This window comes from Saccostrea cucullata, unplaced genomic scaffold, assembly GCF_032062105.1.
Source record: "Saccostrea cucullata isolate Sc308-1 unplaced genomic scaffold, CSIRO_AGI_Scuc_v1 ctg312, whole genome shotgun sequence".
NCBI lineage: Eukaryota > Metazoa > Mollusca > Bivalvia > Ostreida > Ostreidae > Saccostrea > Saccostrea cuccullata.
In genome coordinates this window covers 515421-627745 of record NW_026929887.1, presented here as the reverse complement: position 1 = coordinate 627745, position 112325 = coordinate 515421, and the positions used below count along the sequence as shown (strand labels likewise).

General features: G+C 32.8%; 4 protein-coding genes across 13 annotated transcripts; 3 read left to right on the top strand and 1 right to left on the bottom strand.

Annotated features, from left to right (window-relative positions):
* The first annotated feature begins 20284 nt into the window (after positions 1–20284).
* LOC134282421 (uncharacterized) lies at positions 20285–41433 on the top strand. Of its 3 annotated transcripts, XM_062764828.1 has the most exons (6): positions 20286–20476; positions 20560–20732; positions 25832–26791; positions 35722–35898; positions 37617–38054; positions 39588–41433. In XM_062764828.1, the coding sequence occupies exons 2-6, from the start codon at positions 20651–20653 to the stop codon at positions 41039–41041; spliced, it is 3111 nt and encodes a 1036-aa protein (XP_062620812.1). In that variant the 5' UTR covers positions 20286–20476; positions 20560–20650; the 3' UTR covers positions 41042–41433. The 3 variants fall into 3 exon arrangements, with proteins under 3 accessions (XP_062620813.1, XP_062620812.1, XP_062620811.1); XM_062764829.1 differs by having other exon boundaries at positions 20285–20732; positions 35734–35898; XM_062764827.1 differs by having other exon boundaries at positions 20286–20732.
* A 3458-nt stretch (positions 41434–44891) lies between these two features.
* Positions 44892–52444, top strand: LOC134282385 (endonuclease V-like). 2 transcript variants are annotated; one of them, XM_062764784.1, is made up of 9 exons: positions 44892–45093; positions 46108–46243; positions 46866–47043; positions 48332–48466; positions 48636–48675; positions 49765–49877; positions 50031–50099; positions 50978–51106; positions 51246–52444. In XM_062764784.1, exons 2-9 carry the CDS (start codon positions 46155–46157, stop codon positions 51297–51299), a joined length of 807 nt encoding a protein of 268 aa, XP_062620768.1. In that variant the 5' UTR covers positions 44892–45093; positions 46108–46154; the 3' UTR covers positions 51300–52444. The 2 variants fall into 2 exon arrangements, with proteins under 2 accessions (XP_062620768.1, XP_062620767.1); XM_062764783.1 differs by having other exon boundaries at positions 44893–45093; positions 46071–46243.
* A 986-nt stretch (positions 52445–53430) lies between these two features.
* On the bottom strand, positions 53431–65694 carry LOC134282420 (palmitoyltransferase ZDHHC15B-like). 4 transcript variants are annotated; one of them, XM_062764823.1, is made up of 13 exons: positions 65533–65693; positions 64402–64428; positions 64018–64112; positions 62992–63109; positions 61877–61946; positions 61362–61394; positions 60613–60733; positions 60320–60452; positions 59952–60078; positions 58630–58722; positions 57414–57520; positions 56763–56830; positions 53431–55043 (listed from the first exon to the last, which is right to left on the bottom strand). In XM_062764823.1, exons 1-12 carry the CDS (start codon positions 65645–65647, stop codon positions 56778–56780), a joined length of 1092 nt encoding a protein of 363 aa, XP_062620807.1. In that variant the 5' UTR covers positions 65648–65693; the 3' UTR covers positions 53431–55043; positions 56763–56777. The 4 variants fall into 4 exon arrangements, with proteins under 4 accessions (XP_062620807.1, XP_062620806.1, XP_062620808.1 ...); XM_062764822.1 differs by lacking the exon at positions 56763–56830 and having other exon boundaries at positions 65533–65694; XM_062764824.1 differs by lacking the exon at positions 58630–58722 and having other exon boundaries at positions 65533–65694.
* A 202-nt stretch (positions 65695–65896) lies between these two features.
* On the top strand, positions 65897–99795 carry LOC134282418 (von Willebrand factor A domain-containing protein 3B-like). 4 transcript variants are annotated; one of them, XM_062764818.1, is made up of 37 exons: positions 65897–66185; positions 69587–69826; positions 70690–70784; positions 71261–71511; positions 73262–73421; positions 73521–73589; positions 73757–73863; positions 73983–74218; positions 75794–75987; positions 76321–76475; positions 76631–76769; positions 77434–77664; positions 77821–78003; positions 78271–78404; positions 78598–78872; positions 79178–79213; positions 79428–79457; positions 80298–80426; positions 81527–81571; positions 82700–82748; positions 82962–83118; positions 83289–83410; positions 83604–83654; positions 83801–84278; positions 93872–94040; positions 94400–94524; positions 94626–94766; positions 94896–94993; positions 95267–95353; positions 95536–95724; positions 96187–96514; positions 96636–96792; positions 97167–97295; positions 97445–97566; positions 97664–97922; positions 98067–98301; positions 99331–99795. In XM_062764818.1, exons 1-37 carry the CDS (start codon positions 66104–66106, stop codon positions 99437–99439), a joined length of 5796 nt encoding a protein of 1931 aa, XP_062620802.1. In that variant the 5' UTR covers positions 65897–66103; the 3' UTR covers positions 99440–99795. The 4 variants fall into 4 exon arrangements, with proteins under 4 accessions (XP_062620802.1, XP_062620803.1, XP_062620804.1 ...); XM_062764819.1 differs by lacking the exon at positions 79178–79213; XM_062764820.1 differs by lacking the exon at positions 81527–81571.
* Positions 99796–112325: the final 12530 nt, after the last annotated feature.

The window sequence follows — 112325 nt, the reverse complement described above, 5'->3', positions numbered from 1 at the left end:
GTTTGGTTAGATTTAGCAAACGCATACGGAACGATCCCACATACGCACATAGAGGAGACTCTTAATCACTACCATAAGTAACCATATATACAAGAACACTTTCAGATGATGATCAAAAGTTACTTCAGAGGGATACATCCACGCTTCACAACGGCCAGCTATATAACATCTTGGCAAAACTGCAGAGGGGAATTGTGACATGCCGTACCATTTTATATTAGTGATTCTTTTTGTAATGTGTGTTAATATGATCATGAAGGCCGGAGAGAGAGAGAGAGAGAGAGAGAGAGACCAAAGGTCCCAAAACATCAAGCAATACCAGGCAGAAACCGAACAGAGGGTTCATGGATGATCTTACATTAACAACAGATACCCATATCCAAGCAAGATGGATACTTAAGGCTCTAGAAAAAAACAACATCATGGACAAGAATGACCTTTATACCTACGAAGTCAAGATCCTTGATTGATTGATTGATTGTTTATTGTTTAACGTCCCATCCGAGAATTTTTCACTCATATAGAGACGTCACCGTATGCCGGTGAAGGGCTTCAACTTTAGACCTATACTCGGCACTCAGAGCCATTGAGCAGTGAGGGTTCTTTATCGTGTCAGTGCCTTCCGTGACACGGGACCTGTGTTTTTAAGGTCATATCTGAATGACCTGTGACTTTCACTTCTGCTGAGCGCTTGGCGAAGGAACAGTCACTGCATATATGTACGTCTCAGGTCGGACTTCCGATCGCGAAGCGAACGCTCTATACCACTAAGCTACTGTGACCGGTCAAGATCCTTGATTGTAAAGAATGGGAAAGCTACTTAGACGTTCGAGCTAACAATCCAGAGGGAGAATATTCCATTTATCATCGGAAACCCTATAAAGTGCTTAGGCAAATGGTTTGACGAAACATTTGACGTTAAATCAACATTCAAAAAACAGAACGAACAACAAGTAAGACAAGGGATGAGAAACATAAACAAATCAGGATTTCCAGGGAAAATCAGGACATGGATTTACCAATGTAGCCTCTTACCACGTTTAGCCAGGCCACTGATGCTGTACGAGATATCAACATCAACTGTGGAGAAGTTGGAGGGAATCGTCAATGTATATCTCAGGAAATTGTATGGAGAACCACAAAGCTTATCATCAATCCGCTTGTATAGCAGATCAGTTAAACTACAACTTCCTGCGTGTGACATCAATAGAAGAAGAAAGCAAAGCTTGTCATGACTTTGAAGTATTCAAGATATGGTAAGGTCCGATTATCTAGAGTAGAAGTTTGGACAGGGTGGAAATGGTCAGCAACAAGGCAGTAGAAGAGACGGAGAGCAGATTGAAATACAATGACCCTGTAAAAAGGTGGCTATGTAAAGGCAAGGTCTAGGAACATCCAAAAGCAGCTTTCGGAAGAAAGCTGACACAACGGAGAGACGTACATGTACCTGTAGCATGATGCAGAGAGAGATCCGATCCAGAGAGGAAGATAACCGACAAGCTAAGGCAATGGAGTTGGGAGTCCAGGGTGCTTGGATTAGAGCAGACATCTGGAGATGCTCACAGTTCCAACAACAGTTTCTACTACGCTCAGTGTACAATCTGCTACCAACACCAGCCAGTTTTTACTGAAGAAGATAATCTCATAGAGACACCTTAGTGCTTTGTGGAAAAAGAGAAACCCTACATCACATTCATTCTATCTTCCTGGCGTCACAATCAGGTTGTCAAAGAGATGGCAGACACTTTAGAAAAAGGGAAACAGAAAACAGTGAAACAAACACAGATTGCTTTGTAAAAGAAGGTGAAAAAGCGAAGAAGAAAGAGGAGATCTCCGGGAATACTTAACCAGGCAGACTATTGGAAGCTGGCTGTAGATCTAGGTCAGAAACTGACATTCCAAGAGATAATTCCAACAAATCTAATGGCTGATCTGGTACTGTGGTCATCAAGTACAAAAAAGATCATTGAAATAAAGCCGACAGTTACCTAGGAAGAAAGATGCTATGAAGCTCATGAAGGAAGAAGGTAAAATATGACATATTGCTGGAAGAATGTAGAGAGAAAGGATGGCAGACCTGGAATTATTCAGTAGAGGCTGGATGTAGATGCTTCCCGGCACAGTCCGTTTGGAGGACGTTCTCATGGCTAGGTGTGTCAGGGAGAAGCAGGAGAACAGCAGTCCAAAAGATGGCCCAAGCAGCAGAAAGACCATCATGCTGGATTTTGGTAAAGAAAAAGACTAGTAGCTGGATACCCACCACCAAGGCACAGTGACTGATCATCACTGTGAACCCCCATTCTGAGAGTGTACCGAACTAGGGGGTCGAAACACACAATGACGGATGGCCTCGACTTAGGAAGGTGATGGTGCAGCAGCAGTATCATCACAACTGTCTGTAAGTAACAAAATTCAGGAGCAGATCAAACATGTACCTCTTAAACATCAAAGGTGAAATCGGGTGTCTTATAGAAAACGCATCCCTCTCAATCGGTTACACTCGCTATGTTTTGTTTTTTGTCATGAACGGTAAGCAGAAGAATCCGTAAGCCATTCAGTGTGAAAATAATGGTCAACAATTTTAATGATACTAGTATATAGTACAGCCTATTTGCTGACAGTGTCTTTGCATTGCATCAACCATAGATTTTGTGAAATGTCGACTTTTAACGAGACTGTTGATATCTTTGATTTATAAACTTATTTGTCAATAGCCTGCGTCGTTTTAGAAATTATGCATTGCATTTGGTTTAGTGGACCTACATGTATACTTCTTTTAATGAATCTACATTTTAAGTGAGAAAACAATTTTTGGTGCTTTTGATATACCACGGATTTTCAATGAAATGTGTTTGATCATGTTAGTTTGTGTTCATTTATCATAAAATTCTGAATTCAGTTAAATACTGATGCTAGGAGAGATGTCTACCAGATGAGGCATGCAAAAGACAGAAAATAATACTATTGGTTTGTAAAGCTTCTTGTCAATTTGAAATAAAGTGGTAGATGTTGCTAAATACAAAATTAATATAGACGACAACACTAAAGCTTAATAATTACCCTAATCTGAGGTTTTATTAATTCCTTAAAATCAATAAACAACATTAAGGGCGTAGAAGACATTTCCTAACTTGGTGGCATACCGGAAAGTTCCATCTAATAGGACATCTAAACAATACATCACCGCGGACAAATATCTGCTGCAGATGCGCAATCGATGCATTCGGGAAATTACCTGCTGCAGTGTTAACATTAATTACGTCTTCATCAAAACAGCTTCAAAGAAAGATTCCAACGATTACAAGTCATGTCTAATGTTGTATCTTTGATTAGAAGCGGTTGAAATGCTTGATTTCAGATCCATTTCTGATTCCTAAAATTCAACACAATTTTTCCGTTACAAATAAAAATACTCAAAAGGTCACGAGAGCTTGAGGTGATAAGCATGTTTCTAAACATATTTTTTTAATTTTATCAAAAAGTATATATGGCAGTTTTCTTTGACATCAGAAAATATCGACATTTATTTTTCCATAATAAATTTATTATCAATGAATTTGAGAATTTACATTCATGATTAAAACACAAATATTAGATTATTTTTAGCCGGGCTTATTGCTCAAAGAGCAATTGCCGGCTTATGTGATTCTGTTCAAGGCAGGAAGTCAACCCCATAGTCGCCATTTTAAAGTTACGTGCAAAAATATAGTTTTTACTCTCAACCGCCTTTGAGATAATGGAAACGCTAAATAAAGCAACAAAAATAAAGCGAAGTTTTATCTATATAAATAAACGTTAGTAGTAGGTCTAATGACTTTGAAAACTTCAGTCCTAAGTCAAAGAACATAGTTCATTAGCGTAAGGATTTTTGATAATCAGTGTTATCGTAGGTCTCCACACATACGAGGTAAAGCAGGAGAGGGAACCAGACTGGCCTGTTTACATTCAGCTGCGGTACCAGATTAATTTTCTGACAAAATCGGACCGTAGAATTAGGATTGAAAAACTCACTGGTTGTGTCTTATAATTTAAATTGATAGTTTTAAAATAATTTTTTCATCAGAATATAGTCGCCCGCGTGGCGCAGTGGTTAGAGCGTCTGCTCTAGAGTCGCGAAGTAAGGAGTCAATCCTTACGTCGCGGGTTCGAATCCCACTGCGGGACGTGGAGTCCGGTCCTTCGGATGAGACCGTATAAACCGAAGTCCCGTGTCGCAGTAGGTGCTGGCACGAAAAAGATGCCTCCCTGCTCAATGGCCCTGAGTGCAAATTTGCAGCTCTCCACCGGCAAATGGTGGCGTCTCCATATGAGTGAAAAATTCTCGAGAGGGACGTTAATCAATATACAATCAATCAATCATCAGAATATAAACGTGATTCATGTAAGAAATTCATTCTACTCCGTAAATGAGCCCGGCTCTCTGTACTTCTGAGTACTTTGATTCCATTTGGTTTATTCTAGCCTCCTGCAACACGATTCAGAGATCTATCTCAATGGTCGGTTTCCCGGGGATCCGTGCAGGATGGATGTATACCTGTTATTAGATAAAAGGAAAAGATGACTTCCCTATGCACTGAATATATTTATCTGTACTATTATAAGGTATGTTTTCAAAACTACATCTGCAGTGACTATGATAAACTACATATATGTACATGAATAGGAACATCTGATCAATCTATGAGCACCGGTTCTGTATGTTTTATTGCATATATTAACGTCTGATTCTGACAAAATCGGACCGTGGTATTAGGATTGAAAAACTCACTGGTTGTGTCTTATAATTTAGATTGATAGTTTTTAAATAATTTTTTCATCAGAATATAGTCGCCCGCGTGGCGCAGTGGTTAGAGCGTCTGTACATGAATAGGAACATCTGATCAATCTATGAGCACCGGTTCTGTATGTTTTATTGCAATACATGTATTAACGTCTGGCCTCGGCTTTCAGTGATGTATCAAGCAAAGTGTTGTGTAAATTGTAGACAACATTCAATGATTTCAAATTCTGGCTTGAACGAAGTGGCAAAAATTTTCCAAATATTACGGAAAACATCTTTTTATGTTTCTTTTAAAATGAAGGAGTTTCTATTTTTAAGATGAAGTAGTTTTTATTTTCGTGCTGTGGAAAGAGAATGTACTTAGATGCATTAGACATTTTTAAGTATTTAATTTTTCCCCAGAAACATATATACTTTCAACAATCTTAGTGACTTGATATTTTGACGATATATATGAGAGCAGTGCATTTTGAAAGTTGATCTTTAAAGAGATTTGGAATCATATGCAACCATTTTGAATTTTATGAATTGTTAAAAAGATATTTTCGTCATAAATCCCACAAAAACACGCCTGTATTCTGTTCCTCAAAGTAATATAATTATGCAAAAATGATATATTTTAAAAAAAAAAAGATCTTTGAAAGATATGGTTGATACTACATGTATATGGGTCATTCTCAAAAAATGTCCAGATTTCAGTGATACAAGTTTTCTGGTAAATATTTTAATAAAATAAAAACTTTTTTGTGCTCATGAACTTAACAATGATCAAAAATTAAGAGAACAGATTTAAAGTACGGTTAAAAATTGATATAAATACTGAAAAAATCCTTCAACATGAGTTAAATTAAAGAAAATTGCTTGTGATTTCGCCGAGGGTGTATTTTCAGCCCTCCTTATTGAGACAGTAAATATAATTTGGGAGTATAAAATACCTTTAATGTATTGTACATACTTAATATTGTTTAAAAACATGCTAAAAGGTGACTGAAAAAAGTAAGAATATAGTTTTTTAAGCAATAAACGTTAAAAAAAACTTTGTGATTTTCGCCGTGTCCTTGGAGTAACCAAGACATAAAAGTTATCTGTAACAGTTATTTTTCTTGAAGGAACTCTTCAGCATCAGCCGCCTTCTAAAGATATTGTACCCGCCAAAATATAAAAAGATACAAAACATGTGTGTTTCACCCCGTAGACACAATATTTGGTTTCAGTTGAGTTTGGTTGAGAGAGTAATTTATTTTTAGGTCCTTGGAGTTACTTAGATAATGTGAAGATAAATTAATATATAATGTTTGTGATGGATTGAGCGACTTTGAAGTGAAATACACATGATGTAGGAGCTATGCTCTATCTTTTTAATGCAGCCATTGCTTTCATACTTGTAACTTTTGATGTAGTAATTCCCTGGCGTTACTGTCCATTTTGTTACTGTAGGAAAAGTTACTCGAAGGACGTATTTAATTATTCTATGGACAATCTGTACAGAAACTTCAATATTTACAATTTAAAAATAAAATATAATGTGTAAAGTTTATCGAAAATAGTATATCAATAATATTTGTATCACCTGATCATATGTTTTACATATAATATTTTATACATGCTACAAATTCATTCAATAAAAGATATGTGTAACACAAAGGACAAATTTGGTAACTCTATGGACGTCAAAATGATGAAACATTTTCATTATTAATATACTCTTGTAGTTATTCTTGCTTCAGCGGTAGAGTAGAGAGAATTATTTATTTTGAGTAAATTGAAATATCAAAATTTCTTATGAAATGCATCTTTACCCCCTTTTAACCCTATAATACTTAACTATGGTAACATCATAGAAAAATTCAGTTACACAAGGGACACGCCAAGCATTTAAGATAGAAAAATGAAATATAAATACCACGTATGAAGTCGTAATTGTGTTCAATGTATAAAAGAAAACAATTGTGGGGAGATGGTACAATTTGAGTTACATTAAATATAATGAAGTCCTTAAACATGAGATGGTTAAAGTGGTAACTCCAGGGAAGTATAGAAACACAAGGGAATAAAATAAAAATCCAGGATTTTATGATAAATGACATTTTTTACTCTGAAACCTGTTGATTCTATGTTATGTTCTCTCAATGAAGATATTGGAAGGACGAAACATTTCAAAAGTTGCAAAAAAGAGACAGACAGACAAGTGAAAGATCAAAGGAATCCAGACACCTTCAAAGTCACGTCAGATATAGAACATTTGACTATTCTAGCATGGAATGTGTATGTCCGACGATGAAATAGTTACGAATTTTTCATGACTACATGTATCAAAAGCGATATCAAAAAGATTATATTTCAGAGGAACAATGCATCTGTCACCAATCATGAATTTTTGTTTGAATGTAGATGAAGATACTCTTCATGCAGATTTGTTTAATTGATTTTCCCCATAAAGGTTGGAAATTGTTTGTAAACCTTACACTATAGAAGTATATTAAAACTTTTGGAATGAAGTCAGAGCAGCTGAAGTAAGAGTTGACATTATAGTAGAGGCAGTACTTAATATGGATCTCTATCTTTCCCAGCATATCTTGAAATTTATTTCAAACAACAAATAGGCATTATAATTAGGCAAAGGTATATTCTTTATGGAGCTGATCAACACTTAACATAAAATCAAATAATTTATAAAAAAGGAAGGGCAGACAAAAGAGTACATATGAAGAGAAACTAGAGCAACCAGAGTTCCTGGAAAAAAAATGAATAACAATTCTGAAAACACTGAGACCCTGGAAAAGAAACCAGATAAAAATGCTGAAACACTGGAAAAGAGACAATCAGAGAACTTCATGTATGATCAAAGCAGTAATGAAAATAAAAAAAAACTAAATATGACCAAAAACTGTAAAAGATGAATATTAGTACAACATAGGTGATGTTTTGGTTATAATTCGTCCTCCACATCCTGTAGGTAGGAAGTATTAGATAGATAACCAAGTGTGGAAGGAGACTGTATGTAAAACAAAACAAATAAAACTAGTGCTAATTGTAACGGGAACCGTTACAGATGTTCCCCAAACGCTCCCCAACTCCCTTTTAGTGCCATATTCCTGTAAGTTTCATTAAAATAGGCAGAATCTATGCATTTAAGACTTAAACAACATTGCATGAGCGTAATGACTATATCATCTTGTCTACACTATTTTACTCATTGCACGTGCACGCACGTGCATGATGACCATACCTTCTTGTAGGAGTCCATTATGCCTGTCTATGTTCTTAATCCCATCTTGTTTGGTTGAAAAACAAGGGATTTATAGCCATTTTAAAGTTTAAGCCAATCAGATTGCAGCGCACGTACATGCGCGTGTTTTCATGACAATTATTATATATCATATTGTAGGACATCTTAAAGTATGCCTATGTTTTAAATTTCAAAGCATTTTGTCAGAAAACAGAAAAGATATTGAGATTTTTGTTTCAGCCAATCAGAGCAAAGTGCACGTGCACGCACGTGCATGCATGTAAATGCTGACCATACCATATTGTAGGAGTCCTTTATGTCTATCTATATTCTAAATTCCATCATGTTTGGTTGGAAACCAAGGGAGTTATAGTCATTTAAAGTTTCAGCCAATCAGATTGCAGCGCACGTGCATGCACGTGATTTCACGAAAATTTTTATATATCATATTGTAGGGAATCCTAATGTATGACTATGTTATAAATTTCAAAGCATTTCATCGAAAAACAAAAAAAGATATTGAGGATTTTGTTTCAGCCAATCAGAGCAAAGCGCACGTGCATGCGCGTGAGTTCATGCAAATTTGACCATGTAATCATATCTATACATCTTATATATCCTTATATAATGAGTTTCAAAACATTTCATCAAAAAATATAGAAGTTACATCCATATTAAATATATCAGTCAATTCACTCATTTCACGCGCACGCACGTGCATGCGTATGCGCGCAAAATGACCTTCGTTCCGCACACCTACACTACACACCTATTAACCCTAAAAAGGTTTTAGCTCAGTTGGGTGAACAGTTTCTGAGAACACTCGCGGACAAAAAAAGTACAGGAGAAGAAATAAGAAAAAAAATAATAATAATAATAATAACTAGTGCTAATTGTAACGGGGACCGTTACAGATGTTCCCCAAACGCTCCCCAACTCCTTTTTGGTGCCATATTCCCTGTAAGCTTCATTAAATAAGACAAACTCTGTGCATTTTGACTTTAACAACGTTTTCTCAGAAGGATACCAATTATATTCAAATTTTAGCATTGCATCCGTGCGCATGTGAATGCATGTGCGTTATGATCATATCATCTTGTCTACACTATCTGCATATGTTAATATACTAAATATTAAAGCATTCAGTGCAAAAGTATGAAAAATCACTCTTTCAAGTGTATTTTTCATTTCACTCGTTCCAAATGCACGCACGTGCGTGCACGTGCATGATGACCACACCTTCTTGTAGGAGTCCCTTATATCTATCTATATTCTAAATCCCATCCTGTTTGGTTGAAAAACAAGGGAGTTATAGCCATTTCAAGTTTAAGCCAATCAGATTGCAGCACACGTGCATGCGCGTGATTTCAAGATTTTTTTTCTATATCATATTGTAGGATATCCTAATGCATGACAATGTTTTAAATTTCAAAGCATTTCGTCAAAAACAAAGTAGATATAGCCATTTAAAGTTTCAGCCAATCAGATTGCAGCACGCGGACATGCGCATGTTTTCATGAAAATTCTTATATATCATGCTGTAGATCTTCATAATGTAGGTCTATGTTCAAAATTTCATAGAATTATGACAAGAAACAAGAAAGATATTGAGACTTTAGTTTCAGCCAATCAGAGCGAAGCGCACGTGCATGCGCGTGAGATCTTACTTTTTTGACCATGTCATTGTGTCTATACTTCTAACATATACTTATAAAATGATTTTCAAAGCATTTCATCAATAATTTAAATAGTTACTTCTGTATCAATTATATTGGACATTTCTCGTGTTGCACGTGCAAGCTCTTGCAAGCACATGTGCATGCACATGCTTTCATGATAAATCTTATATTACAGGCTGTAGATCTCCCTAATATGTCTATGTTCAAAATTTCAAATGATTTTATCACAAAACAAAAAAGATATTGAGACTTTAGTTCCAGCCAATCAGAGCGAAGCGCACGTGCATGCGCGTGAGATCTTGCTATTTTGACCATATCATCTTGTGCATACTACTTATACATCCTTACAATATAAGTTTCAAAACATTTCGTCACAAAATAGAGAAGTTATGGTTATATCCATTATACATTGGTCATTTCAAGTTTTGCACGTGCGCGCTCTTGCAAGCACGTGCGCGCAAAATGACCTTGATTCCGCAAATCTACATAACATGCCTACTTACCCTAAAAAGGTTTTACCTAAGTCGGATGTGTAGTTTACAAGATCACTCGCGGACAAAATTTTCCCAGGAAGAAAAATAATAAGAATAATAATAATAAGAAACAGAGTAAAAACAATATGTTCCCCAACTTCGTTTGGGGAACATAACTAGTGCTAATTGTAACGGGGACCGTTACAGATGTTCCCCAAACGCTCCCCAACTCCCTTTTGGTGCCATATTCCCTGTAACAGCTTCATGAAATAGGACAAAATCTATGCATTTGAGACTTTAACAACGCCAAGTTCATTCAAATTTTAGCATTGCAAGCGTGCGCATGTGAATGCATGTGCGTAATGACCATATCATCTTGTCTACACAATCTATATATCTTTTATATATTAAATATTAAAGTATTTAATCCAAAAGTATTAAAAAATACGCACATTCAAGTGTATTTTTGATTTATCTCATTTCATGTGCACGCACGTGCGTACATTAACATGGTGACCATATCTTCTTGTAGAAGTCCTTTACATCTGTCTATGTTCCAAATCCAAACTCGTTTGGTTGAAAACCAAGGAAAATATAGCTGTTTAAAGTTTCAGCCAATCAGATTACAGCGAACGTACACGTACGTGTATGCATGTGCATTGTGACCATACCGTCTTGTAAAATTTAATTATATCTATCTCTGTTCCAAATTCCATCCTGTTTGGTTGAAAACCAAAGGAGTTATTGCTATTTAAAATTTAAGCCAATCAGATTGCAGCACACGTGCATGCACGTGTTTTCATGATAATTGCTGTATATCATATTGTAGGATAGTTTAATGCATGGCTATGTTCAAAATTTCATAGGATTTCGTCGAAAAACAAGAAAGATATAGAGACTTTAGTTTCAGCCAATCAGAGCGAAGCGCACGTGCATGCGCGTGAGATCTTGCTTTCTTGATCAAGTCATCTTGTTTACGCTACTAATATATCCCTAGATTATAAATTTCAAAAGATTTCATCAAAAAATAGAAAAGTTACGGCTATATCCATTATATTGGTCATTTCACGTGTTGCACGTGCGCGCTCTTGCAAGAACCTGCGCGCAAAATGGCATGCTGACAATGTCATCTTATCTACATTTATAATATGTCTACATATTCTAAATATCAAAGCATTACATCAAAAAATGTAAAAGTTACGGCAATTTCAAGTATATTAGTCATTTCACGTGTTGCACGTGCGCGCTCTTGCAAGCACGTGCGCGCAAAATGACCTTCGTTCCGCAAATCTACATAACATACCTACTAATCCTAAAAAGGTTTCCCCTTAATCGGATGTGTAATTTACAAGATCATTCGCGGACAAAATTTTCCCAAGAAGAAAAATAATAATAAGAAGAAACAGAGTAAAAACAATATGTTCCCCAACTTCGTTTGGGGAACATAATAATAAGAAACAGAGTAAAAACAATATGTTCCCAAACTCCGTTTGGGGAACATAATGAGATGTCCTTTGTGTTATCTTTTGTCTTTGATGTTACAACTTCTTTTCGGACATACAAATACTTGTACATGCACCGATGAATGATTCTAGGTCCTATGATCGTAATCCTGCATTATTCATGCATAACTTATTTCTATATTTTGTTGATATTTACGTATCTTTATAATTGGACAATTATGTCTATGTTGTTACTTTTTAATCATCGGTGTTACTAGTCGGACTCCAAATGTAAAAAGAAATGAAATCTCAAGCAATTTTTTTCTTACAATCATATTCTTTCATTAACATCTATTAGATAATGCCATTATTGTGCTTTTTGCGGGGGAAGGGGAACAAATTTATTATTTATTCTTAAGATTTGAACAAAACGTCTTTTGTGTTACTTTTATGTCCTTTGTGTTATGAATATGTCCTTGGTGTAACTCAACCATTTTTCCTGAATTTATTTTCTAAATCTTTCTACAATTTTATCAAAACTTGCTACATAATCCTTTTGTCTTCTAATACAAAGTATATTCACAAAGCCAGTGTTTCATGCTGAGGTAAAATGACATATGCTTAAGATATATATGTAAGAATAATCAAATTTTATAATTTTAACAACTTTCAGCTTCATGTCATCTGAAATTTATTTCTTAAGAACCCTCAGTTTGTTTTGATAGAATATTTTTGATCAAGATGTTGAGATTATGATTCTAGAAACCTTAAATTTTTGTAATTTATTATTTTATTGCGATTTCTAAGTAAGTAACACCATGGACATTTATTGTTGGATGCACCTACTTAAAATGGATTTTATAGTAAATGTTGATAGAATTCTTAGTGTTTCAACATTTTTTACGCATCTCTGATGTTTCATTACTAACATAAAACTTTAAAGTATTTAGTTCTCAGGATTTATTTTCTCTAAATTCTCTTGATGGAATCTGGACAAAATTTGAGAATGACCCATATATGTTTATAAACTCGATCGGGCAAAGAGGAGTCAATGTTGTGGGATATACTGTATTCGATATTTAAAAGCTGCTCATTTACCTTCAAGTGAACAATAAATTAATGATAAAATTAGTGCAAGGATTTCGTACGCAAAAAATTATTCTTGTACCTAAGGAAGAACTCTTAACAATGCACACTAAAGATTTTTATTTATAGGGTGTTTTTATGCAGTAAGAGTGATCTGCCCTGAGAGGTAATATAAAAATATGGTTATTACAGTTAATTACACTTTTTATAATAGATTAAGATATTCTTAGCATTATATTAGACCAAGAATAAGTAAATGAATTCATTTTTTAAAATTTATTTTCCCTTTGTAAGTAATAAATAGTAATTCTGCTCAGAAATAGTCTATATTATCTTTGAACATTTTTCTTCTAGAAATAAAATTAACTAAATAATCCCAAATGCACATCTTTATTTGATATATTTTTTTCTCCAAGTCCAAAAAGCACTTTTTATAAGTGTTTATAGAGGTTCCTTAAGCTTTCCTGAAAAGAAGGTTATGTATGTATAGCCTGATAATGAATGGTTTTTCTACTCTCTCATGAAAATCCAAACGATGACGCCAAGAAATATATGAAAAGGCAAGCAAAATTAAAACAAAACACTTTGCTGAAATTATTTAGAAAACATGTCTTCCAAAACTAAAATCCTTTTTTTTATTTTAATAAGTAATAAACATATTATAGATGACAAGTCTAAGTCGGTTTCAGGTGCTCCGCGTCACGTGATGTCGTTGCTGTCTGTCTAGTTTTGCTCTTACAGTCCCGTGTGTACGAAGCTGCTGCGTGTCTTGTATTCATCACGTCTGTCTAGGTCTGGTTTATTAATTATTCTATTCAATCTTTTTTCAGCAGAAGAAATTAACAAGTGTATCGATGTCACATCAGTGGTAAAAGAAGACAACATTCACATAGTTGCAAGGACCACCCTATATTGATCGATTTGGTTAAACAGAAACATATTAAGCTTCAGGTAATTTTGTCTCAGATAAATTTCCATGATCACATTGCATTTTACACCTTATATTTTACTTGTCTTTCTAAGTTTACCTTAATATACATGTTACATATTTATTGACCACTGTATATTTTCAGTGAGATTTCCTTTGGACTAAAGGACAATTTCTGTGAGGTCTTCGAATATTTGTAAATGTCTTATTTGTTGTCAATCGCTAATTCCTCTTTATCTCTAATCGAAAACTAATTGCCGATCTCTTTGAAGTGACGCAAAAAGCAGTCAAAATTGTTTTAACTGAAAAGGGGACTGGAGGGTTGATTTAACAGTCACACCTATCACATTGCGAGACTGTTCTTAAATACCAATCTCCTCATCTGGGTATATGATGTTATCAGTTACAGGTATTATAAACCTTGTAAACTGCACGCTCATTTAAGATATTCAATACTTGACCTCGGTAAATTTACGAGGACACATTTTGTGCCAACACTTTGACTTGTCAGATTAAAGATGAAAGGAAAAATATAGGCTGAATTTAATACCTTGGTAAACTTTCTGAGTCATTTCTCTCGAAAAGCAAGAAACCGGGAATTTTGAATGTATTAAAATATTGGGTTTTGGTATTATATTTTTAATAAATTGTTTAAGATTATGCCTAACCATTTTGAATCTGGTCTAGATTTCGATTAAGCTGTCCCTCGCCAATACGTACCCATTATGCAATGCACTTATTGCATAGCATCGCAAATTTTTCCAGATAAAAAATATTACATATTTTAGTGACTGATCAAAATAGCACCTTAATCATTGTAACTAATAATAATCTATCAAAGCATGCAAATTCTGCATATCTTACATGTGCTTGAAATAAAGATTGTGTTTTTAAGAGTCCACGTGTTAGCATAAGTACAAAATATTTGTCTTTTGTTTCATTTATTGTGATTGATTTTGGCAATATACATGCATGATAACGTATCATTAGAAGACTTCTGTCCAATATCACCTGATTTATGGCCTCAGTGTTCCATTTCTAATGAATTTTTTTCCACACAATTTACCACCTTATCTGAAGAGCAACGATTTTCTTCACTGTAGTTTTTAGCTAAGTTTGCTAATCACGGAAGTCAATGGACCATACAGAAGATTTCTTTTAGAACGATCTTTGTTTAGCCTTAAAAAAAACATCATCAACAGGAGAAATACGTGAAAAGTTTTATAATGTTATATTCATTCTTAAATATTTTTTTTCACAAATATCGTGAATCTGAAGACGTTTTGCTTGAGTATTTTGTTGGCCATGAATTTATAATGCTGTATTTCTATGTATTTTATTGCCATATGTAAACAAATAAAAAAGTCAAATAGCACTCAATTTACAAGATCTTCAAAGTGAGGTAGGTAAATAATGAACAATATAATTCTTAATTTAGATTTGAGGTAATTGTTTTTCTATAAGACCATTATAGTTATATCTATTAGATAAACTGTTGTGTGTTTGAACATTTATTTCATAAATTAGGAAGATAATACTAACATTGTTTTCCCAAATCAGGAAGACTGCATTTATTAGATAAATGTAACATATTATTTTGCTCATTTCACACTTTAATACATATCTTCCATTCAAAAAGAAAAAAAATGAGAATTGTTTTTGCACACGATATGGACATGAGGTATCCTATAAATAGTGATGCCTTATATAGTTTCATCCCATTTGTAGTAGGTCATTGCTTTTACACAAACTTTGTCCACAGAATACTCCGTATACCAAATCAATACAGAGAGATCACAGCGGGTGTGACCGATCAACAGGGAATGTTTACTCCTCTAGGCACCTGATCCCTTTTTGATGTGTTCATGGGTTTGTGTCCATGTTTCGTTTTGTTTACTGGATTCATGAGATTAACCATTGTTCTTTATCTTAACCTTTTACATTTTATGATTATCGTTTAATTTTATAAGATATACACGTGTACTTACAATGTATTAATAAAAAAAATAAAGGAGTTTAGTAATATTAAGACATTTTGTTTTAAATCAACCTATTGGTGCGTCGTTTCTACATTCAATACTTAGAGCCTTTTTGGGGTTTTATATTATTAACATTTAACACTGGGTGAATAAAATACCTAGTATGTCCATTCATTCATCCCTTGTTCCGAAAGTTTTCAATGCAATCAGTGGCTCATATAGCTTAAATTCAATGTGTGTGTGAAAGATTAGTAAACAGTATTTGGGTTGTAGATAGTATTTCATTTTTATTGTTCGAAAATATGCAGCTTAAATGCAGAACACTCTCTTTAACAAAGCTATTTTATTTGAATTGGCATATGAATCACCGATATTCCACAATTTGTATCATTAAATCATTCAAAACTCGTTGCTTTTGAGTTAATTATATCAAATCCAATTATGAAGTAGTATATTGTCTGTTAGATGAAAGAGTACTGAAAGACTAATATCTAATTACATTGGGGGTAATTTTAGATCGATCCTTTGGTCTGTGTGTCGATGTGCTGTTGGAACCTCCATACATACCCTGTGGCAGAAACGGTGTCTGTGTCATATGAACTGTTTATGTTACATCGCAATTCCATTCTAACCGATTTCACAAAAACAGTAACCAAATTAACAAGCAGATTACGTTCCTCTGGTGGTACTTATGTGCCGTTTTTTGGACATAATATTGCATTAGACCACATTTTTGGTTCTTATCAATAGATGACCCGACTGTTCCTATGCTGGAATGTTTGGTGGAGAAAACAATGTTAAAGAAGAAACCTTTTGATCCCGTTGAAGTATCATATTAATAAAGTATACGTTTGATTGATTTGTAGGGATTTCTATTGATTCTCTCATACGGAAATCCCACTGATCAAAACTCAATCAACGCGATCATAAAGGTAAGAAGAGAAGCAGACGATCGACGGGTTGGCGCGCTTTGATATTCACGGTAAGTTATTGTTTTAGATTGAAATCTTTTGATGGAGAGACGGATAAGTTCTATTTTGTTATTCACGTCGATTATTTTTCACTATAGTGAATACTGGTAGAAACTTTCAATCTCGTTATTGCTAACGAAGACGGATGCAGCATTTGGACAACCGTAACGAAACAACTGTTTTATCATGGTTCCATCACATCGACAACCTCGTAGTGATTTTTTTTCATTAAATTAATTGGTCATCTGACAGTTAAATTCAACACACCCGGACATTGATGAAGGTGAGTCACTTTAACTGGACATTTATTACTTTCATTGATAAATAGAGAAAATTAACAATTTTTTTCAGTTTCCAGTTCAAATGGACTTCCCAATTCCTGATATATAATTCCATATGTAACTTATTGTATTTATAGGAGGACTAACTAAACGTAGAAACTGTTATTCCTAATATAACATGTAAATAAAGATTAATTTTAAAAGTTACAAGCATAAAAATTGGAATGTTATATATCCTTTTTGAAATTTGTAGAATTTTGCACCAATGAATACAGGCTTAAACGCTTTGGAAAAAGTAGTTCCTAAGTGAGCATTCTTGAAGTTATATTATTACTCTCTATAGAATTGATTTCTTTGCACGTATATCTAAATAGGATGCGTCGACATCAATTGGCAGAATCTTCATTGATTTATCGTGAGTTTGTCACAATAACTCGAGAATTGCAACAACTCTGTAATTTGCATTTGATGGCTTTTATATAACATGGCGAAGTTCAATCTTTGGAGAGAGAGAGAGAGAGAGAGAGAGAGAGAGAGAGAGAGAGAGAGAGAGAGAGAGAGAGAGAGAGAGTCACAGTGTCTTATTTGTTTGAAGTTGAAATATTTAATTCTAAAGCATGCTCGGTAAATAAATGAAGACCAGTGATGGAAGTAACGGATATAAGTATCAATAGTCTAAGGCGCGTTCGGCTACGTAATCCAAGTCTCGTTACTGTCGCCGAATAAATATCTCTAAATGTGGAAACTAAGATGTAATCAAGTGCCATCGAAAACAGATGTTTATCTGTTTTATGGAAAACTCGATTTGTACTCGCTGTCTCCGTCTTATGTAACAATTAATGTGATTAATGCATTAACACATACAAAGATGCACCGTTATTAATACCCATGTGAAAGTAGACCAACCAAGATTTACCTAATACAAAATCATTTGTTATCATATGGCTGTTAGACAATTTCCATTCTAAAGTAACACGATATGTCTTCGAGGTACATGTACGTTTATTGTTACTAATTGAAATTGCCGTCTTTGATATCTGAAGGATCTTCCCAAGGTATATTTTTCAAATTTTTGATCGAATCAAATTCAGGCATACCAATTATATCTGCGTTTAAGGTCAAGATCTAGTAAATAATTTGAGACTATTTTTTTGGTGCTAGATCCATTATGACGTCATAATCAATTTCAACTTTCTTTTTCCCAACTTTACAAAGCTTTAGCAGAATTATGTGTTCAAGAAAATAGGGTATTTTCATGTCATTCAATTTGAAATCATATTTTTAAAAGTAAACCGGATACCTATATTAAATTTGATATTGATTTAAAGAAGAGGCCATGAACATACTAGGAATATATAGGAAAAATCTTTACCGTTTTCTGAGAGACTGTAGGCAATATGGCATCCTCAAGTGTTGTTCAAATCTCTGACCCAAGTACATTATTCTTTGCCGAATACTGGGCTAAAAAATGAAACAAACTCCCATATTCATGACTGCTTTTCTTCATTTTTCATTGAATATATGACAGTTTAAAATACAGTTTTTCATCTTGTTTACCTACAAATTATGCCCCAGGGGCAAACACCTTATTTGACCAAACTAAAGTTGTAAAGCATCAATAAAGGTATTTATTTCTCAAGTTTGATAAATCTGTAGGCACCTTTCATTTACTAGATCTTGACCTTAATGTCTCAATTTTATATAAGCCAACGTCAAATAAGCGGATAAAACATGATATATTGCTCCTTGTTCGTAGCTCCATTAACGGCTTATTTCTCTAGTCACTATATTTGCAAGTCCAAGAAAAGTCGAAATATCGAGTGAGTTACAATTTCCAAATTTGATCGTTTAATTGTAACATATTCTTTTAAAATTTCCAAGGGTAAAATAGAGGGGAAAATATACCCGAATATTTACACAATCCTGAGAATCCTCTAACTTTAATGTAAGTATTGAATTTCAATAATGAATTCATTAAAATATTGTTACATTCTTGAATCATTTAGTAACGGATAATTCTATTTAGTAATGTGCTGTTATCAATAACTGTCGTATCTATGAATCCCAAAACACAATTTTTATCTTGACTTTGTTGACTAGGTAATGACTGGGGGATAACAAACTCTCAACTCCTTCAGTTCAGTGATATCAACTAGGATTTGGGGGGATCTACCCCCGCAACAAGTGGGACTTAGTTGATTATATTGGCAAACATAAAAGACTATCACTCCGAATGAGACGTTTCCCTTGTTCAATCAAAACAGTCTGATAACAACCGAGAAACACAAACATCCTTAGGATACTCATACCTACCCGACACCTCGTATGGTTATGACAATGAAAAATGTCAAACTGCCCGGGTGTCGTCATTTATCATTACTTGTCGTCTGCTCATTGCAAGGATTTATATCTGTGAAATTAATATTTCATTCGCTCGTGTCGTCTGCTTTTGGGGTAGATGGCGGCAGTTAATTCAATCAGAAGACAATGGGTAAATATTTCATATCTACGGGTGGAGGTTACAATGCTTCATCTGTCGGTAAATTGGTTTCTTATTAACGGGTGTTTATCAGGAATTTGTTATTTTTAGCTATTTTTCTTTTGTCTCGTTTCGCACCAAATTTTATCGAAGGGTTTTGTTTTTGGCATACTCATAGCGCGTCTATCGCCACAAGCTCGTAGGATTAATAAGAAAAAAAAACTTCGACATTCTTTTAAAGTTTGACGTTTTTATGTCTGTGACAGCCTTTCAATATATTGAGAATATTAATCGCAAACAGTCTTTTATTCGAGTTAAAATGGCAAATAGACACAAGATTCCGTTCTATTGTCTGACTTGACACTCATTTAAAGGTTCCAACACGTCTTCAGCTTTTACAACCCAGTCAATTGAATAAAAGACGTTGTAATGACATTTTTCATTTATTTTTTAATTTTTCATAAAAAAAGATTATCAATATTTTTTCAAGTGTAACAAAGAAGGAATTTCTATTGCAATATCATTTTAATTTAAAGTTTTTTTTAGTGTGGAAAAAAAAAACTCTGATGGACATGATCAGTAAAAAAAAAGATAGAAATGGAAAAAGGGTAGAAAACATGTGTAGTGTGCAGTGATAAATAGAGCAGTATTGCTATAGTTTAGGTGTACCCCAGCGAGTCGATAAATCGATAGTTTTTTCACGTTTAACTTATTTTGCAAGGTAGGCCATACGTGCGCTTCTTGAACTTGGGTGAAAATCATATGTCGTCATTCAAAGGAGGTCAAGATAATTCGAACGGGATCCATAAATTTTTGTCAAATTTAAATTCGAGTGCATTTATACACGAGGAAGGGTGTATCAAGATTTTTGACGTAATTTTAAGTATCCTGTATGAATTTATCATAAGCCGATCCTAACGTCTTGTTGCATTTACAAACGATACAAAATTGGAATTCGGTCCTTGGAGCTTACAGTTGGATGTCTTGAAACATTTCTGAAAAGAAAGTGAAATTGGTTTATATTTCACTTTCTAATACACAAAGATGGGTCATCTTCGGGAATACATCTGTCGTTAATAGAATTGTATAACTCCGCAGTAGAGGCAAAGTGAGGAACGGTTCAGCGAGCGCGATAAAGCCAAACAGAAAGTACGCGCAATTTTTCTTCACCTGTCCTTTATAGCATGTCATACACTTGAGAGCGTGCTTTGTTAAATTTTGTTGTCTTGTAGTTCAAAATGGAATCTATCTATACTAAAGAGGATTTCTGGATTAGAAGTGATCTAACGGTAAAGAAATGATGGAAGCAGGGAGCAGTGAGAAATGAAAACGCCAACACCTTTATGTACAACTTTCATTGTTGTCTGGATATTTATTTCCTCGCCTGAGTTGTTAGAATTTACAGGTAGGTTAACTTTATTAATATTTCATTTTTGTATCACAAGAAAATTATAAATGAACGATGCAACCTTAATTTTTCTAATTAATTTTGTCTACATTAAGAGAGAAGGCAAACATAAATTTATGAATTTTGTTGTTTTCTTTACATACATTAAACAAAACTAGTATTTACATGAAAAAAAAAATCATTAACATTCATAAAAAATTGGCCAAATTTTATTTTGATAAAAGATATTTCATTGTAAAATAAATTCAAAGAAGGAAACATTTCATTCTGTTTTCTCATTAAAGGTCACTATGGTTGTAGGGTCATTAAAAATCCATTTTGGCGAAGATTTATTATGCACAGTATATGGTTTGCATATACATTTCATTTATCAAAAGGTTGTTATAATCACACTAGAACGGTTTTTAAGTACGGTTCATCAGAAGTTTGGAAGACATGATATTTTCTTGTGCATAATTAAGCTTGAGGATGTGAGAAAATGTCTTCAAACAGGGAAATGGAATTTAAAATTTTTAAAACTTTTGATAGCATTAATTATCTAGCGTAAATTATTTGACAAAGCTTTTACTGTTATAAGATATGAGAGTCAACGTTTTGAAAAAGAAAGAAAAAACACTGAGCCTTTGTTGCAGTTTAGCCTACCATGTACACTATAATTAGCCGAACCGTGTAGACGTAGATATTTGTCATAATGGAGACACTTTTGGACGCAAGATCTGCACAAGCTGGTATATCTAACAGAAGGTGACAGCGAGAAAAATGATATTACAACAAATATAATGACGTAGGAATTTTATACATGTGTAACATTGCTCAAATTACGAGTAGACACTGCATCTAATGAAAATTAAATAATTTATATAAAAGAAGTAAAAGGATTTAATTACGAGTGTTATAAGGATGTTTCCTCGGTGTTTTGATACTAGGTTGACATTTCAAGTCTACTGTAAATACCAAATGCCTGAGAATTATTTACACAAAATTAATGAAAGTGCACGTAATGTTGACAAGGGGTGAACACATTTTAATAGCATCCTGGAACCGGGTTTACCCATCGATTTTAAATAATGCACTGGAAATAGTCTTTTCATTATCCACTGAGAGCATTGAAATGCAATGCCGCGTGGTCTTGCTACGGGAAATTACCTATACCCTCAGATAGGTCGTGTAACGCTACTGTATCGAATTTTCATAAATCACCGATGGAATATCGTGTGTTTTAAGCCTGTTCACTGTAGTGCAAGCTTTTAATCATAAACCCTAGCTTATCCAGGCCGGGGTAAGGTCTTCGTCATTTTCATAGGTGGTGGAAAGATAACGTGCAGAATTATGAAAGAAATTAGGTCCAAATCCGCAAACTAGCGGGAAAGTTCATGCTTGTTTGCCGACAAATACTGCAAACCTGCAGCGATAAAGCTCATTTATTTTACAGATCAGAATTAACAAAAAAGTCGGTCCAAAGACCACTAAGTCCCGCATACATAGACTCCATATTTGGTATACAGAATGTGCATAATATTACTTGATAGTCACATGATCATCACACTGAAGGAAGCGTTTCGGTCTTTATAGCGTTAATTAGACGTGATTCAGGGAAGACACCCATTCATCAGCATATGGAGATCGTTAATTTTCCTTTTATACCCCACCATCAGGATTATTGTCATCTTAGCTCTGGTCAAGAGAATTAAAAGCAATATCAAACTAATAAGATTTTAGTCTTGTTTCCTCTCAAGGGAGGTCGTGAACCGGCGAGAAAGATCACATACTGTAGTTTTCGTTTTGAGCGAAGAGAATTACACAGTCACTCCATCATATACTATAGCTAGTAACTCTTTTCTTACTTAAAAAACACATTTTAAAAAAGTTGAATTATATGAACTTTATTAGAAAGACTATAGAATTATATACCCATTGAGGAATAGATTTCATATTTCAAGTCCATACGGGAGTATATCCTTGTAACCCAATTCCAACTTTATTTAATTTGATTTAATTAAGTCAATTTAAGTGTACCTCACATACCTGTCAACCCCGACTGCCATTTTTATTTGTGTGAATGTGCTTCTATCTGGTACCTGTTAAATGCTTTGGTGGGGATGTAATTATAGCCTCCACAATATGGCATGTCAAGCTAATACAGCTAATCTCCAGCCATCGACAGATATTTTTACCATATATAAGGACAATGTGTATTCTCCTATGGTAAACCTAAATGCCATTGTATGAGAAAAGATAATAAAGAAGTATATGACGCCTTTTCTTAATGCCCAACTCAACGTTTCAGATTAACTTCGAATGAATTATCTTTCAAAAGCAAATAGGTGTTAGATTATGAGATAACCATCACAGAAGACCTATTTAAGTGGTATTAGATTATTCTGTTTGATATCGTAAAGAAACAGGGTTGTTAGACCAGGGATATAATCATGGACATCATTGAAAGGAACATCGTTAAAATTTAGGGTTTTTCAAGGAGATTGGGTTGAAACTGATTTTCCTTTTTGGCAAAGTTTTTGTATCGATATCAGCATAGTCTTTCTGGTGCAAGATGTCTGTTATCTTTTTTCTTGGTTTGATTGACCGATGGGTATTATGTCTGACACTTTCGATAGTGCCAGGATCAGGACGAATTCCCCTTGTAATTTGTCTCTTGCAAATTAAAGACACGATTCCAGATCGTGCATCCTGTGGCTGCTTTGATAAATTTCCCGTGAAATGGAATGTTAGAAAGAGCTATTAAAGAAACGCAAACGTTTGATGCGCTAATGAAATAGTCGAACACTTTTAGTTTCAATATACAGATATATATTATTCCTGTGTGGTCTCAGATCTAGTTCTGAATATATACTTCTTACATTTATATTAAAGATCTTATCACGTATTTTGTTAAATTTTCAGGCGTAACTTTATATTTTCAACGTTTTTATTTGCATTTTACCAATCCCTAGTTAGCTCTACTGGTCAGAGACCAGAAGAGCTTATGCGATGGTAATGCGTCCGTCGTCCGTCCGTCTGTCTGTCTGTCTGTCCGTCTGTCTGTCTGTAAACAATTTTTCAAAATGCTACTCCTCCTACAGTTTTGGTCTGATTTCAATATAACTTGGCACACAAGTAGACTACATTAAGATACATAATTCTGTATATCGGTTTTTGATTTCGATGAACGGTGTTGCCGTGGTTACTAAAAATAGAAATTTCTGTGAAATTCTTTCAAAATGCTACTCCTCATACAGTTTTGGTCTGATTTCAATATAACTTGGCACACAAGTAGACTACACTAAGATACATAAATCTGTGTATCGGTTTTTGATTTCGATGAACGGTGTTGCCGTGGTTACTAAAAATAGAAATTTCTGTTAAATTCTTTCAAAATGCTACTCCTCCTACAGTTTTGGTCTGATTTCAATATAACTTGGCACACAAGTAGACTACACTAAGATACATAATTCTGTATATCGGTTTTTGATTTCGATGAACGGTGTTGCCGCAGTTACTAAAAATAGAAATTTCTGTGAAATTCTTTTAAAATGCTACTCCTCCTACAGTTTTGGTCTGATTTCAATATAACTTGGCACACAAGTAGGCTACACTAAGATACATAATTCTGTGTATCGGTTTTTGATTTCGATGAACGGTGTTGCCGTGGTTACTAAAAATAGAAATTTCTGTTAAATACTCTCAAAATGCTACTCCAAATAACAGTTTTAGTCTGGTTATAATATAATGTGGCATGCAAGTAGACTACACTAAGAACATAAAGAGACTTAATCAAGGATCATTATTCTATTTATTGCTGTTGAAAAGTTTCAATTTCCAACTGCTTAAGTACTTTTCTCTTCCTTTGCTATAAGTACAAACCAGTAGAGCTTCAGTCTCAACAGAGACTTCTGGTTTTTAAGATACCATGGTTTGTCGTTATCTACATTTTACAATTTTTTCAATTAAGTTTAAAGTATTTATATAGCTATATAATGCTTGATATAGTTAATATTTCTACATTACGTTGCACACAGAGATATCATCAGTATAAAGCTAGCCCTCCGTGGGTACGTATTTTAAAATTCAGATTGTTTGAAATTATTGTATTAGGAAATTTGCAGACTAAAGAGAGAAAAAAGTACGTGTTTGTTCACCTTAATGTATGAAGGAGACAGTCGGAAACTAGACTCTCCTAGGAGCGCATTATGGTATTGTGTTTCATGTGTCTGCATGGAATATTTAGTGGAAAATTATGGGTTTTGGTTTACACGATATCATTTCCTTGTCCTGTTCTTTAACAACATTTTGCTAGTGGGGTGATTATTCGGTAATTATATTTAGTTTTAAAAAGATTTATATTCAACTACAAGATTTATGTTAAATATTCAGTACACATTCAAATTCTCTGGCAATTGCAGCAATTTTAAGACTTTCATTTTAATTTTTGTACTACATGTACATATATTTACATTGTATTAGCCTTGGCTAAAGAGCATTTTGGAGAGATATGTTTCGTTTTTCGACCATACAAAGAAAGCCTTTCAAACGCTGATTCTTAACAGACTCAAGGTGTCAAAGAACAGTAAAGATTCTATTCCTGCCATCTGCTTTAGAATCATAACAGACTCTACGTAGTTTAAGTTGCTCAGATTCATTATTAAAGTTATCGACCTGCCATCACGATCAGACCAGATTTTCAATAAGTCCTCATTAACTTGGCTTCTTGTTTCCGGAGAACAAATTGTCAAACAGGCCACAAGGAACGTATTTATAGACATTGTTGTTTGAATATTGCTATCAAGTGATCAGTTTTATGTAAGCTCCATGATTGGTATGTTTAAAAGGATATACAAATTCCCTAGGCCTAGGAGCTTTTCAATAAAACAATACAAATGAACATTAATGGATCTGCTATATAACATATTACAAAACGTCGAATAAAATCGTAAAATGTTAATTAAATGCTATTTTAAAATCTTAAAATGGAAGTTGAAGCACAATTTTCATTTAATTTCTCTACCTGGTTCAGACAGGAGCCAAGAAAAATGCATTTGTCACAGATATATAGTTTAAAATTTTTAAATGATTAAAAATGTTGAAACATTATTTTTCAGAAGGCAGCTATGCTCTCCATGTGCCTGTGGTTTATGTGGCATTCTCCGGTGACCTAATCCTTAATTACACCATTCCATCAAACGTCTCACTTCCAAACGCCTTCATAAGAATTTTAGCAGCTATGGACAATCAGAACCGAAAGGAAGTCACGACACTTGGACTTCCGCTCGGACAATCGTCTGGTAGTGTTAGTGTTCGCTGTGGAATTCTTGAATTCTCAGCTCCTCATATTGTACAACTTCATTCCTACGCCGGTGGACCTATTTTAACAACTTCAACATTCCATGTAGAATGGCCTTCTTTTACATTAAAGTTACCATCAACACACTTTGCGCAAACTCAATCAGTTACTCTCATTTTTCTGTCCACTGCAAAATGCAATCCTCTGTTGAAACGTTATTCTTTTCATATTGAACTAGTCATTGACCAAAATGAAAACATAATAAATAGCAGTGCTCAACAAACTGTGTTTCATGTGACCCAAATTTCTGATATTGTATCGCCTCGTCAAAGTATACGTTATCCGTGTAATATTTTTGATACCGTTGGAAATTATAGAGCAATACTCAGAAATAGTTTTAATACCAGCAATATTGTTTCACAAAGTGAAATTATGACTGTCTCATGGAGCAATGCCTACAGTGTAGACATTTATTCATCTTCCATATTTCCTTGCATAGGGCATACAACATTAGTCTATACATATCCTGAGTGCATTGGGACAAAGGATAAAATCCGTTTGTACATGATGAGCAAAAAGAGTGGTTCTATCGCAGCACCTTACCAACGAACGTATATATCCGAGAAGAAAGTCGACCCCGACAGGAATAACATATTCTTCGACTGTTCCTTGTTTCAGAGTCGCTCTTCAGCGTACTGCTTTGTGTATGTCAGTATGTCATCCACGGGGAAAGTTACAGAGCAGAAATCTCTCTGTATATCAACACACCCTGACTCAGGTAGGAATTAAAGGCAATACTCTGAAACATAAGTATAGACATAATCTGAAATTTCCAAAAGTAACTGTTTTCCACTTTTGACTTAGTGAACAATTTTATCTTTCATCAAAATTTTGAACGGCTTTGAGAAGCAAAATCAAAGCAGTATAATTGAACAAGAGAAAAGGGTTTTGGGATTTTTTATTATTATTCAAGATTCGAATTATTTTTAATAAGTATTATATTTTCAATGATTTAAGGTTATCGCAAATAATGCTTTTGTTAAAGTGCACTAAAACTTGTCATGTGTCTAGAATCAAGTGATTTGTGGAATTTAATCTTATAAACTTTATGATATGAAGGTGGACAGTAAATATAAGGAAAGGAAAAAGTCGATAATGCTACTTTTGATGACTGAAATTGACATATCAAAGAGAGACTTGTGACTTTCATCTTAGTTTTCAAAAATCTCCAAAGCAGGGCTATGGAACGAAAAAATAGAGGTACCCAATTTAAATTATGATACTGGTATATGGAGCAGTATTTAAAGAAAAAAATCTGATTGCATGGGCTATCTCATCATAAGTAGGCCAAAATAGGAAAAATCTTGACATCTGCATGGTCGATGATCTTCACAAATGTCTACACATTCTGTCGGAATTTCCATGGGTACTAATAACGCCCCTATATAAGCAGACCTATTTTGTGTTCATGTGTAGAATTTAAAATAAGAAAATTACCTTCTTCATACAATGAGGAATACATTTTTTGATATTAGATACTAGTATTTTACTTGAAAAAGAATTAAATGGTGATCTAACAACCGACCTCTATGATAAATGTGATGACTTTAACTTTTCAATCGTCAACTTCCCTTACTTATGCAGCAATATACCTTCATCACCTGAATGTGTAGTTTATATTTCTCGGTTGATTTGATACGCAAGAGCATGCTCTACGTATGCACAATTTCTAAAACGAGGTAAATTATTGACAAAAGTTGATGAAACAAGAATTTCTGTTGTCTCGTTTAAAGTCATCATTTCGTAAGTTCTATGGTCGATACAATAACCTTGTCAGTAAATATAATTTATCATTGAGTCAAATGCTGACTGGTGTTTTCCATACCAATTGTTTATCCATTATTTACAAACTGAAACAACGACGAATTTTTCCATTATTTCCCGATCACAACAATATAATTGAGATCGGTTCCACCATTCAAACAAAGCAAGGAGCACATGGCTTTTGTGGCCGTTCGGCAGGGTATGCTCACTCTCTCCTCCATGGCACCTGATCCCACCTCTCATGTTTGGGAGGTCCATGTATGCTTTGCTCCTATTTTATATTGTTTAATGAACGTTTGAGGTTGAATACTGTTCGTTATCTCCATATTTTCATGTATGCGATATGCTCTACGTACGTACAATTTACTTACGATATAAGCTATTGACGAATAAGTTGATGAAACAAGAAAATAATTGGTGTCGCTTTAAGTCAACATAACATTTTATGGCCGATACAATGACTTTGTCAGCAAATACACTGTGCAAGCTACCATTACAAAAAATTAAATCGAATGTTGAATCTTTCATACAAAGTATTAGGCTATTATTTTCACACTGAAAAAATGTCTAAGGGTTTCTCGTTGCTCGACAACGACAAGGAGCAAACGATTGGTGAGATCGGACAACAGGGGGTGCTTACTCCTCTATGGCACTTGATCCCACCTCTGATGTTTAGAGGTCATCGTTTGCGCTGTTCCCAGTTTGTATAGTTTACATGAAGTTGAAAGATTGATAACTGTTCATTAACTTCTTATTTCTTTCTAAGAAGTAAGAAAAGGGAAGTGAGAAAACTTTTATATAAAATATTCACAGAAGATTTTACCCTCTTGATCGTCATTTTTAAAGTAATTCAAAAAACAATGTACTCACTTTAGATTGAATTTAAAAACGTTTGACTTTATCAAGTTTTCAACGAAGCCCTTTCATTTTAATACTGAAGGAAAGTTTTGGAATATAAATCTTTCACGCCTGCAGGTTATTAATGGCACATGTATACCAATGGACTAAGAACTTTGCATATTGTTGTTTTGGTCACATTTGTAAAAAAAAAAGCCTGAGAAAGTAGTCAAGGTACAGTGTATGGTAAAATGGTCAGTATTTTCTTTCCGTTGGTGTAATAAAACATAAAACCGGTCTTGTAGAGTAGGCTCCCCCCCAAAATCTTTCCCCCAGGAAAACTGGCTCTAGAGTAGACTTTCCCACCGAAAAACTGGCTCTAGAGTAGGATTTCCCCAACGGAAATCTCACACTAGAGTCAATTTTCAGGGGGGAAGTCCTATTCTGTATAGTAGTTATAGAGTGCGATTTCCCCCAGAGCCAATTTTCCCCCAATGAAATGTAATTTAAGGACAGATGATACAAACAAACCTTGAGAATTACAATTTAATTAAGTCCTATTTAGATAAGTAAGTTAAATTTTTCATTAAAACTTTCACAAAAATGGGATTTAAGGAGATTTAATGTGAAAAAAATTGTTGTATAGATTAATAAGGATGGTTACAGAAAGGTGAAAATTTGACATCATAGTAAGTTTACAATTGTTTTATATTTTAGAAGTTTATTATTGTGAACATTAACAACCAAAATAGGTCCAAAAATATATACCAATCTAGACATCCATTTTTGTTTGTTTCATTATATAATGAGAATGTTTACATTTCAATTGAAAGCTAAATATTTTGGTTGAGATTCCATGATTTGCCTTACAACATAAGGTTAAAAAAACACTTACTTACTCTTAAAAATCAGTTTGTCGTTTATCTTTTTGTTCACAAAAATATTGCGGCTGTGGTTTATATTGACTCTGCACCAAGGGGAGGAATCCTACTCTGAGAAAGAAAGAGGGGGGTTTGGCTCTGGGTTGAGATTTCTCCTCCGGGGGAGGGGGGATCCTACTCTACGGTACGATTTCCGGGGGGAAAGCTGGCTATGGGAGAAATCATACTCTACAACACCGGTACAGATCATTTTTTTGAGCATACATAGTGAATGCAATTGTTTTAGAACATGTTTCCATCACCTGAATAATCAGTAATGGCCTCAGTTTTTGTATATTCCATTATCGGTATTGCTTTAAGGGGACTCATCTCCATTTATTGAAGTCGGATTAAACGGAATTTGCATTGATCAGTTTTGCTCTTTTACTCCAGGACTCTCTCAAGTTTTCTTCAGAGTTTGGTTTCATTTGAATGTACATAATTAAGGTTTCACCAAAGGTCAACATGCCCAAAAATTTATTTTTACAATACCTCCAAAACTATGTGGTTTATAAAGTTAAAAGTTTTACAGTTTATAAATATTTCATTGATTAACAGATAGAAAGTATTACTTCATAACAAATTCTTAAAAAAGAATATTTATCGAGAAAAATTCTTTAAAAAAAATGCATATACTTTTACAAAATACATCTAAATACATCCGAACTTATAGTGAAATTCATCACTGCAGAAACAAAATATGTTTATCAATGAAGGGCAAGTAGGACTTTGATAACCTTTGCAAAGTTGTTGTCCCTGTTTATTTTGTCCAAATGTTAACACTTGAAACCGAAAGTACAATGCAAATGGCGGATTTTACAGGGGTTCTGTCTTTATACATATATCATGCTTTCAATAACAGCCTTTCAGAGACCATTCACGTTCAACTTGCCCTTCATTGATAAACATATATTATTTCTACTATGATGGTTTTCACTAAAAGTGCAGCATTAAACATGTTAAACAGGTGCACTTTTTAAAAATATGCAAAAAATTTTATATATTTTTTCTCAAAAAATATATTTTTTAAAATATTTGTTTTCAAATGTTACTTTCTGTCTGTTAATCAATGATATATTTATACACTGTAAACGTTTTAACTTTATACCCCACACAGTTTTGGAGCTATTGTAAAAATAAATTTTTGACATGCTGGTCTTTGATGAAACCTTAAATGTTAGAATGTATTATAGCCTTTGTTCAGGTACATGTAAGTCCAGAACTGGTATCATGATAAAGTGTCTGTCTGTTCGTGAACCTTTTCAAAGCGTTATCTACTCATGACAATCTTAATTGTCCATTTCAAATTTTCATCAGTGATCCCCGTCCCTTCCTGAATTTTCTTAAGTTTTGAAATTTTTTTGTGCTTTTTTGTATAGACATATGTTTGGTGTAACTCTGTTTACTAGACGTTTCATCATCTTCAGTTTATTGGCGTTTTTCTGAGCACAACTTGATGCACTGCTTCGTCAAATCGCTTCACATCATTTTTGCAGGTGTTTCCACGAGAAACTCTTCGGTGAAAAATTGTTATGCTTTTGTTCGCACTTTAAATATCATATTGAAATATTAATTAATTTATTAAAATGTAACCATAGAAGGAATATTTAGAGAGAATTATCGAATAATATTGTAATTAAGTAGTGTTAATAATTGAGGAAAATAGGATTCTGTAAGTTCATTTTTTCAGAATGTTTGCCCTGTTACATTTTTACGAGAAATCAATTTTATCAAAATATTAAAATATGATTTTGTAATTAAAGTTAAAATTACTTTCTTCGCTTAAAATCAATTTTCTTTGCATGGTCGATTTTAATACTATTTGGTACACTACTGGAAATCGCTGTGTTATATTTCATCTCAATGATCGATTGTGATTGAAGCTGGAAAATTGTATTCTTTCTATAGATGTTAACAGTAGTGAAGGAGAAACTTCAAGAGTACTGTGCAACAATATATACATTTAAGAAGTGGTGTAAATCAGATGTGGATACTTGAAAATTCCAAGGAACTTTTGGACAATTTGAAATCACAAGATTTCACCAAAATCAACAGCTTAATTAAAAACTTACGACTTTTCAACTTTAAACACAACTATTCCTCACGGTAAATTAAAGTCCAGGCTTTTTGATATCATTGACAACTAATTTTTCAATAAAAAAAATGGAACTCGTAAATTTACTTACCTTGTCATTCGTCAATTGCAAATTTTTTTTTGTTAAAAAACATTCTGATTAAACACACAAGTACGCTGAAGTTGACATCAAAAAGATGCTTGAGTTTCTGATTGACAATATCTATGTGTTTTTTGGGGACCAAGTCTTACAACAATCAATTGGAATTCGATGGGTACCAATTGCGCCCCGTTATTAGCAGACCTATTTTTGTATTCATATGAAGCAGAATTTATGCAAAATCTTATGCATGAAAAGAAAACACTTGCCGTGGCCTTCAACTCGACATTTAATGGTAATTTTCCATTCTTATGTCGATACGATATATCCTGGTGAGCGTGAGATAAAAGATACCACAGAATCCGACACATCTGTTTCATATTTGGATATTTCACTTGAAAAAGACGTTAATGGTAATCTACCAACCAAGCCCTGTGATAAACGTGATGACTTTAACTTTTCTATCGTCAGCTTCCCTTACTTATGCAACAAAATATCTGCATCACCTGTATACGGAGTTAATATATCTCAGTTGATTCGAAACGCAAGAGCATGCTCTACGTATGAACAATTTCTAAAAGAGGTAAATTATTGACAAAAAAGTTGATGAAACAAGAATTTCAGCAGTCTCGTTTTAGGTCATCATTTCGTAAGTTCTTTGGTCGATACATTGACCTTGTCAGCAAATACAATTTATCATTGAGTCAAACGCTGACTGACGTTTTTCATACTAATTGTTAGTCCATTTTTTATACACTGAATTGACGGAATATTCCGTTATTTTCCGATCATGACAAGGAGGACATGGCGGGTGTGAACGGTCAGCAGGGAATGCTTACTCCTCCTTGGCACCTAATCCCACCTCTGATGTTTTGGAGGTCCTTGTTTGCTCTGCTTCTGTTTTCTAATGTTACAGATTTTAAAATACGGCGTTGCTGTGGCTATTTAAGAATGAAATTAGAAAAGAAAAATCAAAATTCTACATCATATCATGCTTTCGTTTCGATTTGATTAAGAAAAACTTCAGAATATTAACATAAGTACAATAATTATGCTATATGATCTTATCAGAATACGAGATTAGAAACAAGAGGCCCAGGGGCCACATCGCTCACCTGAACAATTGGCTGGGAAAAAACATATCAAATCAGAACTGAAAGTTTACTGGGGGGGGGCTTAATTTTTAACCCCCAGGGGGTCATGATTTGAACAAACTAGAATCTACACTACCTGACGATGATTCCCTATAGATATCACTATAAGCATGGCTTTGAAGTACCTGAAAAAAAGATTTTAAAAGGGTTCCCTATATATTCCTATGTAAAACTTTTATCGGCCATTTGGCCCCACCCTTCCCCTGGGGTTCATGATTTGAACAAACTTAAATCTACACTAACTGAGGATGATTCCACATGAGTTTCATCTTTCCTGGCCCAGTGGTTCTCGAGAAGAAGATTTTTAAAGATTTTTCCAACATATTCCTATGTAAAACTTTGATCGGCCATTTGGTCCCACCCTACCCCCGGGGGTCATGATTTTAACAAATTTGAATCTACACTACCTGAGGGTGATTCCACAAGAGTTTCATTTTTCCTGGCCCAGTGGTTCTCGAGAAGAAGATTTTTAAAGATTTTTCCTATATATTCCTATGTAAAACTTTGATCGGCCGTTTTGGCCCCACCCTACCCCCGGGGGTCATGATATGAACAAACTTGAATCTACACTACCTGAGAATGATTCCACATGAGTTTCATCTTTCCTGGCCCAGTGGTTCTTGAGAAGAAGATTTTTAAAGATTTTTCCTATATATTCCTATGTAAAACTTTGATCGGCCATTTTCTACACAATCTGAGTGATTCCACGTGAGTTTCATCTTTCCTGGCCCACCCTATATATTCCTATGTAAAACTTTGGGGTCATGATTTGAACAAACTTGAATCTACACTACCTGAGAATGATTCCACATGAGTTTCATCTCTCCTGGCCCAGTGGTTCTTGAGAAGATTTTTTAACAACACCATTAATTTTTCTCTAATTCATAATTATCTCCCCTTGGAAAAGGGCGTGGCCCTTCATTTGAACAAACTTGAATCCCCCTTACCTAAAGATACTTTGTGGCAAGTTTGGTTGAAATTGGCTTAGTGGTTCTTGAGAAGATGAAAATGTGAAAAGTTTCCGACAACGCCAACGACAACAACGACAGACGACGGACAAATTTTGATCAGAAAAGCTGACTTGAGCCTTCGGCTCAGGTGAGCTAAAAAGTCTCTGGCACTAAAAAAAAACTTTATATCCTTGTTTTGTCCAGAAACATCTCGAAATTAATATTCTCAGGTGGGAGTTAAACAACAGAAATCATCAAATGTTAGACGTAAGTTTTTGACAAATTTTATAAGACGTACAAAAATTCGATGAAATATTTTATTGTCCCTCTGTTGTTGTTAAGCAGTCTACGTTTTATTAAGAGACGATAAATTGATTCGGGCACTACAGTATGAATGTGGGAAATTTGTAGACGCCAAAGACTTTCTCTAGAGTACTTTGGATTATAGCAACAGCGTACACTGAAGGATCCACTACACACTAAAGACAAATTCTTTGGACATTGGGAATATTATCTAGAATGAAGATGTGAATATTCACTTTTAATCTATTTCATTTTCTGGCATTTATCACTAGAAAAAATGTTTAAAGAGTACAAACTAGCACAGCAATATGCACTTGTTAGTTTAACAAAGGTCACATAAAATATTGTAAGGGTATGCTGAAAAAGGTCTTTCTATTCTAATTAATACCCTTTTCCGTATTGATCAGTGCTGTACAGGTATATTGAAGCGCAGGATCAGAGAGAACATTGTTGTCTGCATTGTTCAAATTCAGTAGCATTTTCCACCTGAAATCAATGGTTCGCTAAGAGCAGTTTTAAGAGGCAGGCACACAATGTAATGAAGATTGACTCTGAAAGTCAAATATCGACAGACAACTTTTGGTATCGGTTTACGGTAACCGTGAACGGAAGTGTTTGTGTTGCGTCTAAATGTTGACTCTATTGCAATTACTGCAATAGAAATGACAAGCAATCAAAATGTTGATACATTTATTGAATTGATTGCGGATGCTATTATGTAAAATAAGCCGATCTTAGATTAAATTTTGGAAGGGTTGATTTAGTGTGCCTAGCTGTGATTAAGATATTAGAAACACGAAGGGAGTACTCTTTGAATTCAATCTTTAGATGGATGATTCAAATTCAACATAACAATTTAGACAGTCCAAGAGGAAATCAGTAGCAAATATATAGTAAAACTTAAGAAAAACAATGAATTAATTTTGCATAAGATATGTTGCTGACTGATGAAATGTGTAAAAATTTGTTCAAAGCAATTTTACGCCTATAAAACGATTTAAATTTGGTCAAACTAACATCATAATAGCATAATTGAGAGATTTTGAGACACACTAGCAATTTTATAAGAAAAGTTGCTTGCCTGAAAGTGTCATAATCCATTCATTACTCTACAATCAATAAAATAGTCTGTTTATCTCGTTAAGTTTACATATAATAACATACAGATTGTTCTCTTCTTTTTCATCCAATTCACTCGACGTTGACATTGAGTAAGTGACTTTGCACCCTTTTAGATGTTGTCAAGGGGATAATTTTGATTTTATTACCTGAATGTTGGTGTTGTCAATTTAAAATGCACACTTATTTTGTCAAAAGATAAATTAAGTTTAAGAAACATAAAATTTTTATATCTTACACTGTACTGGATGAATGTTTTATGTTATTTTATCATCGTGATAGTTGTCTTGTTCTGTCCTTTTAATAAAATCAATTGTAACTTCAAAACACCATTGTAATGAAAGCTGCAAAAACCTTAAGTTTGTTATTTTTGAGTGCCCAGTATATATTTCCAGTGTACATATGATTTTTGTTTTTTGTTTCTCAGCTGTGCCAATAGACGGGGGGTGGAGCCGATGGTCACAGTGGGGATCTTGCAGTGTGACCTGTGGGACGGGGAAGGTCAGCCGGTCCAGGCTCTGTAACAATCCCTCCCCACTGCACGGAGGGCTCTTCTGTGAAGGGGAACCAATTGAATGGAAGCCTTGCTTTAATACATGTCCAGGTAAATGGTTATGGGGAAATGTATTGGCTCAGGGAATACTCAGTAAATAAGTAGCCGAATTGTGAGAGTGAATTAGATAGAAATCATTAATTAATATACCTTCCTATATGTTTTTTTTTAAAAAGAGATTTGAATAATTTCAAATTAATGTTATATATATAAAGTTATTCCCAAACATTTTTTCTAAAGCGTAAAGTTTTTTTTTTTTTGAAAAACGGGGCCTGCCGCCTCGGAAAACCGGTATTTGATTTACGGGGGTAAACTTTAGAGTAGTGTTTTGAGGACAATTGTTTTATACATTGCTTTACTTTTTAATGCAAGTAAATCTGTTATGCTTTTCCGCTATTTTTGTGAGTTATTGTAAATTTTTAACTCTACTGGTCAGGGACCAGAAGAGCTTATGCGATAGCAAGGTGTCAATCTGTCTGTCCGTCTGTCTGTAGACAATTTTTCAAAATGTTACTCCTCCTACAGTTTTGATCTGATTTCAATATAACTTGGCACATAAGTAGACTATACTAAGGTTCATAATTTAGTGCATCGGTTTTTGATTTCGATGAATGGTGTTACCATGGTTACTTGACATAGAAATTTCTGTGAAATTCCTTTAAAACGCTTCTAATCCTACAGTGTTGGTCTGATTTCAATATAACTTGGCACACAGGTAGACAACACTAAGATTCATTATTTAATGCATCAGTTTTTGATTTCGATGAACGGTTTTGCCATGGATATTAAAAATTGAAATTTCTTTGAAATTTCGTTTAAACCCAACTCCTCCTACAGTGTTGGTCTGATTTCAATACAACTTGGCACACAAGTAGAGTACATAAGATACATTGTATCAGTGCATCGGTTTTTGATTTCGATGAAAGTTGTTGCCATGGTTACTAAAAATAGATGTCTGTGAAATTCCTTTAAAATACTCCTCCTCCTACAGTTTTGGTCTGATTTCAATATAACTTGGCACAAGTAGACTACACTAAGGTTCATAATTTAGTGCATCGGTTTTTGATTTCGATGAATGGTGTTACCATGGTTACTAAAAATAGAAATTTCTGTGAAATTCCTTTAAAACGCTTCTTATCCTACAGTTTGGTCTGATTTCAATATAACTTGGCACACAAGTAGACAACACTAAGATACATTATTGCATCGGTTTTTGATTTCGGTTTTGCCATGGTTATTAAAAAGATAAATTTATTTGAAATTTCGTTTAAAGCCTACTCCTCCTACAGTTTTGGTCTGATTTCAATACAAGTTGGCAAACAAGTAGACTACATAAGATACATTGTATCAGTGCATCGGTTTTTGTTTTGATTTCAATGAAAGTTGTTGCCATGGTTACTAAAAATAGAAATTTCTGTGAAATTTCTTTAAAATACTACTCCTCCTACAGTTTTGGTTTGATTTCAATATAACTTGGCACAAGTAGACAATACTAAGATACATAATTCAGTGCATCTGTGAAATTCCTTTAAAATGCTACTCCTCCTACAGTTTTGATGTGATTTCAATATAATTTGGCACACTAGTATACTACATTAAGATACATATTTCTATTTATTGCTGCCTGGTGCAAAGTTTCAAATTCAAGGGCTACTTTCCTTTTTATACGTAAAAAGCAGTAGAGCTTCGAATTCAGTCTCATCAGAGACTTTTGGTTTTATATCCATTTCAATTATATATTGTTTTAAATTTTTATCATTATATTACAGAGCTAATACCAAAGACGCCTCTTCATACTCTTTTACTCAACAAATCATGCATTTGCGGTTGTGAGATCAATTCAAATCAAGGGGAGATAATCGCGACAGGGCGTTGTACGGGTCTTTCTTTATGGCTTATATCTGCAAGAAGCAATCACCAGATCACCTTATCTTTTACTTACTTCAATTTGTTCAAGGGGAAACAGTGGGTTAAAATACGTAACGGAGGAACATCTACTGCTGACCTCATAGCAAAAAGTGAGGGTGAAATGGATCTTAAGAAGGTCATTTCCACTACTGGGACAATGCTGATAGAGTTTATGACGCAGACGGAGCCGTCTGCCAACCCCTCTTACATCAATTCCTCGTCTGATTCCCCCTCTATCCTGTCATATCCTTCAGAATTAATTCATGTGTATGGATTTATAGCATCTTTCTACATACAAGGTAAATATACGGATGTTTGAATAGATGCTCAGGTTATGTAATACTGGCTATCAGACTTTGGTCAGGAATTCAAAACAAGCACTCAGTACAGTACAAATTTACATGGGTATCGTCAGTGAAGTGTTCTTGAAAAGACACAATATTTATCCAAAAATGGTGAAAAAAATGACATACTTAAGGACGTTCGATCCTGAGCTTTTGAGTGGATTTTGGTCATGTCCTGTATTTATAAAATTCTGCATCATTTTAAAGTTCTAACATTAAATCTGAATTCTACAAAGCAAATTGAACTATATTCAATGAAAAAAACGCGATTAAATTCTATTCAAGTGGAGTTAAACTAGGGACTATATTTTGTGGCGGAAGGTTTTTTAGACGAAAATGATCAGTTTTTCCATTTTGAACAGTAACAGTTCTGTTTATTTTGGATTCCTATTTTTCCATGCTGGTTGCACACAAAGCTGTTTTTGCAATGAAATGTGTTATGCTGGTTCTGAAATATCTATTAAATTATTTCTTATGAATTCTATCAACAAAGTGTGACAAATATAGTATATATATTCTGAAAATCCGGGGAAAAAAATTAGCTAATTTTAACGTAAAATTGACACTTATTTAGTAATATCTGAAAATTTACATCATATACCTCCACTTTTGATGTTCTTTTTTAAATATTCAAGATATGTTTGAACTATTTGCTTAAAATCAGAAAAAGTTTAAGACTTAATTTTCTTGCACTGTTTATTTTGGATTCCTATTTTTCCATGCTGGTTGCACACAAAGCTGTTTTTGCAATGAAATGTGTTATGCTGGTTCTGAAATATCTATTAAATTATTTCTTATGAATTCTATCAACAAAGTGTGACAAATATAGTATATATATATTCTGAAAATCCGGGGAAAAAAATTAGCTAATTTTAACGTAAAATTGACACTTATTTAGTAATATCTGAAAATTTACATCATATACCCCCACTTTTGATGTTCTTTTCTAAATATTCAAGATATGTTTGAACTATTTGCTTAAAATCAGAAAAAGTTTAAGACTTAATTTTCGTGCATATTAAATTTTTAATGCCAGAAAAATCACATTTTATTAGTGCAGAAAGGTCAAATAATTGATTATGCGAAGCAATTTGAAACTTTTTCTCAGTCACAATTTTAAAGTGCCTTTTTTTAAACAGACTTAGAGCTCATTTTGTTTCGTGCTTTAATTTGATAAAAATATTGCAGGTAACATGTCGAAGATGTAATTTTTAATTAAGACACAAATTTCAGTGCAAAAAGGTCATATTAAATGTACTGTAGCGCCAAAAGAAGCATATTGACCCCCATTTTTTGATTTGTATTTTAATTAAGCTATGTATGTAGAAACTAAAAATATACTTGGCAAAAAAAGTTTAAGATTCTAAATATCAGGATCGAACGTCGTTAAGGGTGTTTTTTTTTTTTATTGTTATTCAATTTTAGTAATTGTTTTATTGCTTTAATTTTTAATCAAATCCTAAATACTTCATATATTTTATTTTTCAGTAAAAAATGAATCAAGATACATTGCAGCTGTGACAGTTACAGAACCTCCACCAAAGGAAGGAATCTGGCAAAGCACGGTGACGATCGTGGGAATATCCCTGTGTGCCGTCATTGTCGTAGTGGTTGTGATCATTGCAGTTTACCATAAAGTGTTCCGTAAAAAGACACATAAGTACGCTATGACGAAACAAGAGGAAACTCCTGAACATGTTCCTAAAAGTACGAGCATGCACAGTACTCCCAGTCGTCATAGTGCCATTAGTCAAGGTATAGAGATAGATATTGACATGGAAAAACCTTTGACCGGGAAGAATGCTCGTAAGAAATACAGGAAGGACAGTGACGCTCACATATCACGTGGTTCTTCTATTTCTAGTAACAGAAGTGGTCGTAGTAAAATCAAAATCAAAGCAGACATAGAACCAGGAGGGAGCCCTAAACCTCCCTCTAGACATTACACACCATTACCTAGTCCATTAGTTCACAATGATCTCATACAGGAAGAAGATAATAAGACTTCTTTATTCAATGCAAGTCCATTGTTAAATAGAAAAACTCGTTCGCCAAAGATTCATCCTTCGCCAAGATTTAAGAGATTATCTAATGGAGGATCTCCAGTTAAGAGTAAGCATGAACTTTTAATTCGTAAAAGAAAAGATCGGAATACCAAAGAAAAAGAGGATAAAAAGAAAGGTCCGTCTGGTTCTAGTGAAAAGAAAGTGAAAGAGAATGTAAAATCCTTAGCTACACCTGATTCCGCGGGATCTCTCACTCCAACACCAACAGTTCTTAATCCCATACCTCCAGTGGATGCGGATGTAGAAGACAAAAAGGATGTTTCGGAAGAAGTCACTGAAACAAACGGTCCAAAAGAAGCCATTGAGCTAAAGGAAATGACGAAAGAGGACATTGAGGCAAGAAAGCCTGGGTCTGGAACCTCGGACGATTCCTGTACACCTGAAAGATGTGAAGTGTTCATACAGCAGACGACATGCTTTGTACAATCGCCAAGTATAGAATTAATCAAACTGCGTAGACCCACATCTTTGACTGAAAGTTATAAAAAATCCGCATCATTACCGTCCATAGATAGGGTTATGAACAGTTCAGAAGATATAGTCAATGTAGACAGACATAAAGCCTTGCCAAAGCCGGATGGACAAAGTCCTAAAAGTCCACGACAGGAAAATTCCAAAACGTCATCACCGAAAAGTGTTCAGGGCTCAAGTGTTAATAGTTCTAGGAGCAAGCTTACTCTATCCCCAGCTCGCAGTGGAACTTCTCCTTCTGAAAATTTAGAAATGGAATATGATGATTACATAGAATATGATGATACATTTTCTTACTTTGACCCATTAGAAACGGAAAAATTACAATGGTCAGGTTCTGAAAAAATTGGCAAACCTAAACCTTTATCCAAAGAAGATCCCCGGAAAGGGAGTGGTGATTCGTAAATTCCAATGAATTCTTTTAGAAATTATGTTCTGGAATATTCTGACTTAAAATGGAGCGTATATTACTGGATATTTTATTTGAATGCCAGTGTGCTTTACGACGAAATTGGTTGCCGCTTGTGTTTAAATATAAATATATTTATTTAGATTTTTGATTTTATGATTTTTATTCTATAAAAATGGATGACCAAAAGTGTTGTTATTCTTGTTCAGAAGCTGTTTTTTAATCTTTTTTCTAGAGATGCTAAAAGGAAGTCATGGAGGAATACTTTTTAAAAGGGGAAAATCTTAATTATGGTCATCAAAATTAATTTAATAGATAATTTCTGTCATTGAATTCATTTTACCGACTTTGAACAAATTCATTTTAATATAAAATGCACTTACATGCGTATGCACTTTGGAGAGTTTCTTTTTTTTAATAACGAATCTTGCAACGTTTTCTGCCAGTGGAGATTAAAATTATGCATTTGGAAAATATGAGTTTAGTAAAAGGTATAGGAAGAAGTTTCAAATTTTGCTCAATTGACATTTGCCTATTCACACGTTTATGTCACCCAGATAATTCCACATAAAAAAAAATGTGTCCCAAAATCGATACAGCGTATTTGCTCCATATAAAAACAGGTAAAGATTATTTCCATCCTTATGAGTCGTCCGCATGGTGCAGTGGTTTGAGCGTTCTGCTCTAGACTCGCGATGTAAGGAATTGATCCTTACGTCACGGGTTCGAATCCCGCTGTGGGCCGTGGAGACCGGTCCTTCGAATGAGACCGTATACCAGTAAACCGACGTCCCGTACCGCAGTAGGTGCTGGCACGAAAAAGATCCCTCCCTGCTCAATGACCTGAGTGCCGAGAATAGGACAAAATTTGCAGTTCTCCGTCGGCAAGTGGTGGCGTCTCCATATGAGTGAAAAATTATCGAGAGGGGCGTTAAATAATCATGATCAATTAATCTTTCTCATGAAAATATTAAACCTTTCATATATAAAAAATAATCTTAAAATTCATTTTTAAAAAAATGATAAAGGCGATAGAATCATCATATGGAAACGGAGTGGGGGTACGTGCTTTACTAGTATTATTCTCTATTGAAAAGTTGATGGCGTAATACTCTTCCTTGAGGTGGGAGGGGGTATTAAAACGAGCCAAATTATCAAAAGGGGCTTTACCAAAGACTGACTTCTGTGTTTGTGGTCATTGCTGTACATTGCTCATACGTCAGTGTACAAAAATATATTTCAGTTTTTGGTTATGATTTTCCAGTAACACGAATCTTCATTCGTATAATTTCTTATTTTAGTTTAGGGTGTTTATTCTCTTTTAAAAGTTGTCTTGAAAACTCAGTCTTATTTTGGTTTTGAGTTCCAGTACCATTTGTATTAAAAATCCTTATATTGGTTTTGGGATTGGGGTTCCAGAAACATTTATTTTAAAATTTCTTGTTTTGGTTTTGGGTTTTGAACCTGATTTTTTCCTTCGATTTCCAGATGGTCTTTAATTTTAGAAAGGCAGCACATCGACCTTTTGCTGTTCTAGTTTTAAAAGAAGTTTCATGCCACCGTAGCCAAAGATTAGGGCTCATATAGTTTTTTCGTGTCTGTGCGTCTGTCTGTTTGCCCTAAAAAATCTTGCCCATCATAACTTTTTATTAAGTGGAGCTATGACTTTTTATATTTCACATGATTATGTCTATTCCTTTTGACAAGACTTTTCTTTGGGTACTCATTTGCCATTCGGGGGTATCAGTGTTTCACAAACGCATCTTGTTTAATTAACTTTCGAGCCTTTGATTCTTTCTTCTTCGGGAACTGTGAAAGAGGATGAGGAGAGGTAAAGAGGTCTCAGATTCCTTGCAAGACCTAACCCAGTCTTTGCTTGGGCTCGTATTGAACCTTTGGATACAATAACTATGATTTTCAAAAAAAAAGGGTCAATCGGCAAGCAGAAACTAAGTTCTAAAATCAGTTATGCGAAGGTTTAAGTTTCTCAAAAGTAAGTCCGTTCAAACTGCTACATGTAGGTCAAAAGAATAAAAAATTAAGGTTGTTACTTAAAAAAGATTTTGTGTAAATAAATATACTTGGTAATTATGAAAGTCCAAGCATCAAACATTCAAAAGTTATCCTGACAGAAGGTTAATTTTTCTAAACGTGGATCAAAGGTCTTAATTGTCACAAGGAATATTCCTGTGAAATTTCAAAGCCGTAGTGCCAACTGTGCAAATGTTATGTCCTTAACGAGGCCCAATCTACTTGATCTGCGCATACGTTTTAACGCAGCGTCGACCCAGGCACGTCACAATACCCTTGACTGCCGTCACAATTTAACACAATAACGTCACAATTAAACTGACGTCAAATTGCGCTAAAATGTTTCGCTGATCTTGCTTACCTGGTAGCTCTATAGACTATGCATTGAAAGCTGGCATTTCTATTATTTTTTCTTTAAATATTTAAATTAATAAACAACCTTGGAACCTAATTAATTTTCAGGAATCAATTTTTTGGTACAGATTCATTAAGTTTATCTTGTTTTATTTCAATTTGTGAGTTTAAAAAAACAAACACTGCAACCAAAAGTAAACGACTTTAGTCTTTCTCTTTGAACGTGTTGAAGTGTTTATACACACTCTTTTTATTGCGGACTTAAATATGCATGGATTATCTTCAGTTTTAAAAAATAAAATAAGTCTATGAATCATTTAAATGCAACCCCCCAAATATTTTATTTTTCTATATATTACATGATATTAGTAAAAATCGCAATTTTGTCGCCTTTACCCCCCCCCTCCTCCCTCTACCCCTTTTTTCCATGTAAAACATTGTCGCGTGTTAAGAGAAAAATAAAGCATGGCGAGAAAATTATTTCATAATAATGTAAGAATTATTTATTTTTTTAGAAACTAATAAAGTATTGCAATCGTTTGTTGGTGTTAATATGTAAACCCATTGCGACCTATAAAATACGTAGTTGGATAGAATAAATCCAAATTTAGTGTTTTGACATGCCCCCTTTTCACTGCAATAAAGGCTACCTCCAATTTTCTTTTCATTTTTTATAAGAAGAACGAAAATTGCATGATATATGTGAAAAACAAAGAATTTCCTCATGTATTTTTTTTAATTTGTAAATTTCTTTGTTTATTGAAGCGTTTTAGTATGTAATTGTGTATAAAAACACGACAAATGGTCCATATCTTGACAGTGCCCCCATTTCACTACAATAAAGGCAAGGTAACAAAATTTCATTCTAATTTTTCTAAGCATAAAACATACAAATATATTTCCAAGAATTAAAATTTTTTATCATTTCGTTTTCGTAATTTTCAACTAGATCGGGCCTCGTTAAGTCGCGGGTTCGAATCCCATGTGCTGTGGGACTTGGAGACTGTCCTTCGGGTGAGACCGTAATAAACCGAGGTCCTGTGTCGAAGTAGGTACTGGCACGAAAAAGATCCCTCCCTGCTAAATGCCGAGTATAGGACAAAATGTTCAGCTCTCCACCGGCAAGTGGTGGCGTCATTAAACAATATACAATCGATCATTCAAATATTATGACCAAGGATAAAGTTTTTTATAAAAGTGGGTCAAACTATAAGGTCGAGGCCAAGAGGTCAAATTTGTTGGTACCTAAAGAAAGGTCTTGTCAGAAGGAATACATATTTCAAACTCCAACCAATCATTTATGGGCAGTGTTTAAAAAGTTTTAGCGGACAAACAGACAGACGGACAGGACAAAAATTTACCACCGAATTTTCTATTATGGGGGCATAAAAAACAGAACAGATTTATGAAAGAGCAGAGACTATATACTGTATCTTATATTGTATGTTCTATATGTCTATGTCCTACATGCGTCACTTTTCGGAATTTACATTTCCGATCATTTCGATTCCCAACGTGAAAGAAAAAAAATAGATGATGTCTCTTTTGTTTACAATTTCACAACATGGACATTTCCAGGATTACTAGTAATTTCATCATTTTTTCTTGAATTAAAAAGAATAATTAGCATACACAGCGTGACATAGCAAAACTTTCTAGCCATGTAAGTATTTTCTTGTTGATGGAGTAGCTGTTAAGCTTGCAAGATTGTAAGCTGTAAACAGAGTATGTGTAAGGTACTTTTCTCAACACAAGTCCAAAACTTTGCTCTTGTCAAGAGTTTTGATGTTTTTGCTTCGTAAGTAAAAGTATTCTGAGATATAAATAAATTTAAAACGATATTTTACGAGTTTGACATACGTATTGTTTGGTAACAGGTTCGTTCGCCCGATCTACCTGTTCGCCGGAGTCCGTTCGCGCAGGGTCCGTTCGCCCAAAAATTTCTTCGCCCAAAATCTTGTTCGCCCTATAAAAGTTTCGCCCAATACTTATATATTATATATACTTATAAATTAACTTATTTGAAATAAAGATTAACTTGTATTTTTATTTCCTTTACGAACTTAATTAGGCTACTTTTTCTCAAACCAAGAACAATGTTTATAAAGTCTTAATTAATTTTTGATTTGATTGTAATGCATTTATTAATGATTTGGTGTTTGCACTATAGTTAATTAGATGACTAATATCAATGTTAATTGGGGGGATACACCCGTGTTGTTTTTACGAATTGGGCTATGTTTTGAAAACAATTAAGGGACTGACACGTTAATAGATCCCTTATAGAACTGAGCAGCGGATCCTGAAGGTTTTACCTTTGAAGAATCTCCCTTTGATCTCAAAAAATGATTTATAAGAAGATGGAAGTTGAAAATTCAACATTCAACTATCAACCATGGCAGTATTATTTCGAATGTACCAAAAATGTAAAAAGAAAGTCATTATATTATATTCTATATAAAATTTGGGCGAACGGACCCTGTGCGAACGAGAAATTGGGCGAACGGACTCTGGGCGAACGAAAAATCGGGCGAACGGAATATCGGGCGAACAATTTTTAGGGCGAACAAACATGGAACCGTATTGTTTCAGGTTTTTAACTTCATTGACTGACTCATTCTTTTATTGAATATTTTGCAGAATGATCGTGTAAAATCAAAGAAATAGAACACAACAGGTTAAACCACTTCGTTTGAAAGGTCATCATAAATCAGATAAAACAAAATGGATGGTGACCTGGTTGAACAGGATAACCCTGATTATGGTGGAACGCTCGATCCTGTTCTAGAAGCATTCAAGTGCAAATGGGAAAAGTGAGTACAGAACTATATTTTTACATAGGTATGTAACAGGAAAGGAGAAAATGTATGGCTGGACTGGGAATCGAGCCCGGGACCCCTGCATCTCCAGTCAGGTGCTCTACCAACTGAGCTATCCAGGCTGATATCCAAGGCCCAAACCATTACATTCCTCCCTCCTTAAATGGTCTTCGCCCTCAAAGACACAACCCAATTTCTTTTTACCCCTGGCAGGACTTTCACCTGCAATTCCAGGGGTGGTCAACAGCACCAAATCTTTAACAGGAAAGGAAGAAAATGTGTGGCTGGAGTGGGAATCAAACCCAGGACCCCTGCATCTCCCATCAGATGCTCTACCAAATTAACTGAGCTATACTTAAATTAGTGAAGGTTCCTTTATGCCAAAAGTGCTAAAAATGCACAGTCAAATGCAAAATGTTTGCAGTATATCTGATCATTTTCATGTGGCAATAATGCTGTTCCATTAAACACCAGTCAATTTGTCTGTATGTTCACTTGTGTGTTGATTGCAGAGAATGAAGCCAGTTTGATCATTTAAGCTTGTTTGAAGGTAAAAATATTATCTTGCATTTAATATAAGACATTTTGAGTTTTTTCTTAAATTGATTTAATTCAGAGAGCAGCTGGAGATAAAGAAACAAATCAGTTTAGAAGATGACATGATAGTTAAAAAGATGCTGTCCCAATCATCAGAGGAGACATTTTATATTGGGGGCATGGACATTTCCTTTGTAAAGGGAGATGATGTTAATGCCTGTGCTGCACTGGTTGTCTGCTCTTTTCCTGATTTAGAGGTATGGATTAATAAGTTAATGTACAGATGGACAAATGTAGCACAAAATGAGAGATTTATCGAGTTTAACGAGGCCCATCTAGTTGAAAATTACGAAAACGGAATGATAAAAAATTTTAATTCTTGGAAATATATTTGTATGTTTTATGCTATAAAAATTAGCATGAAATTTTGTTACCTTGCCTTTATTGTAGTGAAATGGGGGCACTGTCAAACCATTTGTCGTGTTTTTATACACAATTACATACTAAAACTATTCAATAAACAAAGAAATTTACAAATTAAAAATAATACATGATGAAATTCTTTGTTTTTCACATATATCATGCAATTTTCATTCTTCTTATAAAAAATGAAAAGAAAATTGGAGGTAGCCTTTATTGCAGTGAAAAGGGGGCATGTCAAAACACTAAATTTGGATTTATTCTATCCAACTACGTATTTTTAGGTCGCAATGGGTTTACATAACACCAACAAACGATTGCAATACTTTATATATTTAAAAAAATAAATAATTCTTACATTATGAAATAATTTTCTCGCCATGCTTTATTTTTCTCTTAACACGCGACAATGTTTTACATGGAAAAAAGGGGTAGAGGGAGGGGGGGGGGGGGGGGGGGGGGGTCAAAGTGCGTTAAAATTGCGATTTTTACTAATATCATGTAATATATAGAAAAATAAAATATTTTTTGCATTTAAATGATTCATAGACTTATTTTATTTTTTAAAACTTTGAAATAATCCATTATTTAAGTCCGCAATAAAAAGAGTGTGTATAAACACTTCAAAAAGTTCAAGGTGAAAAACTAAAGTCGTTTACTTTTGGTTGCAGTGTTTGTTTTTTTGCAAAATGCACAATTGAAATAAAACAAGATAAACTTAATGAATCTGTAAAAAAATTGATTCCTGAAAATTAATTAAGTTCAAGGTTGTTTATTAATTTAAATATTTAAAAAAAAAATAATAGAAATGCCAGCTTTTAATGCATAGTCTATAGAGCTACCAGGTAAGCAAGATCAACGAAACATTTTAGCGCAATTTGACGTCAGTTTAATTGTGACATTATTGTGTTAAATTGTGACGGCAGTCAAGGGTATTGTGACGTGCCTGGGTCGACGCTGCGTTAAAAGTTAAAACGTATGCGCAGATCAAGTAGATTGGGCCTCGTTAAACACATGCATTCAAAGACATTTATTTGTATATATTTTGTGCGCTCTATGATTCAGTACCTACTTAATTAAGTCATGACTATTAGAATTTATTAAAATCTGTTTAAATATCAACAGGTTGTGTATGAAGATTATCAGATGGTGAAACTTACACAACCATACATTGCTGGGTTCCTGGCTTTTAGAGAAGTGGAATTCATGGTTCAGTTATATGAGAATGTAAAGAAAAACGAACCTAAATATACACCACAGGTAAAATATATTAGCCAAACTAACAATTTCACGTGTATGTTGTCAAATATCATTATATGTATTAATTATGATCTTGCTGATAAAATGGTTGAGTGTCAATGTAAAGTAAATATTGTTGGTAAATTATTTACTTTTACTTGATTCATGTAGTTCGTAATCTGTGTTGCAGGTGATCATGGTCGATGGAAATGGAATATTACATCACAGAGGTATGCTGTAATTTCAAAGCAACAAGAGATACATAACTGTTACAATATTTAAAATAGTGTTTAGGTGGTATTTTTTGGATTATCATTTTACCTAGGTGCAGGTGCAATATAAAATCATTTTATATGTTAATTTGTCATGATCAAGTAGGAATTAAAAGTCAGTTGATTGTTATGTGATTTGCTATTTTGGATTATAATATAAAATGATGAAAATAAAGCATTGTAAAAGAAGCCAGTAACATGTATGGTTGCTATTTTTGGACTGTTAATCTATCAAGGTTTTGGATCAGCTATTAGAAGTTTTAGTTGCAGTCCCTTTCTCTCTTGTTTTGTCTGAATCATGTCAGAGAAGCAATTAATACATTGTTTGGTCTTTATTTTTGGACTGTTGTTTTATCTAGGTGTAGGAGTGGGCTGTCAGCTATGAGTGTTATTTTTGGACCGATATTTTATCTTGGTGTAGAGCAGCTGTCAGCTAGAAGTGTTATTTTTGGACTGTTGTTTTGTCTAGGTGTAGGAGTGGGCTGTCAGCTAGGAGTGTTATTTTTGGACTGATATTTTATCTAGGTGTAGGAGTGAGCTGTCAGCTAGGAGTGTTATTTTTGGACTGTTATTTTTGTTATTTTAGTAGGAGCAGCTGTCAGCTAGGAGTGTTATTTTTGGACTGTTATTTTTGTTATTTTATCTTGGTGTAGGAGCAGCTGTCAGCTAGGAGTGTTATTTTTGGACTGTTATTTTATCTAGGTGTAGGAGCTGGCTGTCAGTTAGGAGTGTTATTTTTGGACTGTTATTACATCTAGGTGTAGGAATGGGCTGTCAGCTAAGAGTGTTATTTTTGGACTGTTATTTTTGTTATTTTATCTTGGTGTAGGAGCTGGCTGTCAGCTAGGAGTGTTATTTTTGGACTGTTATTTTATCTTGGTGTAGGAGCTGGCTGTCAGTTAGGAGTGTTATTTTTGGACTGTTATTTTATCTAGGTGTAGGAGCTGGCTGTCAGTTAGGAGTGTTATTTTTGGACTGTTATTTTATCTAGGTGTAGGAGCTGGCTGTCAGTTAGGAGTGTTATTTTTGGACTGTTATTTTATCTAGGTGTAGGAGCGGGCTGTCAGTTAGGAGTGTTATTGGATGTACCTTGTCTGGGGGTGGCCAAAAATCTCCTGCAGGTTGATGGCATTGAGAAAAATGAAAAACATGCTGAATTGGTAATTATTCAATTAAGTAAAAAAAAATAAATTTCAGCTTGCAAGTGTTTACCATGGACTCCATATCATTTAAAGTAAAGTCAATCTGTTATTAAGTGTTAACAGTAAACACACATTTGCATGATGTATTTATAATTTACATGTACACCATAGATTGCAAATTTGAAGAAAAGCGGAGACAGTTTTCCTCTGGTCGGGGTATCAGGAAAATACTATGGAAAGGTATGTTGCTATTATATGATATACATTGTATTATATTAACCAATATTTTCCGTTAACATGCTCCCTTAATTAAGCATTGAATTCATATTTTTGGCTGTCTTTGGTTCTATAACACACCTGGCCGTGCCGACAAATTGAATACCGCGTGTTAGCACGGTATGATAAATTTGTCGGCACGGCCAGGTGTGTTATAGGACCGAAGACAGCCAAAAATATGAATTCAATGCTTATATTTACATTCTCTAATTTTCCTTCTTCATAATTGCTTATTCCGTTTATCTTTATTGTGAATTTAACGCCCTTCAAAACTGACGCGGTTAATAGACGTAAGAGCCGTTTGTGACGTCAGATGACGTTGCAAAGTTAAATAACGCAAACAAACATTGCAAGGAAAAAAGTGACAAATTAATTTTAAAAGCACATTTGTAGTACGAGTTTTTACGTTAATTTGACAGGATTATAATTTTTAATTAAATTGAGTCCAAACATTGTGCATTTTGGTGTTCCCAGATTATAGAAAATGCATATAGTTCCTACTGTGTATTCTAACATGCGGTGACAAGGTTTCGCGTGTGTTATAGAAATTTGAATGTCGTGGATTTCTAATGAATTTCATAAGGAAAAATGCATGGAATGTAAATATTTAATGGTAAACTCTGTTAACCTACACAGTGGTACTTGTGGGGTTATCATTCTCCTGGAATTTTCACCTATGGTGCCATTATTTTTTGTTTTAATGCTGGACATTAAAACAAATAGCAAACTCTGCACTTGGTTTTAAAAATACACAAACTAATCAATCTAATAAAAATTTGATTATTTATTTTACATGAACATTAAAATCATATAAATAACAAACAAATTCTATCTCATTACAGGGACTGAAGGGCTGTGAAGGAGCCACTAAACCTGTTTATGTTTCACCTGGACACAAAATCAGCATTGAATCAGCAGCATTACTGGTACACCAGTGTTGTAAATTCAGGGTCCCAGAGCCAATCAGAAAGGTAGGAAATATACATCTATTGACTGGGTCTGGATCATGGCTGCTTTCTAAAAGAGTTTATCTTGATCTAGAACTGCTGAGAAGAGCTAACTTGTTCCTACAGCCATGAATTTGTAATGTGCTGCTTTCTGTCATTGCAGGCTGACATAAATTCCAGAGAGTATCTACGTGTCAACTTTAAAGGTGATTCATAGTACCATGGCAACACGGAATACATGTATATCATGTCCGTATCTTTGAATAGAGAATACATGTATATCATGTCCGTGTCTTTGTTTATAGTTAGCACACTTGTATGGACAGAATTACAATATGTTGCAACAAAGTTGGAGGGGATGAAGCTATTAATGCACTCATGTGAGATACTGTAAATCACTTTTTATTCGTGAGAGCTCTATTTTCACATAATTACGCGAGACGGTATGCTCGCGAAAATTTCATACTCGCGTATAAAATCATTCCTAAAGATTATATAGAGAAATGACCCTAATTCGTGAAAATTTTGTCTCGCTAATAAAGAGTTGATGACTATTTCGCGAAAATAAGGTGTCGCGAAAATTAAGTGACCTACAGTAGGGTATATGTATGAGTGTGAATAAATAAGTGTGTCCTTATAATGGAAATGTAGGCAAGTATTAAATAAATTATTGACATTTGTGGATGGATGTGCTGTTTTCTTAGGGAATCACCACTTTGCATTGTCCTTGTTTATGTCTGTTGCCAAGAGATTCAGACTTTGACTGCAATATTGTTTTTATTCAGTACATTGAAAAGTTGTTGGAATATTATATACCATGCACTATGTTAATTGTTGAATGTTCAAATGTGATGTATTTAATCAGCCTTTTGACTTTAATCTAAAATACTAAGTATCAGTAGACATTGTGCAAACAAATGTCCTTGTTTTTTTTTTTTTATTTATGCTGAAAAATTGATGCTAATAATCATATAAGGGTTTAAGTCAAGCAACTCACAAGAGCCATATAGGGCTTGTGTACTTAAGTACATATTGACATTAACTTATTTACAATCTAATTAAAATTAGATCTTTGATCCACTCCAACTAGATCGCTACTTTTGTGGTGGATCAAAGATCTAATTTTAATTAGATCGCTTAATTTGTGTATTTTTAAAACATCTTAATGAGATTTTACACTCATTAAATATCATGTACTTTAGATTTTTAGTACATATTTATGTATATGGATTTATTTTTATTTATATATGTTTGGGCATATTACATATTGTATTATTTTAATCAATGTTTACAAGATTTACAATACATGTCTGTGATAAAAAAAATACATCCAGCAAGTCTGCATACATATCAATAAACATCTAGAGTATATAATGTTTGTGTTTGTTGTTTCTGCTTTGATTTGGGCCTTACTCAGTTGATCAATGTGTTAAATTCTAGTAATGCACAATTACTTTTTAAAAGTGTTAATTAAAGTAATATATCAGGTACAATAAAGATGTACAGTGAAAACCCTTTATTTAGACCTCAATGGGACTGAAGAAAAAGCTTTGAGATGCCAAGGATTCCCTATATCAGGATAAAAATATATGTGATTTAAGCTGTTTGGACTTTCAAATCATAATATATCCAAGGTATCGGAGATGTCAGTGTTCGAGATACCAAAGTTCGACTCTATATTTATTTGTTATACTTGTAACTTATTATTTCTGATAAGTTAATAATACAATTTTAATGAGACTGTAGAGTAGATCTTCGTTTTTATCAAACCATGCCCCCAGGGGAGGGTGTGATAATTACTAAATTGTTGGTTTTGTCCAGTAGAGATTTGGGAAATAAACCCCCACTGTGACTTCACTCTCCCCTGGGGGCATGGTTTGATACAAATGAAGATGGTTTACTGGGTTGTGAAAGGTGTACAATGGAAAACACATAGCAGGCAAAATCTGATGAAGCCATGTTTAGCTTCCTAATGGCAATAGAAGAATCCACCAATTGCTAGAGGAGGGCTGTAAATTTTTATCTGTTTAGGGGCTGATCAATTTTTTTTTATTCAGAGATGAAATGTGACATGGCATTTGACACTTTGGTGTATCATCTTTTTGCCATAGAATAACATCACATATAATGTAAATTGCCATTTTTTGCTTTTTTTTTTTTCCAGAATTAATATCCATTGACATTTGCCACATGTATAAGTATTAAAGAAAAATATACATGTATCAAAAAGTAGTGAAAATTTAGAATAGAAATGTTTATTATATTTGATCCTTATTTATAAATACTGTAACTCATCGACAATTTACTAGTCGAAGACAACACTTGTACCTATGCAAAATAAACAAAAGTGTTTTTTAACCTTTATTTTTATTATTAAACAAATACATTGTATTCTCAATTTAACATTTCAGTAAGAAAATGTCATTAAAGCATCAATGTCAGTGCAGTAAACCCTGTTTCATAATAAGAGGGCAGTTCATGCCACGAAATACCATGGATTACTACATGTAACACATTTAAAAGATTTTTCACGTAGAGAAAAGACACAGATAATCATTTACATGCTCTAAACTGAATAAAGAGCATTTTGAATACATTTTAAAGAAAAATTCATGTGCATTACTAATACATACCCATTAATCATTTGCACTTTTTTGAAATTCTTGTAATGCAATCTAGAACACATAAAGTCAAAAACATTTCATATGTTCTAAGTTACTTGAATTTAAATTATAAAAAATGGGACCATGCATCAACAATAAAGTGATCTAATGTTAACACAGTGAAAATGTGGAGAAGTAATAAAATGTACCAAAGGTTTTATGAACCTAACTTTTCAGAAAATTTTCATGATAACAGAAATTAAGACATATAGAATTCAAATAAAAAACACAGCAGTTCTATACAGTTAACACACATAATAATAGAAACCTGAGTACAACTGCACACATGATACCTACTTATACATGTAATTTGTAAAATGAATTTCTTCACAAACAGCATTCATACAAAAGGCATTTATTCTATTATGACTCAAACTGTCTTCTGAATAAAATTCAAACTTAACTTTAAACATATCCCAAAGTTTATATAAAAGTAATGAATGCTCAATTAAGCAATATTCAGGATAACTAATAATTCATTACTGAAAGATATGTGTGATATAGTTAAGGTTTATTGATACTCTCAAAAGGGAAATGAATCTTCATAAGAAAAATGTCCAGTGTTCCTCAATAAATTTGTATAAGTGAAATATCTCTTTTGACTGAATCTGCCCAAAACGCTATGCTAAAATTGTTTGCATTTTACTTATCAAACACATTTCTTTTTTTAAAAAATCAAGCAAAAGTTAAAGCAATCATTTTATATGAGTGAACGGGGGATTATAAACCTAAAGTGTTGATCAGTATAAAATTTCTTAGTAAAAGAAATTTCTTTTGATACAAGATGCAATGTTTAAATCAACAATAAATACATCAATAAATAAATCACAATTCTTCATTTACAGTTTCTTCTAAAGAAAATGGAAATATTTTTAGAAATTTCTTATCTTTTTGGAAAAGAAATTTCAGGAAATTTCCTATTTGGATTAAGTAGAACTAGTGGTGATTTGAAATCTTTCACGTGTTCATCACAGATCCAATGTAGATATAATAGTACATCAAGATTTTCATTGTTCTTTTTATATAAACTACTATTAAAGGGTGGTTCTCCTATTGAATCAAAATTATAATTTCATGAACTTTGTTTACAAAGAGCAAAGTTGACAACAGCTGACACAAAATGCTAACATTGCCAGAATATAACAATGGTGATTATTCTCTTATAAGAGACATAGGAATGATCCATCAACACTCTCTGGCAATGCTGGAGAGTCACTGATTATGTTTGTTCATTTGTTTCTTTGGTCATGCCATGTTATATCCACCATTTTCATGTGAACCATACATTCTTGGTCTTTCTACAAGATGAAAAAAGTCATAATTATTAATCCATTCATTTTTTTAGGAAAAATCAATGTATATCTTCCTTTGAAAGTCAATTCATAGCTGATTTATTTCAAAATTACTTGATTAAAAGCACTAATCTTTATTTCCCCAAATAAGCCTGATGCATGTCCTCTCATCAAATAATGTTCTGGATATTGTATGAGCATTATAAAGGTTGCTTACTGTGCTTTTATTAATTAGATTGACCTTCAAAAATAAATGCATACTGTGAGGGACTGTAAGATTTGAATTGTGTTAAACCTTATGATACAGCAGTTTTGTCTTATGTAGGATTTTTAGCTGAGAGGTGCAAAAGGCTTAGGTGAGCTTTCCTGCTCAAAGTCAAAGAGGGTCTAATGTCTGTCTGTCATCTTAAAACTTTTGACAAGTTTGACTTCTCTAGAACTTAGGGTCAATTTCATAATTGCACAAAGCATCCTTTGGTGAAGGGGATGCCACTTTGTTCAAACGAAGGTTGCAAGTGTATTAAGGTACTGCAGACATACTTTTTTCCACGGGTTCATAATTCCACGGAATCTCAATTTCCGTTTAATCTGCGGGTTGAAAATTACGCAGATTTCTCAGACTGTCACTCTATGCCTTGCAATTATATGAAGTACGCTTGGATAAATTTCTGCGGAAAATTTGTGACTGCATACATAGCGTAAATTAATACCACGCAGAAAAAAGTACTTCTAAAGTATTTCAGATTCAATATTTGTTCAGATCATTCTCCTATGGTTGTACATGTATAAGGAAATCAAAGTTTTTTTTTCATGGGATTAGACAGAAAAAGAACATTTAACATGTTTAGAAAAATTATAAAAGAAAAAGCAACTTGACCAGTGAATAGTCTTGTCAATATGCTAACATCCTTTAATATGCAGATTCAGATTTTTTTCCCATTACATCAGGCTCGAAGTTTATTCAGGTGAGTATTGTGGCCTATGGAACTCTTGTTTTAAATAATTTACTTGCTTTAAATTCTACTCCTGCAGTGCCCTTTCAAATAAAAAGATTGATGACAATCATATTATGAAATTTCCACTGTTACACATACATGTACAAAATATTAAATTCAGATACAGTCAGAGATCAGGAGTGTCACAAAAGACATGCCTTGAAAATTCTTAAACTCATGTGAGCATTACAAAAGTATTCTGTAACATTTTTAGTACAGTAGGTTTGGGAAGGCACATAAAAAAAGTATTGTCTGTAAGGAAACAGAGTTCATTCATCTGTAACACATATAGAAGATAGAAAATTCAAATCTTTTCATATACTGTAGACATACTTTTTTCCGCGGGGTCATAATTCCGCGGAATCTAAATTTCTGTTTAATCCACAGGTAGAAAATTACACAGATTTTCTTGACTGTCACTATTTGCCTTACATTTATATTAAGTACGCTTGGACAAATCTCAGTGGATTATTTGTGACAGATACATAGCGTAAATTAATACCACGTGGAAAAAAGTACTTCTACAGTATATTAAGATTTGAGTCAATCTACTTTTTAAACACATGCACTGTGCTATAAAGCTATAAAGGATCATGCAAATATATTTCATGTACACATATTTCCATGCGCTCTCTACTCTTTTTTTAACAAAAAAAGAAGACATTAAATATCAACATGAGCAAGGTTACGGGGCAACTGCATGCATTATTAAGCATAAAGAGCCACCTACAGTCCACGTTTATGGTCATTCCTGAACATTGATCAAATGTTGTTGACTTGACCCAGAAAACAGAGTACCTAAAACCAAAATGAACCCATCAAGTAACCAAACCTTTAAAATGTGACCACTTACTCTGATGTATTTGTTTTTCAAGTATTAGACTACAAATATTGTAGAAAAAAAAGATTTAATGAAAAAAATCATCATACTAAGATGCAGCCTTGCAGATGACCATTTATAAGATAAAACTTTATTTCTGTTTTTATTGTTTTCACTTTATATACTGTCATTTTAATTTAAATATGGGTCCATTCAACTTTTACGGAAGAAACCACTTAGTCCCCTAAATTTCAAACTTAGATACAAAACTGCAGTCTGTCACCAAATCTAATACATGTACTGCTATCATTAATTTAAGAGTTAATTTAGAGATTGATCATAACCTGCATATCATTACAAAAGTAGTCTTACTATTTACCTTCAAAATGTTCTAAGGTTTAAAATTTTAAAAAAAATGCTCTTTCTGTTTTCCATATCTTTAATTCAGTAAGGGTCGTTGGATCAGACATTTTGTTAGAAAACTTTCCAAAAGTTATTTTTAGGGTGTGCAAAATGCACAGCAAACACACTACCAGTAAATCTGAAAATTAGGTCGATTACCTCCCCCGTCTGATTCCCCCTCCTCCATCCATCGCTGTCGGTCCGCCAGGAGACCGTCAGAATCGAGATCTATTGTACGAGTAGGATACGAGACTCCGTCACCAGCACTGGAAATACAGACCAAAAATACGGTGAACGTCAGAAAAGGTTAGTCTAGGGGCATGCTTCACATTTTTACAAAGACATGTCAATTAAAAAACAAAAATATTTGCAATGTGATTTAACTATAACAAAGTGAAGGATAAATACCACGGTATGTTAAATGAAAATGATCCCTTAATTTGTCTGTATATTGAAATACAACAATTTTACTGTTAAGAGATCTGAATACATGCACTACATTAATGTATTTTGATAGAAGTACAGTGTAAATGGGTGTCCCTTCCACACCTAAACATAATTATCACTGTATACTGTATGTTTCTTTCAACTTGTGAAAAAAAAAATGATAGGGCTATACAAAAACGAATGAGCTAAGTTTCTGAAGGCGATCTATACACGCATATCATTAGTATTAACCAGATCACTAAAATTTTACTTATTTCAGAAGGACAAACTGGTACCAATGTAATAGCTGTATATACATGTACATTTACAGAATTTGTGAACTGGTTGCTTTAGAGTTTTGTGGGTTTTTTTTTAATTTAAGGGAAAATCAAAATGACTCCAAACAAACAAAACACGAAAGTAGCCATCTACTTGCACAAAGTTTAGATACATGTACATGTATAAATCCAGTTCTCTTATTCATAAATCTAATTCTAACCTAAATTCTACAGATCTAAAGTTCTACTCTTAGCTAAATACATGTAATAATTAAAATTCCTGAATCTTATTAAAGCCACATGTGAAACTAAGAATTTCATTTTTGTTATTCATTAAGAGGAAATCTACTAAAAGCATACACATCTGTAGAACACATTATGTACAATAAAAAGATGAAAGCATGCCACCTAGCTACAAAAAATGATTAACACATAAAAAGAAAAAAATACACAAGAACTGAAGCTTCTACTTGCTAAATCTAGTATTTACTGATTGAATATTTTACACAGAAAATGTAAAGAAAATTGATTTTACACATGTAACAAAGCCAAAATATCAATTTAATGCAAGAGAAAGAGAAAGGAGAGAATTTTTCAGATGACTGCTGATTAATGTAAAGTGTTACCATACATTACAATACCCAACACTGTAAGCATGCATGATATCTAACCTGGGCTTGGGCGTTTCCCCCATAGTTTGGTAAGAATTGTTACTGTTAGCCTGGAGATTGTTTCGTGTGGGAAAGGACACCCCATCAGAATCACTGAAGTAACAGTATAAACACAGTCAGGTATACACAGAAAGAGAAAAAAGTACATCATCATTTCATCCTATCAACAAATGGCAAATGATCACAAAAATATTGCAGTGTCTTATACCAAATGAGACATAGAACAAAAAAATTTGAGAAAGTGAGAAAAAAGGGAGGTTCTCTAACTTGCAACGTAGAAAAAATAGACTTCTAAATAAATAAATGAAAAAAAAGAGAGAATAAAAAATAAAACATTGCACCAAGGATATTTTTTCCAGTTTGAATAAATTAAAAAGGGGTTGTTTAGGCCAGGTAAAATTAATCTTTAGATTCTCATCCTAATTTGCACAATTTTTTATAATTGTTAATTTATTTATATATAGGCCTAAGTATCAACAAAACAATGGACACATTTTTTTTCATTACCTTAATGCAAATATGAATAGATTTAATTCTTTTCATATCTTAAATATTTAAAGAAAATTTTTGCATTAAAAGTTAAATATTTATTGTTAATTAACAAATTATCAAGTACACATTATACGGCACACCTTGAACAAAATGAGGTGGGGATACCAATAAATTGTGTATGCGTGACTTCTTATTTTGCAAAATCTATATAAATGTTCTAATAATTATTCTACTGAAAAATCTAGGCCTTCTCTTAAGTCTGTCTACGATGTTGTAGATTTTTTTTTATTTCAAAGCTAAGTCACACAGCTGAGAGATCGTTATATATAACTTGACCAGGTGTCATTTTCCTCGTCTATTTTTACTTAGTTACAATCTCTCTACATACTTGCTCCTGCCAGTGATGGTATCTATATGTGTTTATGCTATTTTTTCTTCTCTGCCTTCTCTATACTGACAAATTATCTTTTCCTTACACATTTAAACTGCTTATATTGCCGATTTTTCTCCATTCTTCACATGGCGTTTTTGCTATAAATAGCGACACGCGACTTTTAATACAAAAGATAACTCTATAAACTTTGACCCAAATTCTTACTTAATAAAAATACATCAAAATACCAAAAAATCAAAATAAAAAACATCGGGGCGGGACATTTTGAGAGGGGCGGGCGGGGATGAGAATCTAAAGATTAATTTTATATGGCCTTACACATTTAATTTTCTGACAAAATAATATATGCCTTATTCAAGGGGAACAACTCTTAGATTTAAAATTTTCAGTTTATTTAGTTATAATAAACACTTTAGTTTCTAAAGTGGACAAATACCTTGAAAATATTGGTAAAAACCATGATTTTTTATCTACACCAAAAACTTCTGTGAAGTTGTTATAATTCCCCAGACTGAATCCATTTTTATCTGGTCCACTCTGAAATATGGGAGCTCTAAAGGACTCTGTAAATAGACATTTATAACAGACTTCTGTCAAACTGTCAGTAATATTTGTAAAATTTTAACATTATCACACAAATATTTAACATTATCACACAAACATTTTTCTTTGAAGAGTATGTAAAGCAGAAAAACAACAAAACAGACAGTATATGTATAGAAGCCTCTTTAAATTTTGAAACTTTAAGTCTGTTTACAAGTACATGTATGCAAATTATACATAACATTGGAATTTATATTTTACCTAGTGTAGATCTATTGCAGGCTGTTAAATAACAGTGGTAGCCAAACAAAGATATAAGACTTATACCAAACATCACAGCCACAAAGAACAAAAATAATATATGGAAATGACCCATTTCTTTGGAAACTCCACTCTGCAATCAAGAAAAATTAAAACTTTTAATATTAAGTTTCATTTCACTTTATCTAAAGAATTGAACTCATAATTATAATAATCCTATTAATACAACTTAGAATTCAATCAAAATTTAGCTGAAATATTAAATAATTATGATTTTTGCCATGTAAACATACCTTCCAGAATAAAATGAAGTACTGTAAACTAGTTGCAGCAATATATAGGCAGTACAGCAGTCCATATCCCAGAAATAATACAAAATACTTGTAGTTAGAGAATCCTACACAGTTATTGACCCTGTAAAGATTAATACAATATTAATCTGATGATGAGACACAATACATTATTTCCTATCTAGCTTGTAACACGAGCTTTGATTGGTTACAAAGTCGGGTGTAAATATCCGTGCACCCGACTTGAGCCGGGTGTAAATAAAAACATAAATAAATAAATTCTCAGTACATAGTTATCTAATCGATAGATTGAGACACACTCTGATGTTTACAAAGCATTTTTATTGGTACAAAGGAAATAAATTCGTTATCCAGGTCCAATCAAGGGTGTACAGGCATTTACCCCGGGTTTTATTCCATACACCCTTTGGCCTGCGGCCTCAGGGTGTATGGAATAAAACCCGGGGTAAATCCCCGCACACCCTTGATTGAACCTGGATAACTAATAAAATACTTGTACATGTTGTAGTTAGAGAATCCTACATAGTTCTTGACCCTGTAAGGATTGATACAGTATCGGTATTTAAGACATCATAATGATCAGATATTTCTAAAATACATGTCAAATCAACAATATTGCAGTCAGAGAATAGCCTCAAGTTTAAATCTACTAAATAAAGTTTGCAAACAAACACTGATGACTTCTTCAGGGTATGTATGTACATCAAAGGTAACATATACAGTGTCCTTACCATGGACAATGATGGTCCATCTTTAACACACATCTACAAAAAAATCGAAAATATGAAACTCAATGACATCATCATTCACAGTGTTCTTAAACAGCGATTTTACAACTTCTGGATATGTTTATCTGAATCTTGGGCCATATTCAGAATAAACTCGTAAATTAATTAAGTCAGTAAGAAACCTTTCTTAAACAGTATTTTTTTTTATTGCCCTGTAAGTTATGAGATAATTTCACTTTTAAAAAAACTAACTTGTTTCCCCTTAAAAAGTATTGCTTTTCATTTTATTAAACAAAGTTAAATTTCCTTCTTGCGTCAAGTTTTCCCATTTCTTGTTTCCCTTTAAAAAGTATGTCCCTTCATGTAATTAAAAAAACTTAAACTTCCTTTTCATGCAAAGTTGCGACAGCAAACATTTTACCTCGGAAAAAAATGACAAAGAGAATGAATCAATGATGCCTTAAATTTCCTGCATGATATGAATGTGAATTAAGATATATTATTAACGTTACACTTACTGGCCACAAACAGAACAGTGGTGACATCGGTCTGGTTTTATACAGCGACACTTTTCACAGTACCTTGGACCTACAAATTAATTAAAATACAGTCAAACTTGTTTTAAGAGGCCACCTTTGGGAATTCTGGAAACTGGCCACTTAAGACAGGTGGCCTCTTATTCCAGTTTGCTCTCGAAAAAAACATTTGGTCAATAAATAAACAACAATAAGCACTACAGTTTTAAAAATTAATTTATCAAATAATAAAACAGGTTAATTTCACAAAAGCTTTTTATGTGTTCATATAATAATTCAAGGTCATTTACCCTTAAGGTTTTGTGCATGTTTCTGTTCCTTGCATCTTGCATTCATCAGACATTGAAGTATTAAATAAATTCTTTTAATTATCATTCACAGTACCTGACTCAAAAGTCATGTATTAAAAAAATGGCAGTACATTAATCGGCAATTAACTTACTTGTTGAAGTTTTTAAAGTCGGTAAATGCATAAAGCTGTCAGAGTTTCTATGTTTTATAAAATTAACCAGTAATGTATACGCAGTTGAAAATCATTCTACAACACAGGTGTGAAGTGCAGTAGAGCGTAACTAATCCCTATCGATCGTCTCTTGATAGTGAAATTCACGAGACAATCATGCCATATGAAGCTTTTTGTTTTCACAAGAGTGGCAATTAGCGCTTCTACAAGGAATCAAAATCTGAAAGGTGTGAATTTTTTTAGATAGTATCAATTGTAATTACATGTACTTTAAATTTTTCAATCGGCGATCTTGAGATGTTACATAGTGTTCAGGAATATTCAGGATCTAAAAGCAATTTGTTTAATTGCATTAATAGGTTAAACTATAATTACCCAAGCGAATGTGTTTGACATAACAGAAACGTAACAAGTGACAGCCGCCTATTACAGTGTCATTGTTGAATTTGAGCCGTTTTTACACAGATGGCCGTTTATTACAGTTAAAATATATAGGAAAAATCGTCGGGGGGAACTGAATGTGGCCGTTGATTTCTGGCTGCTAAGACAAGTTTGATAATTAGATCTTTACTGATATACTAGCACTTATTGCTAGTTCTAGTGCATTACAAGAACAGCTGTTTTAAGTACTTACTGCCTGAATGTGTTCTATTCAGGACAGGTAACTCTTTGGCAGCATTGATTAGAATAGCTTTCTGGCCCTCCTCGGACTCTCTGGCTATTCTCTCAGCATCTGTTTTGGACAGATAGAACTGAAAAGTACAATTTAACAATCAATCATTTTTTATGACTCTGGGAGAAGTTCCAGTGAACAAAAATTTGAAATTATTGTGAGCCTAGTCATTTTCAATTTGAAAACAATATCAATGCATGCAATATGCTAAATTACATTTGCTGTTGTAACATAATTATCTTCAATGAATTGTGACATTATGATGCTTCTTGTTGACTTATCAGTTTCAAATACTACCTACACAACTGTCGTTCTCACGTGTTATAAGGGTGTTTTCCTGTATTTTGATTTGTATATTTGTAATCTTTATAGTCCATATTATTACTTTAGTTCTCACCTGTTATAAGGGGGTTTTACTGTGTTTTGATTTACATATTTGTAGTCTTTGGAATCTATATTATTGATTTGGTTCTCATCTGTTATAAGGGGGTTTTATTGTATTTTGATTTGTATATTTGTAATTTTTAGAGTTCATGCTTTAGTTCTCACCTGTTATAAGGGGGTTTTACTGTATTTTGATTTGTATATTTGTAATCTTTAGAGTTCATGCCTTAGTTCTCACCTGCTATAAGGGTGTTTTACTGTATTTTGATTTGTATATTTGTAATTTTTAGAGTTCATGCTTTAGTTCTCACCTGCTATAAGGGGGTTTTACTGTATTTTGATTTGTATATTTGTAATTTTTAGAGTTCATGCCTTAGTTCTCACCTGTTATAAGGGGGTTTTACTGTATTTTGATTTGTATATTTGTAATCTTTAGAGTTCATGCCTTAGTTCTCACCTGTTATAAGGGGGTTTTACTGTATTTTGATTTATATATTTGTAATCTTTAGAGTTCATGCTTTAGTTCTCACCTGCTATAAGGGGGTTTTACTGTATTTTGATTTGTATATTTGTAATTTTTAGAGTTCATGCTTTAGTTCTCACCTGTGGAGGAACTGATCCTACTGGAGTAAATATAGTTTTTCCATATGACCACAAAAACAGAACAAGTATGGGGTGGTATATCAGCAGATATATAACTGAAAAATCAAGACATCAAGTCAGTATTGAATGATGATTCCACAAACTATTGCAATATGAATATCAGAACTTGATTAACATCTTTTTTTCAATAATCCTTCTGATACATGTATCATACTGCAAAAATCTTATTCATGCAGTGTTCACTTTCATATTTTGATGCAGGCACCTTAAACTGCACTAGTACCATAAGTTTGGAATGAAAGAAAAAAAAAGATAACCTCTATTAGGCTCTATAGTATATAGTCAAATCCCAGAAATAAATTATATTCTTGTAAATTCCCTTACCTTTCTCTGCTATATTAGGCACAGTAACTGAAATGAAAAATAAAATTGGCTTTCAAAGAAATAATCCAGTCATACAAACTATGGAACATAGAGATAGTACCAGATTATTAGACATGTAAAATATGCATGCTTTCAAACATTGCAAGGAATGTTGTCCATTGTTTAAATCATTAGGTTCTTAGTCTACTATCACTTAGATAGAATGTTTTATCGTAAAAATTATATGTCCTATGGACCAGTTTAATGATGGAATTTGTTCAATATATTCACTATGTAGCAAAATCAACACGGGCGTTAACTCGAATTCAGTGCAATTACTACAAACAATCCAGAGAACTGGAGAATTTGGAATGTAAAAATGGCATGTAATTTTGAAGTGAGAAAAAACATTGAGAAAATTAGTTGAATTTTCGCCTTTATTTGGATTATATTTTAGGTTTAAAGGCATACGCAACCTCAAAAAGGTTTGTTACAATTTATTTGAAAGTTATTTTTTTGTGCAAAGTCTTTTGTATTCTTCAAAATTGTTTCAGAGCGATCCTGGAATTTTTTGCTACATTTCAATACATGGGAGGTATTCAACTGTAGTGAGGGCTTGTCCCAAGACACAGTTAGATTATTTTAACTATCACAGTATCACTTTCCCTATGCATACCTTTATGACACCCTATGCATACCTTTATGACAAAAATACAAAAATTAGTTTTCAAGGAATGTATTTCATTGATCATGAAGAACATTTAATTTTAATGTCATATTAGAAACAAAATATCTACAACTTTTTAGTCAGAATTAAAAGAATTCTTTTTCTTCATGTGTCAGTGGAACAACTTAACTATACACATGACATCATGAACAATCATGCATGCAAAATACATGTGACTTGCACATGAACTTAATCTTCATATTGTCTTTGAAATTATTTATTTTTGTTTCATTTGTCTAAAAAATATCTAAATAGGGAAAAAATATCCTGAAAGATAAACTTTTTAAATGACTTCTTAAAACTTGTGAGACTCCATGAAAATCAATAATTTTGTCAACATATCATTTTGCAATTTTGTATCGTGAACAAATGATCGTCTTTTGATTGATATATCACACATCAGTTAAATTACTGAATATACTTACAAATACACATCTGGACAACATATGCGTAGTAAGACCAAACTATTATGGCTGAAATAAAGACTACAGGAAACCATCTTACAATATCACAACAAACTGTCAGTGCTCTTGGTGCCATTTTTACATAAATAATCTTCCGGATATCAATGTGTTGTACGTCATCAGAATATGTGTTAATCAAAAAAGAAGCTATTTCACAATATCACTTGACATCGGTTATCCTATTTCATAAAAAAAAAATGGCCTAACAATTCAAAAGTTTATATTAATATAAAAAAAAAACAGATTAATCTTTTTTTTTTTTTTTAAATTCAATAAATTCTTTTTCGGAATATCTCAAGACTGTACATAGCCCTCTGCTATTCCGTTGGCGCTAAAGAAATTACCCAAGGTATTCCGAATGCCGGGCAACTGTTGTAAACAAGATGGAAGATGTTACCCTGTGTTGGCAGGTGGCAAGAGGGATAAATTCACATTAAGCTTCCGGATAACAAAGGCCGAAATATAGGCTAAAACAAAGGATCATACAAATGAATAGCGACTAAATGACTTTTAATAAGGACTTACTGTGAATATGGTTTATGAAAGCAGAAAGAATACTTCGCCATCGAAGTTACTGGCAATTGATCCATATAAAAAGAACGCCTATTCCCAGAGTAAGATTTTTGCCATGTTGTGTTAGATTTATTGTAAATTTGAGATAGGCTTTATAATTACTGGAGTTTGGTTTGTTTACTGTGCATTACATACTTCTAGTGATATACAGATAGCATCTAATATTAAACATTTTTTTTATTATCATTTACAAATTATTTCCATTCATCTGTAGTGATGGGGCATAAATTGTATATTGTATAAGTAATTCATGGTAAATGCTTGATTGATTTCATTTCATTAGGCAAATCAGGTAAGACATGCATGCTTATTTTATATCTCATACTTTATATGTATGTATATGATACTGAGAATTAATAAGACTGATTTAGTTTGCATGTTCCTTGTATGTGTGGACAGCATGTAAAATCTCAGCATTTGAGATTCAGTTATAATTACATGATAAATATATTGCCATTTAATATTTAACTGTACTGTTGTAAGAATGAAAATATTGGCTTAATTGAAATCAAACGAACCAGAAACACTTGTGACATTGAACAGCAATTAAATCTTTAGCTTTTGATGGTTAATAAGATATCTTAACAATTAGCACAGTTGGGTGTCCTGAATAGTGCTTTGTTTATTTTGTAAATTTGATTATTCAAGATGGTGCATGCAGTGCAAGGAGGTTGTATGTTAACATAATTTATATCAATATGAGTTATCATATAGATTTAATATATACCATATAATTATGTATTTGTGCATGATCACTGTAACACACTGTACAATGAATGTTATATTAATATAACATACTTAAGAAAACTGGTCTGGTCTAAAAAAATTATTCTTTTTAATATACCCAGGTAAATCAATTAATTATGATATACTTGCATATTAGGCCAAAACTTGACATTAAGCATTAATTACATTTCTAATACATATCAATGCTCATGATAATAATTAAGTTTTTATAAATGGCAATAACAAAGTAAATGTAATTTAGCTACCCCCAAAAATAGATAATTAACAATTACTAAATAACAATTCTGGAACTGTGTACAAAAGTACATTGTAACTGAATTTGCTGCATGTGCCATGTGTGTTTAAAGTTTTAATTCCAACACACAAACGTCAATTATATTCACAAAAATGAATGTTAAAATCACAAAGAAATTGGTAAAATTAATAAAATATCAAATCTTGACACTCTGTAGTGAGAGTATTATCAAAATGCATTGCTAAATCTACTCAGAAGTCCCAAAGATTAAATACATGTGCACTTAGGATTTGATGTTGTCTAAGTTACTGAAAATAGTAAAAAGTGTTTAGCTGCATGCAGTCATAAATATTCTAAGGAAGTGCATTGACTGTATTAAATTTAATCCTAATCCACTACAGCATGGAGCGAGCTATTCAATAGACTTATGGTGCTGAGTTTTAAAGCATATTTAAGGCCGAATTTCTTTATCGGTGTTAGGGAGGATAATGTTCCTGTTTGTCTTTTCTTGTGAAATATTGATCTGAATGACTAATCAGAGCCTCAGGTAAATTTCTTTTATCTCAACAGGTAGGAAAAGATTCACATAGCATATTGACATCAATTTCATATATCTCATTCTCAGACTGACATTTTATTATAACTAAAGATTTCCTGCAGGACATTGCAAATTCATTTGAAGAAAACATGTATAGTTGTCAATTGATGCACTGATATGAATTCTTAAAAAGTGTCATTAATTTTATCTTTGAAGAAGTTACGTACGTAGTACCTTTCACAAGATATCATGAAAATTTTACGCACTGTTAAGTATCACAATATGTAATGGTAATATAGCAAGTGTATTCTGTTAAGCGATGACTATCTTTAACTATGTAAGTAATAAATATATATGGCATATTTGATTGATGATAATCTTGTCTATATAACCAACAAAGTCCATTTAATGCATGTCCTTCCACAGTGAAAGGCTTTTTTGGATGAATTAGAAATCCATTACCCCCTATACGTAGTAACCAAACATTGTATCAACAGTTTGATAAACTCTCTTTGTCAAGCAGCATGGACTGTACATAATTTACCCATTAATCAGAGAGTTGTTTAAACAGGACTTAACTGTATGAACAGGTTCATCATTTCACGATACTCACAAAAATACAAATACATAAACTAGGAGATTGCTTAATTAATATGATATGTATGGTGCTGGATAGGGTTTTTCTCATGTCGTTCTGTGATCATGTTCTCAGTCCTATTCTGACAAAGAGCAGACAATCAGTAAAATGATTAATATTTGCATTGTTTGGTCAAGGAAACAGAGTGTTCTTTAGTGACTGTTTTTTTTCCTTTCATTCTCTAGCTGCCTTATAACTTCAATTTGTGCATTAAAAACGTAAAGAGTTCCCTCAATAGTATACCAATTATTATGTCTAGAACAACTTTAACTGTGTTTGATTTTCGGATAAGCTTGGTTAAAAAGATTATTTACCATAAAATATTGACAAGTAAGACTGTTCAAATAAGCCCTTTCAGTCTTTGCAGAGCAATAGGAAAATTTAAAAGGGAAACTAGATCCTTAATCAGTATGAGCATGATATGTTATTCTAAGTTCTGTATGTTTTTCTTTTACATTACACAATGTTTTCTTTTAATCATTTCCCTTAAAACATTGCTATTGACATCTATTAAAGTTACTAAAGTTATCTGAGTAAGTTACATGCCACATATTGGGTTGTAAGTCATACATGTATGTGGGACTGTTTGCACTTTTTAAACTATAAAATAAAAGATTCATGGTTCACAACACTCTCCTGGGTTATCTTTGGACCCGGATGTTCTTCACCAGACTTTTCCCTTTTCAAAACTATAATACCCCAAATGTTATGATTTGAACAATTTAGAATTTAGACTGTATACCTTCAGATTTTCTGGCCCCTGTGTTTTTGAGAAAAAGATTTTAAAATTTGTCTTTTATGTTTCAGTGTAAAAAGTCTAATTTCCTTAATTGTGGCCCAAATCTACCCCTCGGGGTCTTAATTTGTAAAATTTAGAATCTACACTTAGTCTACCTTAGGAAGCTTGTGATTGAGTTTCAGTTTATTTGTCAAAATGATTTTTGAGAAGAATTTTCCTATATATGGTTGAACTTCGGTATCTCGAACGATATCCTGAATACCATGCCATGATATGTCAAAGTAATTTGAAAGCCCCATGCGACCACTTATTCTTTAAGCATTTTACCCTACATATCTTGAATCATCAGATATCTTGAAGTTTTTACCCAATCCCATCAATTCAAGATAACAAGATTGGACTGTATTTTTCAATGTTAAAGTTTAATTCCCCATTCCCCCCCCCCCCCAAAAAATAATTTATGAAATTGCTTACTTTTTCAGAGAGAACAATCATGAAAATTGAACAAATTACAATTGTTAATCTATAAACTTTAATGTTGTATAGATGTGACCTTTGACATCCGTCACCTGGACAAAACCCCTGCCATAGAGAATGTGGTGGTCAGTGCGTCAGAGGATGGCTATAACCCAGAGGTCAGCGCCAAAAAGACGCAGGCCAAGGACTGGGAGCTGGACGTCCGATCCCTTATCTCCTCCAAGAAGTGGCTGCAGAATTACGGCCTGAAGAAAAACCGCCTGACCTTCTTCCAGATTTTACCTGTTATCGGATTCAAACATAGTGATGGTATATGTTCAATAATTCATATTTTAATAGCTTATCATTTATTCATGGAGTGTTCTGCAGATGTTTAGGACAATAAATGTCAAGTCTTAATCCTGACTCAGGTGTCTATAAAGCTAATGAAAAATTCAGGGTTATAGCTGCAATTTCAAATTTACAGACTTTTCATTTGGGCTATCTTAAGTTTCCATCTATAGATGGAAAAAGCAAATGCATTTTCACATCACCAATTGCAAGTCTATAGTCTGAGCTAACAAATGAATTGATTTTTTGGGGGAAACACAATACCTTTCATTCAATATTTACCAGAACCATGCAAATATTTGTATTGATACTTTAATTAGATGTAATTGTGTAGTACATGTATATGAAAAGGGTCATTCAATTTCAAAAAGATCAGGAAGATTGATTTTTTTTTCTTAACAGTATTGTAGAGGCTAGTTTAAAAAAGATTGATTGTGCATCTTGAAATTTTACATTAAACTGTAAATAATTTTTTGAAATATGTTTTGAAGTTCCATATCAGAATAAAATTTTGATTTAACATGAAGTGGATTACTATCCCAAACAAATTAATTTTTTAGGAACAGTAATTCCTAATAACACAATACATAGTTATGATAGTATGAAAAGGAAAGTTCAAAAGGCGCAGTCTTGTTTATACATATCTGACAATAATTTTGGTGTCAAGAGTTTCAGCAAGCTTCTCTATAGACTAGCTCATAAATTCATGATCAAAATGGTACTCATGAAATTGTGTCCACAATACAAAGATTAGTAAAAACAATTATTATAGTAAAACAGGAAACACTTATAATGAATTCCCACTCGGATCATATATATATGCTTTCTGTTGAATTCTTCAGATTTTGACAGAGTTCTCAAAAGACCAATTTCATCACGATATGGAACAGGACTATTCAGCACATTGTTTCATCCAGGAGAAGGGAAAACATTCAATGTAATTATGCTTCTTATATTACTTTTGTTATACTAATGATGAACGTTTTCTAAATTATCAATCCCATTTATAAAACCGTGCAGGTCTAATTTCTTACTGCTTTAATGCAGTACCTTAAAAAACAATCAGAATTTCACAGTTATTGATTTTCTAAAGTTTGAGGGTGTGGGGGTTGGTATAGGAATCGCCTTGTTTATATTGCTGAGATGTAACAGAAATGGAGAATCCTTGGAACTCTACATGTATAGTTGATTTTTTTTCTATAAAAAGGAAACTTGAGATAATGAGTCATGCCACTCTAGGTCATTTTTTTTGCAAATTTAAAGTCACAATTAGAAAATTGTTTAGGAGCACTTTCAAAAAATGCAGTTTGTGTATAATTTATGAGCTCACTTAGGTACATTACATAATAGTTTATTTAGTAATCTGACTGAATGTATTTTGTAATCAATAATTGAGATGTCCATTTTTTTTAGATAACATGTGGAAGAGAAATGTTAAAACAGATAGAGGGAAGGTTAACCCAGGCCATCAACTTATTTAACAGGAGACTGGAATGGCTGACTACAGAGAGTAGACGGTTATTTGGAGTCATAGAAGAGAAAGCCATCACTATAGTCCTAGACATCCGCAATATGTCTCCCCAGCAGTTTGACCAGTACAGAATAGCCCTAGAAACTGTCATTTATGAACAATTAACACAAATTTCCAAGTTTAATCTTATTAGGTGGGTAATATGCGTGGAAGAGAGAACTATGTTTTTTATTATTCCCCATTTTCAAAAGGTGAGTTATTTCCCCTGAAGGGAACTCTTTTACTGTGATTAATACGCATGCGCTATAAATAAAGTCACTTCCGCGGACGTTCTTGATGTAAACATGTTCATGGTGTAAAGCCTCTGTCATATGGAAAAATGTTATTGCGTTTGTGAATAAAAAGAAATCTTAACTGATTTGTATTTTTTTTAAATTGCCCACTCATTGTCTCTTTCTGGATTTGTATTAAACTGTATTGTTGTATAATAAGGCGCTGTGTGAGCCCCCCCCCCCCCCCCCCCCCTCTTAAAAAAAAAGAAAAAGAAAAGAAACAAATTACTGATAACATGCTGATGCATATTCGAATAGGCCTATTTTTAAAAAAAAAAAAAAAAAAAAAAAAAACAGATTTTCGGTACTGGATGTTCTTTAGACGGATCATCATTATTTACAAAATGTGCAGAACAAATATAAGAATTTTTAGTTTTTACGAATTAATCTAGCCTGCTGCAGCCATATTTTCTTCTCTGCATCTCTAGGAAATTTTTGGAGACTGATGACATGTCCATCTACAGTTTTACCCCTGAAATTGCTGCATACACAACAGTAGTTCGTCTTCCGCGACCGATGCCAAGAAACTGAGTTTTTGCTCGATTGTACGTCTAAATAGAACTTTTACTTACAAGAACACATTTGGTGACAATTAAAGGCCTATTTCATTTGAATTAACCGTGTTTCCAGAATTTTTTATTTGTAAAATAATTGATTCACTGCATGTATAGTATTAAAACTTTGAATGGAATTCTAAATGAATAATTTAATCTCATGTGCTCATGTAACGAAGAAAGACTAATTAAAATAGCATCGACCTGAATTCGTGTTACATATGTCGTATAAAGTCTGAGCTGCATTTAATCACAGTTTTAGTGCAGGATCTAAGCATATGTACATGCATATTCCCGAGTAAAATACACATTTTGTTTTAGATTAGAGAATTGACAGCAGAAACACGAAATTGATACAATAATTTCCTAGCGTTTTTCTAGTTAATTAACGGAAAACATTCTTTTCTCAAGTGTTTTTCATGTTTTACTTTTTCTATTGAAAATGTTCATTGAAAGACAGGTTGCCCCCCCTCCCCTCAACACACACACAGTTTATACTACGGTAAAGTTATATAAGGGAAATGTAGTATTGTATGCCAAGGAACTGGTACTGAAATAAGTAGCTTTTCGACTTTGGGCAAAGTTTTTCTTTGCTTGTCAACTTTTCCAGGTAAGAAAAAACATATTTTTTTGGCCCCCCCCCCCCCAACACACTTTTAAAGTCGATGCTACGTGCCTGGCTAATTCGTATGGCTCTCTAGAAAGGGGGGGGCAACAAACCCTTTATAAAATCGCTTATTATCTAGAAAAAAAATTGCAAACCGTTTCCTTCTTTTAAAATTTTTAATGCAGCATGTAAGTTGATCACTATTTTGTTGGATTATGGTAACGTGTAGTCCGCGGAAGTTATGCTAGTGTAAAAGAGTTCCGATTTTGAGGGGAGATAACTCACTTTTTAAAATGGGAAATTTACCACTTCACATGAAAGATATTCTTAACTTAAGTAATGTATTTATTTATAATTGCACCCAACAGTTGTTTTCATCTGTCATTTGCTTATTTTCAACATTTTTATGATTTTTTATCCTTAAAAAGAGAAAGACACCTTTTATTGTAGGTCAGCAGATGATATGCAGTTGTATCATCCAGAATGTGTCCCTGTGACCCATGATACAATACAGGGGGCTGTTGATTGGTTGTGGGACTTGGACAGACTCGCCTCCGTATCCAAAACAGCCACTGCCGAGGCCGTGCTTAAAGCCATGATGGATCAACATGTAGGTTGCCATTTCATGTAGTGAACCATGGTTTTCTTTAAAAAAAATTCGATGATGATATTAAGTACCATTTGACTTAATTTGTATTTTTTATTATAGAATGAAGCAGTATATTTGTTCACAGAGGGCAATTCCATTGACTCCTGCAAGGAAATATTAAAAGAAAAGGTAAGGGATGCAAACTTCATATATTATGGATGGTTGTCCAGATTGTAACATTTATAACTTTAGCGTTAACGAAAACAAATACCAACAGAAGGTTGCAATGAAGCAAACATATTTTGTGCATGAAATTATGGGTCTATATGAATGAGGAATGCATTTTTCTTTTACAGGTGCAAGCTTGTCCAAGGAAGATTCCTCTACATCTGGTGTCCTATAATTGTGAATCCTCAGATATTGTTAGGTTTCTGCGGGAATTTGCCAGAGGAATTGGATCAAAGTATGCAATGAAATTCAGACCTAATCTCCAGATGAAAAAGAAACATTTGAAAAAATATATGAATCATGTATCTCAAGTTCCTGCATTTTAGATTTTGCATTTGATTGATGTCCTTTCAGATTCCATGCATATGCAGTCATCATGGAAATGGATGCATATGAAGGACAGCCTTTAGATCCTAAAACAAATAAAGCCAACATTGTGCTGAAGAAGAAAACTTTTGGGGGTGTTCCTCCTGGGGCAGGGATGAGGGAGGATGTGATGCTGATTTTTGAGGAATTGGAGGAGGCCAGAAATGTCCGTTCACAGATACAAGCCCTCACAGAAACTGTCCCTGAGCCAAAGATTCAAATTGGTAAAAATCTTTCATAGACTTGTGTTGTCAAGATTCAAATCAAATTAAAGTACTGAGTATAAGAACAATTAATTCTGCATTGGAAATTTTTTTTGTACATATGATGAGTGCTGAATCCAATTTTTTATACTTTAATTAGAAGAAAAATTTCAGGGTTTGCATTTGGTCATGCACATAACTAGCATGTTTTTAAAATGAAGTGAATGCAAGTCAATTTGAAGACAATTTAATTTTCATTCCATTTTTGTTTCATATGCATAGTGATTATTTTTTCTAAATATACATGGATTGCATCTTTATGAACTGAATGCTAAAAGTTTGTTATTTATTTTGATTGTTTGTTGTTTAACGCTGAGTTGGCAATATTTCAGCCATGTTTCAGTGGACATCATTTATTTTGAAAGTTATCATTTTGACTTGGAATTGATGAATAAGATGTTAAAAAAAACCCCCAAAATATTATATCATATGAGATTGCATGATCGTCATTTGTTTGCATAAAACAATAGACTTCATAATTCTTTGTGATTATTTGATTTGTTTGTGTATAAAAGTTTAATTAAACATATATATCCTTAAAAATTTACAGGACCTTGGAATGCGAGGTCATATGTACCTCGAGAAAAAATCGAAAGAGGTTGTTACACATGTAAAATTCGCAAACTTCACACCATCTTCTGCCTTTTCTGTTGTTTGCATGAAAAATATATTTTCAGATTCTTTTTTGCATGAATTATGAGACAGTTCTGAAGTAAAAAATTTTTAAAAAGTTTTATAGTACATAATGTAGAAATATTTTGCACCATCCAGCCTTTCATGTTATTCAGTATTTGAAATGTCGATCACTGTACAAATTTTACATACATCACATGGTAGTAGATGCACATCTTTCAATATTGTTCTCTAATGGCAATTCCATATAATTATTCTTAGAAGTGTATTTGTCTGAAGTTTAATTAGCACCTAGGCAAGGAAGATTATAACAGTGTCTGTCATATCTAAAGATTTTTAATTAAATGCAATGTGTAAAGTAAACATATATTTACCATTTTTTCTCAAAAGTGTATCATGGTGTGTAAGCATGGAGGCATTAGATATAATTATAACAAAAATGTATCAACGTCCAATACAACGGACAAGATGAAATACTGTACGTGTACATAAATAAGCGTATTCAAAATTTAGTGCAATCAAGGGGTATGGAGTTGTTGGCATATTCATGAATTACCTACAAATCTTTGAGTTTTATTTGAGAAAGTTTCATTTATTTTGGTGACTAGGCCGAATTTGGTATTTCGTGGCTTGACTTCTTTCCGTGCCTTGTATTAATTAGTGAATGATTTCTTAGCAGTATATTCTTTAATTAGCGCATTCTTATCCATGCCAAAGCCACTAAAATATGAAGCCCGCTTTTTAAAGTACACATACAGTACCTTATTTAGACAAAGTGCCCAATTTGTAATTTAAGTTCAGCAAGAACTATTAATTATGTATAGCATGCCTAGACCAATTTTCCGTAAAATTCTCCAAATACATTTAGGCAATGAAGGTACTGCATTAACTTTTATGTTTTAGAGTCCAAAATCAGTAAGTGGGACTGCGAAAATGTTGAAGAACAATATATGGGAACAAAAGAATGGCTGAAGAGGTATGGACTGAGTGCTCGGAGACTGGAACTGTTTGATGTGTTGGCATCTGTAGCTTTCAAACACCAGGATGGAGCTGTGGATATCAATATGAAACCAGGGGAAAATACTCAAACTGATGCTGTAAGTTATTTTATAAAAATGTACAATGAACTTTACAAAATTTTTATTAATTTGAATTTTAAAAAAATGAACATGTGACACATGATGGTAGGATTTAGAATTCATAAATCTTCAATTCAAATTTATACCCAAATAAAATTATCTTCAATATAAGATATGATTTTTGATTTTGCATTTAAATTGATGAAAGACATGTCTTTTCACTAAAAAAAATTATCTGAAAATAAAGTTATAACATATTGGATATTTAAAAAGAATTAAATGACCTATTTATCTGAAGTATATGTAATTTTATGTACTGATGAATATTGTACAGTTGTATCAATTTTACAGATAAAACATACCAAGCTAGTGAATGCTAGATACTGTGATAGATTCCCCATTGTAAAGTGGAAAGATGGCAGAGTGGTTCATGTTCAAGTCACACCAGAACTTCACAGAGAATATGAAAGAAGGATGACTGTTGCCCTAAACTCTTTTCATCAAAGGTACATAATAACAGAGTGAATATTTTGATAATTTTCACTGGCTTTATCATTTAATTGGGTATGATAATATTTTGTGCCCCCTGGATGTCCAGGTATTGAACACAAGTACATGTATACTGCACTGTTAAGCTGTATATTCCTCCATTTTCCTGTAGAATTGACTGGCTGAACAAGGGAAGCAGAGCTCTGTTTGGAACTGTGATAGAAGATCAGATTTATATCCTTATAGACACCTCGGCATCCATGTTACCCAGCATTCAATATCTCAAGGATAAACTCTTCCTTCTTATGCAGGTAAATAGAAGATTCTAAAAATAATATGCCCCTTAAAAATGTGGTTCTGATACTTGTATACTTACATTCATCGTTACAGCATGTGTGCTAGAAAAGTTGTGTCATGTAAAGTAGCCTGAAATATATAATATAAACCTTTTGTAGGTACATTTTTTATATACTGTACCTGATGTGTATCACTCAATTTTACTGTTGATTTTACGCAATCACGTGATGCCGTGATCCAAATCTTTCTGGATCACCACACTGTGGTTTTCTCAATCCATATCACCACTCTCTGAAACTGATGACGTACAGTGTAGTACACAGAAACATGACATTTTTTTCTTGCGCATTAAAAGGCTTTGTTTTATGGATAAATATATTACAATTGATCTTTAAAGTTTAACTCTGTTATAATTAGATAGTTATAAGGGGGTATATACCATATATACTCGCCTGTAAGACGGTTGTATTTAATAAGCTTATATTTCAGATGGACTGACCGCATATAAATCCATTCTTTTTATAGCTCGCCTATAAGTCGGACACAGAGTTTTGGACCAGAGATTAACTCCCAAAATACCGACTTATAGGCGAGTATATACGGTAATGATAAATTATTATACTAATACAATCTTTTGTACTGATACAAACAGTTTACCTATCAATCATCTCTCTATAGGAACAAATACGACACAAGAAGAAGTTTAATCTGATTTCCTACAACTCTAAAGCCACGGCCTGGCAGAATCGCTTGGTGGATATATCAGAGCTGAGTCTTAAGGGAGCATGGAAGTGGATCCAGGGTTTGTCATGCTGGGGTTCCACTAATACTTATGCTGCTCTACAGCATGCTTTGTCTGACCCTGGCACTCAGGCTATATACCTGCTCACTGACGGAAGGCCAGACCAGGTATTGTTGAAGTCATTTTCTGAAAATATAAGCTTCATTCAACTGTAAAAAATGTTGATGTTATTGGAGAAATTTATTCATATCCACACTGAAAATTGCACTGAATATTTTGCATACAGGTCTGATTCATTAATGCATGCCTATCTTCTGTTATAGCCACCTAAATCCATCATTGCTCAAGTTCAGATGCATCACTCTGTTCCTGTCCATGCTATATCCTTTAACTGTAATGATAAAGAGGCAAATGAGTTCTTGTTTGACCTTGCTAAAGCCACAGGAGGACGTTATCATTACTTCTCAGAGAAAGGCAAGGACCCAGACCAGCCAGAGTCATGGGAGGTAATCCAGCAACTATGTATTGGTAGACTTTGAGAATGAAGATGTATAAATTGTCAGAGTTATTTCCCTTAAAATCTTTAAATAGGTATTAACCAAGTTTTTCATTTTAAGAAACACTTGTGCATGGTTGATACATGTAATAAGCTCTGCATATTCTCTCACTGATGGTAATCACTTGTATATTGCATTTATCATAAAGATTAAAGAATAAATAATATATAGTCTTCAGTTGATAAAAAGTGTTGATCAATAATGTAAATCTTACAGAGTGAAGATATCCGCCATATCAAAGAGGAGATCCAGAGAGGACTAGAGGCCTTAGACAAGGTGGAGGAACTGAGAGATGAATGTTCCAATCTGTCTTACAAAAAGGAAGTATCCGAGATGAAAAAATGCAGCAGGTACTGAAATACTGTCTTCTCGTATAAAAACACACCTCTTTTATATATACATGTATCTTGATAAATATAGAAATAAAAATTCATTTAAATCATTTGATTGAGTATATAATGACATATTCCAATGACATATTCCACAGCAGTTTTATATTATAAATTCTGAAGTTAAAGAAATGTGATATTGTTACATTGACAGAGATCATGTGCTATCCAACACTGACAGAAACTCAGCAGTCCCTCCACTGGACACCAAAGACCTGTACAGATCCCCCTCTCCTCCCCCCAGACCAAAGAGTGCCCCTCCGGTCCAGTCCCTCAGGCACACTCCTACTCCTCCTAAAACTGCTAGACATTCAGAGCCCTCAGATCTTCACCCTACCCCCTCCTCTGGGCGACCACAGACTGCCAGAGTCCGGTCTGCTAGACCCCAGAGTTCCAAGTCAGCATCCTCCAGAAATGCTCTCAGTGCCAGTGAGTCTATAAACCTGTATATGGTTTGTTCTCTTCATATATGTTAATTTCACTGCTAAAAGTATGTGCACTGATTATTATACATTAAATTTGTGTACCTTTACAAATTATTTCACCTGCAAACTTTTTTCACCTTTTTCTTTAAATTGTAAAGTTCATTTTTACTCTCCTGTACAAAAAAAATCAGCAACTTTAAATTATTAGTTTTAGAGTATTTCATCATCTAAAATAGAAAATATAAGTCATTCTGGTAACGTCACCTTATTTAGTAATGTTGAAAGTAATGCTGATAACATTTTGTGCAGATGAAAATCAGCTGTCTATAAGACATTTAAGATCAGGTATCAGCTGCTCAATGCTTGCACTGTCATAACTTCTGTTATCTGCCTAATTCAGTAATATTTCAGAACAAGAAGGTTAATGGAAATTTAAATCGCACTAAATTTCAATATTTATACTTGCATATGTTCTTTCAAAATTTTGTGATATCAAATTTGCATTCAAAGTTAAATTTACTCACAGCCAGATATGTAAGAGTTATTTTCAAATTCACAGTTTATAAAAGAAAAATGAACCGTCATATTGGTATGTCATACACTTATGTAACCATTCTGTATTTATATATTTGTTCATACATTTTACTCCCTTTCCAGTTTTAGAACAAAGCTTTTGTAACTCACAGCTTAGTTTTAACATTTTCTTGTGATTTTACCAGTATTAAAACGTAATCAAACAGTGAAAAATTTATATTGCATGTGTTTTAAAAGTCATTTCTGCATGTGGTGTGTTTGAAAACAATATTAACCAGAGTGAAATGCCTCAGAATGATTTTTTTTTAATTGATTTTAAATTTGTTAAATTGGATGAAGTCATCTCCGCTAACCAAGGGTTCCGGTGTGGAGTCCGACCGAAAAGCATGGGCTAGCGAAGATGGGGTGAAGCTGGAGTCTGAGAAAAAAGTTTAATGTAAAATAACACATGTATATGTAGTATGCAGTGATACAATTTATAACAGAAAGCTAAATACAATTTCTGATTATGAGATGGAAACCTCTGAGTCTGACGCACACTTTTACATGCAGTAAAATGATCCTAAATAATTCATAAAAATTGTGTACAATTTTGCAAGATTTTGTTATAAGAGATGAAAATACATACACACACTCCTTTTACATTAATGTCATAAGGCATGTTCCATTTTACATTTGTATGCATGTGTTAAATATTAAAATTATATCACATGACATAGTACCTGGGACAGCAATTTAGGACATTATGCTTACTGTATAATACTTTTTACATGTATTGTGTGCATGCATGTACCTGTATGAAAAGGAAATTATTTAAACACTTTTTATCACAATTTTAATTCCATTTTGTTTGAGCCTTTATTTTGAATTGATTATATTTATTTAATTATGTTAGGTCACACTAAAACCAGCATGCTACGCACTTTGAACAGCAGTGGACGTTTTTCACCCAACGAATGGCTTTTGCCAGAAACCAGAGCCTTGTTTGAAAAGCAAGCTGAGAAACAAAGACAATTGGCCATAGGTATAATATTTATGTAGATATTCATTTCATGATTCTTTTTGAATTCTATGGGAAATGTTGATCCTCATAATGTCAGTGCATTCATATATATGTCACAAGTTTACATGTACTGGTAATATTTGTGCAATACTATGAATCAAACAAATAAGTTCAATGAAAGAATACGGAAAAATGCCTAATGTACTTTCGTGTACAATTGGTTGAAATTTATTTGTTTTGAAAAACAGTTGTTAAAGGTAATATTGAAAATTTTCACCTCTCTGTAGGAACAAATCCCAGAGTCTGATGCACCTCAATCTTGTTTTCTTGGGGAGGGTGTGTTAAAATTTTAATATAAAACCCTCAATTTCAAGTAGCATTTATACTGCATATTGACTAGTTGTTGATATAGCTATAGACCTGAATACATGGTTTCAATTAATCTGACATTGCGGGGATTAAATATATAAATAGAAATGAAAGTTCTTTCTTTAGTGATATCTTTAAAAGATCATGCGATTACACCTTAAGAACACTTGACCTTAGTAAAATTCATTCTAACCACAATGCTACCTAAATACCTGATAGACATTTTTACAATTAAAATTAGTCTCATGGATCTTTCTTCGAATATGCTTGGGCAACTGGTGTCTGAATTACATGATTTCTACTCCTCTTCTCTCATGACTTTTCAGATTTAAAAAAATACATTTCTATGAAAATAATGCTTGCTTGATGCTTTGATCATCTCTGCTTTAAGTTCTGCAAAAGTTAACCCTATCTTTTTTTATCATTTATGACTTTCAGAGTTAATGAAGATGAGAAATCACTCTTTATGGATTTTAATTCTTTACATTGTAAAGCATGATTGATGTATATGTCTGAACAAAAGTAGTTGGAATATAATCAGTCAAAACTTCAACTCATCCTTTTAGGTGGATGTGCATCTTAAATCTCAAATGAGTACGACTTGCAAAGTGAAGCGCATACCTGGTATATTTAAATTCTCTCCCTTAGTTGAAGACCAGTTCAGAATTCTGTTGTATGTTAGTGTACTCTAGATACATGTCATTTACCTCTTTGTTTCTGGTATTTTATAACATGAATGCTTTTTGCTTCAGTTTTACAGAGATTCAATATGTCCCCCTACGTGGTGGATCCCAATGGTATATAACAACCATTCTGTTTGTAATCTGCTTTAACCAACTAGTTATTGAAAAATCATTTAACCTCCAAAGCATTTGTATGTTACTGTTTTATTTGGGGGAAAAATCAAGTTCAAGCGATTTATTGATTAAGAGAAGTTAGTAAGAAAGCCTAAATGCATCCACACAAATTTTATAATTAAGCTTTTCACTCCCATCCCATACATGATATATTTATTATGTTTATTAAATAAATTATTTTTTAAGCAAATAAGAACGCCTGTATTGTGCTATTCAAATTCAACACATGTATTCAGGCATAATGTATCAACATTATTGCATTTTTGGCAAGCACTTACAGCTTTGCTGACAAAACATGTACCCTGGTATATATCAAATATACAAATAAAAAGACTTTAAATTGAAACTTTTGAAGTAAAATGTATTTACAGAATATAAAATTAGATTATGACTTTAGTACTAAGAAATTTAAAATGATTTGTGAACAGTTCTGTGTTAATCATTCAGTTAATGATTGTTGTACCGTAATATGTTTCAGTTTTCTATAACAAATATAACACATTTTGAGAACATTAATTATTATGTTTCATTAACTCAGTTATGATTTAGATTAATGAACTGTGGTGATTGAGTGTATTAACTCTGCTAATAATTAATTTTAAAGTTCAGTTCAACATTGTTAATTCTATGAATGTTTAAAGCACATGTACAAGTTTTTTAATGTTAAAAAAAAAGTTAACATGTAAAAGAATCTCAGTAATATAAGAATGTTTAGTTAATAAATATTTCTGTCATGGAAAATCTACTGATGATTATGTGAAAAAAGTTAAACTTAGGTAATCAGCCATGTTATTTGGGGGTGGGGTGGGGTGGATTGGAGGGGGTTATAAAAGATGCTTATTTATGTGAACTACCGGTATGTTTTAGGAGACTAGAAAGCTAGAATACAGTGTATTTAGGGAAATAGGGTCAAATTAGGCTAATTTACACTCTTAAATTTAACTAAACTTAGCTAAACTTCTCATGTATATTTGTATGTATTATAAACATTTCAAATTCCTTTGGTCTGGATGTAAAACTTTTGTAGATGTTTGCATTCTTCTGAATTGTCTCCCTTTTCTATTGTAGAGGCAGAAAAAGATCAGACTAAACGACAAAAGGTTAAGAGAGTTATTAGGTATTGATTTATATTTTTTCTAAATTTTATTTTTATTAATAAAAAAATTTGTGGAAAATTATTTGAGTTAGCACAAATATTATAAATTATAACTGTTATCAGAGAATTTTCACTTAAGAACTCGGGTTTAAAGCAAAACATTTTTAATTTTTAGTTAAAGATATAACAGAGATAATTTCTAATTTGTCTTTCATTGAATCTTGCTCACTTAAGGTCCAAGGAAATGTCATCCAAGATGTGGCTGAGTAAAAATGGACTTGTGGCCAAGAAACTGACCATACTTGACGCCCTGTCACCAACAATGGTCCCCCACAAAACCAAATACGTACCCATTCTGGATAAACATGTTGTGGCCAAAGTCTTTGATGAAGTAATGTTAATTGCTTTAGTACTCTTTGATATTGAAAAAAATCTTAAACTTTTAAATTCCAATGATTATTTATCATATTGAATACAAGTAAAAGTCTGTCATGATTATATAATAATTATTGCAAATAAATATCCTTCATGAGATAAATTATCAATTTATGCTTTCTATAGATATTGCCTGTAGCCCATGTGTCTAGCAGGTCAAAACAACAGATAACTTTGGTCAATCCTATTGCTGTGGATCTAGAAGGCTACAAAAAGAAAGTGAGGAAATGTGTAGACCAGTACAGAGCGTAAGTTTCCATAATTAATTTGATACATTGCCTAATAAAAATTAAATTATATTATTATGCTGTACAAAGTTTTCAATCAACATTTTTCAAGAATAAAATTGTTTGCTAAGCCTTATAATAGTTACAATTTTGCTCCTTTTCTCACAAATATTATTTTGCTTATCTTTTCAAAACATATTATTATATTTCATAGGAGATTGAATAGAATTGTGTGGAATGCATTGCCTGAATCTGCAAAAGCTGAGTAAGTTTGGGAGATTTTGAATAATGTGATACATAAACATATTTACATGCTTGTCAGATGTCTCTTAAAAGAAGAATTTTTTTTAACTTATCCTTTTGTTTGGTGATCCTTAGATGAAATATTAAGTATTGTTAAACTCTTTTCAGATTTGATTCAGTGGAACCTGTATCATTTGAAGACAACAAACTAAAATTAATGAAAGCCCTAGACAATGCTGGCTGTCCAGTCAGAGAACAAGACATACTGCTACTGGAAAAAGAAATTAAAAGAGGAGAGAAGTACATCGAGCAGGCAGAAGACTTACGCCGAGCCTCTGATCCCAACAGACAGGAGAGTTTTGATGACTTGGTGAGAAACCGCAGCAGACACAGCAGCAGAAGTTCTTCTTCCAGGAGCAGCAGAAGTAGCAGGCACAGCAGCGCTAGCAGCAGAAGCAGCAGGAGCAGCAGGGGGAGTAGGAGCAGGCGATCCCGTAGTGAGAGTCCCAGAAGTCCTAGGAGTAGGACTCCCAGCAGAAGTCCTAGTCCTGCCAGGAGTAACAAGGATGAGGATGAACTGAATGTGTACGATGATAAAGCTAGCATTGCATCCAGTTTGACTGTGAACTCCAACCCCGATGAAGAGGTCAGACCTTAATAAGTAGTACTGCATCCCATAGTGACCTTGTTTACCAAATATTCTATACATGCATGGGCTACATGTATATATATGTATGTATGTTTTTATAGCATGGGCTTTCGCTATGATATATATACATTAGTACTGCAGATTAGTGTATTAACAAAATGTTGTGGTGATCCAGACTTTTGAATCAATCACTTGTATTAGAAACAAGGATAATGGCTCAAGTATTGTATTCAAATTGTCCTTGCTTTCTAGGATATTTTTTCAAATGATACTTTTGTGTGGAATGAGATTGAAAACTTGAAAGGTATGTCTTGAATGTTGAAATAATTGCACGTCTTCATCATCAATCATTTTAGTGAGAATTGTGGTTTATCAATCAATATCCATTTTATATTTGTTTTTGGTATTCAAGGATGATCAAAAGAGAAATTTTATCGCCTAAAAGCCCCATCATTCTCTTTTAAGTTTAAAGTTTAACAAAAATAATTATGGATAAAATTTGAGTGCACAAAACTTTGAACAAGAAAAAAATCTCCCAAATCAAAAGTAGGAAGAATTCATCCAGGAGTTGTGCTTATTTGTAGAATAAATTTTTATTTTGAAACTTTTTTTGAATTTATTATAAAACATATAATTTATGTAGAAATTATTTGTAGGGTATATTTTGAATACATGTACATGTAAGCATGCTTTGTAGATATGTACAGACTAGTCGCTTTCACAACTTGATCAGTATTATGTTTACCCAAGAGCTCACCTTTGAGGAACTTTTGAAAGTCCTATATATATACCAGATATTCAATGTTTTTATGCATAATGTTCTGCATTTTTTACAAGTATTGGTGGTACATGAAAACTGTATCTGTATGCAAATTAAATGTTGCAGAAGCTGCACATGTTGCCTGTGATAATTGTTGTAACAATGTTTATACAACACTTTTATATGTTATCTGTTAGATGTAAATGTTTATGTTTTCATCATGTGAATATTAGAAAAAAGATCTAATGATTACTTTCTCTTCTCTCCCAAATATGTTTTTTTTTTTTTAAATTTTATATATATTTTTTTTCAAATTAGTCATCCAAATATACTTTAACTTTTTTCTTTCCATAAGAAAGTAGATTTTTCTTTTCAGTAGATTTTAGAACAATGTGGGAAATATTCTAGTATTAGTTTTTTTTCATCCTTTGTCAAAGTATAGCTTTTTATCTCTGTGTAACAATAACATACTACAGTGATGTACGTAGTACAAAAAGGTGTAGATGTTTCTATTTGCACTGTGATGGAATAAAATTATGAAAATTTATGTTAAAGTTCCTACAATTTATATGCCTGTTTTTCACATTTGTATATTTATCCTCTTCATAATTTACTGTCTAAGAGGCTGAATCGTAATATTGGACATTTCAAATTTCTCATCTTCCAATGAGACACAGCATGGAGCTGGAAAAGACATGATAAACGACACTACACGAATTGTCAACAACAACAAAATGTTGGCATGATCTGAATTCATTAGTTGATGGTATTTTAAGATTTTGCAACATGGGATACTTTGAAGAAAGAATTCAAAGAAAGCGACACAAATTAAAATTTTTCAGTCTTGAAGTTCGCTTTCCCAGACCCCCTCACCCTTTACTTTAAATACGGTAACAGATTGAATAGCATTTTTCATGCATATTTTATTGTTTATTTATCGTATAAAGTATCTTTTAAAGAGTTTTGGCTGTACACAATTGGACTTTCTTTCATAGGAATATGGACAAAACTTTTGCGTAATTTTTCCTATATCTAGTATAAAGGATGCGCCATGGAAAAGGGGACATACATGTAATTTGCACAAATGATGATTTTCACTCGTACGAATTCAAAAAAAAAAAAAAAGAGAGTATATTTTTGGTCATGCGAAGTTAATTGCTTGGTTCTCAGGCTTTTTTTCAAGAAATATGATGAGGGAGGGAGGCATTTTTAAAACTCTATTTATTGCCCCCAAAACATGATGAGACAGCTTTTTACATTGTACAAAACCTCAAAAAATGATGAGGGAGGTGATTTTTGTTTTATTATTATTGATTTAGCAATAAAAAGGGTCAATGAGGCACCCTTGTAAGAAATGAGGGAGGGCCTGAGAACCAAGATTCGAAATTAATTTTTATGGCCTTATTCAATTGCAATGGAGACTATTTGGCATATGAAATGAGAATCGTTCAATGATACTTATCACCACAAAAACGGAAAGTCTTCTAAGGGACTACTCCGACCCTCAGCCAGGAAGGACAATTCTTTAATTTATAATTTAATTCAAAAAGTCTTTAAATGAAGCTTGAAAATTAAATATTTTCATATGCAACAATTTTCATTATATGCCTCTCAATGTGCTTCAAGGTTCTTTGCAAAGCTCCATAAATTACTTCTCATTTCATATAATGTTAATAAACATTGGTATCTAAAAATGTTTTTTCGGGATAAAAATTTCTACTTTTAATTAGACCTTTTTGAGAAGTTTAAAAAACCTTGAAGTATTTGATCTTTGAGCAAAATTACATTGGCCCAATATCATTTTCCGACATTGGACCAACGTAACTTACAACGGTGGCCCAACATTGGGCCAACGTAAGCTTGCTATCTGGGCCTTTGTGTCCCTACGAAAGCCGGATAGGCTCATTTCTGAAAAGATTAAAAAATATTTTACTCGTTATAACGAGTTAATTATCTCGTTATAACGACTTAGTTATCTCGTTATAACGACTTAGTATCTCGTTATAACGAGTTAATTATCTCGTTATAACGAGTTAATTATGTCGTTATAACGACTTAGTTTTATCTCGTTATTACGAATTACTTATCTCGTTATAACGAGTTAGTATCTCGTTATAACGAATTAATTATCTCGTTATAACGAGTTAATGATCTCGTTATAACGAGTTAGTTATCTCGTTATAACGAATTAATTATCTCGTTATAACGAGTTAGTTATCTCGTTATAACGAGTTAGTTATCTCCTTATAACTAATTAATTATCTCGTTATAACGAGTTAATGATCTCGTTATAACGAGCTAATTATCTCGTTATAACGAAATAATTATCTCGTTATAACGAGTTAATGATCTCGTTATAACGACTTAGTTTTCTCGTTATAACGAGTTAGTTATCTCGTTAAAACGAATTAGATTTCTCGTTATAACGAGATAATTGTCTCGCTATAACGAAATAATAAGTTGCCCTTTTATTTCCAAATAATAGCAATATAGGAATTAAAAATGGCTGTTGTTTTAATGCCATTGAAGTTTAGTTGATAATTATCAGTCGTATTTAACTTTAAAATTGATAAAGAGATGCAAATATAATTTGCAATATGGTTTTAATAATATTAATCCTGTTTGAACTACAAGTATCTTGCCGTCAATAATCACAATTTGATGAAAATAGCAATCTTTTAATCGAACACATTTACACATTTATACGTGAACGTCTCTAAGTACACACTATTAAAAATATATGGCCAAATGTACTTGCTTCAAAGTTTTGCAATTTAAGTATAACAACTTTCTCCGATAAAACACACTATTTTTTTTATATATGTTTAACTTTTGGATGACCTTATAGATTCCATAATCAATGTCTAATTTCTTAATTAATGCATTATAATGGCAAGCTAAGGCAGGCGTTAGTTACGCAACATATCTTATATACACTTACAGTGTGATATATATTATTTTTAGAGTCAGAAATGTTTTGAAGAAGGGGGGTATGGAGACATCAGCAATTACGTCTTGGGCCCGCGTAAAATTCGGGGGCTACTGTCCACTCATAACACAATATCACGAGGCAGTCATAAGGTTCCGTATACACGTACACGTATTTGTCTTTGTTTTTTTTTTTTTTTTTAGTAAAACAATACAAATCAACTGCATCGTTTATAATTAAACGAACTACAATCACAGACACAACCCCTCGAAAAAAACAAAACAAAACTAGTTTGCTGTTTTTCAATGAAATATTTATCATACACACTTTAAACAAACTTGATCGACTCGATTTTATATGCAATACTTCCTATTACTTACATATATCAACTTTAGAGTTTTTAACTCGTTATAACGAGATAATTAACTCGTTATAACGAGATACTAACTCGTTATAACGAGATAATTAACTCGTTATAACGAGTTAATTTTTTTTACATCTTCTCAGAAATGAGCCTATCCGGCTTTCGTAGTGTCCCAAATATACATTATAAAATTTATAATAAATCATTTTTTGTGTGGCTATAAAGACCCTTACCCCGACCCCCCCCCCAACCCACTTTCCAGATTCCTGGATCCGTAACAATAAGTTTGAGAATCAGAGACCCGTGGATCTGTTCCTTTAATGATTTTTTTCCGATACCGCTGCATTCGTTTGAAAATGTTAATTTTCAATGAAATTAATTCGATAATAAACATTTTATATATTAACAACTTATGATTTGCCACTTATGGGCTTATGGCCAGGCACTGTCGCAAGTGCTGGTTACATCTTTTTTTTTTTACCAGATTTTTGAAAATATTTGGATACTATTTATGTTTTGGTCATACTTCAACAAAAAAATGGGGCGGGGGGGGGGGGGGTATTTGCCATTCAAATGAACATTTATTTGAACATTGAAGATTATTGTGTGGGGAAAAAAAGATCAAACCCCTCAGTCCCCGAATTCTAAACTATAAATGCCTATTCCATGCTTCTTTATAATGTCAGTATTATCCTCTCAGTACGTTGAGGAAAGATAGCGCCAAAATGTCAGCAAGATACAAGTAGGCCTACGGGAGATAACTCTAGATGCGTTCTCATGAGTCGCCATAACAACAACGTAAACGACCAGGTGCGCTTCCGTTTGTCCAATACAAAGGTTTTATCGTAATCGCCGGTGATTATTCCTTTATTGATTGACAACTCTCGCTATTATGTATCAAGTAGTCGAAAGTAAGAATCCAAGGCGAGATTTTCTTTCCAAAAACCTCGTTCTTGAGCTCGAGAGACTGAGCATGACAAAGGTAAGATTTAGGTCGAATTCACTCTGTCTAAGATTCACTTTCGTCTGGCATGTTTTCAAGTTGCATTTAGTTTGATACGGTTTTTAATTTTGTTCTTTTTATACTTCACTTCTCGTTGACATTTAATTATCCAGAGCGGGTGTAATACTCATGTCGAGACATGACCAGCAGTTGGGTGTTTCTCCTAAAAATTCTATTTAGAATGGCTTGAATTCTTTCTAAATAGACAATTTAAAGGTAACCCATTTTCAAAATTTTGAATGATAATCATCACTCTAGATCTCATGATATAAAAGACATTTCTTTTTAAACCCCTTGCACAAGCAAATGTTGTTCCACCTGAAAACACATATATATTTTTTGTATGTGGTCTGAATAACCTGGGCCTTAGGTGATTAAATGTCTTCAGAATCCAACGTTTTAATCTTCATGCCATAAAACATATTCTTGATAACAAAAACTTATTGTAAAAAGTTTAGAATTTGACGAAACTAATCTCATTTAAATACAATGACATTATAACAGTAGTCTTTGTATATATGAAGTTCTCTTTGGTTTGTAAAGGTGTGAAGGAGATTTAATGAGTTCAGATTCTAAATACATCATGTTGGTCAAAAAGCTAGATATTGAATATTATTAGAGTCTTTCTTATTTGTTTATATATTGATTATCTGTTTACTTCACGGAAGTTATTCACAAATCCTCCTCAGATATCACTTTGTATAGTATGTGTCATAGAGGCAGCAACTGTTAACAGTATAAATAGCTTTACTTATATAATAATGTTTGTGTTTGGAATATGCCCCTTTGATTCGCCTCATTGGTCTAATGCACATTAAAGCTGGGAGTTTTCAATGTTGCCATGCCCGGCACGCCAGACCGTCAACAGATAGGATGTCTTAGTTTGTGGAATCCTTGATTTGACTTGTATGAGTGACTTTAATTAATTAAAGTGTTATTGAGAATCATGGCGGTTTCATTTGCACCAGAGAAAAATGTCTACTCTTTTTATGAAAGAAAGAACAGAGAGGAGACAAAAGTAAATAAACACGAGGCTTTTGTTCGTGAACTGTCAACAATGGTAGATGATATGTTGGTAGGTGTATTATGTTTTATCAGTTTTGAAGAAGTTTGCTGGCTGTATTATTAACAAGGGTATTTTAACTATTTATATTGATTAAAAGTCTTTTATTCTCTTTCTAATTCATTGAGATTCTCTTTTCAGTTTGTTATTGTTTGCAGTAGTTAATGCAAATATATTTTCAGTTGTGTATGCTACAATCAATTGGTATTTCGATCACTGTTTGAATGTGTTTATTTGATGTTAGTATAGCATAAATAAAGAGCTAAATATTCAGATTTCAATTTTTCCATAAACACAGTTTGGATTACTTGCAAAAGAAATGAAGAAAAAAATCAATATATATGTGTGCTATATTTAGGGGGGGGGGCTGGTTTCAATCACATATGATGGTTCAGATCATCAATAAAGACTTGGTCTTCTCAAACAATAACTGTATGACCTTAGAAATAAAAAGTATGAATTTTCAGATGAATTTCCAATACAAATCTCAGTCATCTGGGAATGTAATAGCCTGGCCGGTTGACACTAGAACAGCATTTATTTGATATATGATAGATATATATATGACAATTCAGACCGTTATTAGGGAATTGTTATCTGATATGGTGATGTGATACTTAATTATTGAAAAAAAATTATATTTATTGAGTAACACATAACTGGTAATCACAAAAGTAATTTAATGGTGGAATATATATGTACAGTACCATTAAATAAGATACTGACATTTATTATAAAATATTTACATTTTCAATGTCTTTATCTGTTCAAAACTAATGAACAGATAAAGACATTGAAAATGTAAATATTTTATAATAAATGTCAGTATCTTATTTAATGAACTTGAACAGATAAAGACATTGAAAATGTAAATATTTTATAATAAATGTCAGTATCTTATTTAATGGTATTGTACATATATATTCCATCATTAAATTATTTTTTATATAGATTATTTGTTCAAAGTTACAAATAATCTATATACTTTATTTCTACATAATTGTACTGGTTCATTGATAGGCACGGTTAAAAAATAATCGTGTGTGGGGCGGGACAAATAGAGACAGAAGCGGGGCTTGTAGCACACTGATTTGCGGAATCGAAAGCATGTAAATATAAAGAATAACTGTCAGATTTTTTGATTTCATGACAATGATAAATCGATTGGTTGGCATGATAATTTTATGCTAATTTTCATGCAAGCCACTCAATTGATCACATATTATGAAATAAAAAAAAAATTAGACAGTTATTCCTTGATTATTCAGAAAATGTTTGATAAGAAACCTTATTTTATTTGTACCTTTTGCATGTATTCCTTGCAGTAAATCCAAGAATCATTGCATTACTGCTGTGAATTCAGAAGGTATTCTCCTAGCATTAATATTTAATATAAAGATAGTAATAAAATGGATGGCTGATTGAGTTAACTTTGAAATATAGTGGTACTTGCACCTAATTCTTTATCTTATAATCTTTAGAACACCAGCATGAATTACAATAAAATGATGTATTTACTGATCAATAGAGCTTATTATGCCAATTAAATGCATGGGTCATAGAATTCCAGATAACAGTTTAGTATAGATTTGAAATTATTTAATACCTTGTTTTCACAAGAATTAATAATTTTTTGCATTTCATTATGGCACAGGAATTTTGGGAAAAAACTTTTTTTTTCATTGCATGTAAGACTTAATATATTGTACATATTAAACTTGGGGAAATGCCTTAAATTCATCTTGTAATGAAGTCATTCAAAGTAAGAGGAATGTGTATTTGTGCCCCCCCCCCCCCAATGATTTTTAGTTTTCTTGTTTAAAACTAAAATTACTGGTAAATTATGTGCAGGACCATTTGTTTGTATACCTCAAATTGGTCAATATATTCTCATCTTTTTAGATGTCAAAAGAAATCCCCACTGCTGTGTTTATATATGTATACCCATTTAGCATTCACTTTAAATATCAGTTCAATTTTTTTATCGCAAATTTAATTGTTAATATATTATATCTTAATTTCCTATTACTATAGTAGGAGCCTTTGGTAAGTGGATGGTTGTCAAAACCTCTGAAAAATCTCATTTTCTAATCATTCTATATACTATACATAGCTGTATATATCTGTAAAATAATTAAAGCACAAAATTCAGAAAATATAAAGTTATTATATTAATATCTGGAATGGAATATTTAAAATTTAAATGCGAAATCTTTATCTAGAGCTTAACTATCACACACTAAATTTCATAGGAAAGTTACCTCCCTTTAAAAGGATTTGTGGGTTCCTATTTCAAAATATACGTATAAAATGTAACTTAATTAATATACTCAATGCTACTTCTTATTTTGGATAAATGTGTGATATGTGTATGCTATAAAGAATATTCTTCATATATATAAAAATGATTTTTTTCTTCTGTCGATCCATTTATTCACACTCTGTCAAGGGAACATGGAAACTTTCGATCCTTACACTGTTGTTTAATGTCCAATGTCACTACAAGCTTAAATCTTAAATAATACATGTAAATGATGTAATGTTATTATAATTGTGGATTAAAAACAAATTATATGACCATTTTTTTTTCTAAAACTGTAAAACTGACAAAAAATGAATGTTAATTTAGATCTATAAGGGTATAATGGCAAACAGGAAGAAAATTGAACTTGACAATGAGCAGATAATTTATTTCATATTTTCAAATACATGTAGGCCCGGTAATATAAATTTAGAAATATGAATTTGAATTAATTTACAACCAAAATAATACATGTAATAATAAATATATATGTACACGTATCCATGCATTCAGTTTTTTGTTTGTATCCCTTAAATAAGTTTCCATGAAGCCTTAAATTAGCTAAGTAAAGAAAATATGTATGGTTGAGGTTATAGTCACCACTTTTAATTTATACAGACTGTATACTATTCATTAGACAATATCATAGTTGTATTATAATTAATAAATATAATGCATGCATGTTAGGTTTCTTTAAACGGATTAAGGGGGAAAATAAGGATTTTGAAAAAAAACTATTAAACTTTTCTCTATACATTTTAAATGTTGAATTACATGAATGCAAAATAGTCATCATATTTATATTTAATTGGTTCAATTATATTATCATGGTTGCTATATAGGTGTTCATTAACTAAATGTCAAAATGATTAAACTGAAATTAATATAAAATAATAGATTTTAATTTTGTGATTTGATTCACTACTGGATTCTATAGCAATCTTTTTTCATAATTTTACATTTTTTTCTTTGATAATTATACAAAGTGATTTTAAAAATAAAAACCCTTAAGAGTTAACACTGAAATTGAAAAAAATGAGGTAAAACTGATCATACATTTGCAAATTGCATGACAAGAACATTTTATTATGTCTTATGAATAATTAAAAGTAATTTGAAACTCCAGAAGCCATTATTAGTATTAAATTGATTATATTGATTTTGGACAGGGCCATAGAAGTCACAACTGCCTTGACAGAAAACCAGTCAAACTCCGGAACCAACTTCTGATGGATCAGGAGAAGGAACTACCACAGAACATCATACGCCGCGTCCTTGACACACTGAAAGGTCAGTCCGTGGTGGCCAGGAGGGACTCAGATGGACTCTACTATCCAGGTCAGTTCTAAAACATATATCTTCCTATGTTTTATTATTTCCATGAATTGTTTTGAAATCTGTCAAGTTAAACCATATATGGATGTTGTAAATCTTGTCATATGATCTCATGAAAAAATGAAATCAATTTTTTATTTGTAATCATATACTAGTATACAATCAGGACCTAAATGACTTGGAAGTATCTATACTTATAAATCCATTTTTTTAAAATATATATTTCATTAATTTGTAGAAATCCCCAAAAATATGCAATATGCATTAAATTGTCATCATTCTACTACATCATAAATACATCAACATTTACCAAATGATTATTTATTTCTATTTATGGTAAATGAAGACTTTTTATTTCTTAGGAACTGTGGTAAAATGTCCTGACACAAGGCATGCATTGGTGGAGTTTGAAGACAAAGAACAGGTGCTGACACCTACCAGACTAATGATAGCCACTAGTGGTGCCATCGCCAGACCACATCTCAGGGTACATTACATGCATGAACATGCAACTCTTTGTCTAGTAAAAACAAATTATGGTCATTTTGAAATTAGTGTATGATATGAATTAAAATACTCTAATTTTAGATTGGAGATTGTGTTTTGGTGAGGGTCATTAATACAGACTCCAAACTTGAGTGCTACGCCCCAGGGATTGTACAGGTTCTCCCTCAAGATGAGACTGCTCAGGCCAAATTCTACACAGTGATGATGTACAATGGTCAACAGGTAAGACTGCATTGCCCAAAATAGACAAATACCTTTTTCTTTATATAATCTTTTAGATCATATAAAAAATATAATCTAAAATATGCAATCCATGCTCACTTGATAATTTTCATGGGTTTTCTATGATAGGCAACAGTCATGAGAAATTATGTCATGAAAATCAGCAAGTCCAGATTTGAGTTTGCAATCCGCTACATTGCAGAAATTCAGATGCAGAACCAAGGGAGGTAAGCCATGACAATACAAAAATTTACACAGGGACAATATTTCAGAGTTGTAGTATGTAATCATTCTCACTTGAGTTTCAAGAAAGCTACTCACTTATTCATTCCTTAATTTTACATTGTTTTCCATCTAGCTGTTTTTAGAAATGAAAGTTTCATTACTATGAGAACTTCTCACATTTATAATTTACTCTCAGCAAAATGAGACGAGTACATGTTTTAGTTTAATCTTTTTTAAGTGTACAGATATATTACAATGTATTTGCTTACTTACAGCTTTGATGACCATGTATATGTAAAGACTCCCCGATCAGCCAGACCCAGTGATAAAGAAAAGAGGGGGAGAAGGGAGCATAGAGAAAGGTACAGAACATGCGTGTAACACAATCAAAGGGCAATAACTCCTCCAGCAATACACATGTATTGTCAATGAAAAGTAGATAAGTGGCTTCTCCTGTTATTAGAGATAAAGTATAAAGTAAATTAACAGTAATGTTCTTGGGATTGGGTACTTCTCAGTTATATAACTCTGCCCTTCATTTCAGAGAGAGAAAAGCGTCTCCCTCCCCAGAGGTTGAGATTTCTGTGGTGGATCAGACGGAGAGTGGCCCCCCTACTGAACAGAGTTCTGTGATAAGTGAGAGACCAGCTAGTGCCCGACCCCCAGCCCCTACCCCTAACACAGCAAGGACCGGCAAAACAATGTCTCCACTCCCAGAGGAGGAAGCCTCAAGGTTTGACTTTTTTTCATTATCTAAAAAAAATTTTCAGTAAATAGTTGCCTCTGTAGGAAACTGGATATATGACACTGATTGACTGTATAAATTGTTTTTAAAATTAATGAATTTAAATTTTGCTCTTGCTCTTTAAATTATGAAAGTTATAACAATTAACATATAGATTCCCATTTCACTTAAGGGATTACATTGATATCAATTGAATAAAGAATTGATCTTCTCATTTCTGTCGACTCTAATTATTTAAAAAAAAAAAATCAACTCAATTATTAAAGTGCTTTAGTAAAATGTTTTCTCCTATAGACCACGTACAGCACAGAGTATTTTAAACCGTGGGATTTGTGTATTAATTTTAATTATAAGCCATATCATGAATGAGAGAGAGAGATTTTAGAAAACAGCTATTAATGAAGCAATGTACATGTATATCTGATGACATGCTCATTTGCTTATTTGTAGATCAAGATCACCAACGCCAACACCAAGAGTATCACGATCAAATTCTAGATCTAGAAGCAGGTCAAGGTCAAGATCTAGGTCAAATTCTAGAAGTAGATCAAGGTCACATTCATATTCAGGAGAAAGAGATAAAAGATCTAGATCCAATTCAAGGTCATCTAAATCAAGGTCCAGGTCAAGGAGTAGTGAAAGTTCAAGGTCTCAATCACCTATCAATCTAAAGACTAGGTCAGAAAGCATGGAGAGATTAAACAAGAAAAGCAAGAAACTTAAGCAACTCAAAAAGCAACTGAAAGAGCAACAAGAACAATTTGATATTCAGCAACAGGTATGTTCTTATAGCTATCCATTTTATAATAGATTAGTTTTCCACCAAATAGGGATATTTTTTGTAAATGAGAATTGCTTAATACTTGAATTCATTTCTCCAAAAATTTCCTAATCTGTAGAAAATACAAAAGCAAGCAAAAAAATTGAAGAAGATGAAGAAGAAACTTAAGAAGAAGAAGAAGTATGAGAAGTCGGTTAAATCTGGTAGTCGTTCTGCTGTAATAGAGGTAGAGGATTCTGAGGACTCAGACGACAGTAAAGTCAAGGCCAGGCCAGGTAAGAAAAGTCAAGGCCAGGCCAGGTAAATAAAGTCAAGGCCAGGCCAGGTACGAATTATACACTAGGTGGAAAGGATACGGGAGATTTTAGTAAATCCTCCAATATCCTGCATCTTTATATGCTATTTACAGCATTTTGTTTTTGAAAAATCAATTAATCCATACCTATCATTTATTTAACCCAAAAGCTAAATTTATTGTGATACTTTCTAAATTTCTTCATTTTCCATGCAATATGGTATGTCCCTTATTCAGTGCCTGATAGATATTTTACACATAGATAACACATACTATTTACTTTTACAATAAAATCTTTAGTTTTACACATATACTGTATATTGTTGTATATTTAACCTATGTCTCTACTTTCAGATTCTCCATCCTCAGTTCAGGGTCAGGAGGTGACCTCTGGCCTCCTGAGGTTGAGGAAATCACTACCGTGTCTGAGGGAGGGGGAAGAGGTGATGGCTCGCTGGTCTGATGAGGGCTGGTACTTTAGAGGTAGGGGAGCTGTTCTATCGATCTTTATCAAAATACTTATCCTCATTGAAAAGGAAAAAATAAGATTTTATAAATACACTAGACTGTTTTATTTGTTTAATAAGGTGACAAAATATGGACTTATTACATGTACTTTGAAATTATTTCAGGTGTTGTTAAACAGGATTGCAATGACTTCAGTTACATAATTGAAGACAGCACAAGAATGTGTGAGAGAATATGGAGAGAGGATATAATCACTGATTATGATGATGCCAATCAAGTCATTCAGGTAGTGTAAAAAAACAAAAATCATTGTATGCACTGTTGAGAGATAGATATTGATTGTTCATTGTTTTTCAATGGATTTTTTTTTCTTTCTGGAACAGCCAAAAGATCCAGTCGTGGCCCTCCACCCTCATTACAGCTTCAGTTACGCACCAGGAATTGTGTTGGAGGTTTATCAGAACTTGCAAATGAAAGTCCGATTCTATGACGGAGAAGAAGACAAACTTCCAAGGGAGGAAATTTATAAACTGACAGCAGAAAAGTTCGAGCATGATGTGAATTACATTGTTCAGTGTGAGACTCGATGGGTGGGGCAAGCTGTGGTTGCTAGGGACGACAGAATGGGAAGCTACCACTTAGGTAAATTGTCAAGCACTTATACCTATTTCAGGCAGTAAAGATTAAATTGCAACCCAAATAGGTTTATTTTATCATATAAGACATTAACATTCAAAATTGGGTAGATGTGTACCAGTTAATTAAAAAAAATATCCTATCTTTCAGCTTCTGTGAAGGATAGAGTAGGTAATGGCAGGGAATATGTATTGGAATGGTGTGATGGGGAGCAGGCCACACAGACCTCCCATCATATATTTGGAGTTTTCACCAAGCATCACCCCCTGTCTGTGGGGGACCATGTTCTAGCCATGTGGGACAGTCACCAACATGTGTACCTCCCAGGCTGGGTGGCAGGAATCATAGGGGAGAAAATTAACATCAAATTCTGTGATGGAACAATGTAAGCTTTTCTGTTTCCTATTATTAGAAATTCAGAATGTCTGCTTAATTTCAAAGATAAATATATTTTAATTATTTTTCTGAATAAATAATATTGCTGAATAATACCTTATCGGAAAATATTGGAAATATCATGATCAAAATCAAAGTTAATTCATTGTTCTTCAAAATGTTACAATATACCGTAAATCCGGAAATTTTTACGTCAATTTATTTTTGCGAATTTGGGTCAAAAAGCTGTTGATTAATTTTTACGCTTCAAATTTTTGCAAATTGTCACTGGTGCTAAAAATAAAAATCACTGAAGATTTTCATATCAGGTTATGTTTCAAATAATATGCCCAGTTAGAATACCACCAATATACTCGCAACGTGGCAAGATATTGCAAAATCGCTCCGAAACAATTTTGATAAAAATACAAAAGGATTTGCACTGAAAATAATTTCAAAATCAAATATAACAAACATTTTAGAGGTTGTGTATGCCTTTTCACCTAAAGTATAATCCAAATGAAGAACAAATATAACTAATTTTTTCTCAATGTTTGGTTTTTTCTCACCTAAAATTTACACGCCGCATTTACATTTGGAACTTTCTAGTAAATGCACTGAGTTTGAGTTATCGCCCGTTTTGATACACGGTTAGATAAAATGACAGTTCTCTCTTTATTGGCAAATTAATTTATGAAAATAATTAAAAATGGGCATACCGCCTCAGTGCTTGTCAAATCATTGGACAATATTGCATATAATGAGGGCAATTTACACGCATGGGTAATTAACTTGTAGTTATATAGTAGACTAGTGTAAACAGGTTTCTTTTAAAAATGGCCAGTGCCTACCGACGCCTATTCACTGAGTTAAAAAAAGTTCTCAGAGAAAAAATTCTTCACATGTTGATTTATTTTTAAGAAAAATATTTTTGCGAATGCAATGCACACGCAAATTTGCTAAAAATTTATCTACAATAAAAATTTCCAGATTTACGGTAATAATTGCATCCTAACTCTTTACCTCTCCTTTTTGACAGACGTGATGTAGAGGATATTTTACAGTGTTTCTGGTTAAGCAGTGACTATTATGAGAACGCAGTTCTGTTCTACAACAAGTGCCAAACTCAGACAGAAGAATCCGCGTAACGTTAGTAGACTGATCGTTGTATATCAAGGAAACTGCTGTTGTTCAGGGATTGTTACAGTAGTTTAAATAATACATGTGTATGCATTTTTGGAAATATTGTAGATGAAATCTGAAATATTTTTAAAGTACTTCCTATTTATATTAGATGACAGTTATGTAATGCAGTGTATATGTGCTATACTTACTTATTTAGCTGTACAACGGTATTTACTGTAAGTTCGTCAGTGTTCCTCAGTATTCTGTATTATTGAGGTGCTTGAATGATTTTATTTGGGTCTGATGAAGAAAATGATAAAAAGGTCACAATTACATGTAGTATAGCCTTTGTATGTTACGCATATTTTTTTACCGGGTATTGTATCAGGGCTCCCACTGGACCGAAATTATTTTTCGCCACTTTTCGCGACAAAAGGAAAGGCATACTTACATCTGATTTCTCGACAATGCAATGCACTTTATGTTAGTCCTTTTTTTTATTAATTATGTTTATCTGACACAGACATTGTTTTAAATTTGTTTAAAGCTTTAATCATGGTAGTATCCATTTAAAAAAAAAAAAAAAAACTTGTGTTGGAATTATGCAATAAATTTGATATTGAATTGATATTTGATATTGAATCTGTCAACTCTTGACAGAAAATGTCCTCTTGTTTATTTTTTTTTTTTCGCCTGCGAGGGGGGGGGGGGGGGGGGGGGGGGGCAAAGACCCAGTAAAAAAATGTTATTTTTTAAAAATGGACATTTTCATCATTTCATTAATCAATTGTGAAAAGAAGTAATTAAAAAGTAATGAAAATTAGGTTTTGAAAGTTGACTTTATTTTAACAACTTGGATCGAGACTCCAGGGTTTAATATGCAAGCTCATGTTATTGTAAATAATTCAGTGTAATTTACTGATTTAAGATAATTCTGTTTCCAAACCAATTTCGTTTTCACTCTTTGTCAGTTTATGGAATATTAATGTACACACTTTTCAATTTTAATTAGGTAAAATTACAATTTTCGTCATGTTTCCCTACTTTCGGTTTTAAAAAAAACGATCTACATAGATCCAGATTTTGTTGATGAAAATCTTTTATTTTCTAACTTCATATCCTAATAACACTTTATACCCCCTTGTTTAATCCAAATTATATTATTCCAAGCAATTTTGTAACCCTTTATTGCTCCAGGCCAGTTACCTAATCAGCTGTGTTTGTTCAAGCGAGACGTGATTTCCTACATGTAGGTTTCAGTTTTCACACCTCTGCTGCATTAAATAAACATAGGGACTATTCTGTGAACATTGAATAAACAAAGGAGCTAACCAAGACTACTCAAATTTTGTACATGGTACATAAAAAAAAATCATTTTCGCCACTTAGGAATTTCTTTTCGCCACTTTTGAAAAAAATTCGCAATTGGCGACAATGGCGAATCACAGCTCGAGCCCTGTATTGTATAATATTTGTTAAAAAAAGTATTTTACAGTTTATCAAATTTTGCATAATTCTGTCTCAAACATCATGCTAAATGTTCTTCTGGTCAAAGACCCTTGATGAGTTTGTGTATTAATGAAAAACTGTTGTTTGTCTGTAAACAATATTCAAAATAATAGCACACTTATGATATTTGTTTGATTTCAATATAGAGCGTGGTACACAAGTTGGTTTTATCGATGCATAATTTCCTAATATTTTTTTGAAAGGATGGTGTTGCTGTGGTTACTTAAAATAAATACCTTTCAAAATGCTACCCCTGCTATGGTTTAGATTTGATTTTGGTAAAATTTGGTACACAAGTAGACAACTACAGCAGGATGTAAAATTGTTCTTCAACTCACAGTTCTTTTATGTTTACAAACCAGTAGGGCTACAGTCTCTTTAGACTTCTAATTAATGGCATTTATGTGGTGTATATGTCTCTTGGTGTCAGTTTATTAAGAGGGGAATTGTTTTGGTGCTAGAGAATACTGTTTTGTAATTAATAATTATTTTTTTAATAATTTATTTAAATTTACATATTATTATCATTTTTAAACTTTTTAGATTATACACTGTATTTGTATTAATTGAAACAATTTATGATGACTTTTAAAATCATGTCTATAAGTTTTCAGTTTTTTGAGATTCCTATATTTATAAGACTGTTACATTTTGTCCTTACTCTTCTTTACTTTAACTGTATGAAGGTGTTTTTTCATGTTCAACAGATCTTTGGAATACTTTGTGTTGTTTTTGTTTTGAATTCATATTTTGCTCAGATGTTGGATTAGTATATATTTTTTTATTATTATTTTACTTTTTAGAAGATTAAAAACTCCCCTGCCCACAATCTATCAAATATAGATACATGTACATGTTAATGATTTCACACCTGTTTTTTGTAAAAAGTGGAATTAGCTCAGAATTGAATTGTTTTTTTATTCATATCATTATATATTAGTTGCAAAAGCTACTCTACAAGATATAATATATAACTAATTTTATGCTTTTGTCTAGCTACAAAGTATCCAATCTTAAATAAAGCCATATTCAGTAGAGATTACAAATTATATACCTTACTTTTCTTTATTGAAGTATTCTTATAGGACTAACATGTTGTGACAATGATGTGATGTAATCCTCCATATTATTGTTTGCCTTTTGCAAAACTATACATAAGAATACATAATTCACAAAACAATATAATAGTCTAAATCTATGAGAGACTACAGTGATACCTAGTGTCCCTGCATGTGTACATCTACATTACAGTTTTCAGATTCAGTGTCATGCACTAATGAATTGGGTACTCTATAGACTGTGAGTACTTGACCATGTCTCTGTGAGTATAATTTGGATGTGTTTGTTACAAACTCTGTGTTTAAACTGCTCTGTAATACTAGCAATCAATAAATAACTCAATATGTTGTATTGCGTTGTCATTTCTGATAATCAAATTTTAGTATTTATATCCCAGATGAAATAATTGTATAATGCTTAAAATTTCTGAGATTACATCACCAGTTTCAATGTAAATTTTGTTTCCCTATTGTGTCCCCCCCTACATTACCTTAGAATGTCTTTTATGGCCCAGTGGTTCCTGAGAAGATTTTTTCAATGACTTACCCTATTTTTGTATTTTCTTGATTATCTCCCCTTGTAAGGTGGGCATGGTACTTTATTCAAAGAGTTTTTTTTCAGGGTACATTGTATGTGCATATACAATGGAACGCTTTGAAGACTAAGATAGCCAGCAAGTAACGTAAAAAAAATCTGAAATATTTCCTTGAAAATTTATGCTTTGCCCATCAGTCATTCAAATACGATGTAATGAAATAAAACGGGAAGAAAAACACCTTCATTGACCAACAGTGACATGTATCGTCACCTTGAACACTGCAGTCCTGCACATTACATTACACAGTGTTTGGTAAGACCTATCAATTCAATTTCAATTATTGATGTTGCAGTGGTTCATTATGTTATACTTCGATGCCGATTAAACTTTCACATGATGATTCTTCTAAGGATCAACAAGATGTTTTATCATTCTGTGTTTGGACAGACCAGGTCGGCTATAATTCTTACTCCTGTTTCAATTCACTTCTAATTATAATTGAGAGCTTTGTACGTGAAGAAGATGTTGTAAAATGATATCAATATGTTTTCCTTCCTCAAAATAACAATGTATTGAAAATGCTTTTGCTTGATTAGCAAGCATAATCTTTAAACTCAAATATTCGTTTTCTGTATCTGTTACTTGCAAATATTTCGCTCGACACAAATAATAAAACATTTTCCAACGCAACTCCATTCTTTCCCACATTTTTCGCTCTTTTACTTTTTTCAAACATTGCTTTGCACATCGGATATCTTCTGAACATAAATTCAAGGCTTTAACTTCGTTTCCGAAAATACCAAGTCCTAAGTAAAGCATTGCCATCTTTATGAAAAGTTGTCTTTTGAAGTCCTCGGAAATAAATTCGTCCTCATTGCTGAAATGCTCGATAGCTTCATGAGCTATTTTCAAAAGATGCATTTTTTCTGTTTTCCTAGGACATTTCTCATAAGCAACTGATCTCATACTGAATAGAATGAAAAGTACTACACCCGTTTCTCTACAGGGCTCAAAAGGCTAATTGTATTCGGCGCGTCGGCGCGCTCGCGCAACAGATTTTGTTTAATAAATTTATCGCTTATACAACATTGAGCTAGATCCATATGACTCAACACATTTTCATAAGATTTTCCTCCAAGGCACAAAGCATAAGCATATCTTGCTAGGAAAAGCATTATGTAGATTTCTTTTACTAAATGTCTCTAATAAAGTTGATTTTAGTGTTTTAAACGGTTTCAATAAAATTTAATGTTTCACAATCTTTTATCACTGTCTACCAACCCGTTGGGGTGATCTTTTCAAGTTATGCGTTCATTTCTGATCCATACAATAACGATCCGCTAAAAGTATCTTTGTGATAGTTAAACATTAAATAAATTTATAGAAAAGACGCTGCATTATTGCCAGATATATTATATATGAGAGAAGAAGAGAGAGAGTTTGTTCTTCAAAAGCTCACAATTTCATAACTCTGTAGGAGTGTTTTAAACCAATGTCTGTAGGTACAGGAAAAGTCTTCTCTGTTCAATTTTTTTTTTCAATAAATTAATAAGGTTTCTTTTTGACAACCAATTGTTCCAGTGACGTGGAGGTAAGTGTGGCAACCTCAGCGGTTATACGATCATACACAAATTTATATCCAAGACATTCCTCTCCAAGAATCTGCAGAAATGGGTAAATTTTCTGTGGTTTCTCAATTAGAAACTCTACAAAAAGTCCTATTTTTTGGAATCTTACTTTATGACTTTCGATGAGTTTTATTATCCTTGATGGAAGTATATTACGTCTAATGAGATTGGTTTTCAAGATACAAAAGTCTAAAGTGCTACAAAGGTACTCGATTTCATTCCTTAAAATCATTTTAAGTGTTTGTGTTCTTAGTTCATCCATTGTCCTTCCTTCTTTTGTATTATATCTGCAGGAAAAATGATTAGTTCACATAAATTTTATACTTCTTGAAAAAAAGTATATCAAGTACATGTACAATAAAATGTTTGAATACAAACATTTTTTTCTAAAACCAAGTTTAGGTTCTGTTTTTAATACTGTCTTAACAATTTTTAATTGCCAATGATTATCCATAATTTCACAGTGGGGGTAAAGCACAAATGTTTATATTCCAACTTTTAAGCCCCCTCACCCGGTTCCTAGGCCTATATATATTTTTAAAATAAATTTAAATAAAAAGCACTGTTAAATGATGCTGTAATTAAAGTTTGGAGATATATTATATATGAGAGAGAGAGAGAATGAGAGAGAGAAAAAGCTGGTAGAAAACGTGCGAGAATATCATTGTGTTTCGATGTCATATCCACAAAATCTTTAAAGTATTCAATGCTGCATGTAATGTACATTTTTGAAAGAAAATATGCTCAAAAGGACACCTGTAGGACCTTCTTGTAGCTGTCCAACTTTGATAGATCATTTTATGAAAATGATGAAAAGTTTGAAAGAGTTTGATTTTGGATCGAAATGATAAAACTTTAGGATGTTTCTGATGCCTCGAAACCACATCTACGTGTACATATATCCAAATAGTGATTTCCATGTCAAAAACTCTTTCAAAGATTTAAAACTAAATTAAATGAAAATAAACATTTTTACATATTTTTTGTAATACGTTATTTATTTACAAGCGTAGGTCCTAGGTTTTAATGACATAAATTGTGTTTTTTAATAACAACCTTGGTTATTTTAACTCTTTTACATTATTAACCTGCGAGTTGACATAAATATCTTGCATGTTAACATAAATAAGTCGCATGTCTACATAAATAAGTCGCATGTTGTCATAATTATGTTTCGTCTTGCATCTATAATGTCAGATGCGGGCGTAAGTAAGTGATTTTAATCATATAAAAATCACATTATCTTAAAAGATTTGTAACTTGCATGTTGACATAATTTTCTTGCATGTAGGGGGCAGAAATATGCCACCATACTCTTTAAAAAAGTGCTCACGATGAAACATCGTAATTGAAAGTGGGACGAACTTGTTTCTTACAACTATAAAACAATTTAGTTCAAAGATCCATTAAACGTTATTACTTATATCTTACCTTTTAAAAGACTTTCAAACTCTTCAGTGTTCCAAAAAATTCGGTATCGAACATATAAATAAATAAAGTCTGCATAGCACATTGGTGTTTGAATTTCAGATTTTATATAAAATAGTGTCGTTTATATTGTCTCTCTCAAATTTATCATTTAATTTATCATTGTCAAACACAATTAAATATATTTTGATAAATGATGATAATCTCAACCGGAAAAATATGCTCAGTTTTTTAATAACAATGCAGCTGTAATGTGTTGCCATCCGGGAAATACTGAATTAAAGAATACTGTTTAATTCTAGCTCTTTCGAGACTCCAATGAGCCCTATGATCCAAATTCGTTCTTTTTTGTCTTCCTCGACAGCGGTGTCATCGACAACTTTAATTTCTTCCATCTTCAGAACCACCGGGTCAATTTCAGCTAATTTAGAAGCAGATTAACCTTGGATAAAGTATTAAAGGGGATTGAAATTTGATCAGAAAAAGGGCTACGTCCAATTTCAGGGGGGGGGGGGGGGGTTAAGAAAAAGTAAAAACAAAGGTGGCGTCATTTAAAAATATCTTCTCAAGAACCAGTGTACATCAAAACATGAAACTATAGTAAAAGCGGCTCAAGTACATTATAAGACAAAAATAGTCCATTTTTTTCCTCGTAAAAATATATATTTTTGCATATTCATTTATATTCATAAATATACAAAACAAGATAAATTAGCATATTTTGTATATGAATTAAATGTAAATATTAACGAATATTTAGAGCCATTGTTGGTGAATTATACCAAACAATTGCATTCTTTATTGCATTCTATATCGTCAACCAATTATTATATCAAATGGATCATAAATGTACAAAACAAGATATTTATCTTGCATATGAATTAATTTAAAAGATCATCGGTTCATACAAATGTTACTAAGTTTGCTTAACAGGTCGACAGGTATACATGTTAACAGGTCGACAGGTTGACAGGTTATGTCGTTTTCACAAGATACAGGTCGACGGGTTTTCACAAGATAATAAGGTCGTTTTCAGGCCGACAGGTTGACAGGTCGACAGGTTGACAGGTCGACGGCCATGGTTGACAGGTAGACAGGTCGACAGGTTGACAGGTCGACGGGTTTCGACAGATAATATCTCAGTTTCACGGGTTGATTTCAGGTTTCACAAGATAACCTGTCGACAGGTCGACAGCTAGATAGGTAGCTATGTTTATTAAAATATGTAATTTGTCTGTCAACATGTCGTCATAGGTTTGGATTGTCAAATGGAGATGTATACATCTAACTCTTATCAGACATTGCGCATACGAAAAGAGAATAAAAATTACACTTTTAGGCATTCAATGTACATGTACATGTATCTTATGATAACCCCCCCCCCCCCTTAAGATGATAATTGTTGATAATTGTAGTGATATAACTATATAAATATACATTGAATTATTAAAAAAAAATCTGTTTTCACAAGATAACCTGTCAACCTTTTCAACCTGATAATTTTTTTCCTGTCGACCTTCTAAAAAAAAAATAATCGACCTGTCAGCCTGTCAGCCTGTCAAATGGTAAAAAAAGTTTGTGTTGCTATTTTAGTTCTATTCTTGGGTTTTATTATATTAAATTATTTTAATCAAAGTGCCTGTAAATATTCATGAAAAAGTAATTTACATTTATTGTTTTGTATATATATTTACATTAGAATATAATTGATATAATGATACATGAATATTTATGATCTTACAAAAATATTATAATAACAAAAATGTTACTGCAATTATGTGGAATTAATCATTTTCGTCTTATTTTAAATTATGGGCGTTCTAAAAGCATATAAGGTAGTTTTTTTTCCTTCAAATTTTACACCGATAACCTTAAAAATCTTTACAAGAACAGAAAAGTGTGATTAGTCATATAAATATGGAAACCTTCTGAGGAAACCTATAGATTCAAATCATGTTTTCGGTTAAGGGTGGGGTCCCCATGGGAAAAGTTTGAGATTTGAATACAAAGGAAAACTCTTTTAACTATTTTTCTTAAAAATTAGTAAAACCATAGTTATATTTAAATGAAATAATTTCAGGAAGTGTAGACTCTAGTTTGTATTATCATGCCAGCTTAATGGGCAAAAATGGGCAGTCAAAGTATATAAGAAAAACTAGTGAAAGTGAAAATCTCCATAAGAATTTAATTGCAAAGCTATTTACATGTTTATAAAACATGAAAGAAGTTTTTCATTTTTATTACACATTGAATACTAGCAAATGAAGCACCTTTAATAAGGTGCATGCATGCACAAAATTATTGTTGATGTCTCAATCGGAAATCTCTATCAACATTTAAGCGATCTGAAAATTTTCATTTCTTACCTACTCGGAGAAAGAGTCTAAGCCCCCCACTTCCAGTTTAATGGATAATTTATGCAATATATAGCACATCAGTGGTTGGAAGTCATAATAAAAAAGAATGCATACGGTACTTACCTCGAAAATCTATCACTGTTAAGAAAGAAGAATTATGCTACAGTGTATACAGTTACCGGTATCAGGCGCGTAGCTGCCTATACGCAAGTACGCAAGTGCGTACACATCATTTTCAAAAAAAAAAAAGTTAAAGAGAAAAGAAACTGTCCGAAAAAAAGAATAAAAAAGATCTAGATATTTTTTTGAAAAAGAGGCACTACCTGTCTTTTGAATTATTTTACGTCTTATTGATTCTATTCAAATTTTGTTCAGAATATCGTTATAATCCGGTCTTTTATAAATTGAATTCCAAAATTCTTGAGTAAGAAAAATATTGTTGAATCAAAATTTTCAACTGTTAATCTGCGTAATCCTGATTATCCGGACAAATACATGTATTTGATGAAGGAAAGCAATCTAAGTGACATTGATTTAAAGAAAAGTTACAAGGGTTTTGGACGACTATACAAGAATATCAGTTGAAGTAATGAATAAATTTCGATAAACAAAAAAATGGCAAAATTCAAATTATTGAACAAAGTAAATATAAATATAGATCATTTCTTTTACTGATGTTACCAGTTTATAGAATTTAAGTACATGTACTCTCACATTGTTTAAGCTAACAGAATATAAAGGTTATCAAGAGACCCACACCCCCATTTATCTTTTGAAATACTTTAACTCCAATGATAACTTATTAAATTACTTCTCTGTTTAATCTTGTCACACTTGGAAACTTTTTTTCTAATACCAATTTATTCGTAAATTAATTTGATCAAATTATCCTTCTCTTCCTGAAGTATCCATGGAAGAATAACTTAGCTAAGTGTTTGCTTGAGAAAAGAGATGTAGTGTGATTTCTTTTAAAGGAAAATGACTGAAAAATTTCGTAAAATCCAGGAGCTTTTGTTATTAATAAAGTAATTTACTCAGGGCGGCCTCCAGACCCCCGACCATTTTCTGCGTACACTTCATTACAATGCTGGCTACGCCCCTGGGTATAATTGATTTCAAATTTAAAAGATACACCTTTTTTTTTAACTTGAAATAAAAATTTCTTTGGAGCAAGTTGTTTTATACGGAAGCGTATTACTGCCACTTGAAAAAAAAATATTGTAAGTCGTACGTACGACATAATAAGTAATGTACCACTGTCCGTAAGTCGTACGTACGAGATACAAGTCGTCCCCCAAAAAATAATGGTTCTCCATCCTACAGTTTTGGTCTGATTTCAATATAACAGCATACAACATAATAAGTCTACAAACGACATACTAATTCTACGTACGACATATCTTTTTTATGAACGGTGTAATAAGTCGTGGTTACGACATAAATAAGTCGTAAACGTGATAATTCAAGTTCAACGTACTAGATACTTTCATAAGTCGTACAAACCAGATACCTGTTTTACAAAAGCTTACTTATGTCGTACGTAAGACCAAGTTTAATTATCAATATAACTTTTTATTTAACATTATATAGAAAATTATTTTAAACTTTTTAAAAAGAATGTGGTAAGATATTTTTACATAGACATTTTCAAAGAGAATTATTAATTTTGCAATTTTTCAATAATCTGAAGTTTTTGATCTTACGACATAATAGTTCTTTGGTAAAACGGGATACAGCTAAGTCTTAACAAAGACATACTATCAGTCGTACAAACGAGATAATATGTTTGTGTGAAAGCAGAACGTAGCTGCAGCTTTATGGTTTTGTATTTTAGTCTTTCATCATATATTAAATGCAAATAATAGGCAATCTGCGGCGCAAGATTTGAACGCACTTTTGGGAAGAATTTTCACACTTTACAGCATTGGTGTATCCCTAATTCTAAACACATTTTTAACCAATATGTATATTTTATCAACCTTCTAGTCCTTTATATTCGTTTCTACAGGCAAAATACCATGTGCCTTTTTGAATTGTCTGTTGGATTGCAGAAAATTCAAATCAAGCAAGTTTATCACCTCTGTCCGATTCGAACTTGGGATTTTACATTGTTTATTTCATATTTATCCGCAAAGCTGATTATTACAATTTATAAATTATAGACTAGGAAGGATAAAGATGTTATTCAATATGATATATTTATTCTACCCGTGACCCTGAAAGAGTGTTTAAATGTAGAGAGAAATTATAAATTACTTTTATAACAACAAGTTGCGAGTGGTATAATGTCTTTGGCAGTCCTTTTATTTTCTTTCTTTCTTTTTTTATAAGCATAATTATTCTTAAACAGCTGCATAAAATTTCATGAAAAATTGTAGATAATTAGGACACAATGTATTCATATGCATATTCCTAAAACAGGCATAAATAGCAATATTATTGTTTAAAATTATTATGAGGCCGGTAAGATTTCCCCCACTTTGTAAAGTAAAGTGAAATAAGTGTAATGTACATGTAGTATTATATGCGGGAAAATTGTACTGAAAGAAGTTGGAACTTTAAAAACAACCCCCCCCCCCTCCCTTCTTGTTTTCTTGATAGGGGAATTTTTTACTTGTCAACTTTTTTAGATAAGTTTTTTATCTGGCTGCCCCCTTTCCCCTTTCAAAAACAATGCTATGTCACTGCAAGAAATCTTAATTTCTTTATTTTTCTGGATGAGCACTTTGTATGCGCAACCCTGCTTAAGAGGGCGAAATATTGTCGTGGCCATTTTAGACAATTTGCTCTCCTTTAGAAGAAGAGCTCCATATGAAAATGATCAAATTTAACAGCTGAAATACATCATTTTTTTCTTATCAAATTATAGTTTACGGCTTATTTATTTGATAAAGAAACATTCCATGTATACAATGTATATATATTAATTTTAGGGTGGCAACTTTGCTTAAAGTCATTTAAAATCGAAATAGCATGCTTTCTGTTACGGCCCCCAGGTCTTCAAGCTGATCATATACGTGAACGTTAAACCTGTTAGAAAAATGTTATCTTCGCTTAATAGATAAATGTAACTTCATTAAAATCAAATCTAGTAAGATATTCTGTCCTTCACATCATGATCATTTACTAAAGTCTGCGATTTCATTTTAATTTATTCGTTTGGAAACTTTTCCGAGATTAAATGTATTAGATTATTCACGCATTTATTGTTTTTGTTTGTTTGTTTGTTTTTTTTTTTTTGTTGTTGTTGTTTTTTAAGGGGGGGGGGGATCAACCGCATGTCAGTCATGTTTTGTGTTTTTTCTTTGGGGGGGGGGGGGGGTTGTGTGTGACTCCTTCATCGTAGGAAGAAAATAAAGTTGTCCTAAACAATGAATGCTTACACTGTGGATAATTTTTAGAGAATAATATTTCTGGTCTCTCTCAAAAATATCGTTTAATTTATCTCAAAGAAAAATAAATATATTTATAAAGGAAAATGAAGTGAAATATACAAGTCTGTTTTTATAGAAGTAAACGTGTGCCACCAGGTAATTCGAACCAGGCCACAGTAAAAATGTTGAATGTCAGTCTCAAAACATCCGAGCTTTTCAAATTAAAAGGACATTAAACATAAATATAAACCATATATATAATTAAAGAAATATTTTTCATTTTTTTTTTACTTTTCACCACATCGGTACTCCCTCGAAAAGCTTAATTAATTTATAATATTCTTTCGATAAAAACGTATCAAATTATCAGATTCTTTAGGGGTGGAGCAGGGGCCTTTGGATAGGACTTATTAGTCAAAGTGTAAAATTGACTTTTTTTTAACTGTTAAATAGATTAAAGTTACATATGTATATGAAATTTAGGTTGTTCCGTTTTAGTAATCAAAAGCACAAAAAATATCTGGCACGCCCGTCTGTTCATGATATTATAAAGCAAACCGTATAACTACATATTATATCGTTTAAGTAACATTTTTTTCTCAAAGGGGTTTATCTTAACTCGTTCGTAAAATCTTTACAACTTAGAAAAGTGTGATTAGTCATATAAATAGTAAACTCTTCTACGACTTAAACCTATAGTTCAAATCATTATTATCGTTAAGGGTACGTACCCCATTATTTTGGAAAAGTTTATGCCGTATAATACAAAGGAAAACTTTTTAACTTATTTTTCTTAAAAATTAGTATGTCGTTCATACAACTTATATTTAAATGAAATAATTTCATGTCGTAGTGTACGACTCTAGTTTGTATTTCATACGACTTAATGGGCGTAAAATGTCGTACGTCAAAGTATTATAAGTACGTAACTAGTGAAAGTGAAAATCTCCATAAGAATTTAATTGCAAAGCTATTTACATGTTTATAAAACATCTTCAGATAGTGTCATTTTTATT

Bases quoted from the DNA above. Each gene is read 5' to 3' on its own strand.
- LOC134282420 (XM_062764822.1), bottom strand. From the start codon at position 65,647: ATGGCACCAAGAGCACTGACAGTTTGTTGTGATATTGTAAGATGGTTT. The intron at 60,734-61,361 runs GTAAGGACACTG...TAATCTTTACAG, and splicing joins ATGGACCATCATTGTCCATG to GGTCAATAACTGTGTAGGAT. The intron at 57,521-58,629 runs GTTAGATATCAT...CTGTATTTCCAG, and splicing joins GGGGAAACGCCCAAGCCCAG to TGCTGGTGACGGAGTCTCGT.
- LOC134282421 (XM_062764828.1), top strand. From the start codon at position 20,651: ATGAAAACGCCAACACCTTTATGTACAACTTTCATTGTTGTCTGGATA. The intron at 20,733-25,831 runs GTAGGTTAACTT...ATTATTTTTCAG, and splicing joins TGAGTTGTTAGAATTTACAG to AAGGCAGCTATGCTCTCCAT. The intron at 26,792-35,721 runs GTAGGAATTAAA...TTTGTTTCTCAG, and splicing joins ATCAACACACCCTGACTCAG to CTGTGCCAATAGACGGGGGG.
- LOC134282418 (XM_062764818.1), top strand. From the start codon at position 66,104: ATGGTTTATGAAAGCAGAAAGAATACTTCGCCATCGAAGTTACTGGCA. The intron at 94,767-94,895 runs GTAAGACTGCAT...TTTCTATGATAG, and splicing joins TGATGTACAATGGTCAACAG to GCAACAGTCATGAGAAATTA. The intron at 97,296-97,444 runs GTAGGGGAGCTG...AAATTATTTCAG, and splicing joins TGAGGGCTGGTACTTTAGAG to GTGTTGTTAAACAGGATTGC.
- LOC134282385 (XM_062764784.1), top strand. From the start codon at position 46,155: ATGGATGGTGACCTGGTTGAACAGGATAACCCTGATTATGGTGGAACG. The intron at 48,467-48,635 runs GTAAAATATATT...TCTGTGTTGCAG, and splicing joins AACCTAAATATACACCACAG to GTGATCATGGTCGATGGAAA. The intron at 48,676-49,764 runs GTATGCTGTAAT...TATTTTATCTAG, and splicing joins TGGAATATTACATCACAGAG to GTGTAGGAGCGGGCTGTCAG.